Below are 136,959 nucleotides of genomic sequence, written 5' to 3' on the forward strand. Positions count from 1 at the left end.
GCTGTTCCTTCCCTTCTTGAAGATGGTGGCATCAGGCTCGCAATATTTAGAGATATAAACCTAGAAGTGATTTTCACATCCCAGCTGGATGTTAACAACCTGGTGTGTTGGAAGAACACCGCACCTTGTCTTCTAACCAGTGCCAGCGCGCAGGAAGCTGTTGGAGCAAGGGAGGGTGTTCATTCCCAGCGCAGGGGATGGGGTTTGTCCCAAGAAAAGACACTTTCCTGGGAGGTGAGGCTGTGACATGTCACCCTGAGCTCCTACAGGTCATCACCTACCCAAAAAGACAGGCAGAGGCAGACACAAGCACGCCCTGAGTAAACAGGAGCCGCCGATATCAGAGAAGGTCTCCAGGCAGCGAGTAATGAAGGCACTAAATAACTGTACCCGCTATTCGGTTTTCCTGCCAAACATTAGCCAATTTAAAAGGCAGCAAGAGGCCTTTTACACACAGAGAGAGTTTCTTTGAGTGCCGGCTTGAAAGCTGAAGTTTGGCAGGGAAGTGTCTGAGAAGGATGGGGGAGAGGTAAAAGCCAATTTCACCTGGTAATGTGCCGCGCCGCTTGTGTCCTACCCAGCCCGCGCATGGCGAGCGCGCCGCGGCCCCGCGCGCGGGGGGAGCGGGGAACTTAATGGTTTCGATTACAGGCGTGCGCGGAGGGCGGCTGTGGCACGCACATCTGTCTGCAAAATAGATGTTGGCTTTGGAAACGGCCTAAATACCTTCATTCCCCGTCAAACGGGGACGGCGGCGGCGCTTCTCGGGCTCCCTCCCGGTGACAGGCGGGTGATTGACAGAGCTCGGAGCTGAACGCCCGCACGTGCTCCCACTGTATAAATAGCGATGCTCAAAAGCAGCAGCCCAGGCAGACTGTTTCACAGACTTAAACTCAGTTACTCTAATGAGGATTTCCACACACACACACACACACACACACACACACATGCAAAGAGTTTACACATTCTCAGTGCAAGAAAAAAAGAAAAAGCCAAAACAGCGAAATAAACAGCTGGTGAAGTGAAATACGAGGTTAGAGCCCTCTCTGATTCAAGAGAAGATTATTAAAACAGCTATAAAGATGGTGTTGGCATCTCTTGAAATGAGTTTGTTACATTCAGAAGAGGCAGTTACACATGACAAACCATTTTCTGTTTAATTAGAGGGCTCTGTGTGGAACACTTCCAGGCGGAGGAGGGGAGCAGATTGCTACCCAGCATCTCAATTATGGGACAGCACCTTAACGATTCAACATGCAAATGTTTTTAAGTGACCGCAGAGGAGAAAAAGAAAGAGGCTTTGTTTGTTCAGCAGGGTTAAGGAACAGGAGCTTTCTGCGAACATTCAGCAAATTGGGGCTTTCTTGTAACGTGTATTATTGCTTAAGGTTTATTTCTGCCCAAAGAATGGCCTCTGGTTGAAAACATCTTCTATGGGGGAAACCACAACAGAGATACCCAGCTGCCCAGCCCTGCTTTAAAGGTTTCAGTTCTTCCAACCAGGTAAAATAATACGTGGTTCCTGAATAGAGAAGGACCTTGGTATTCACACCAAAGCTCTGAAAGTAAGCAAGCGTGGAAAGGAAATTCTAGCTAATACAAGTTAAATATAGGTTATGTTAGCTGCATTTTACAAGCACTGAGAATGTTATTGGAGAAAGCTGTCATTTTTAATGACAGCACAAGCTCCAATTACCAGATAGCTGATACACTTGGGATTTGGAAGTTTTTTTTTAAATCACTTGAAATCTAAAAAAACCTTCATTATCAGCTTCTGAGTTCGATGTAAATAACTTCACCTGGCGCTAAGAAGTTTAACATTTCGCAGGGCACATGAACAACTTAAAGCCATTTTTAGACAGAGCTTCGGCTTCCTGGCAATTTAAACAGCGTTTATGGCAACTTCGGCAGCAGCAAAGAACGTGAGGAGAGCAGAGCGGGGGGAAAGGTGATCAAGGGAGATGCGGTGACGAGGAACCACCTCAGCATTGGCCAAAACCTCGGGGAACGGCACCAGTGGACCCCGAAATAAGGCAGGAACACACACCGGGCTGCAGATTGTCTGCAAACTCAGGGAGAAGACTAAATCTTGCTGCTAGGCTTAAGGAAGGCCAATTCAGCTTAGAACAAACCCATGTATCACCTCCAGCTTAAACTGAAGCATCCGCTCCCCGAGCAGGACACAAGGGCTGCTTTAAAAACATGAACCGGTAGGAAACCCTCTCTTGATAGTATCTCCCAGGTCTATCAAGACATCCCTTGGATTTCCCATGTTTTCCTTGCTTACCAAAAGAGGCAAATAATAAAAGATTCTGCAAACTTGCTTGCGAAAAGGATGATGTTGCTCGGAAAAGCTGGTTTCCCAGCTGGGAGGAACGGGTTCTCCAGCTCCAAAACCTAATACAAGAAGTAAATGCTGAAAAATTAAGTTCCCCACAGATAACATGGAAGTCAGCAAGAAGAATAGCAGCCTTCTAGCTTGTGGCAAGCAGAAAAGTGGGATTGAATCATTACTTGAAGAAGAACGTGTTTCGGTGTCTATAAATAAAAACCTGCGAGGCACGGTGCCAGAGAAGCGCAAGTCAATATAGCTTTTCTATATGCGCTGTCAAACTTTACTTTTAGACAGTATATTAATTACATGGTCAATATTTGTGGGTTTCATTAGTGTATTAAATACCTCAATCAATAATATTTATCCTTTGCAGAGACAGTCTTCACCAAAAAAATAGAAAAGGGAGGAGTATTTTTTGATCCTGCAGTTCAAAAAGTCAGTGCAGCATACCAGCAAGGCTTTAATGGAAAACATAAAACACTAGAAACAGACAAAAATCGGATTATTACTCTTATTTTTCAGCCTTTTGTCCAATAAGCCATGAGGGAATTCCAAGAGCTAAACTGATGGCGAAGAAATTAGATTTCTTTCCCTTAATTGCTCAACGGTGATGTCAGAGTCGACATGACAAACGTTCACATCTTTCATTTCTACATCAGATAAACCCGAATCGCCGAGGACGGAACTCTCGGAGCACGGAACCCATTTCTGGCGCATCCCCGCAGGGTCGGCCGCTGCAGCGCAGCTTCCGAGGCGCCGTTATCAGAACGTGGACCATCCCCGTATAACACATCCCTGTAAAAACCTACAGAACTCACCGTCCTGCCAGGCCGGGCGCAAAGAAAATCACATCGGGCGACAGAAAAGGAGCTCGAGAGGAAAGGTTTGTGACAAATTTGCAAGTGTCCTGTTTGTTTTAAATAACTTGCAAGAACAGTGATGTACAAGGATGGAGAAGGAAAAGTACTATGAGCAGCCTAGAAAGGCTCCCAAAGGCACGCTTTTGGCATGGCAGAGAGGCTGGATTTAACAACAAATCAATGCTCTATAAACAGGAAAGAACTGAAAACAAACAACACCCCACCCCCCCAAACACAGACACCTAAGTATTCAAACAAAACACACACAAAAATGCGTAACAGTCCTCGCGAAAAATCCATCTGGCAATTCAAACCACTTATATATTTATTTTTTAATATGCATATGAATGAAATGTAAAAAATGTAAACATGAAAAACAGACTGAAAATCGGAGAGGTTTGTGGGCCCCTCGCATCCTCGCAGATAAAATAAAGAGAATTTCCACTCCCTGTAATAAGATTAAGGATATTTACTGCACTACTTCAATATTTCTAACGCATGATATGCTGCAGACCACTCCCTTCCCCAAACACAGGGTTTGGGAGTAAACAGCCTGCTCCGTTTCATGTTTTTGTGAGCTTTTTATATAAAAGTGATATGAAATTGCTCTTCCTTTCCAATCCGAGTCACCTCAGCAGCCCCAGAGCTGCCCAAGAGGCTCCTCCAGCCCGTGAACATGAAGCCCCATGGGGCGGCTGCTCTTCTCCAAACCAGCTCGTCCGAGGGCTGGAAAAGCAAGTAAATAAAGCAAAAGAAAAGATGACGAAAGAGGACACGGGAGGCGAGTGCATCTTCCTCCCCCCCTCAAGATGTTACGCTGCATCTCGGGCAGCAAATGCAAATACCAGCAAGAATGAGGAATCAAAACATGAGACTCATCGAGTTCCACTCTCGCACCCGTTGCACTAAAAGGACAATCCGGGCGCTGGGACACGGAGCCCACACACACACACACACACTCATCCAAGCTGCCAGGCGCAGCAAACGCAGCACAACCCGCCACCGAACACATGCGGAGCAGGATATAGTGCTCCTCAAAGGTTTATTTTGGAAAACAATAATTAAAAAAATGACAAAACACCTGATGCATCGTGAAATCCAGGTGTGATTCAAGTGCAGTCTCCCCTCCGGAGACTTGTAAGGGTCACTAACAATTAATTTTGAGTTCATGGATAGTGAAAATATAGCTAAATAGTAACAGTGGGAATTAGCACAAGCAACAAAGTACCTGGATGCAACACATCCAAGGAGGCTCCAGGTCTGCCCTTGGCCAGGCAGAACTTGATGCTCACATCACTGCCCTTGCACCCGCCTGTCCGAAACCAGCAACCCCCCCATTTCATCTTCACTTTGTATATTTAATTTAAAGCAAAGCATGAGCAGCCACAGGAATTTTCACCTCCCAGAGATCTAGTTATGAAGTATTCCAGCACCCTTTCAACTGAGCACAAACATATTCAGCCCAGACACCAGCTGAAGCCACCCAGCGATGACCTGGACATGAGCAGGGGCAGGTTTGTAATGAAGGGAAGGACAGTACAGGCTTGTTTGCCAATAATCCCAATTAGTATTGCAAGTCCAATTGCTTCTCCTTAATTAGCACAGTTAAAAGAGCCCAGAGCCTTCTGAAGGTCCTGTTTTCTATGGCCCGTGTTGGTGCCTATGGGGATCTACTGGGTTCAGGTGACCATGGCCATGTGGCAATGAGACAAGAGAGAATGGAGACCCCTTCACCACTTTCCAGCCAGCCAGCTGCTTCAGAACCTTTCTTTTGATTAGCAAACTATTCATTAACCAATTATCCTCAACAGTTCTAGCCTGCGATCAGGGGAAGGAAGCAAGATGTATGCATATATATATATATATATATATAAGTGGGAAATCATATCCCCCTCTCAGGATGCATTTTGCTAAATCAGCTCTTCTGGGCCCCTCCTAAAAAAGATCTTCATCCTCCTCCTCAGCGGTGCAGTGAACTCCTCCTCCTCTGCGCTCGCCCCAGCTCAGTCTTTTTTGCCTCTATACGTAGCAGACCAGAACTGTACATTGCCTTCACGATGAGATCTCAGAGCAGAGGCTTATATAACCCTATGGTACTTGTATAGCTACACTAGAAATACCTTCCCTTACATAGCTTGATGTTTTTATCTTCTACTAGCTGATTAAAGCGTGATTAAAACCCTCCAACTCTTCAGTCACTAATGAGCATCCACTTTAGAGCAGGGTGGGTTTTTTTTCATTAGTCCTCAAATAAATGACTTTTCACACAAACTGTATTAAGTTGATTTTCTGTTCCAGTTCTCAAGGTCATGCAGCTGATCCTGTAAGATGCCTTAAAACCCTGGGGTATTGATACCTTCCGTCTCCAGTGGAACAGGGATGCACAGCGATTCCCATGGGGAGAGCGAGCTGCCCCGGCAGAGGCAGATGTGCAACTTCACCTCGTAAAGCTGCAACGCCAGCAAATACACATTAAATCAAACACCCATAAAAACTCAAGGAATATTTGGCATTACCACTTGCTACCGGTGCCCTCAAACCGGGAAGGAGGGAGAAGAAGAAGTAAAAGACTGGTTAGCAGGGTGGAAAAAAATAGATTATCACCACTAACGTACCATTTGTCAATCCAGAACCTCGCTGAAGACTGTAATTTTATAGTCAATGTTTTGTAAGCAAGGTCAGAAGGAACAAATACTTCAATAAAAAATGCAAGACATCAGCAGAAGATCCCAGTTATGATCCTCAGAATAAAAAAATAATATAAAAAAGGGGTTGTTTGTGCAATTAATGGGCCCAGAATAACATCCTTCATGTCCATCAGTGGAAATGGCATTTACAGTTCTTAAACATCAAGACTTGAGATGACAAACAGGCAATAATGGGGAATAAAGGGCACCAACTGAATACATGAAGAAACGGCGCTCTACAGGGCAAAATAAATAAGTAACCAAGTTCCAGGTTTGCTACCAGAGCCCCACTGCAGCACTGCCTGGATGCTTGGAGCTGTGCAGCAAATGCCAAGCTGCGAGCTGCAGCCAGGGAGCACATAATTAATGTGATTAGGAGCACACAGAGCTAGCATGCTCTGCTGACTGAAAAGCCCAGTAGCATAATTACTGTTTTCTGTACTAGCTCTATGTCTGAACAAATCTCAAAGCCTGGTTAGTTTTAGACTGCTGTGTAAACGTCAATAAAAATCCCAGAAGTGCCAGCTCATCAGCATTCTCAGGCACAAAAATGGTGAAAATATCACTGCATTTCCATGCCGTTAACATCAGGCAAAGAAGTCTCCATTCTTCAGTCTAACCTTATGAGTTTGTAATAAGGTAACATCTCCCCCAAGTGAATGCTTATTATGAGAGCTAATTAATTGCTTTCTAGTAATGAGAAGTCTTTGGTGTTCAAAGAAAGCAAAATTCACTACACAGGAATTAAACAGTGTTTATTGAAACAGATCTGCCCTCAATCCTTCACTTAAAGAAATGTTTCTGATTAACATCATCACAAATAAAACTAAAGAAACTGACCATATGAACATACAAACTATGTATAGGCAGGAAAAAGTGTGCTGAAATAAGTGAAAAACTCATAGTATTAATTGAAGAGAAAACTAAAGCAATGCTTTGTAGTTGCCTACATTTCCCTGGGGAATGGAGAGTCAATGCTTATCTGCCTTCCTCAGAAGAGACAATTTTGATTAATATCAGACCCATCTGACTCAGTCTATTAAACCCTGAAGGAAGGATATTCTTCAGATATAAGAGATATGTCTTTGATTAATAATTCTACCATATTGCCATTCCAAGCATTAACAACTGCATGGCACCTGTGGAAAAAGAAAGCCTTTGAATTCTATGGAAAGGAACTAACTTGCCCTAATAGACCCGTTCTCCTCCGTCCAGACCTGAAAGCTGCACGACACTCTTCCTCCTGCCCTCTGCTGAACAAGTCAAAGTGTCACGGTTGTCACTTTCTTGCAAAGAGGACACGATAGTTATATAATTCAGCTTTACATACAGTAAGAAAGCAAAGTTACTTCAGACATTCTACTTCAGACATGTCTAAAGATCCTGGCAATCTGTCTAGAGATTCCTCTTTAGTGCTGTCACAGCTTAATAGACCTCAGCAGTCTACGATATTGCACCCATTACAGTGCACTCTCATCTACCAGGGGCATATTTTCAGAGAAAGGCATTAAATCACTTAGCCCACTACGCTGGACTACCATGCACGGTGTAAGTAATGCCAAAGTGTCACACACAGGGTGGGGAAAAAGTCGGTGTAATATCCTCTATTGAGCTCTTCCTGGAAGTTCCAGCTTCAATTGGTCAGCAGTAGCCACCTCACCCCAGCTGAGCGTTTCTCCTGATGCTCGCGATCAACCTCTTGCTGTATTCTCTGTAGTTCACAGGTTTGACGTCAACCGCCGTAGCCTTAATACGAGATTCATCCTGTGAAAGAGGAACGTGGTGTGTAAAAGAACGCTCAGGACTCTGGGCGTTTGGTTCTGACCCCCTTCTGCCCCAGTAACTTATTGCTCTTGGTTTCAGGGTGAGCTGGGAGAGCAAACCTGACTCGAGAGAGCAGTGTTGGTGACAGTGGATCCCTCCTTCAGTGCTCAAGAATCACGGTATTTATGTGAGCGAGTATCTTTGAAAACTTCTCCCCACAAACAGAATAGAAGGAAGCCAGCTCCTATGGAGACAGGTCAAACTACAGAAGCCACGTTATTTGGATTTTTGGGGATACTTACATTGTAAGTCTCCAGTTTTACTCGGATCCTGAACTCGTACGTGTTGAAGTTTGCGTTTTGGAACACTTCTTCAAACGCCTGCTCATTCTGCGAGAAGGACAAAGACAGATATGAGCTGCAGACACTCCAGGACTCCAGTAGTCCCACGAACTTTCTGACCAGCTCATCTTCCGCTGATGTTGGCAAAACTACGGAACTAACTGGATCATGTAACTGGCTGAGTCTTCCATCAAATTTTAGATGCCAAAACCAAGTTTTAAAGAAAAGGCTTAGTTCAAGGGGAAAAATTCTCAGCTACCTTAACAAAATATTGTACAGTTGCACCAAATCTGCAATGAAACGTAGAGAATGAAGACACTATAAATCTGCATGAGATGCTCTCATGCTGCGTATCTGGCTAATTCTGATGTTCTGCTATGATCACAAACACTGACAGCTAACTATTTCCCTCTTAATTATTTTATTAGGCATTGTTTCTCTGCTTATCCATCAATACTGCATGTATCTTTCACATCCTGACATAGACCTATTTAGGAGGGGTGTTCTATAAAAAAGTGGATGCATGTTTTGAAGATGCTTTTATAACCATTAGAAGACTCTGTCATATTTATAACATAAGCTGCTTCTAATTACCATATGAACACTGAACAGCATCATCATTTATAACAGACAATTTGTCAAAACAGCAGAGCAGAAGCAGACAAGTTGGGGAGACTGTGGAGAAAGTTTATGTGAGTAAAAAATAGTTGTAAAAACCCTCACTGACATTCCACAAAAATCCTGTGGCCCCACGATGATACAGGCAAGTAATTATTAATATTAACACATTTATCTACCAGATGCACATGACTTGATCAGTCACTCCAGCAGCAGACAGAGCATCTGATCTGGAATTGAACCCACCCCAGTTTCACTCCTATTCCAAGTGTTACATCTGCTGTTTTTCAGTGTGCGCAGCACTATTTTACACCACACAGCGCTTCTCCTAAGGTTTAGAAAAGCACAATAAATGAAGGTGAACAGGAGTAGCGAGTTTCACAGACTGCAAAATTTAGGCATATCCTTCCTGAATATTAAAACCCTTTCTTCTGACCATCGTATGGATTAGAGGATAAGAAAACTCACTTAATAAAGCATTTGGCTTCTGTTTCCAGCTCTGCCACAAACTACGCTAACCGTAAGTGAGTGGAAAATGCTGTTTGCATACCAGTCGCTGCTACCCTACATTACCTCCTTCGGTAACAAGCACGGCGGGGAAGTAGATGAAAAACCGTGCCTGCATATCTATGCTTAGTGTGGCCACTGGCTGTACGTGGTCTCCATACGTACTGCGAGCAGTGGAAAGATTCCCACCAACTTCCCAGGACACTGCACCAGGTCTTCAGAGAAACAACACCACGAAAAGCTTATTGAAAAATGCATCAAGTACCATTTTTACAGGCTCATAAAAGTGTCAAATCAAAACCAATTTCTCCTGGAACACAAAGCATTCCCGCTCAAGGGCTCATTCCATATTATGTTCTATTTTCTACCCTCAGCCATTTCCATTAGGCAGCTCTTCAAAAGACATTACATGTTTGTACTGTTCCATAGGATCTGCTGTCTCTGCTTCCCCACCTGGTTCTCTTCAGCATTATAAGTGACTAAGAAATGTTGTTTGAACTCTACCAGAGACTAGGTATGACCAAAGTAAGAAAATATGGACGAGTTAAGAATGTTCGAAAATAGAAGTGTAAAAGCACAAGCACATCTAATTGGAATGAGCTGGCAATACATTTTCCTGCAGAAAAAAGCTGTCCAGCCTCCAGCGTACCACAAAAACTCCTTGCACCCCAGAAGCACAAGCTTTGCACCCCTTATCTTAGAGAGCTGAAATGCAGGAAATCTCCAAAAATCGTTCTTGTATGCAAGTTACAGGAAAATAAGCCCTGTTTTGCAGTAGATAAAGTCTACAACAGTGTCTCAGGACAACCAGGTTTGACAGTCCCGACTGCTTCACTTTCCTCCTGCAGCCACACAACCGGTTAAGCAACAACCGGTGTCTCTGCAGAGCCCCGGTATCAACCTGCTGCAGCCTGGGAGAGCGGCAACGCTCACATGCAATGCAAGAACTTAGTATGCTTTCCACATAACCATCAAACAAAACAAACCAAAAGCACATAGATTTTATACAGTAGACAACTAAAATCAGGAAAATATGATTTGGGCTGGAAGGAAGGAAAAGGCAGCAGAGAAGCACATAGTGACAAAGGGAGGAAAATACTGTCTGTCAGTGTTGAATGGCTTATAACCTTAAAAACTGTTCTAATCTGTCAAAGAAAGATCACTTAAGCATCTCTGCCAATGACCTGTTTTACAAGTCATGGGTTTTGTGTGACCCACAAAGTTTCTGATGATATTTAGTGGGGAAAAAGAGCCTTCAGAAGTGGGCTAACAAACATTACTTCAAAAAGCTTCCTGCCTACTTACAAAGATATATACAAAGCGTTCTGGAACTTTTTGGTTTTGTAAACAAATTGTTGGAACACAGGAGGGATAATGTTTTTAGCATTCATGGCTAAAACAGGGTTTTTTTGCAGATTCTTCCAATCTAGGTACAACGATTAAACAGTCTGCTCCTTTCTTTTGGAGTCAACACGTGTTAAAGCCTCTAAAGGCTGTGGAACTATCGACAAGTCACCAGCTGTCTCTGGAGGTCCAGGTGACAAAGACAGGCTGATCTCCAGCTCTGAACAGCCAAAAGAGCGCAGAGGTAGAGACAGACTGACTGTGGGAGCAAACTATGGGGGAAACCATGCAAATTTCTGTTCTCCGGGCAGATGGCCCGTGGAAAATAATCCTGAGGAGAGTAAACAAGTGTCTGCCAAGAACTTCAGACTGGGGAGAAGCAACGATTGGTGAACTTGTGGAAGATACTGAAATCCAACAGCTGGAGAACAACCTTTGGCTGCCAGGCCCCTGAGCTGGCCCGTCACCCAGAGAATGGGCAAGAGCAAATTCTTGCCAAATGAAGCAAAATAGACTTTATTTCATACGGCACTTCTGTATTTGTTTTAATCACCCTGTTAATTTCCACAGCAACCACACGAACACGACCCACTGCCTCTCATGCTCCCGCATGGATCAGTACTGGTGTTCCACACTTATCTCATGTCTTTCTCCAAGGTGCCTTCAAAGTCAACATTACAAGAATATTCCCTTACCAGGCACAGCAAGAAAAGCAAGACATTTGAGGGCAGCCCAACAACAAGGTGTGTGAAACACAGCTCAACTTCTAGACGTTTACTAAAAAGACAATAAGTTAATGGACTGACCTTTTCCTTCAGTTCTCCCAGGAAAGCTGCGTTTTGCCCAAGAATGAATTCTGCTGTGTCTTGAAAACAAGTCACCCACTGATACTCTAGACAGTCTGCAATGGTCACCTAAACAAAACAAAACAACAGCAAAAAAGCAAATATAAGTCATTTTATCCAGTTGCCTATTCCTGCAGGAAGACAGCACAAAAGAAAGACTTCACAGCTAAAGAGTTTTAAATTTCCAGTAACTATCACAGCCCTGTGCACCATACGTACTTTCTATCACCAAGGGTAGAAGGCAGTGTTTTACTATCATTTTTTTTTAAGCTCCATAGAATGTCACAGTAACTCAAAGCAAGTGAATATTGACAGTGCACTGTGTCACAGGAAAAGGCCAGCGAGCTCACAGTGGTGCACACTGATGGATATCCAGCTCTGTTCCGCTGTCACTGATGAGCTGTGAGCAAGAACAGGTAGCCCAGAGAAACAACCACCAATGGGGACACCAGCAAAACTGCCATCTGTGTTTATTTTGTACATACCTGAGCACTTGAGCATAAACACATGTAATATCATGTTATGAGGAAACTATCAACACATTCAAGGACAAGACAGAGCAGTAAAAAATCAAGTACTAGCCTCGCATGCATTTCCTGGCTGCTTTGACAATTAGGAATGGGAAAATAAGAGACACATTATTCTGAAGGCCACGATTGCACCCTCAGCATCCCCTTTATATTCTACGAGAATGATTCTGCTGTGTAAAGTCGTTTGTGCGTTCCTAGAAGTTGTCTGCTAGAGATTATTCGGGAGCAGTTTGTGTTTGAGTGAGACTGCAGGGATAGTTCCCTCTTCTCTGCATGCCCACCTGGCACAGCATTTCAAAGCAGATACAGCTCCAACATATCGTAAAACAGAAGAAGGTTCGACGCTTACGGTGTAAGCGGGCATCACAATAATAATCCTCAGACAACTTTCTGAAGCAGGCTCCATTAAAGCATGAGACAGAACAATACCTACCAAAAAAAATGTACTAAATATAGGTAGCAGCTGTAAAAGTGCAATTACTGCTCTCCAGAAATGCCATTTTACTTCAGTTTATCTTCACTACTGAAGAGGCGTAGGCCATCTGTACCCTGCACCGCATAGTACACTTGGAAACCAGAATCAACTGAGCTAGCAGCAACTTTTTGGCAAAGGGTAAAGCTTTTAATTGGAGCACTAGGAAAACAAACTGCTAATCAGCTCAATGAAACATCCCTCACTCAGGTACAGCACACAAGCCATTTAAATACCCTCAAATCCACAGGCACCGCAGATAGACAAACAACACCCTGACACTCACTGCTCTGGAAAGATTCCGGTTTGGCCTGACCAAGGAAAACAGTCAGAGACTCGCTCCCCTCTAATCAGTTTACTTACGAGAAGCATCATGCGGTACTTGAAGTTGGGGAACTCACGATCGCACTTTTCACAACGGTACAGTCCATTTTGTTGGTCTATCACTTTCTTATTGCAATCCTGAGAGGGACATGCCTGGTACATACAGTTCTCTTTGCGCAGATGTACGACTGTGCCCACACAGCTAAAATAATCCGCCTAGGAGAGTGAGTGTGCAACATTAGCCTCAAAATACTCAATGTTTTCCAATTCTGAATTAACTACAAAGCAAGGCACCCATACTTGGATATTTAGGATTAGAAAGCTTAACAGCTATGGATTATTGGGAAACTGTAAATCAACCCCTCTGTTGCAATCATTTTCAGGTTTCCATTATGTTAAATAAAGCCCCTACAGCAAGATTATTTTGTGTTTCCATTGCAGGAAACTCCAATTGCTAGGTTTTCTTTAGATAAAGCATATTTGCTTCTCCATTGTGCCTGTTCAAATCTCTACTTTTCCACAGGATTAAGATTTTGCACTTTGCTATGCTTCTTTTTGGAGCCAATACAAAACCCAGAAAGCCTACTGTGTAGTATTACAGATAAGCATTTGATTAAACTATAGCCTACAGAACAAAATACCCACTCACCATACTAAAATAATCATTCTAATGGTTTAAGACCACGGTCAAGTCTTTCAGCAGATAAACAGAGGTTGCTTAAGAAACGTGCAAAAAAAATAAATCTCACAGAAAAATAAGTGAATTACAGGTAAAGCTTTTTCCTTAGATAGAAGTTGTTGCATGTCCCAATTGGTTTAGCGTTTAAGTTTGAAAACAAACCAACCAGCCCCAAACATTAAAAATAAGTCAAGAAGCAGTGTAAGCCTAGCGAGGTTACTGGATGGAGACCTGCGCTTTATCCCCAGCTTTTCTATTGACTAAGTGTGCACCTCAAAACCCACCTCCTCCTAATGTCCCTGTTTCTCCTACAACACTTTGTAGTGTTTAAATAAACATCTTTGGGGTAAACTCCCCTTCTGCCCCATTTATACAAGGCTTAGAACCCTCTTGCAAGCACAGTATCATGCTGCAACATCAGCAATAAGCTTGACTATTTAATAACAAGTTCTAACAGAATAAGCACAAGCTCAACAACTGGACTACTTCAATAAGCGGAAGACCTGCAGAAAGTCCAGCTTTTTCATTTTCTCCCCAACGCACAAGGTTTCTACCCTGTGGCCACGCTTTACCTTATCTCCTTGGCCCAAGTTCTCAGCTTTGGCTTCAAACAAAGTCTTCCAATTGGTGTTGACCCCAGCCGCCGGCCCGCCCCTCACATCAGAGATGGAGGTACATTCCAGAAGCTGCCCCTCCGAGTCAAACCTGGAACCACAAAGACCCATTTCTATTTTTGGACAGCAGACCACACAGACTTATCAAAACATTTAGTTTCGTGTACTTAATACATTAGGGATTTTTTTATCAATGATTGCAAAGGAAACAATTACAGTAATTTGTGTATACTGCAAACAAAAATAGCATTTCAGACTAAGTTAATAGTCCGACTTAATTAGCACAGTATTTTATAAAGCCACAAAAGGAGGACAGCTTTGTTCTATATAACTGCAATTTGTTTGCCAGCTAGTGGTCAAACCACGCACTGCATGCTTCTTAAAGGCAGTCAGATAACAAGATTTAAGGGCATCAAGATATTTCCATAATTAAAATTAAATTACATGGTCCCATTATCTTCGCAGCAGCTTCGAAAGAAAAAGCAAATAGCAGTGAACAGATTATACTTCCTCTGTTGGAAGAAGAAAGCACTGCTTTTCAGCAAAAGGTTGTACTGTCAACCCATTGTGGTGCTTTTTGTGATTTGAGAAACACGCCAACGAGACTCAAAAACTGAACTTAATTGAAGTGTGACAGTAATAGCTTAAGACCCACAATCAATTTTATCTTCAACAGCACTCTGAGCTGTGCTTCTCCCATACTTCAATGACAAATGGAGAATGCCATTATATTTTATCCATATTTGGGGGATTTAACTAGAACCTGAAAGCCCAGGATTCACAGATCTGATGCGGTTGGCACTTAACCCCATTCGTACATAGGCCACATCTCACCATATTAGTTACAGCAAACAATTTAGGAACTAGCAAGAGTAGAAGCCATGAACCACCAAGAAATCACTTTGTTTTCCTGACAACAATAAAATAATTATTTTGCTATCTGAAAAATATCTGATAAGGAACAGACACTGGAAGAAGTCAACATGGTTTCTCCAGTCCCTACTAACAGAGTCTGTATCACATTCCACACAATGGAAAAAGCCTCTGAAAAAAATACTGTTCTCTCAGAAAATGCCTCAGAAAGTGGAGCTGGTCAAGTCTGATTTCATGCTGCCTTCCAAGCCTTTGGGTCAGCACACACTACTCCTATTTCAATTTTGCAAGGCCCGTCATGGATTTATATGTTTTTGAACTGAACAGCTTAAAAAGCGCAGCCTTCCAGGCCCTAGTGCTTTCAAGGAAGAGAACTTCCTATAAGCCGGGAACCCATAGCCTTTGCTACCTTTCTTCAGAGCTATACAGACCGCTCATGTACAGAGAAACAGAACAAAACAAACACTCTGCATCAGGCTGGAATAAATCAACACAAACACACTCATACCATCCTCGGAGCTTAAAAGCCTCTGGGCTATCAGGGTTGACGATAACTGTACTCGAGGACAGGACAGACAGGCTCCTACCGCCGAAGTCAGAGACTCTGGCTCCTTTGATGGCTATCACAGGTTGTCTAGAACCATCAAACTGTTCAGCCTACATGTGTGAAAAAAACAGAACACATTAGTAGCACGCTACAGTACAGGTAGTGAACTTGCGGTCATAATTCAGAGATCATGACAAGAGACCAAATCTGAATCAAACTGTGTTACCGTATCTAGAAGGTAAGGTTTTAAACAATATCACTAGGAGTTTGAGAAAAGGCAGCTAACAATTAAACTGGTAATCCTAGCACCCCGTTTCCCGGGGAACCAGAGAATCCTTAAGTCACACCAGGGGTTTGGTAAAAAAGGATTGGTGCCCTCCATTAGGAATTTTACACAAGGGTTTTAGAAAGGGAGATGGGTCATGGGAATGGAGGTTTCTCCAAACAGGAGAAATTATTTGGTTAGATTAGACTCTTCAGGAGATGAAATAACTCACACGGCTTGACTGAGCCGATCATGTCTATTCTGCTACAACTTAAAACGCAGAAGTGTATGTATGCTGACCAAACACTTCTTCTCGACTTCCCATTTTCTGTTTTTAATCTCATAAAGCTGCTTTAATGCTGCTCAATTGCCATCAGTTTGTTATCTGAGTAAAGCCTGACACTAACAGAACCTCTTGGCATGAGCGAGGTTTTGAAAGCTATAGATTTTCTGGACCCCACATCACTTAGCAAGCAAGGGGAGCATCACGTGCTTCAAGATTACAAATGAGCTGGAGTTGACAGTAGCATTCCCTGTGTCCATGAGACGTAAAACCAACACAAAACGTACCCCAGCAGTTAAAGCAACGACTGAGAAAGGAGTTACAGATTCAATCCCTAACTGTGCCAGCTGAAAATCATAATAAGTCACTTCCCCTCAATACTTGTTGTATCTACTCCACAAGCAAGCAAGCAGATTTGACTTTGTAAAACGCAGACCCTGATCTCTGAGGGCAGAACTTTGCCAGGGACTGATCACCAGTAGCCTCTCCTGGAACAACCCGGTTGAATCTCAAAACTTTGTGATGGTGAACTTCAGTTTATTTCATTTATATCAGCAGATGGTTAATGGTGTTTAGGTACCTACGATATCAGTGCACTTGATCATTTAGCCATAAAGCATCACTGTCAAGCTGGCGGGATCCCTTCCATTTTATAGAGTGGAACATAAAATCCTAAGTATCTACAACACTGCTGGAAAACAAAGTAGCTTGTTAAAAGGATAAAGAAGCAGTTTACTGCAACTACTCAACCTTTAGATACCAAGGCTCTGATGCTTTAAACTCCTAGTCTGAGATACAGCCTCTCAACCCTTTGGTTAAGCAGCAATTTATGCAGGGTAACATGTATCCCACCCTACACATAAAATTCATCTGAAATGAGACAGCCATAGCCATCGGGCTGCTCCATAATCAAACTGCAACTCATATCCCTCTCCTAAACCAGAAATCTGTTATCTTCAGTCTCTGAGCTTGAGACATAATGTCTGCAGTTGTTCAGAACACATTAGTCAGATCATGTCAGCAGTTTGTCAGAGAAAGGTTAAGAACATCACACCTGAATGAAACCAGACAGTCTTTCATCTTCTCTCTGCCCCGATCGTCAAACACCCAGGACTCTGTCGCGGTGCTGTGCCCATCTCAGATGACAACAGTGCACACATTTCCTCACCCTACGCAAAGGAACCTTTGCTTAAGAACAGGTAAGAGGGCACATACCTCATTTCCCCACAGCGTAGCTGTCACCAGTTTCCCTGATGTATCCATCAGATGCACGTTCCTCTTTGATACCTCCCTATTGTTCGCTTTCACTATAATTTTAGTGACATCTTCATAGCTCTTGCAAATTCCAATTACATCTGAGAAACAGTTACAATTTAGAGTTACTCAAGGGTCACAATTGGGGAATACAAGATCACAAGAGAAGAATTCAATCCTGGCGTCAGATTTCTACCTTGTATGCAGGCTTCCTATTCAAATCAAATCTGATATGGAAATTAGCGTATTATGGTAGGAATGCTCCACTACAGACCTCTTCAGTGCTTTAATTTTGTTGACGAATTCATTAAGATATTCATGAATGCAAGCCTCACTACATTAGTGAGATCAAGGCATTGTGCTATCTTTCCTCATAATATTCTGTCAAAGGACTTTAGTCCTGATCCTGTAACACATACTTGTGCTGTTTAAGCCCAAGTCTCTGATGCGAGGGGTTCAAAGTGACTGTAACATACAGAAGCAGCTCACTAGCGCCTTCTCTGTAGCCCCGCAACCATCAGCTGCAACTTCAACAAGTCCGCATGTTTGGGCAGAAAGAGCAAATACAATCCACTTTGCACTCCCTAAAAATATACCATTTTTAATATGACAGATCTACCTTTAAAATTCCCAGCTGAATGCCTCTGAATCACGGGCATCTTGTGCCTGTGAAACCTGAGAACCCTCGCCCCCACCCAAGCCTCTGATTTTTCCGGAGTACTCTGTCCAACAAATTACAGAAAAACAAACCCTCAATACTTCACAAAGCAAGCCAAAACAGTCATGCAGCTTGGACTTGAATACAACAAATTATGCCAAAATCACTACAGAGATAATTAGATAGCAAAAGAAAGCAAGACTACGGAAGGTATGAAACACACACGTGCTGAGCAAGGACATTTTTTCTTTCAGCCCTTTCCTGTGGAAAACAATGATCATAGTACAATAAACAAGTATCATTTATCATCTTTAGTTTGAAGAAAAATCATATATTGTTAGCAGAACAGGGCAAAGACATCTTAACAGGAGAACTGCCCAAGGTATTTTTAATGGCAACCATCACTAGACAACCTCATTTAAGAGATCACTACACTCGAAGCATTGTATGCTCACTGCCACCCGGTATTCAGGACACAAAAGGAAAAGTTCAAAGCTTTAGAGCTTGCCATTTTAGTACTTAGACTGACCAACAATTGAGTCTTTGGGTGTGTTCTCCAAGTCAGAGATGGACACGAAGTCAAACTGAACAGATGGAAGATGCTGAGCATCATCACAGGGCACAACTGAAGTCTCACTAGTGAATGTAATCTCATAGTCATTCTTAACAGCTGTATATTGCTTGTTAGCGCTCTTCAAAGTGCCTTTGGAAAAATAATATACCTACAGGAGAAAGCAATGAAACAGAGGATATTATCAGAAGCCAGGCAGAGAAAATAGATTGTGTTCACCTTTAAAAATCCTTGCTTTAAAAATCCTTGAAGTTCCTCTTCTCTAGCTCATGTCAATCTATGAAAGCACAATGCTACCCTACCTTGTTCAATTCGATGAGAGGAAAGAACTTGTCTGCTTGATCATTGAATGCGGTAGCTCTAATCTCGCCCTGCAGGAAAATAGGAGAGCTGGTCAGGACTGAAATTCGACATGAGAAAAATTACAAAGAAATCTTTGCAATGTTAAGTGGCATCAGTTCTACAGGCACGGCGCAGGCTGCCAGCCGAGCTCCAGGCACGCGAGAAACAAACATGCTCCTCATGTTTGCATTACAGCTAGAACAACATATTCTACACCTGACCATCAAATCTCATATTCAAGTCTCCTTAATGTATCTAGAGCTTCAGAATGAAACACACATGAACTACATATATATACCTCTGAGAAGGTACTCATAAAACTGGCATTAATTGCCATTACGTGTTAAAAGAAACCAAACACCTCAGATCACACAGCTCCACAAGTTAGCGCAGTATATTGTGATATCCTCCATTCATGCCAAGCCTTTAAGGAAGAATTAATAACAATTGTAAACTCACTAGATATAAATATTGTGGTTTTTCTAAAAAAATGGAATACAGACAGTACGCAGAGAAAACAAATGGCTGATGACAAGATGTTACATTATTAACCTCACGTTTTATACTAAACATAATCTAGCAGAATCTTGTTTGTTTTCACGACAGAAGAACGTAATTTGATAAGAGGTTTGACAAACTGCAAGTTTAGTTAGATTAACCAGATCCCGTTCCCCAAACAAACCACAGATGAAATTTTCTAGTGTTATAATAATTTGTACTCCGATTTCCTCAAGAAAATGAAAGCTTATAACTTGCAGGCAACGTTCCTCTCACTGCTTGTTATCTGATGTGTATCTAAGCAAGGATGAGATCTCATCCTCAATCTACAGGAAACCACCACAAACAGAAGTATTAGGTTGTCGGTTTTCATAAACAACTGTATTTTGAAGCAGCAAAAATTTAGTCACACGCTATAGACTTTGATGAAACACAATCAGTAATGCCATATATTTAAGACTTTGTTCTGGATAAAAACAAGGTCGTTGATGCTCAGCTTAATGAATACAGGAATACAAGCTTCAATCGTAATAAAATAAAACATTTCCTATAATACACTTTATTTCCTCTATTCTGTCTTTATGAAGGGTTCAGCAGCATCTGGCATACATTATCTTTTTCTCTACATATGACACTTACGCTTTCATCGACTAGCTCTATAGAAAAGAGCTTTCCTTCGCCACGGGAGTTGCTCCACGTGCGGATCTGGCCTTTTTGGGTAACACGAGCACAAATGGTCCACCTGAAATTGTGCAAGAAAACAGTGTTCTGTGTCTTTTTTGTTGTTGTTTAAGGAAGAGACTGAATTGACAAACCTTTGGAACTGGAACATCACTATTTAGAAGCCAGAATCTTTCCACTGCACTCCAGCAACTCTACCTGCTTTTCTGCTGCTTTCTGTTTTAACGGCCTAGACCACTAAAGTTGTAGAGAAAGCAGCAAGAAAGCCAACCATAAAGCATCTGGTATGATAACAGTAGCAGAACAACCCTTCTGCATAAAAGCAGGCCTCAAATCTACCCTTGTAGGGCACATTTCTCATACAGCAGTTTGTCTGTTCTGAAAAAAAACGCTAGAACTCAAGAGCTCAATTATAGGATTCGCATTTAACTTGGGTAATCAAATCAGTTTGCATAACTTAAAAATGTCATTCACAAAATAATTACATCCTCATGCTTTTCAAGAGAACAGTAGCCGAAGTGAATAGCTTAGTGAGCTGTTTTGTCATTAAGTTACCAAAGAGAAGGTTGCTTTAGGAAAAAAAAGAGAAGTCAATTGATGTTCAACTAAAATATTAAAAACCTATCAAGCTCGGCAGGGTAACATCACCAAGACAATGTAAAGGCAAATCTCAGACTGCTGATGAAATAAAAGAAATGTTAAAACCCTACACCCCAAAACCACAAACAAGAAACAAACCAATCCCTGTACAGCTGGTTTCTGTGGAGGCTTTTTTTCTTCTTTTTACTTTTGGGGGTGGGTGGTTTTGTTGTTATTGCTGCCTTTGTTTGTTTGAAGTTAACCAATAAACTCAAAAGAATTCAAAGAATGGTTTGACAGGGATTCATACATGAGAGGAAGCAAAAAGAAGCTATTGTTCCTTCACTCCTGTGACACTGAGCAACACCTGGCAAAGCACAATAACTCACTTGGACTGGTAGGGGTTCAAGCTGGCGATTGGCACCACTTTGGCATGCGATCCCCCTGGTGTCTTCAACAAATTGGGAGCGCTGGCTTTACCAAACTGGTTTGAGGGAGCGTGGTACTTCGGAGCAGCAGGACCTTTCAAAAACCGCAAGAAAGCATAAAGAATTTCAGCCTCGGAGACAAAAGATGAGTGAAAACCAATTCATAGTGCAAAGTCAGGCAGAACTTCACGCTATGGGGTGGAGGCAAAGTCACGCTTAACACCGGGCTGGCACTTTGAGCTCCGTTCACTGAGCTGTGTGGGCACAACAGAACAGCTGAAAGTTCGTTGAATCGCTTCTGCTCTCAGTTACAAGTATTTTCGAGGCTGCAAACTGCTGCAGAAGAGACACTCTCAGACCTTTAGAGCACTTAAACTGGAAGTGGAGATGTGTCCAGAGTCAATCACTTAAGCACAGTCTAAGTGGGAAACAACTAGTTAGCAGTAAATTCTCTAAAGTACAGCACATCAAGCTTTAAATCTACACTATTTGGTGGAACAAGGAAGGAATGGTACCCCACAATCAAATAATTTCCTGACATAAAGCAATACCACTAATTCTAAACTGAATCTAGTCAATGTATAAGTATAGAAGTCTTATGATCAGCCTCAAGCACAGGAAGGAAGAGCTTGTTTCCTGCTGCAGTAAGCAGGTGTAAAAATTCTACTATTTCAAAATACTTCTTAAACTCAGGGGTGAAGAATACAGACTGGTTAAAGCAGTACCAAGAGCTGGGACGGACAACTTCTTTGCTTCAAAAACAGTCTACAGGCTGACATTTAAGTTGACAGACTTTTTCAGTATCTCACTATTGAAAGTCTTGATCCAAAAAGTGTATTTATGGATGTATCATCAAATAATTTCAGCCCTGTACCACCTAAACTTTTTGGCCTGCATAGCTCAACATTGGTGATACACCTGTTGGCCAGCTCCAAACCTACCTGGGTGTCCACAGAGCACTGTTGCAAGAATGCAAAAACGCATCAGACTAGATGTTCAGTTTATGCTGCTTCGTGGTAGTTGTTTCCTATTTTTTCCCTTGGGGAAGAGGAAGGAAGTAGATTTTTTTCCCCCCTTTTTAAAAATTTATTATTAAATCCAAGTGTAGTCTCTTGAGAGAATTTGCCTTGCCAAGCTATGGGTTAGTCTTTAATAGAGTGTTTCCTGTGCAACACCATTAAAGAAGGGATCGGTTTTAAATTTAAGCTGTAAGTTTGCACTGCACAAAAGGAAACCAGTTCCTGGCCAGGGTTACACTTACCTGCTACTGACATATTGCCATTTTGTTGTTGTGGTTTGCTGGGTGCTGGGTTTGCTGCTGGAGCTGAAGAACGTTGCTGCCCTTGCCCTGGTAATCAAATGGAAAGAGACCACATAGTACAGTAGGGAGCACAGTAATTAAAACTATCCCTAATCCTTTCTAGGAAATAACATTTGCATGAAAAAATAATTGAAAACATGGAGAACACAAGCTAATATTCAGGTGTTATAAGACACAGCAGTAGCAAGCTATCTGTTGAACAATATTGCCACGGAGGAATGTCAGTTATATCTCTTTCCTCAAGCAACTGCTTTCTACTTGGAAAGAATTCAGGGTTGACGGTTATTTAAAAGGACAGCACTGAAGCAATCTTGACAACGTCTCACTTTTTAAAGACTTCTATTGCTCTGACAGGTAGTTTCTGCTGCTACCCAGAGAATTCCCTCTTAAAATCCAGAAAGGGTCAAAAATCACACCAGGTAAAGTCAAACCTGAAATAATTACAAGACAAAGAAAACACCTGCTATATTTTATTTCCAAAATATGAAGATATTTAATGTGGAGGTGATGGAGTCATCCTTTCGGCATTCACCAGAGTCCCTCTTGGGACACAGCAGTACACTGCACAGGGAGCAAAGTGATGCTGTAGTAAGTACATATCATGCATTTTTTTTTAGATTCCAGGACTTTTCTTTGCCTTATATTGATGATAAATTACAAGAGAAAGAGGAGAGTGACCTATCTAGAGAAATAGTATATTTGAAGACTAATCTACAGTTCAAAAATTTGAATTCCTTTTACAGAATAATTGTCCTGTCATGTTTTGCCTCCAGATGAGAAAACATCAAATGTTTTCATCTTTTTGGATGCAACGAATTTCTTAAGTCACTGGTTTGCAGGAAGTCCTAGACCTCAGTAGGCAAAGCCCCCTGATTTGGGGGGTGAATAAGAAGACAGCCAGAGAAAGCAGAAAAGAATGTCAGATCAAGCCCATAAGCATCACTGGGAACAAAAGCAGAGAATCCCAGAACAGAATGCCACGGAAATAAGGTAAAGAAGTAGAAGCAACACAAGGAGACCCTGATACAGCATCACCTGATGCCGTGGAGCCTACAGAGGTAACCCCCTGGTTATTTTTAATCCCAAACAAGGTCCTTGGACGAAACCCAATGTGCTCCTCTAACTTGCCGCAGTAGAGTCACAGCGGTGAACCGGTGGCAGCGATCTCCCTAGCAACAGCGTGACGTCAAACAGCAACGTGTATTTGCTGCAGACTCCGCTAGATGGAGAAGCCAGAATTCCACCCTCGCTGCTCAGAGGACCCAGTCGGGGTCAGTGCTCAACACCCCAAATTCATTTAGTGTAAGAGGAGAAGGAAACAAACGAACAAACAAAACACATTAAGAGAAAAATACGTCCGGACAGGGAGCAAATATTCAAAAATAACAGGAATATGCATATGCAACAGCAAGTGACTTCTTTGCTACTTTTGTTCTAAATGTTTTTTCCCTAGGATTTCTTAATTAAAAAACCCCCCACCAAAAAACAAACAAAAGACTGTCATGTACATTAGAACACTTATGCATTATTAAACACAAAATCATGTCTTAATGGTTGCCTATCCAGAGCCTGGTGTTTCTCACCAGATTAAGAATATATTAACGTGTTAATATTATTATGCGTGTGTTCAAATAGAGAAGCAGCAGAAATATCTCTCCAATTTTCTCACTTGTAGAGCCTAGGGACTCCTAAACCAGGATTTTGGTGGTTGGTGGCCTACAGATCACTTCGGGTGCTCAGCAAACTGACTCCTCTGCCTGGTTTTCATGGTTAATTTTTATTAGCAGAAGCTGAAAAAACACTTGAAACCCCTGATCACATTTCTGCTCTATTTACTGGCTTAGTCAAACCCAAGACCCTTGGCCAAAGCTGCCCACACAGCCAACTCTTTCCAAAAGGGAAAAAGAAAATGCACTTGGAAAGAACACATGGGGATGGGAAGGGCAAGAATAAACAGTTCAAGTGAATGTACAAGCATACAAACATTTCAGCGTTTAAAGATTAATGACAGAAGTTAAGCGTAAGTAGCAAGTAATTGTCATAGTAAGGAGAAAGTCCAGCATCATAGTAATTTGAATGAGATTAATGGCAGTAATAACATTATCATCTAGTTTTCTACCAAGGACTAAACTGCTCAGTCTTAATTTTCAATACTATTATGAAACGCTGCCTGAAAAGTTTTTATGACGTGTACTAAGAAGATTGTGTCTCCAGCTTCCTTGTTAGGCAGATTAACCACCTACTGCTCAAGCATAAAGTGGCCAAAAGCCAGATCCTCACTCCCAGGGTCCTACTGTGGTATTACAGTCTAGGAAATTCATTAATCCCAGGTCTAACGATTTGAGATCCATATTTCATATAGGACCAAAAGTGGGGCTAAACATTCTGTTTAAGATACCTGCACTTGTTTTCCATGAAAACTGCAAAGGGCTCTTAAGATATTCATTCTGCATTAGCTGAGCATTCCTCAGAAATATAAATTCTCAATATATACAAAAACTTTAAAGAATCTGCAACTTGAAATACGCCTCTGTCATTTTATCAAGGCCTTTGTGACAAATCAGACAGAGCAGAAGGGCTGGGTTAAGCACACCTAATCTGAACTATCACCGCCTTCTGTAACTGAAACTGTATTTAATATCAAACAAAAAGGTATGAAGTCTGCAGAATAACATCAGGGTTAAAATGAAATACGCATCACTTCAAATTCAAGATCTCTTAACTATCTAGTGCAAGACCACACTTACTATGATCACAGTCCAGTAACATTTTTAAAGACATTTAGGTTTGAAAACTTCATCGCCGAGTGCTTTTGTAAGCCCAAATAAAGCACACAGCTTTGATCAAACTCACGGTAATTTTACCAATATTTAGACTCTTAAAGGTATATTTTCAGCTCAGTTCTGCAAGATATCACATTTGCAGTTGTTTCTAAGCAACAATATGATAAATGAAAACCACTCTAGTTCACAAGCTCTTGTATCACACAAGCAAGGGAAACAGGAGAAAGACACAAACCAGTCTGCTCAGTAGCTATTCTGAAAATCTCGGTCTCTACAGCAACTGTGGGATTAAATCATAAAATCTGAGATGTCAACACATTTTTTAAACAGCAATTAGCTACGTAACTATCAAAGGAACAAAAGATTCTTTAGGCTCATTTAACAGACACCCCTCTAATTCCCTAGGAAAAAGACAAGTTAATGAAGAAAGATGTCTGTCTTCGGAACAAATTCTAATTTCTACTTTGATTAGTAAAGCAGATTTTTAACCAGAATGGCAGTGTACCTACCACCACTGTTGGGCTAAAATATCCTACAGAAAAGTGTTGCCACTAATGTGTGGTCACTTTGTAATAAAAATATAACAATTCACTTCCACCAGGAAAAGAAAGAATTCTTCAAGATGAGCTATTTACTATTACATTTCAGCCATTATCTGTATATACATCAAAGACGAAGCTACTCAAATAATTTCTGTGAGTGCTTATGATCCTCTCTTTTTTAAAGATCAGAACACACTTTTGAACATACCTCAGGAGGAAAAAAATTTATTAATTCAAAAAATGTTTGCCTGAGAAGTGCAAACTCAGTACATGACAATGAAGAAGAGTTATTTATCCAACATAACAAAAAAGAAAGATTTACAGCAGGTCACATTAAGGTCCACCCAGCACACCGTGGTTTTTCAGATGACAGGGCAGGAACAGGTGCTGAGGAAAGTCTGCTTGCTGGTTGTGTTTTCAAACCAGCCTCTCATCTATGCACTTTGCGCAATGTGAGTTTTAGTGCTTCCTGAACCTGACATTCATGCAGAGGATGTATTGTTACGTTTAACAGCCTCTAATGGATTTTTCTTTCACATCTAATTGCTTTCTGAACCTGTGCCAATTTTTGGCACCTACCTCAACAAGTTCCATAATTCAGCTCTGCGCTCTTTGGGGGTGCAGTACAGCCTTTGTTTTAAAACCACTACCTGACAATATGAGAACTAAAGAGCATCAAATGAATGTAGGAAAGAGAGAGATATTAATCATTCTTTATTCATCCCCTCCATGCCATCTTATGGTTTTGTAGATCATTATTACATCTTCCTCCTGCTGTTTTCTCTCCAGACAGAAGTAGTACTGATCTATTTGGTTACTCGTTATGAAGAGACATAGAATAGCTTCCGTATACTTACTGGAAATCTAGATAGAGACCACTAACATATAGTAAAAATCTGTCAATGTTATCACAAGGTATAGATACTTCCCAATACCATGTAGAAACTGAAGCTTAAGCCATGGTGTAGAGTTTACTATACGTGAACAAAAGCAGTTTTGGTTTACGCAAATAGAAAGGATTTTCAAGCTCTGGACATCACTGATCAGGTCTGACTGCTTCTTTTTAAGTGAAAGAACAGCCAGCTGAAAGGTCATCCAAACAGAGAGTTTGCTCAGAAAGGTATTTGTTTAGAGGGGACACTCACCTTCATTGTACGGCACTGGATTGCCAATATTCCCACCAACCTGATCAGCAGTTTTCAGAACATTTAAATCCATCAGTATAACCACTCTCCTACAAACACAGAACAGAACAGACAGCAGTAATGACTTGCACTTCCTCTGCAAGTCTATCAGACTCTGAATATCCTTTGTAGCAGGTAAGAGAACCAACCATTAGGGGCCAATTCTTTGGACAAGGATCTGAAGACAAAAGCTTCCCACTGCCAACTTAACCCTCTCCTGAGGTACAAGTAGGTTTGAAGCTGTATCACATTTCACCAAGGACAGCCCATGGCGGGCTGAATGGGCACACAGGAATGGCTTGAAACAACGCAGTGTTTTAAAAGTAACAAAAGCATGCCAGGTTTACAAGAGATAATACAGTCCCTGCCTCAAAAAAAGTCATATTCCCTCCACAAAAAAAGCTGAATAAAAATATTACAAACCTTCATATTAGTTCATATTCTGCTAAACACATACATGGTTTTTCGATAATCAGCTCACTCAGATCCCGTCTCATTTTGCTGTATCCCACTTTCCTCCTCTCAAATTTTCATAAAAGACCAGATTCCCCAACACTTCAGTAACAAGAAATCATCAGTTTCTTTTCCACATTAACTTAAAATTTGTCAATTTTAATGAAACTTGGTGTATTCCAATAGGCAACCTCCAGTTACTGAATCTCTGTACTATGCATATCTGCACTCATTGCAGTCACGTTCTGTAATTATTGCTGCTATTGCTTGCGCTGTGTGCTTTCCCTCCAGCACCCTAAAGGCTGAGTATTTTAAAATAATCTAAATTAAACACACTTGGCCTCTGCTTAGTCACAAAGAACAGAGCATCCACTAATGCAGCTGCCTTTCTGTAAACCATACTTGTAGAAATATATATACCTTCCATCTTTCAGGCTGTTGACAATGAACCTGTTCACTTGACAAATACAGTGGGCTGCTAAGCGTTCCTGTTCCACAAGAGAGTTCAGCTGTGTCGCCAACATGAACGCTGCAGAAACAGAAGAAAAACCAGTTAAGAATTAACACATTAGCCTTAAATGGGGCTGCCATGGCTGGCTACAGCTTTTCCAGTCAGTGTAGCATTGCATTGGATTTATAACTTGCTCAATTAGTTAGCACATAGAAAAGAGCATAGCCACTAATAAGTCACTAAAACTGTATTCATTCTCAAATTTTGGAGTGCAGCGATAGCTAAAATGATCATGTATCAAAGCAGCCAGAGAAAGATTAAGCTAAATTACTTTAAAAATCACTGTTACAAAAACATGTAGAGGTTTCTGTATTTTCATTACACCCTGTAGTGAATTAATTGCTTAAAGCTCACAAAGAAAATTCCAGAATAGAAGGATTTTGTCCCAGTGTTAAAACGCAGTTTCGCACTGCAGGGTCTGTGGTTTGCCATGTATGCCACATTCTCCTTCAATAATCATTTCATCATTAGCACCTAGACACTTGACCGGAAAATTTAGCGCCGTTAGCATCTCCACACTTCAAACTCACTGCGGGTTGTGATACTTACAGGAAAGGGTGTTAACACCGTCACTCATCAACACTCGGTAACGCGGTGGCCCATTTCCCGTGGCAATAGCCCGCGTATTCTATGGGGAAACAACAGATTATTAGTTCTGTTTTCTTCAGAAACTCTTCAAAAACATAAAGTGACATGGTTAGCAAATGGCCTATCTATCCAGGCTTTTGTTTAAACAAAATTAAGAGTATGTTCTCCGCAGAGGAAGTTTGGCTGCCTTCAGAAAGCCGTACAGGAGCACACACAGCCACTAACGGACTGAGACAAGAGATAACGGAAAATACTCACAATGACTTGCAGCACGGGCTTGGAGACGTTCTCCCCCTGCATTATGGCCTGAAGGAGGAAAAAAAGAGACCCTCAGAAAGGTGCCGGGAATGGCCGTCACCGCTAGACGTGGCCAGGGCCCCCCTGCCCACGGACCCGGCCCAGCTCCGACCCCATCTTCACCGCCGCCCCCCACCCGCCCAAGACCGAGCCCAGACCCGGGCCCCCATCCCGCAGAACGCCCGGACCCGGCCCCTCACCGCGATGGCGCCCTCGCTCAGCTGCACGCTCATGGTGCCGCTTCTCCCGCCGCGCTCCGCCGCTGCCGCCAAATCCTCCCGCCGCCCGGAGCCGTGCCCCTTCCTTCCGGTGCCCCCTGACGTCAGCGCCGCGCGACACTCTACAGCGCTCCTATTGGCTGCTCGGTGCCGTACGGCGGAAGCGCTCCTGGGCCACCGCGGCTGGGCGCCGCCATTGGGGTACTGGTGATGGAGCTGCCGGTGGAGGAGTGGCGGCTGTGCGCTGCCCGGCGCTGGGCCGCGCTGGAACCGGCGCTGCGGGAGCGGCTGGCGGCGGCGTCGCTGCACGACACGCTGCGCCTGGGCTGCGGCCTCCTCCGGTGAGCGGCGGGGAGAGAGAGCGAGAGGGAGGGCGGGCTGGAGCGGGGCGGTGCGCGGCGCTGACCCCGTGTCCCGCAGGCCCGAGGCGGAGGCGCCGGCTCTGCGGCGGTTGTGCCGCCGGGCGCGCGCGGGCAAGGAGCCGGCGGCCGCGCGTTTCTACCGCGAGGAGGGAAACCGATCGTTCGGCCGCCGCCGTTACGCGGCCGCCGCCAGGCTCTACTCGCAGGTACGTGGGGCGGGGGAGCCCCCCATGAGGGGATCCCCGGGCAGGGGGTCCCGGTGGTGGGTCCCCCCCTGAAGAAGCCGCTCTCCGGTCTCCGCAGGCGGCATCCCACGAGCTCCCGGGCAGCCCCGAGGTGTCCGTGTGCTTCGCCAACCGCTCGGCCGCCCTTTTCCACCTCGGGCACTTTGAGGTAAGCGGGGATGGGGTAGCGGGAACCCCCCCCCGAGCTCCTGCACACCCCGAGGGTGGCCTGAGGGCCCCCGGGGCGGGGATTGGGGTGAGGAGGAGCCCAGGCGCCACATGAGGGGTTACTGCAGAGTGTTTGCTTAAAGCATCCATCACAACCTAAACTTTCTGAAAGGGCTCCTGCTTTCCTTCTTGTTCTACATCAGAAGGCTTTATTCTGCCAACAGGTTGGCTAACAGTTGTGCCAGGGGAGGTTTAGATTGGATATTAGGAAGAAATTCTTCCCAAAAAGGGTTGTTGGGCATTGGAACAGGCTGCCAAGGGCAGTGGTGGAGTCACCGTCCCTGGAGGGGTTTAAAAGATGTGTAGATGAGGTTCTTAGGGTCATGGTTTAGTGCTAGAGTTGCGTTATAGTCGGACTCTGTGATCCTGGGGGTTTCTTCCAACCAAAATGATTCTATACATGTGGACTTTGATGATTAACAGCCTTATTAAAATGTTCTGAATCTTAGATGAAATAAAAAAGCACGCGTCTCACAGTTTTTCTAACAAGGCCTTGTCTTTGTTTGTAGGTGTGTTTGGAAGATATCGCCAGGGCTGAAAGTCATGGCTATCCAGATAGGCTGCTGCCCAAGGTCTTGCTGCGGAAAGCGGAATGTCTGCTGTGTTTGGGGAGGTTGCAGGATGCAGCAGACGCCCTCAGTGTGGTGGAGAGTAAAATTGCTGTGGCTGGGATCATGACTAGTCCTGCTCACCAGACACTGCTAAAAAAGTTAAGTCAACTGAAGATTAAAATACAGGAGAAAGAGAGCTGCCCAGAGCCTGCACGAGAGACATGTGGCGACATTCAAAGAAAGTCAGAGTTTTGGGAAGAGAATGACAGTATTTCAGGTGCATCTTCATCTTTGAGGTTGAATTTTGATACGGAGAGAGGACGTCACTTGGTGGCCTCCCAGGATATCCTGCCAGGACAGAGCCTGTTGGAAGAGGAGGCCTTTGTGAGCGTGCTCTGCCCAGGGGACAGCCTTCTTCTGCAGGACAGCGCTGAAGCGGTGTGGGATACTCGAGTCACTAATGCAGATCTTTATTGCCACCATTGTCTGAGGCAGCTCTTGGCCTCGGTGCCTTGCCAGGGGTGCAGTTACGCAAAGTACTGCAGCCAGAGCTGTGCAGACGTGGCGTGGCAGCAGTACCACAGGACAGAGTGCTCCCTGGGAGCGCTGCTTCTCACTTTAGGGGTCTTCTGCCACGTGGCCTTGAGGACTGTTCTGCTGGCAGGATTTGCAGAGGTTAGCAGGCTGGTGGAATGGTCCCACAATGGTGACAGGGACCTTCAGGACCCTGAGGCAAGGTGCAAACATCTCAGCGAGGCACCAGAAACAAGAGCTGGGACCAGAGGTATCCCTGGCTGTAATGACGATGGTCAGTACCAGAGTTCTTACCAAGCTGTGTTCAACCTTTTGCCGCACGCTGAGAAGCACAGCCCCGAGCATAAGTTCCTTTGCATGCTGAGTGTAGTCGCTATATGCCAACAACTGCAAGAAGCTGGCCTAGAGGCTGCTGTTTTGAATCAAGAGTCATCAGAGAGACGGTCCAAACCAAAGACCTGTGAAAAAACATCGGGTGAATTGTCTCCAGAGATGAAGACAATGGCAGAAGCGATGCTGAGGCACGTGTTGCAGCTGCAATGTAATGCACAAGCAATCACTGTAATGCAGGAGTCAGGTAAGATAAAAACTTCTCAGCCCTTCTCCGTTGTCCTTGCTCATCTAGCTTGTGTGAAGAGATTGAATTATCAGTTGTAAAAAGCTCCCATTGCAGATGGGAATGACTTGCTTAAAATTCAATGGCCTGATCCATGCTGGCCTGTTCTTTGGTGCACATGTAGAGGGTATTTAGCTATTATTTATTGCAGCAATATATCGGAAACCTTTCTACTGCTGTCTGCAATTGGTCACAATGCTTCTTGCATAAGCTGCCTGGGTTACTGAGCATTTATTCTCGGCCTCCTTGTTTTTCCTTTGTCTTTAGAGTCCGGAGATGGTGCTGTTGTAAATAAGAAGCCTGTGCGACTGGCGACAGCCTTCTTTCCTGTCCTCAGCCTCCTGAACCATTCGTGCTGTCCCAATACCAGCGTGTCATTTAGTGGGACAACGGCCACTGTCAGGGCATCGCAGCCGATCCCAAGCGGCCAAGAGATTTTCCATTGCTATGGTAAGTATTAACTCTTTGTCTCAAGGCACAGACACCTTTTCACCTGTACTTAGCATACTAACTGATTGCTATCAATGTCATCATTCCTGATATAATGTTGCTAGAGTTTTTGTTCATGTATTCAGCCTTGATCAAAGATATCAATGCAAGATTTTATCTCCTGAGCCCATTGTTACATTTTCAGTCTCCAGTTATGTCCCCTCCAGAAGATGATCTAGTTTTAATTATAACAAAGATAGATTTAGTCTGATGTTAACAACTGTACCAGTTCAGAGTTTTCTACCCTTGCCATCCCTTTGCAGGGCCTCACCGATGTCGGATGAGGGTTGCTGAGAGACAACAGCTGCTCAGTCAGTATTTCTTTGAGTGTCGCTGTGGGGCATGCCGTGATGAGTTAGAATCTGATGTCAAGAGTGTGGTGTCTTTGAGAAACACGTTCTCTTGTCCTGGCTGCCGGGCTCCCATGCAGGTAGTTACAATTGTACAACTTACTGGGATGTGTAATGTTTGGGTCTCTGGGATACTCAAGAGTTAGGGAACTCAGTCTGTGGTCTCTGCTCAGGAGCTAAAAGCCCTTATAGAGTCAAGAGAGTATATCTCACTCTTCTTAGCAGCTTTCTTGTAGGTCAGTCCCCCGGTATTATAGGGAAAATAAAGCCTTTAATAGCAAGTTAAAATCCTTTTGACCTTGATGAAGGAACTGGAAATTATCAGGGCCATGGACTAGGGAAAGGGTGATATTTAGGAAAGAAAACAGAGGCCTGGAGTCTAGAACAGACAGTGTACGTGCAGGGGCTGTGCCTAGAGAATCACACCTTGCAGTTCACAAGATGTAAATGAAAGCAGCACTTACTGTGGGTTAGATGGGGAGAAATCAACATAGTCTGTATTTTGGATGAACATTTGTTGTGTACTACATGACCCTATTTTGGCCTAATCTATAGCTATTCCTGGAAATTTCTCATAAAATCGAATAAGTTAATAGTAATTTACAGGCAAGTCACTTTGTTTAATGAATGCAACTGAGAAACAATTTAGTATCTCTGTAACACAATACAGAGATAATGGAGATGGAAATTAAACTTTGAGCTGAACCTGAGCAAGAATGATCACAGAGATGATTTCCACAGGGGGAAGACATGCTTTGTTGTTCAAATGAAGCTTGTGCAATCTCAGTCAGCAGACAGAGCCTGTCATGCCGTTTACAGGACCTTCAGCAGCGAATCAAGAGAGCGTTAGAACTGCTAAGAGACAGGAAGGCTGGTAAGGCTCAGCTTTCTGCTTTAAGGTCAGCAGCTAATGGGTACATATGGGGAGCCACAGCTCTAGCCATGAGATGGCACTGTTGCTTACGCAGTTGGGGTCTCCTGGCGTGCAGCTTGGTGTCCCTGGGGACTTTAGCTTTACATTTTTTATACCCCTGATCCAGCTGTTAATCTAAGTCACACGCTGTTCCATAGTAACTACAAGAACTCAGGGTAACATTGGAATTACGCATTCCCAGGCCTTGCGTTCCTGGAGCGAGTTAGGCCAATGCTGTGTTACAATAAGCAGGATTGCAGATAAGGTCAATGTTGAATCCCATCCAAATCCAAATCTTAGCTGTGTAAGATGCAAAGATGAGATTGGACTGATTTTACTTCTTCAATCATAGAAAGCTGGAGACTGGCCAGTAGTATGAATATTATACCCTGTTTTATTATAGATCAGGCTATCAAAATGCTCCTGAAGTGTCAGGTGGATGCTGAATGCTTCTTGTCTCCAGAGCATTTGCTGATGGGAGAGTTGGAGGATCATCTGGCACAGGTCTACGCTACTCTTGGTATGGCATTATCTTATTATCTTCAGTTTTCTGAAGTTTGAACTTAACACCAGCCTTTTCTCTGACTAGCCCGACCACTTTTCTCCTGCTCCATTTCTCTAGTTTTCACAGCAGGGCTCTCAGAAAGGCTACTTTAGCCAAAACTACATTCCCAGCAGCCAGTGAACAATAATGTGATCTCATGTTCTTCTAGATCCCCTGTCCTGGTTCTGAAATCAGCAGCCTCCCAAGAATGCTGTGGACATAGTTCATCACATTTTGTATAAGGCTGTCAGATTCTTCGGGTGGCATTAGCTCTTGAAAGTATTTATTCATGACTCAATTTTTGTTTTGTTTTGTTTTTTCCATCAGGGAAGTGGCAGGAAGCAGCCAGACACCTGGAGAGGAGTATTGAGATTGTGGAAATGCATCACGGGCCATCAAGTATAGAAATCGGTCATGAACTCTTCAAGCTGGCACAAATTCTCTTCAATGGGTAAATTTGCTTTCATTTTCTGTCCCTTCCCTGCACCACTCCTGTGTGCCTGACACGATATCGGGGCTGGGGGTCCCTGGCACCTTGCAGGGTGTCTCGCAGGACCCTGGGCAGTCTGGCACAGGTACAGGAGTTGGCCATTGCTCAAGTGCGAGTTCATTAACCTCATTTGGCTTCACTTACACCTTATTACTCTCTTTGGACTCATTTTTTTCTGCTTTGTGCCCATCTATTCTTCTCCCTGGCTCCATTAATTCCCTATCCTATTGTTTTATTTTGACAACTAGTCACCCTTGGTGTTTATACCTCAGTTGTATAACGTTGCTGGCATCTTTTCAAAGGAGGAAATAAAATCCTCTTGCTCTATTTTGGCCCTCCTTTGGCAAGCAAATCCCCTGACTGCTGAAAATCTTCTCGCAACACCTCCCTTTAACTGAATTAGTTTTAGCAGGAGCTGCAGTGAGGCAGTAGTGGGTACCTGTACCCAAAGATTCAAATATATATATTTTTTTCAAGTTTTTGCCCATTTCCTTACCTTTTTTCCCATATCCTCTCATTTTAGCTGAATTTCATGCTATTTGCCTGGTGCTGAAAGGCAGTAGAGGGGAGGATCTGTACCCATGAACAGGTTTAGGTTTTTGTTGGGTTACAGGTTGTGTAAGTCAAGGAGCTTAATTAAGTATTTTGTATACTCTGTTCTTATCATCTTCCTATTTCAGATTTGCAGTTTCTGAAGCTCTGAGCACGATTCAAAGAGCAGAGGAGATTCTGTCAGTCCACTGCGGTCCTCAGAGTCCTCAGATCCAGGAACTACAAGAGATGAAGACCTGTCTGTCAGAGCTTCCCAGAAGCATCCTTCAGAGGACTTAATTTCCCTGTCAAAGGAGGCAGCCATGTGATCTTTCATCAAAGCTAAGTTTCATGTGGTAAGGTAGTCATGTAGTACAAGCTGGAAAATCATGTGTAACAACAGCCTGAATGAAATCTGCAATGCTCTTTAATGAGACTGTTGTAAATAAAATGACCAATTCTAACATGAGGGGTCTGTGTGTGGTGTGGTGTGGTGGGAATAGATGCTGTTGTATAATTTCTGCATGTGGGTTTGGAGCAAATCTTTGACATGGTTGTGTATGCACGTGAATCTCCCATATGTGATGGTTATGAACATGCAGTCACCCAGACCACACTGCCTTTTATTTCTAATGCTGTGAAACACTTTTCTTCTTGCCAGCATGAAATGTAAATGGCAGACCTGTCAGTGATGAGAGACTCAGTATAAACAGCTGGCGTCAGGTTGGAAGATGGGCTAGGGAAAAATGTGGTGTACACCATATAGGAGACAGAACTGTATTGTGGCTTATCTGGGGAAAATGGGAGTGTGGAGGCATATGACATAGGCAGACAGTCTTTCAAGGGAGAATACTGGGGCTTGCTGAGATTAATAGCAAAAGCTCTTTTATTGCAGCATGAAGGCATAAGGTTTGCGAGTTGTGTCTTTGTGCAGCAGAGCAGGGAGCCAGTATCCCTCCCAATTCCACCCTCTCTGTTTGGGCCCCACCATTGCAAATTATTGTGAAGGGATCTAAACACTCCTGGGATCCAGGATCTTGCCAATGAAGAGGAGGGTTCCAGTGGTATCATCTCGCAGTACAAGAAGGAAAGGTCTGTCCACGTGATATTCTATGGGGAAGGTCAGACGAGCAGCATTCACCCCAGGATTTGGTGTGGTTCTTTCCCCATCTTCACTGAGCTCCAGAACTGCCTTGTGTTGCACATGAGACAGCTTGATGGGTTTGACAGAAATCTTGGTAAAATCAGGGGATGTGAACAGTGATTGGAGCCCTGGAGGAAAGAAAGAAAATTGCATTAGCTGAAAGCATAGATTGCTGGAGCGGGAGCAGTACTGCTAATGCTGTGATCCAGGAGGGCACGTAGCTGCTCTGGCAGAGCTTATTGGGGGTAACAGCAAGAAGCAGCTCACATCTGTTTGTACTGAGCTTCTCCCTCTCAATTTCAGAAATGTTGAGCTTGGTGGAAAGATGTGATAAAAAGTTGAGGAGTCCCAGACCAAGGTGATATAGTTGCTGGTGAAATCTCTTACAGACTGACAGCAGGACCTAACTAATAGTCCACCAGCTTCGTATTATTGAGAGCAGGAAGCAATTTGTTGCCTGCTTTGAGCCCTGGCAGGCTGTAGAGGGTGCGTGATGTACGTACTTGTCTCCTTCAGTGTGCTGCCAAGTGCCTCTTCATAGTTCAGCTTCAGTTTGGGCAAGCTTAGCACAGCGTGGACTGTCTTCAGCTCCTTGTCTACATCGTGGACAAACTCAGAAGTAAGGCTCTCCTCAATCAGAGTCATATTCTGGGTCACCTTCGTAGGCAGGAAGAACATTGCACTGATCCCCTCTGTCAGTGGCAGCTGGGCAATCTGGAAGGCCAGTTATAAACAAGAAAATGGTCACAACAATAATAAACAGTTTTACCCATCCTGTACCAGGCACAGCCCTGAACCTCGACTGCCTGGTCAGCCTTTCCAGTTAACATTTTGTCCTCTTCCCTCTTTGCTTTTATCAGACATGATGCTCCCTGGCCCCTCTGACGCCCAGGCTTTCATCAACCCATTCTGAACTCTTTCTGCTTTCACACAGCAAGCGCTCCCTCTCCCCCACTGAATCCTGTAATGAACTGCAGCATTGCTTTTGGGGCTTCTCAGCTGGAACAGCATTGAGCTCCTGCTACAGTGAAAGATTTGTTGAAAGAGGTAGAGATGAAAGAGTTTTGAGGAGTGCACCCTGCTCTTCTTGCCCAGCTTTAGGTCAAGCAATACAGGGTCGTAAGACCTGTGCGTTATTTAAACTCTGGACTGCTTGTCGCATAACCAATGTAGAAGTAGAATTGTTTAAGAATCAACATGCTGCCTTTCAAAATAGGGATTGCAAAACTAGCCTGATGGGAGAAGCAAGGCTGTTTTCTGGAATGGGTTAACAGGTAAGTGTAGCTGAGCCTGTTCCTCGGTAGGTTTAGGAGACCTTGTGCAATATTTGCTTTCTGACCTTGCAGTTGAGTTCTGAGTCAAAACCATATCGCAGTATGGCTTTGGGGTCTGACATCATGGACACCTTGACAGTTCTGTCCTCATCCAGATGGAAGTCGTTCAGGGCAGTCTTCTTGGTGTCAAACTTGGTTTTCCATGTACCTGTGTTTTAAAAAAATTGAGGATTTTCTGGAATAATAGCATATGAAACCAGGCTTGTGTCTGTGGCTGAGTCATCTTGCACTTTATCTATACAGTATTTGTGCTTTAAGAGTTGAGGCATAACTGAATGATGATAGAGATGGAAACAGACTGATTGGAGATACTGATCTACTGCCACTCTTCAGCCCCTCCTTTTCAGCCGAGAATTTGCTAAATGGGAAATAAATCAAGCCAGTGTATGGGTGGAGTAGCTATTGGGAAGCTGATGTCTACTTATGTAATTACAAAACTATTTTACAGGGTAACAATTGTGTCAATGCATATAAATTGCTGCTTTCCCCACCCTTTATTTTGCTCCTTGTCTCTAAGCAATAATTCTCCAGGACACTGGTTTACAGGATGTTCTAGAACAGCTCTCTATCTCCTAGATGTCATTAAACCATGACACCTTCCATTCCCTGTACAGTGGCAAAAAGGCTCAGTACACTCTTTAAGCTGTGCCTTCCCTAACTGTTAATATTCTGTCTCTTGCCATGGAGTTTTGTGCGCTTGAACTTTCTTTCCTGCTCTCCTACTGCAAACAGGTCAAGATGCAGCTTCCCCAGGGCGTTCCTTTGCATCTCTTTTAGCATATGCTTAATAGACCTTCTCTGTAAGCAAGTACCGAACATTCTTACCCTTGAAGTAAGCAGCCCCAGCAAGGAGAATACTGACATCTGTGGGCATGTCCTTCATCAACCGCATAATCCTGCCCTTTGTCTGCTGTCGGACCCAGTTGTTGACCTCTTGGAGGTCTAACTGGGTATTGCCGCTTAGTGCCCTCAGACGCATCTTGTAGGACTTTTCTAGTTGGCTGTGAAAACCAGGCTTCACCCTCAGTCCTGGGGAAGAAAAACATTGATATTGCAGCTAGCTCCCTTATCAAAACAATCTCAAGGCAGCAGATTGCAATCCAAATCCCAGCAGCAGTTCTCTGGTAAAACATCTGTGGCTGTGTGTGTGCAGAATCCTGCTTTGAAGAATTACTGAAGGCACATGGAGGAAACTGATCCAAATCCTATAGCCACCCATGCTGGATTATGGGATAACCCCTTTCTGAAAAGAAAGGAGATAAGAACAGACGGCTTGGACACAGCTATTCCTTCATCAGTCTTTCTTTTTTCTCCAGCTCGCTTTATGAGTACAGCTTACTCAACCTAGTGGATTCTTGGAACCAGCAGGTTCCAAAAGATAGCTCTTAGCTTCCTCAGCAGATGCTTATTGCATGCTGAAAGCAAACATTTCAAATAGTTCTGCAAGGCATTAAACAAAGGAATGTGACTGAATGCTATCACAAACAGAAAATGTGATTAGTGCTTCCTGAAAGTTAGCAACACCTGCCAGAAAACCTGGAGTGAAGGCAAAATTATCAGCAAGTTTCTTTTAGGTCTTTGGCGTGTTGGCTGTTCTGTCACCAGTGTCTTTGTGTGCAAGTCTGGTCTTTTATTTGTGTGCACACAAACTTTCCACGCGTTTTCTGGAGCAGCAAGAGCATTCCAGACACTGTTTGTATCCTGGCTCAACAGTATGTCAGAGCCAAAGCTGTTAATGTGGCGCTAGTCAGTGTGTTCTACCTGCTGCTAATTAGGTAAAATTTGACAAGAGGAGAAGAAGGACTTTTACTTTTCTCCAAGATGATACGGGAGGCACTTTTCATGCTCTTCTCTGGTCCAGCCACGCTGGTCAGTAGGTCCTTGTAAGTGTTGTGGACCTCAGCTTTGTCAAGCAGATCATAGAAGAGAGCACGAGAAATCACATCTTCTGTCCGTTCTCCAGCCCCTGCCAACAAAAAGGACACTGGAATGAGGGAAAAAGTTTGTCAAGCCAAACAGCGCTTGAGGAAATAAATGGGGCAAGAACTCACCGAGGGAGAGCCCAGAAAGTGCAGTAGCCAGGCTGAACGGCGACAGCAGCACGTTGGCGGTGGCCGTCCGGCTGGATTGCTGACGGTACAGGTCATAGCCAAAGTTGGAGACTGCAGCTGCCAGCTTGTTTACGGGGCTCTTATAGAATGGATCTTCCTCTTCGACCTCGCCGGCGTTGGCTCCATCAGCGGTGGCAGAGTTCTAGCAGGTACAGGGAGCGCTTTGGTTTGACTTGCAGTTTGCAAGGGCAGGTACTGTTGTGATAAACATTTCAAAGGCAAAACCATCTACAGGAATACTGGCTTAATCTTACTGATAGAGAGTGAAGGAACAGTTACTTAAAAGTGTCCCAGTACAGCCAAAGGCAACGCTCAGATTGGAATCCACTATTCCTGCCTCACGGTCATCCCCTGATGTAACTACTGTTGTTTTATCTAGGTAAAGCAGGAGTTAGTCTCATTATGTTGCTAAATAAAATCCTAGTAATTTAGGATGGTAGTGCTTAATCCTTCTGTAAGATTCTCTAAATTCACATTACCTTTCCCAAGTGTCTCTCCCTTGCTCTCTGCATATTTTCTTCTACTCACCTGCTCACTGGCCGAGTTCTGGGATCTGCTTGGGACAGTCAAGAGACCCAGGAATAGGAGAACCACGGGAATCCGCATCCCTGAACCTACAGAGTAAGAAAATGACAGTTTGAGCCACCGAGCAAATACAACTCCACCACTACTATCTGCTGCACCTGGTTGTGACAGGAACAGCGGTGACATGTGCTGCTGCTTGTCCTTCCCAGTTGTGAAAAGCATGACTGATCTTAGCTGGGTTTTCTTCTCCAGTTTGAAGTACTCAGCCAGGCTGGCCTCAATGACTTTAAAATTGGGCAGGCGCACGTCTGGGTGTGCCTGAGCACAAAAGCAGATGTGTGTGGCCCAAACCACACTGATGCTGGCAGTTACTGAGTGCCAAGGTCCAGAAAAGCACTAAATCACATCTTCTGAGTTTTAGACTTGACGAAATTCAAAACTTCACTTATAAAAGGTAGCAAATCCATTTTGAATGGCGCAGAAGACAACACTGACTGGTTGCTGCTCTGCTGTGTGAGTCACCTGCCTCAGGCAGTAGTTTTGTCATGTTGCCTGTGTCTGTGTGTACCTGGAAGGCTGCACAGCCTATATGCATCTTATGCTTCTTATTTGCAGTTCAATAAAGTCAAAGTAGAAGAGCTTTCTTAAAAGACAGTAAGGAAAGGAGCTGGGAGTAAATACCTAATGCTAGGCCAGATCTAGGGAAAGACAGAACTTGGCTTATTCAACATTTTTAATGGAGGTGGGAGAAAAGTACCAAACTCCCCAAAGCTTTTCCTTGTGTGGAATCCTCTTTTAATCGCTCCAGTATTGGCATCTGTGGCCCTTCCTGACAGATCTGTCTGGTCCAAAGGGCAGCATGTAACCCCGGGTTTCACTGCGGGTAAACCAGAGCTACTGCACAAGTGTCGTGCCCTCGAGAACAGACGCCACTGAGGCTGGTCTGAAGCAATGTTTATATAGATCCCCAGGAATTAAGGGAAGAGGGTTGTATTTAACTAACCCCTGTGATTCAGGCATCCAGCGAAGTAGGAGAAAGAACATGTGTTTCGGATTAACTTCAGCTATAAAGAAAACATGCCTGCTGGTAGAAATACAACTTAAAGCCACGTGGCTACAACAGCCCCAGTTCAGGACCCAGTTGTTCAGGCAGAGGTTTTGCTTTAGTGAAAGGCAGTTCACTGTTTCCCTTCCCTACCAAAACCCTTTTCTTCTGAAAGCAGTTCTGCCTTGGAGGGAAAGGTGTCAGAGCAGAGGTTTTAAGTTTCCATCTGTGTTTAGAGAGTGTAACAGAAGTGGTACCTTCTTTTCCCTGTGCACTTGCATCCTATGACCCACTGCTATCCTAGCTCCCAGCAGCTGGAATATTCTGGTGCAGATGATGTGTATTGCGAGGATTTGCTATCCTGGAACAAACCAGTGCATTTGGTGGATATGATGTTGGGATTGCTCGTATCATTGCAGAGTTTTACAATGAATAGGCACCATGCTGAAAGAGAGATGACAAGCCCTGCTAAGTCGAAGTTAAACGCGCCCTAGCGAGGGCTTTGTGAAGATGCCTGCACCAAGCAATACTCTTGCATGCTGAGCAGAAGAGGTTTGGCCCAGTCTAGTTTAGAGATGAAGGTTTTCCATGGAGCATAACCTTTTCTCTGAAAAAAGGAATGACAATCTCAACACAACCTCTACTTCCAACTACACTGAGCTCCTGGGAGCATGAGAGCGGAGATGGGTTTTGCAGATTTGTATTGTTTTTGCCAGTACTGTCACCAGCTTCATATTTCTCAGACTTTGCCAAAAAGCAATTTCCATTTTAGAAAGACAAAGCTTTTTGTGTTTGGATTGGCCTGAACATCTGGATTCTATTTGCATGTGTCTTAGCACACAGCCAAAAATGCAGAGAAAAGAATTTGGTTCAAGCAGAGGTGGGATGGTTTCAGGCATGATATTGAAATCTCTGGCTGCCTTTAAAGAGAAGAGAAGGAGCAACAGCACATGGGATGTGATGTTACAGTCGGGAAGGTACAGGAAGAAAACTTTGAGAAATGAGCTGCAAAGGAACCTTGTGTCTGGGAGTTGCCTCTTTATGGAGGCCTGCAGGTGCAAAGGAAATATTTTGCTTTAAATCTGTAGCGAGACAAGTCTCACATCATTTATAAACTTAAAAGCTCTGCTTCTGATTTCAGGGGTGCTATGAAACATCCCCCACGAGTTCAGGCTGCTGTGATTGCTCCACCCCACAGCACTAACTCCCTCTGAAGCATCTCGCAGCCACTAGCTCTGGAGGATTTAACTCGCCAAAATTGTTACCGTCGCAAAGAAAAAGCATGTCCCCAGCTGCAACACAGACGCCAGAAGGGCAGAAAACCACCCCGCTTCCCCAGCACCGTCCAGCCCCGGAGGCCAAGAGGTGCCCTAGGATGCCCCCGGCCCTTGGTGAGATCCATCATTTGGTGCGAATCCCACCCTTTACCCCCTGCAGAAGAACGGTTCTTCCCATTTCCCAGGTTCTCCGGGATGTCCCAGCCCCTGCCCTGGCCCCAGCCGGGGTTGCTGCCCCTTACCTAGGGCTCCTGTCGACCCCTGTCCCCGCAGGCTCCCGGTGGCTGACTCGGGGACACTGGGGCTTTGCTGCAGCCACATCTGCTTTTTTTGCAGCTTCCCCCAGCCCAGCCTTCGGCCGGCTTCAGGTTACAGCTTCCCAGGGCTCATCTTAAAGTGCTCTGCTCCTATTTTCTGCTGCTGCCACCCTCCCTCTGAATTGCACTAACTTTTTTAACCCTGCCTTCCAAAACAAACCTGCTCCCCGTGATAAGGGCAGCCCCGTGGGTAAAGCGTGAGACGGAGAGGCAAAATTATCTCTGCCCTGTTTGGGCTAGTTCTTTTATCCCTGCGGTTTTGCCGTGTGTCACATAAAGGATTTTTCCGTCTCAGAGGTATGGTTAATGCAGCAGTGTTTAACAGGTATATGGATTTATGTCCAAGATTCAACGGACAGACTTGTAAAGTGGGAGCAGGATTCTGTTGCTGTTTAAAGCTGTTGAGGGGAAGACATTGGGAAGTGGTTCTATCCAGTGATAGTTAACAAGAAGTTATTAACATAACCGTCTTAAAGTTTTTTGGCTGAAAAGAGACTAAAAGGCGAGCACTCTGGTAAAAGAGATGAATTAACACAGTGGGAGTTTACAGAATAATAAATAACGTGTAGAAGGGAAAGGGGCAAAGGGGTTCTGTTATTTTTTGTAATAGAAGACTCTATGGGAGCACCCATCAGTGTGCATTTAAATCAAGAGAGCGTATTTTTTATAAGGATTAAATTCTAAAACTCATTGTAACTAGATATTGCAAAGATGAAAGATAAATAGATTTGGGGGAAAAAAAACAAACCACCCAAACCAAATTAGTGGAGGACAAGTCCCTTGAAGGCTAACAATGGTCGGATGTAACGTCGGACTCAGCAGCTGGGCCATACAACCACAGAACAGTTGATTTTCCTTGCCCCTCGTCATTCTTGGCTTTTATATTTTCCCCAGTCATTTGTTACTGGCTACTGGGAGAGCCAGGATACTGGGCTAACTGGTCACGTATCCAGCCTGCTCTTGGCAGCTGTTTGTCTGCTTGGAAATGCTGGAAGTCAATTGGAACCAGTAATGCCAGTGCCCCCAGTGCAGGCTTGCGCTGGGACATCTTGGGCTGCCCATCTAACAAGTGCTGGGGGTTTACTCATGGGTGCTGGCACGGAGCTCATCCAGTCCAAGAGGAAGGGATGGGTTTGGAGAAGCATTAACTGCTGTTTTTACAAGCCAGAAAAGCAAATCAGGTCGTCTGCCCGGTGATTAGTCAGCGCTTCAAAGGTGACCCTTTCTGACAAGGAGAGAAACGGCTCAACTGCTTCTCGGCTTGCTCTGAGACGTCATTGCAGGGGGATGTTTGTACTTGTTAGTCTTCCACCATCTGCCCAAGAATGGGGGTGTTGGCTGCAGAGATGTCTTCTGGTGGTTTTCATCTCTTTTTGATACCTTATTTGTGGTATTAAACTGCCCTTTGTGGAAGGGCCACTGAAGAATTTTTACATCTCATCTATGTCTTCAAACGAAAACCCAGCTGTTTGAATACAGGTTTGGTTTTAACCCACTGGAATCAGCGGGTCAGTTGTACAGAATGTTATTGTAGACCAGAGCAAACTTTATTCCTGTAGGTTAAGGGCATGCCTGAAAAGGTGCATTATACTCATCCAGCTAGATGCAAGGGCTTAAATCGGTTTTGTTAAATCAATACAAACATTTTACTGTTGTTCTGGTTTGGGTTCAAGAGAACAGGCGATATGCTGTCTGAACAGTGTTCTCCTCTGCTGTGGAAGTGCTGATCATGTTCACATGAATTTGGTCTAGTAAGGAAAAAAAATACATCTAATGTTAAAGATATTGAGACTTATTTGATTTTCTCAGCCAGTGGTGCAGATGAGCGATAGGGCAGATACCCTGTGTTTGTCATGTCTTTTCAGAATAGAGCTCAGTCAAAAGGAAAACTTAGCAATGCAAAGTGGAAATTCCTCAGCAGAGATGTTAATATTACTTTGAATTTTACAAACTGCATGTTCTGGAGAGTCGGTGGAGTGTAAAAGAGTCTTAAGGTTGGTGTAACTGATAATTTGTTGAGTAAAGCACAGTCATGGAGGGCTGCTGTGCTGTCAAATAGATGAAATTAATAGTTTGACATGAATAGCTTGGAGGAGGAAGGATGGCAGAAAGATGGAAAATAGGAAATAAGAACTAAGCTGTTTGGGAAACTGAGAATGAGGGGAAAAAACTTAACAGAAGAGGGGGAGCTGGAGGGCAAAGGCATGGAAAGGCAGACTTGGGCTTCAAATTATGCACCAGTTACAATGCAACAGGGTGGAATTCGGGGAGTCTGGCGCTGAGGTTGCTGTAGGCCAAATAAGACTTACCTGAGGCATGGGATGGTATTTGTGAATGTTAGGAATGAATCTATATAAATAAGTAAGCTAAAATGTCCCTGTGGCCTAGAGCTGTGCCCTCATAGTAAGGCTGGATTCTTGTGGGTTTACTTGTTAAAATTACATGGCCCTGTAATTACGGCCTCTTTTTGAAGGATACGTGTCATTGCATTGGTTAGAGGGGTAGACATTATCTTTAAGCCGTTCTTCCCCTTTTGGACTGCAAGAAAAGTGTAATTGCAGGTTTGAGCCAGGACTTTTTATTCCCCAAAGGCTCCTGCGTCCCTGAAATTCATGGTTAGTGAGTCAGTCCTTCTCTTATTCCAGCAGATGGTGCAGACTATTCAGGGACGGAGGCTCCCGGCAGCATTCTGCTCCTTCCTCTGAGGGAAGGCAGACTTCCCGACGGAGGAAAACACTGCCAGAAGGGTGGCCCTTGCGCTCTGTAACTGCTGTTCCACAAAAAACAGAGCACCATCCTTTTTACTCACAAGCTGAGGGGGTTCGGAAGCAGAATCTACTATGGATGGGCGTTGTTTTGTACAGAAATAGCTGCAATGTGGCAGGCTATGGGTGAGTTAGACAAATATTTTTAAGTCGTGGGATGGCTTGGTTGAGTGGAGGGTTCCCGAGATTCTTTTGTGGCGGTTTATTTCAGAGATGCACTGAAATGAGGTTCTGCTACCTCAGAACGAGGAGCCAGGGAGCTGTGCCCATCTAAGACAAAAATGAAGCTGTAACCGGACGTTGCCTTTTGCCAAACCAAAGCAGTGACATTTAGCTACAGCATCAAAATCTGCCCCTCTTTCCTCTGCAAGGTGCCCCAGCCATCCACAGCATTGTGCTGTAGAGCAAGGAGCATCCCAGCAGAAGAACAAATCTCAGCAGATGCCAGATCAGCACCTTTGAACCTCCCAGTAGATACCAGCAATGGTCAAGTTTTGCCCAAGAGGAAGATTAAGGATTGTCACATCCCTGCTTGTCGCTGCGCACAGGCAAAACACCCTCCTGTCCCTCTGCCACTGAGCTTGTGTCTGAATTCCAGGAATTCTGCCCATTTCCCAAAGCCAGCTCTGTCCCCGCAGCTGTTCCCTGCACGCTCTGCAGGTGAGATGCCCAAAGATTATTTGTCTGGGTCCTTGGGCCGTCCTTACGGATCAGCCATTTCACCTCACAGCCCCTTTGTCCTTTGTGATGAGATGTAGCAAAAACCAGATCCTTTGTGAAAGCCCCTTTCATCTTTCCACCCAATCTCCGCAATTATTCAAGCTGCTTGCCTTTTTTCTTTCTCTGTTGGGTCTTCCAATGCAACACCTTCAGCAACTATATTCTGCTTTACTCTTTATTATTGTGCCAACATAAACATTACTAAAAAACACTTTATAAAATATGTTTTGAAAAATCTAGCATTACCCAAGAATCTAGCGTTTCCCAGGAAAAGGGCTGGAGAGAAGAATCCAAAGGGGTTTCCAACTGCAGACCCTCCCAAACCAGATCTCAATAGCCAAGGAGTGGGAAAAGGGAATCTTTGCAAAGAGCCTGTGCCTGGCAATGGCTGTGATGCATCCTAGAGAAGACAAATGGGTACTAGTCCAGTTGATCTAGAGGTCATTTTCTAGGTGGGTACAGACAGTTTTCAGAGGAACACTTTGAGGGCGGCATGTTCACAGGAACTGCGGAAGGAAGAGCCATATTAATATCTCTGGCTGTTGTCCAAGCTGCCAGACTCTAATGATGATTCCAGGCTATAGGGGACTCTAATAAGAGCTTAATAAAGACTCTTATTAGAGTCTGGGGACAAGGAAGGCTCCCTTCTATGATTGAGAGGCCTGAAAAGGAAATTCAGGCAGGTTCAACAGAGGGGAACCCCAGCCTGGAGAAACTCATCAAATGGGCCATCCCAGGACTGGTCTCTGGGGATCTGTAAAGGAAAACAGCAAGGGATTGCCTCCTGCAGCCTCAGAGGGAGATCTCCAGGGTCAGGAGGCCTCTCTTAGCTGGTCCAAAGGGTCAGGTAGCAGTCCCAGAACACTTAGACTCTGTTCCTCTCTTATTTGGGCATGGGGTACTCATTGACATCTGTTGCTTTGTGTGAGTCCCTTGGGTCCTTTCTCTGAGGAGCAGCGTTGGGGTTGGGGTTCTGGACACTGCCTATGAAAAGCGGGATGCCTGTTTCATCTTCAAAGATAATGAAGACAAAGGGCTGGTCAAGGCTGAAGGCAGAGACTGAGCGTGAAACTGCAACGCTGGTAGCAGCAGATGCTTCCACCCCATCTTCTTTAAGCTCCAGGGTAGACTGATGCTGTACGCTGGATACGAAGAGGGGCTCATCTGAGATCTTCTGGAGATTCGGGCTTGTGAACAGCTCCTGGAGGCCTACAGAGAAATCAGACTAAGTTTACCTCCCCGAGTTGGTGCCACCAGCTCTGATTTTCCCAAAGCTGTCCGAAGAAAGCAATTCCCTCATCCGTTGCTACCTGTGTTATCCACCATGGAGGACTGGGGAAGTGGCAGGCAACAGAAACAGAAGCTGCAGTCCAGCCAGGTTCCCCAGTCCCTCTCTGTACGAAGAGCTGAGGGTGCCAAAACCAGAACAGTTTTCACAAGCTTTGTCTACCTCTTGTAGAATAGTAGTGAAAGAACCTAAAGCCTTCCTTAAATAGCAGCAGCAAGTCTGAAGGCACTTTCTTGTTTAGGCTGGAAACCCTTTTACAGAGATTATTTTTTAAGCAATTCTGCAAAACAAATTGAACCCTTAATTTATTTTCATCTGGAAATGCAGTAGATGGTGTTTTATTTCAGTAAGCTCTCAGTTCCAGGTTGTGTGATCTGCGTTCTCTCTGTTGGCAATTTCTATGTCCTGGACACTATGTTAAATGACAAACTAAGAGACCAAGGTTGATGCACTGGAGAATGTTCGTCTTGGCTACAAGTAGGGGAATAGGAAGAACTTGTAAAGATTGGGAGGAACTGTGTATGCTGCCTTCTCCATAGTATCATCTTGTTGGAGCGAAACATTTGGTGCTAGGCAAGCAAAGAGTAAGGAGGAGGAGAGGAATAAGAGCTGGAAGAGTTTGGATGTTATCTGGAGCAAGCTGTGAGGCACAGCTTTAGAAACAAGGATGACAGTTTTTAGTGTCAGTGAACAGATGCCGTAGAGATTGATCAGCCTCACTTATTCTGTGCAAATCCTGTTCGAGGCCTTACCCATTTGACTGAGAACCTTGTTGAGTTCCAGCTGGTAGTCCAGTTTTATTTTGGGGATCTTCACTGTGGTGGGTACCTCTCTGGGGAAAAGCCTGCATAGTTGTTCATAAGGGAAGTTCTGTAGCACATGAGACAAGTTCCAAGTATACTGGTTTGGTACAATGACCACAAAACTCATGTTACTTTGGAAGGGAAACTTGGCCACCTGGAAATAAAACCAACCAGAAGAATTTATGGAAGATGAAAGGAAGTCCAGCAAATGATGCTTTTAGTTCAGTCATTTTCTAATTGGTCTACAGACCCAGTCTGGCTATCAGACAAAACCAGCCTGGTGGGAAGGAGGTATCTGATTTCCTCAGAGAAGGTTTATTGGAATAACAACATTAGGTTTGAGTATGTAGCCACTGACTGGTAAAGATGGAACACATTGCAGAGTAGAAACCCACGTGCACAGACACCATACCCGCTCCGGCAGTAATTGTGTTCCGAACGGCTCCAACAGCACATTGTCTAAGGGAATTCCTTTCTGTATTTCCTCATTTATCTTTAACTCAGGGCTTTAAAACTCCATTAATTCCTGCTTAGTGGGAATATCTTACCTGGATGTCCTGGGACTCCAGTGTAAACCAGCTCAGGGGGTACCTCTGGGCTTTCATCATCTCAACTGGGACCATGAACGTGCTGTCAAGGTGGAATACATCTGGCCCAGTGAAGTTAGCATCAAATTTATTCCTCCAAACTCCTATCAAAATAGAAGTTTAGAAAACAACAAAGTTAAATTCAGGTAGGAAAACAGGAACTGCCTGGCTGACATTCCTCCTGTCACGAGTTGTCTAACAAGGCAGATAGTGACCAGGCAAGTATAATAGAAATACAGCAAAGAGAAGTCGGTACTAAGGCTGGAAGAGTCCTAACAGCGGGAAGCTCTTATCTTCCAGAGAGGAACTCTGGAATAACAAAAAGCACTTGGTTTAATCCTCATGCCTCAGCGTGGGAGATTACTGAAGGCTATGAAGATAAAATAATGGATGTTTGCGCTTTGAAGAATGAAGAGTATTGCCTTTGTGCTGCATAGGGTGAAACAATGCTCCAAGATTAAGCTGAAACATTTGCAGATTTACACTGGAATTAACTGTTTGGCCTGTGTTTTGATGCACAGCCCTCAGGGAATTAGAGGAAGATGTGCCTGACCACTGTGCTGTAGTCAGGAAGGAATCCACACGAGCTGTTCCCAAGCCCTGTGGTTGGTGTGTGGTGAGTTGCATGAGACCTGGTTGAGATGAGATGTGCTGCTGCCTGGGACCCTGAACCAGGAGGCAAAAATACCGCAGGTTCCACCTGCTCCATCCTGGCTTTGCTATCGAGCAACATTTTTAGCACATGCGAAGCAGTTGGGAATCATTACTGAAACGGAATCTAAGCAAGAAGAACAGCAGATGTACAAGGACAAGCAGATTGACTGGCAGGAAGCAGTGAGAGGAGATGCCGTTCAGCTACAGTGCTTGCAGAAAACTGGGAGATTTCTAACTATTCCTCTTGAAAAGTAAGGCCCGTGGAGCTCACCGTGGAAATGGATTGCACTGAGCAGGAGCAGCACTGTGTTTGCAGGGAGCTGCTGCAGGAAGGTGGGTATTTGCCCGTGAGTTGCTTCCTTTACCCACGTGTTTATGGCTACGAGGTCGTCCTCACCCATCCCAGAAAGGGTCATGGGCTTTGCTCCGTAGAACTTCTCTGAATCCTCCAGGAACTTGTCTTTCACCTCAAGTCCTGGCAGAAGGAAAGAATTCTACATGAAATCACTAGACATTGAAAAAGCATTGCCCAGTGGCTCAGGCAGTGGCAGGACACTCTCCAGGAGGAGCACTTAACGAGAACAGAGATGTCTCCCAGTACAGCAGTGCGCTTCCATCACCCTGTCACTGAGAGTTTTACCCTCCACCCCCGTGCCAGCTCTCACCTTTCTGCAGGTACAGACGTGACGCGAGGCTGAGGGTGGATTCTGCGAACCTCCTGCGAAGGGTCCCCAGCACGTGGTGCAGGCAGGGCACCGACTGCAGGTGCATCGCCGCCAGCAAATGCTTCTCAGTCTGATTTGCTGCTCCTAAAAAAGCAAAGTCGAATTCCATACCCCTCTAGTGGAAAACAGGGACGTTACTGTAGCTGTCTCCTGCTAGAAAGAGCCTTACAAAAGAGGCTGGAGGAACCTGAGAGCAGGAGCCACAGAGGGCAGCTTCAATTGTAATCGTACCTAATTAACCCTGCAGGAATAAGATTAAGTGGAAGGTGCTGTATTTAATCTCTGCATTTTGCACATTGGTTCCTGGTGCCTCCAGGAGGGGGCACAGGGAAGGGCAAGAACCGAAGCTTTAGTAATTAAGAAGTTACCCAGTGCCAGGTGGGACAAGGCGAGGGCGATGCTGAGGGGTGACAGGATCACGTTGGTCCCGTTGGACTCCAGCTGTGCCTCTCTCAGGAGATTGATGCTGAATCTCATCAAGCCACCTGCCACCCTCTGGCTCTTCTTCCAAGTCACCTCACAACTTTCATCTTCAGCCTCTCCTTTCTCTTCAGAAGAAGCACTTTCCCCAGCTGGTTGCTGTTCGTGACAGCCCACAGCCCCAGCTACAGCTTCATCTTCTGGGTTCCACCCATTCCTCACGCCTGGTGGGGTGGTGGTGAAAGGGAACATGGGTCCATCAATCTCCTGAAAGCTGTCATAGGTGAAGTCTGCCAGATCTGCATTCGGCAGGGTCGGGACGGCTTCCAGCACCGCAGACTGTGCAACTCCAGCGCTTTTCACATCCTGGGGGGAAACACAAAAGGTTAGTGCTGGGAAAGCAGGAGCACGGTGATAATGTCCCTCATGGGCTTTACCGCACATCTAAATGGGTTGAGAAAACTCTCCAGCATCTCTTTTCTGGTGGCATGTCCATTCCAGTTTGCCTTTTTACCTTGAGGTTAAAAGCACCTCAGTGAGTGTGGAAGACAGAAGGTCTTGTACCCTGGGAAAATTGACCGAGTGAGGCTCTTGCAGTGGTTCCTCCTCCACTTGCTCTCAGGTTTGCCCCAGGCAAACGAGCCCAACAGGCTTGCTTTGAGGGCAAGAACCACCACCTGCCCAGCACATGTTCTATACCTTCACCATTTATAGATCCATCATCCTCAACCTTGGTTTCACCTCCTCTCACATGTTTTGGGGCTGCTGATCTGCCTCGTGCCTCGGTCAGCACCCTCTGCTGCTGTCACAGCCTTGATCCATTTTGGCTCAAATCCTCCTCCAGGCATCTGTCTCTTCTTGACTTGTCTGTTCTAGTCCATCCCTTTTCTCTCCAAATTCCTCATTTTCCAGTTTTCTAAGCTTTAGCCTGTAGCTGCTGCTGTCCGCCCATTTGCATGGTCTCAAACACATGCTGTTTTCCTCAGATCTCTCTGTTCCCACCCGCATCCGGATGAAATTCCTCTGCTGCAGCAGCGCTGCCCTGCCAGAGCCGGGCTGGACCAGCAGCATCAGCTACGGGTCACCCTCCCTGCCGCCCTCAGAGCTGGTTGTTTTCTTCATCTTATCAATCAGAAATGAAATCACCCACCTGCCAGTCCCTGTACACACCAGCTACTGATCTTTGCTCCATACGCTACCCTGTTATTTAGGCTGGAGCTCCCAACGGGAAGGAGCACAGCATTGGCACTGCTAGGGATCATCCTATCTCAGGACAAACCGAAAAATCATTGCAAATACCACGGCATAACCTCGGTTCCCTCGGGTGGATCCAGCCATCGCTCACCTTCAGCTCCCCATCTTTGTCTAAGAAGAGATGCTTTTGCTCAAGGGCATGTGCCGAAGAAAACTGTAGGGGGAAAAAAACCAAAATCGTTAGGTTCCAGGTAATTTCCTTTGAATTTCCATAGACATTTTCCTCTGCCCCCACTGCTAACACGTCCTCGTGGGGCCAGTTCAGAGCCTGGCACCAGCAGATCTCCCGTGGCTACAGCGCGGGCAGGGCTTTGGGATGCAGACCCGGAGGTGGTGGGTCCAGCGTGGGGAGGTGGGAGCAAGCGGGAGCTGGGGGAGACTGTGAATGCTGCGTTTGTTTAGAAAGGGACCAGATCAGAAGGGTAGAAACTCATGTATCCTCTAGAGAGCGAGCAGTGCGGTTTTGCAATCTCAGATCTGACGGGGATCCAGATTTAAAACGGGACCAAAAAGAAAAAAAGCTGTTATTAAACAACCTCCTGTTAACTCCTAAAAGTCACGGTTGTTAAATACAGTCGAAACCAAGTTTCCAAAGATTTTTCTACAGAAATCTACTTGAACAATGAGAGTTTCCACAGCTTATTAGCCGGGAAAAACATTAGAAACCCTGCTGTGCTGGGCCACAGGTGAACCCCACAGCAGAGAAGCAGCGTCCTCTATCAATCTTCATTTTAGGGCTTCTCACACAGAATTATCAGGCAGTATATGCCCCGTAGTCTGGCACAGGAGAGTCCTTTGCTGGTTGGGGAGGGGGCTGTGCTCACACCAGAGGGGTCCCCACCATCGCAGGGGTGAAGCCACTTACCCATAGGTGACTGTGCAGAGCAGATAAGCAGAGCAGCACCAGAGCCCAGAGAAACACCATATTTCTGGAACAGAAGGACCCGCCGAGAGAGAGAGAAGTTATTTCCAGCTGCCTGGCAGCAGCGAGCTGAGCCTATTCAGGTCTACAGGGAGAAAAATTATCAACCTGGCCAAACAGGTTGGCGCAGGAGCTCGCAGAAAGCAATAGGGAGATTGAACAATGCTGCAAAGAAACAACACAGGACTCCTGGAGCCGACGCCAAGGTGGCGAAATCGGAGAGAAAAAGGGACCCGCACAGAGCTGTGACCACATCCAGGCTCCCAGGACGCGTTTCTGACCCTGTCGCCCTCGTTCCTCTGGATTGCAAACGGCGTTTCCCTAATCAGTCCTGCACACGCTGTGCTGCTGAAAGGAGACAAGAGCCTCTGCTCCTTTGCTGTGCAAACCACTGAGGTGTGGGCACAGCATCCTCAGCTGTGCCCCGGGGAGAAGGGACACTAACCTGCTTCAGAGGGGCTGTGGGCACGTTGCAAGTGCTGTCTGGGAGTTTGCAGGTAGAAAATGCAATACTGTAAGAGTTTTTCAGTGATATGTCCTGAATTAGAGAGTCCTCCCCTTCCCAGCACTCGCCTTCCCTGTGCTGGCAAACCCAGCCTCTCCCACCCCCGCACACCAGTTCCTGTATGGGACAGTGGGAATGGGGCTTCCAGGGCCCTGGATAAACCCCCACCCCTTTTCCAGCCACTGCATCACCCACCTACTTTTCCCGTTCAAACAGAAATAACTTTGATCTTCTTCTTTAGCATAAAGCCTCCGTGCCAAAGCCCAGTCCTTGGCACAGCTGCCCTACACTTAATTCCTGGGGCTGCTTTGACCTGAAACTGCTGGACTGTGACTTCTCTTGCCAAGTGGAAGAAGCAAAACTTGAAGCCATTTCATTTCCCCTCCACCCTCACCCCAAATCCTGCAGCCACGTATAACCTCAAATGCCCTTTTTCCCCCCAATGTTGCCCATCCTTTAACCCTCTGCCAAATTCATGCCTCCTCTACTGGGAAGGCACTATTGCTCATTGGAGGAGCCCCCATTTACTATCAAATCCTCATTCATTTGCCCCTTACCTGGGGTTCTTCATATCCACGTTTAGCCCAGCTGATAGCAATGTGTGGGGCAAATACGGTCTCTTGTCCAGCCCCCACTCCTCCTGGACAGCAGCGACCTTCGGCACCACCCCTGTTTGGGAATTTGGCAGGCAAATATTGACCTACAGCATCCGAGTAAACATTTGTTTGGGGAACAAGAATGAATTTATGGTGCGTTGGGAGATGAGGAGACGCTTTGGGCTGCTGTACCTTCCAGACAATGTTACCACTGAGTTTATGAGCTTCAAAGCTCCCATCATTTGTTCCTGGTGGTGGCTCCACTTCCCGTATACTCCTGTGCTGGGAATACACTGTTTTATTTATAGAATCACAGAATAGTTGGGTTGGAAGGGACCTTCCCAGCTCCCCCAGTGCCACCCCTGCCATGAGCAGGGACATCTTCACCAGCTCAGGTTGCTCAGAGCCCCGTCCAGCCTGGCCTGGGATGGTTCATCCACCACCTCTCTGGGCAACCTGGGACAGTGTTTTTCCACACTTAGTGTAAAATATTTATTTCTCATGTCCAGCCTGAATCTCCCACCTTTAGTTTAAAACCATTACCCCTTGTCCTATCACAACAGGCCCTGCTAAAAAGTCTGTCCCCATCTTTCTTATCAGCCCCTTTTAAGTACTGAAAGGCTGCAATAAGGTCTCCCTGGAGCTTTTCTTCTCCATCTGAACACCCCAAGTCTCTCAGCATGTCCTTTCAGCAAAGCTGTTCCAGTCTTGGACCCTTTCTGTGACCTCCTCCAGACCCTAAAAGAGGGTCATAACCTTTAGTGAAAATTTAGAGCTTGGTATTTATCGCTAATTTTCTTTGAAGATTTTCTTTGCAGAAACCCCCAGGTATTTACTCCCTGTATCCCAGCTGCTTCTGCTGCAGCAGGCGCGAGGCACCAGCTGGAACAGATGGCAGGAGCCCGAGGGCCAGTGGCCACATACCGGAGCAGGAGGCAGCGATGCTTGGGCTGGGCTGAGCCAAGAGCAGCTGGTACCTCCCAGGGACACCCGAGCTCTGCCAGGGCAGTTGGCCCTGCTGCGGGCTCCACAGCACGCAGGCACCACTGGGGCATGAAGAAGAGTCTTGGGGATGGGCAGAACTCCAGCAGTCCTGTCCTGTGTGGTTTTGTGCTGTATGAAGAAGCGATGGGGATCCGTCCCAGCTCTCAGTGAGAGAGGAGTCACTAATGAGCCGTGGGAAACACTAATTGCAGTGGTTGCATTCATACGTTCCTCACAGTGGCTCTTGGTTCCCAAGCTCACCCCAGACATTGGGATGGAGTGAGAAGGAGACGGGTCCGAGCTCTGCAACCACTAATTACTTTGGGACATGCTGCTGTGACACAGGGAGCTCCTTCTCCTTGGAAAGCAGATCCAAGTCCCTGTGCAGAGTCCTACCTGACATCCAGGGCACCTTCACCCATCCCAGCAACACAAAAGGTGCCTGAATGCAAAGTTTTAGCTTCGGCTGCCAGAGCAGGAGCAACAGGCAGCACACCTAGCCCTGCACCGCACCACACCAGGGCCACACACCATCTCCACATCTCTTTCAAAGAGTTTATTAGAAGTAAATATTTACATCTATTGCAAATGGTTAATAGGCAACAAGGGACTGAGAGCTCCCCTTGGGTAGGGAAGGACAGCGAGGGCCAACCGCTCGCTCTCCCGGGAGCAGAGGGCAGCTTTCCCAACTGCAGGTGGCTCAGAGGAACCGGCAGCTGGATGAAAGCCCTTTCCCCTCCCAGGACAAGCCACAGCAGGTTCCTCCTCTGCCCAAGATAAGAGCTTCCCGCTCCCGATACTGGCTCTGACTAGGCTGAAGGATGGATGGGAAAAGGGCTGCAAAAGTGAGGAAACTGCTCCTAGTGCTGGGTCAAAGATCACTATCCTCACCTTTCGGGGGGGAACAGCCAGTGCTGTCCCACAGGGAAGGTCAGGAGACCGTTCTGGGTTGTAACCCCTGGCTCTCGCCCTACAAGAGCAGGAGGTAACAAAACTGAGCACCTTTTCGCTGTCCTGTCTTCCCCAGGAGTCTGACCAGCACAAAGGAGAGCTGAGAGGTTTAGAAAGAAAATTTCTTGAGAAACGCTGCCAGTGCACGACACACATTCCTCACCCCTGGCATAATCAAGGGATGCAGTGCTGCTGGGGCAGGAACCAACAACATCCCCACCCTACTACTCCAGAAGCCAAAACCCTCATGGAAGCATCTAGTTCTGGCCTCCCTAGACAGCCACGTTCCCAACCCAAACTGTCACTCTGCAGCAGCTTGTTCCTAAAGGATCCGGCAGAGAAGAAAGGGTTTGTGCCTTGGCTGATTTCCATTCCTGTCTTTGCCATGGAGCCAGTAAGGCAGCAGGAGTGCTCTAGTTAACCTCTCCTCCTCCCAAACAGGCTCTAACTTGGCCAGCAGAACCTGAAGTTCACAGAGCGCATCCTCTGGGCCTTGAGCACAGACCACGGGAGGAGGAGATTCCCAGCACCAGGCAGCAATTCCCAGGCCCAGCTTATTCTACCCTAGTAAGACTGTTCACTGTTTCAGGAGGGGAGTGAGAAGGGTAAGTGCAGATGGCAGTAGCTATAACTGTTGTGTTCTTACCAAAGGGCACCTCTTACGCCTTAACTGAAGGAGGGAGGATAGCCCGTGGTCTCTATTACTCTGGAGGGCAGCTCACAGTCCCCTGGGGATCAGGCACATGTGGTATGGAAAGCTCCAGGCCTCTCTGCAGGGGTGACAGTGACCTACACCACCAGTATTTCTCCCAGCAGCAGTGGAGGTTTCTCAGTTATGGCTTTTTTCTCTTGAAAGATACAGGAAGAGGTGAGAGATGCTGTACCAAGTGCTCACTAACAAGTACACCTCTCCCCTGCATCCTCTGTTCAGAAACGTCCAACTCTGCCTCCTCTGCCGGCTTCCAGCTCTGCCACCAGCGCTGTGGGACAACCACAAGCTCCTGGGCTGGGGGGTCCCTATGCCAGGAGGCGTATGACACCGTTGTCTGAGCCCAGCAGGAGGTGGCATTTCGTGGGCAGCACCGCCAGGCTGGTCAGCGTACCCCGAAAATTCTCCGAGCTCAGCTTGGTCGTGCTGATGGGCAGAGCTGAGGACTCCAGCATGGAGTAGACGCCAATCTTGTTGGCCACAGTGCCGGTCACCACTTCGTTGCCGTAGAGGTCAAACGCGTGGATGGGTTCAGATGCAGATTTGTAGTGGTGCAAAGGCTTCTGCTCCAGTTCCTTCCAGACAGTCAGGGAATGATCCGAAGAGGAGCTGATGAGCACACTGCCCTCCGCAGCCTGCGGGAGAGGAAAGGCCAGTGAACCAACACTTGCTGCAGTAAAAACTCCCAATCTCATCCTGCAAATGAGATCAGCAGGTGGCTGCCAACAACGCAGCAGTCCCAGTGCAATCCCCTGGGACACTCTCAGCAATTTCCAAGCAACTGATGGTGCTGAGCTGTATTAACAAGGCATCTGGACAGACACTGGAAGCCACAGGACTCTCTGGTAGCTGGCAACCTCCTCTAGCACTGTCCTCCAAGAGATGGGCTGTGTCTCTTCTCAACAACATCCTGATACTCAGCAGAACTAATTTGTCATCTGTTCCTACTGCAGTAATAAAGAGATTATCATGCAGTCTCCCGCTCCATCAAACCACCTGCCACATTATTTTCCTTCTCAGGAAAAGGAACTGGGAGGCTCTCTCACAGCAGAAAACACTGCTGAGGGCAGGAGAAGCCTGGAGCTGCTTTTTAGCAGAGCTAGTGAGAGGGCAAACAACACCCAGCACTGGACTTTGTTTAACCTGCATTTGGGTCAAGGACACTGGAACTGCAACGCTGCTCCCTGCGGGTGGGTAAATATGGACAAGAGTTACTCATTAGAGCGACTTTCTCCCAGGGGTGCTGAGAGGCCTGCAGAGAAAGCGACATGCTTCTTCACGGGAGACGTGTCTCCTCCCTGCTCCTGCTGCACACCTGGCACTGACACCTGGGAGGGCTGGTTTCTGTTCAGCACACACTGAACCATGAACAGCCGCCCGCAGCACAAATCATGGGGCAGTAGAGCTTGAGCAGCCTCTCAGGGACACAGAAGGGATGGAGGAATGCCCAGAGGGTGGAGGAACACCCAGAGGATGGAGCAGACAAGCCCTGCCAAGCCAGAAGGATGCTCCACACAACCTCAGTGGATATTTCGGAAGCCCACAAAGCAGCTCCTCACCCTCAGCCCAGCTGGACCTCTCACCTTGATCTGCAGGATGTCTCCCTCATGGGCGGGCCACCCCCGCATGATGAGTCCTGTCCTGGTGTCCAGCAGCACAATGAAACCAGAGGAGAAGCCGGCCATAACACTGCGCCCGTTGGGACTCACGGCCAAGCAGCGGATGAGCCCAGCGCTCACCCCACTGGCCAAGCGAAACTCGTGCTAAAAGAGAAAGAATCCAGCTACTGGGGGATGAAGATTGGGGAGCTGGACTATATGACCTTTGAAGGTTGTTTCCAACCCAAACTATGATTTTATGATCAGGGGATCCACCATTTAGGGGACGAGAGCCCCTGGGACCTGGCTGGCTTTTGTGGAGTCATGGCAGCTTTGGGCCAGCCATGATCCCATCATGAAGCACACGGATAGAGGAGGGAGCTCCCAGAGCTCCAGACTCCCTACCTGCAGCCCCGGCTTCCTGGGATCGATGAAGCGCAGCACAGAGTCTGCGCTGGCCACAGAGATGCTGTGATAGGGAGGTGGCATGGTGGTCACTGCTGTGATGGGGACTTTGCTGTCTAATTCATCAAAAGTCCGGAGAAGTTTGCCTGTGAAAACGTGACACAGATATTATGGCAGTAGATGTAGGGAGAAGGTACACAGCAAATCTTCAGTTCTGTGCTGGTTAACAGGAGCCATCAAAACTCAGTCCAGCCCCTCTGTCTTTAAGGAGCGGACCAGTCCACTCCAGCCAGCGCTCACCCCTTCCCTTCTTACCTGTGAACTGGTCCCAGATGTGCACGGTCCCATCGCAGCTCACCACGTGCTGTGATGCCTCCAGCTGGCTCACGTAGAAAACAGACTTCTTGTGCTCAGCGTATGTGAAGCGCGGTGGCACCTCGCTGGTGCCATCCCCGTAGTTGTACAAGGGCCAAAGGCGGACGGTTTTGTCCTTGCTGCCACTCAGGAAGAAGTCCTCGCTGCTGAGCGGTGCCACGCACTTGATGGCCCCAGAATGCCCTGAGAAACTCTGCAGCTTGATCTGGTGGAAGTGGAAGCGGGGGTCGTGTTGGCTCACCCCAATCTCATACTGCCAGTAAGCCAGCCAGTTCCCGCACAGCATGTGGGTGCTGCGAGGCAGGTCATGCTTCAGGGTGTTCTCCTCGCTGGATGAGCTGGGAATAAAGCCGTCGGTGCCAGCACTGAGGCGAAGCAAGCTAAGACCGTCACGCTGTGTGTCCACAGGGACCTGGATGCGGTTCCCTACCAGCACGCTGCCGAAAGTCCCAGAGTGACTGTCCTCATGGTGGCTTGAGAACGGCTCGGTCCCTCGCGGATCTTGGTCTGAGCCCACCGCACTCGGCGTTTGCTCCAGGCTAACGACCTGTAGGCTCTTGGGGTTGACGTTCTCCAGGTACAGGCTGGCCAGCTTCTCAACCAGCGAGTGGTTGGGCACAACTGTCCGGATAACATCGCCTGAAAGAGAGAAAACGTGGCTCTGAGGGAATGAATTTCACCGTTATCATCTCCCACCATCAACGGCAGAACAAAGGACAGCACAGGGTTGCTAATACAATGTCTCCCACACACAGCTCGCAGAAAAAGCTCCCAACCCACCAAGCAGACCAAGCCCCAGTGCAGAAGCTGTGGGTTTCCCCAGCAGCCCTACACCCCCTGACTTCTCCCCAGTTCAGATCCATAGCATGGAACTCTCTCCAAAACCCCAGGAGATGGTGGCCAAGCCATACCTAGCAGGCAGGAGAAGGGGATGTAGGTGATGTAGGCCATCTCAGGGTTAAACACCTTCTGTAACTCCATCAGCACAGCCGGGTCCAGAGCCAGCAGCTTCCCATCCGAAAGTGGAACCTCCATCAGCGGCACCTCACAGCTGCTCAGCGACTCCGCTGTCAACCCCTGGGCACGAGAAAACAGGAAGATACCCCAGATCAGACGCTCTCACCACATAATTACACAAACACAGCTGACACCAGTACTGGTGTGCACAAGTGTGCCCACCGCATTCCTGCGGCTGGGTGCTGGGGGATGGCAGGAGGAACCTCTCCCACGTCACTGACCTGGTCTTGCAGCTCCTGCAGCAGTGAGAAAGCCCCGAAGAAGTTTCTCACTGTGTCACTCAAATGCTGCTGCACCATCTCCTGCCCAATCCGCAGGCAGATCAAGGCAATTAGGCTGATTGTCTTAACGCAGAGGACAACGCGAGCCTGGGCACCACTGGGGAAACTGAAGAGGACATCCATTACCAGCTTGTCCTCCACCTATCACTTTTTCCCCCCTCTGTTTCATGCTTCCTGCCTTGTCCGTGTTACCAAAAGACCCTGAGCAGCACACACTCTCCGTGCACACCGTGCACCAGTGCAAGGAGGTGCACACCGCGGCAGGAGCAGCCCCACAACCCCAGGAGCACTGAAGCCCTCGCAGAACCATTCCCAAATCCCCCATTCTGAGTTGTGCCGCTCCTGTCTGAATGCACGGCAGCACTTACCCCACGGTCAGTGAAGTGAGGAAGCCCAGCACCGGGAGCAGCACCTCCTGGCTAATTTTGGGGAGAATGTCCATCAGCGTGGTGTCCGAGAGACACACCACGATCTTCTGGGTCAGCGTCACCGCGGCCAGGAGCCCGGCCTCCTTCCGACTGTTCAGCCGGCCACCGCCGGCCCCGCCGCCGGGCGCGACCTGCAAAAGGAGTTTTCTGCATCGAGCCACCATCCCCCAGCAGGACACATCCCAGAATCACCCCCGCTCAGCCTCAAAACGCAGCATGGTCATGCTGGTCACAGCCCCTGCGAAAGGAACCTGAGCACTGAGTCCCAACAGCAACTCGTGTCGTTGACTCGGGGGATGAGCCTGAAAACTGACGGACAGATGTGAGCACCAGAGATGAGCCTGGAGAGAACAGGGCATGACACCCTCAAGATCGCATGTGTCCTCTGGAGGGAATCTCCTTGCAAGATGTTCCCACAGATGCGACACTCAGAGGGGAGAGAGACAAACACAGACTGACCCGGTTTGTCACCAGCCTGGACACCCCAGAGCATCGTTTGCCAGCGCAGGAAGAGGAGAAACCTATGACATACACACGACTTAAAGCAAGAATCAGTGTCTTCACCCCATGCCGTGGTGAGCCTGGATGCACAGGCTGCAGAGGAACAGTCCTCGCATGAAATATCCAAGCATGAAGTCTGGGCAAACCTGCTGCTGACTTCTAGAAATGCAGCTGCTAATAATTTCACGAGGCAGAAGGGCACATCGTTTTTTGCTGACAAATACCAATGCTGGCTGCAGCAATGCCAAAGAGTTAACAACATCAGCAGCAATGCTGACAGACTTGTTTCTAGATTGTCCTATTTCCCAACTCGTAGTCAAACACCCAAGGAAAAGAGAGCCAGTAACAAAAACCACAAAAAATTCCCGGTTTCCACTATATTTCTTGTACACCTGCCATCTTCCAGCTCATCACAGAGGCTCTTCCTCTCACAAAAGATCCGCTCTGCCAAATCCTGCAAGAACGATATTGACTTGATCCTATTTGTGACCCGCACGTTTCGTTGCTTTAACAGCAGGTTGCCAAATGCTGTTCACGGGGGTATCAATCCCCCCAGCGCCCTCGAGCAATAAGTTTAGTAAAGCAAAGCAGAACAACTGGAGCTATGATTGCAACTGGGTGGAGAATGACTTTGCTGAAAAATGGGATTTTTTCCCCTGAAAAAAATCTCCCCTTCAACACTGGAAAAACTGACAATGCCTTTTTGTTTTCTTTAAATGAACAGCTGTGGCCTCTTTTCCTCTACATTTAAATTATCAAAAAGCTATTGAAGTTTTCCATTTAAACAAGAATCCATAACCAAAGTGTTTATAACCACTAAAAAGGGAGCAATATGAAAAATAAGCCTGTTTTAAACATTCAAAAACATTTTTTGGATGAAAAATTGGTTTGTTTTTCGGTCAGCTGCATTACACAATTTTCTTCTTGCTATTCAGCTACGAATTTCAAGCTGAAAAGTTGGTAAGTCCTGCCAGTATTTTTTCACACAGTCAAAAACCTCCTTTAGCCTCTCCCCAGCTCATCCCCTATCTCCCCATCCAGATCTCTCAAAACACTCGCTCCAGCAATCCCGCAGCAGCTCCGCCTGCCCGTTATCACAATCCCACCCTTGTGCCAGCTCTGCTGCAGCACAGTCACCCAGCAAAGCAATAAACCCCCTTTTTCTCTGGCTTTGTGAATGCCAGGAAAGGGTCTGGACAGGGAAAGCACCCAGATAACACGGGGAAGGAGGAGATGCAGCAGCCCGATGCAGATCCATGGTGGCAGAGGCTTGCTGAAGAGCAAACCCCACGTCTGCAGCTGCACAGTTCGCTGGAAGCCGATCAGAGCTCATCGCAAGGGTGAAGGTGCCTCTTCTGGCTGTATCAGCACAGGCAGAGCTCAGCCAAGCACAATTTTTTACACGCTCCTAGAGAGTCTGGGCTGTTTTCTGCGCATCCTCCTTTCATGCTTGGGCACAGCTCTGGCTCCAATACACACTAGAAGAGGAGAAAAGGCAAAGAAGGATACTAACCAGGTAGCTGGTGTAGGGCAGGTACTGGTAGGTGAGGACGGGCTCTCCATACAGATACGCCATGTGCACCAGACAGGCCAGCACTGGCTTGGACACCTGATCTCCCAGCACCGGCCGCTTTTGGTAGATATTTCCTGTGCTCAGGGGACTGTTCTCATCGTTGCTTGGTACAAACTGCTGCCTGGTAGGGCCTGACAGAGACAACACCATGAGCTGAAGCAGAAGGCTACACCCAAGCCACCAGCAAGGCTGTTTGGAGGCACAGACCCCGCCGGGACTCCCCAAAGAACAAACATTACCGACGTAGCAGGACGTGAGCAGACGGAGCAGGTTCCTGGCGATGAAGCGGGACGTGACGGTAGGGCCCAGCTTGGCAGAGAGCCACCTCACCATCTTACAGGCTGTGTCTGCAAAACAACAACAGTCACAAGGACAGAGCCCGGCACGGAGCAGATTAGTTATCACAGCTTCCCGCCCCTCAGATCCACACACTGCAGTGGAGACATGGCCTTTTATGCTGGTTTCATCACTGTCCCCAAGCTTAGACAACAGACACCCCCAAATCTGAACCCATTTAGAATCACAGAATCATTTTGGTTGGAAGAGACCCTCAAGACCATCGAATTCAACCATTAACCCAACACTGGCACTAAACCACATCCCTGAAAACATCATCTCTGTGACTGTTCGACCCCTCCAGGGATGGTGACTCCACCACTGCCCTGGGCAGCCTGTTCCAATGCCCAACAAACCTTTCAGTGAAAAATATTTTCCCAATATCCAATCTGAACATCCCCTGGCACAACTTGAGGCCGTTTCCTCTCATCCTATTGCTTGTTACTTGGGAGAAGTGCCCAACTCCACCTGGCTCCAACCTCCTTTCAGGCAGTTCTTCCCAGGCTCTCCCTTTCTCCCACTCTCTGCTTTGCTGGGTGTTGGGCACGCTCCACAGAAAGGCTCAGCCCCAGCAGGATCTTACCCAGGAGTATTGTCTGCTCCTTGTCACCGGGATGATCCGGCAGCTCCTCTCCCTCTCCATCCTCTGGTTCGCTGCCATCATCAGCCAGGGTGACATCCACGGAGGCACCAGCATCCACAGCCACCGCCAACTCTGCATCAACCACAGTATCATCGTGCTCCTCTTCATCATGCTCTTCTTCCTCCTCCTCCGAGTCCTCACTCTGTTTTAGGTCCTGGCTGCTGTCCACGGACTTCAAGCTGCTCTTGTCCTTCTGGGAATCCCCGTCCACAGGTCTGTCCTCTCCCAGGGACACCTCGCTGGCGCTGCTCTTGTCACTCAGCCGCCCAAGGCTGAGCGATTCCTGCTCCTGAGGCTGCAGGGACTCCCCAACGTAGAGGCCACTCTGGAAGTCCTCGCTCTCGGGCAGGTAGGCTTGGTCGTGGAAGCTGACACCAGAGGTGTAGTCGAGGAGGTCGAGCGCAGCCGAGCTGTGCTCCACGTCCATTTTGATCTCCTCTCCAAACACGCACGACACCGGGCTTTCCCCTCCGCTTTCATCATCCTCAGCCGCGCCGAGTAGGGATTTGCTCTCCTCCCGGGAGTTCTCGATGCCAACGAGAATCTGCAGGATGTGGGGCAGCAGGTTGAGGAGGAAGGACTGCAGCCCCAGGCGCACGATCAGCTGGGCGACGAAGCAATCTGTATAGAGGTAGAACCTGCCGTGGCGGTAGCAGGGGTTCTCATACGCCCCGATCAATGGCTTGAGCAGGTATTTATTTGCGTTCTTTGGACCTAGGGATTTAGCTATAGGTTCAAAGAGATACCACGCTGCGTAGACAGCAGTGTTCTCCTCAGACATGAGAGATAATATGAAGGGCAGAAGAATCTCCAAGCCTTCAGGAGTGATTTCAGAAAGAATCCCCTCCAGCTGTTGCCACAGCTGGAAAACAAGTTCCCGGCCCTCACCTTCATCCTCTATTTTCTTTGCCTGATAGGTGAAAATGAATTTGTGCAGGGCTGGGAAGTATGTGGGGAAGGGGACAATAGAGCTGAAGGGACTGAGGAGTTGCGTGGGACAGGGTGGGGGGAGGCCCTGGGAGATGGGTTTGTACTCAAATAGCTGCACCGCACCCCTGCCCAGCTTCGTCTTCAGCAGCTTCTCCACCGGCACGCTCAGCTGCAGCAGGATGTGCAGCACGTGCTGCAGCGGGGCCGGGATCTCCTTGGGGTAGTAGCGACAGAGGTTACGCACCATCAGGAACCGCTCCAAGAGGGTTGCGTCAGGCTTCGAAGGACGAATCCTTGGGGCAAATATAATCTCAGCTACCAGAATGCCCAAAGCTTGCATGTCCCTCTGGAAAAGGTCTGAGAGACCCAGGGGTGGCTCTTTCCATGGCTGCTCCATCAGCTGCATCTCACTGCTTAAGCCTTTTACCAAGAAATTGTCCAGTTTCTCCAGTTCTTCCAGGGCCTGGAGTGGATTGAAGCCTTCGGGAAGGGTGATCTTCACGTCAACCTGATCCACAGTGCCTGCCTTGCTCCGACGGAGAGGTCGGACACCTGAGGTTTTGCTTTCAGTGGCATAGGCAGGGAGGGTGGAGGGCTGTGCCAAAGGCACAGGGGCACAGGGCTGATCAGCAGCTCTACTAGTGACAGAAATCGAATCCAAGGCTTCTGTGCCTTGCTCCAAATCATCCTCACCAGCGATGGGTTTCTCCCCAGACCAGGTGGTTTCACTAGGAGTAGCCTCCAGGACCAGCCCATTAACCACATCTGTCACCTGGCCTTGGATATCCTCCAAAAACACGGTCTCCCTGATATTCTGGAGAAGAGGCCGGGCAATGGCTGGAGCTTCAGCAGGCATGTAGGCAGGTCCCACCATGCGCCTGGGATGCGGCTGGTCGAAGAGCTGCACAACCCCATAAGTCGTCAGATGCGTGTGGTTGTCTACTAGATGGAGGCAGACATTCTTCTCCTTGACAGCATCCTTCCCCAGCAGCTTGTACCCAAAAGTGAGATCGATCCAGTGGTGGAGGTCCTGAGAAACCTCCCGGCTCTCCAGCAGCATGCGGTGGACTTGGATGAACTCCTCGTAGGAGCTACACCAAGATGGCACATCCAGGTCGGGCATGTCGGGATGGATGGATCGGAAGATGGAGGGGTCTGTATAAAACTCTGGGATGCACTCGTCCGGGGTCCAGCTCTGCATGCGCTCCATGCTGGCTGGATACTCGTTGGGCTCCCACTGGGACCTCACATGGCAGCACAGCACCGCCTTGGGTGTCCTCCGAGCCGTGTACACGTAGTAGGTGATATCTGAAAGGACATCCGAGATGTGGTGGGGGACATGGAGCTGCTCCCCACTTGACCCACCAGCAACAAATGCCTGCTTGGTCATCTCATAGGTGAAATCCAGCTGCTTGTCTCCCTTGTTGAGTCGGAACTTGGATTTCCTCAGGTCCCTGAACTTCCCATTTTTGGTAGTGAAGTCCACTACCCATGGAAGAACCGGGTGGTAATTGGGGTCTCCCATTCTCCTCCCAGCCAAACTGTTCAGACGCATAAGGTAGTCAAAGTTGCTGACCTGCCCGTGTACCCACTGTAACACCAGGTCTCGGAGCTCCTTCTGGCAGACGGTGCACCTCGCCTCCCGCCCTGGCACGCCAGCGCTGCTTTGCTCACTTGTTTGTTCCAGACCAGCCTCCAGATTCACTTCCTCCTTCTTTGGTCCCTCGTAGTCTCTGAAGTTCACACGGAGCCGGCTGCACAGCTTCTCGTCCACAGCCACGTCCCGAAGGGTGAAGGCGCCGCAAGCCAGACCTGCCTGGTGACAAGCCCTCATGGCCTGCAGCACGTGGAAGAGGAGGAAGAGGATTTTGGCGTGGCTGTTGGTGAGTTTGGCCGGGCTGAAAGTCACGATGTCATGCAAACAGAACTGCACGTACGGGTAGATGATGTACAGCATGTTGGCCGACTCCAGCAGAGCTTCAGCCTGCAGCACGTTGGGGCAGGAGGGCACCCCCTTGGCAGCCGCCACACTCTCCTTGGCAGGGGAAGCACCAGGCATGTTCTTGCCCACCTGAAGGATGGGACAGCCATAAGCCTTCTGCAGGGTGGCCCGCAGCGCGTCCAGGGCCAGCACGGTGGGCGGCACATCGGCGTGCCAGTACGGCCGCACGTAGAGGCAGTGAGCCTGGCACCAGAGGTTTCGGTAATTCTGGGAGGCGACGCTCTGCATGAAGCCGTGCAGGGTCTCCGGGCTGCCCTGACGCTGGTCGCAGGCGGGGGGCTGCACCCGCAGTGGGTACATCAACCGCTCCTTCCACAGCCCGTGGATCTCCACCCGTGTCCAGCCCGCGGGCAGCTTCTGCACCGAGTGCTGCAGGAATGTCCGCACCTCCACGTCACTCAGCCCCTCCGGCCGCGGGCACAGCCCGGGCAGCACGCGCCGCTCCTTGAGGCTCGTCAGCCATTTCACCGGGACGAAGGCGGTAACGTGGGTCCCCTCAGCGGCGGCCGCCAGCTGCCGGCGGTCGATGCTCAGGTCTTTCTCCACGCTCCGGAGGAAGCCGTCCATGTCGGCTCCTGCTGGATGAAAGGCAGCCCGGAGAGGCTGTGAGGGAGCAGGTGAGCGTGGCACCGTCCCTGCCCTCCCTGCAGGAGCCCCACCGAGCAGCAAGTCTCACTTCCCCATCGACACCTGGAGAAAAAATGCTGATTTTAGGAGTTTGTTTAAAAGATGGTAAATCTAGGAAGGGTGGGGGTTGAGAAAGGACCAGCCCTGGATGAGGTGGACAAGATGGGACCCCCGCTGCCAAGGAGGGGGACCTGGTGTGACCTCCACAGCCCTACAGAGGGGGACATGGTGGGACCCATGTGGGGGGGGCATGATGGGACATGCGCAGCCACAGGGCTGGGGAAGGGGACATGACGGGACCTCTGCAGCTGGGGAGGGGAACACAATAGGACCTCCAGAGCTCTAGGGGCAGAGAGAGGGACACGATGGGACTTGTAGGGGACATGATGGCACCTCCACAGCCCTGGGGCCAGTGGAGGGGACACAGTGGGACCTGTGCAGCGGGGGAGGGGGACATGACAGGACCACTGCAGCCACAGGGCTGGTGAGGGCGATACGATGGCACCTCCGCAGCTGGTGGGGGGACACGATGGGACATCTGCAGCCCCGGTGCTGGGACACAAGCCCAGGGACGATGGCATCCCCGCAGCCCCCGGGGGTGACGCGGGACGCTGCCGTCTGCCCTTGAGCCAGGACCACCTCCCCGGCCCCCGAGGAGAGGCCACGGCCGCTGGGGAAGCCCCGGCACCGTGTCCCAGCCCCGGGCCCCACAGGGCCCTGGCTACCGGCGCTGGGGAGACAGAGGTGGATTGAGCCCCATAGACTCGAGGGCTCGTCCCAGGGGCCCCTCACTTCTCCCGGGGGGTCCCTCACCGTCCCGGGGGGTCCCCACAGCCCCCGGCCCCGCGTTACCTGGCGGTGCGGCGGCCTCAGCCGCGGCGGGCGGGGGCGACGCGGGCCCCCGCCATGTTGGTCAGGTGACGGCGGTCACATGCGGCCGCCGTGCCGCCATGTGCCCGGGGGGCGCGGGGGGGGGGAAGGGACACGGGACACACACACACACCCCCCCTGCCCCCGCCTAGCCCCGGTACCCCCGGGGGCGGGAGCCCCACTGGGGACGCGGGGCCCGGGCTCCCTCCAGCGGCCGCCGGAGCGGGAGTTGCGCAAGGCCGGGGCGCGGTGCCTATAGATGGGCAGGCGGCGGGGCATGACGCGGCAGCGCCGCCGGCTGACGTCAAAGGCGCCCCGGGCTGTCAGCTGGAGTCGGGCGAGCCGAGCTGACGAGGCAGCTGGCCTTAAAGGGGTCCCCGCGGCGGGAGGTGGACCCCACCGGCGGCAGGTGAGTGCCGGTGCAGGGAGCGGGGCCAGGGCATCCCCCGCCGCCGCCCTCCCGCTGTTCTCTCCGCGGGACCCAGCGCGGTCCCCGCAGGCTGCGGGGCTGGGGTGGAGAGGGGGAGCCGGGCACCGCACTGCCCAGTCCCAGTCTCTGTGAGCCGGGGCCAGCGCCCCGGTGTGTCCCGGGCTCTGCCGCCGGGCGCAGCTCTGCCCGCGGGGAGGCTGCCAGGACACCATTCCGCGGCCGGACCCCGTGCGGCCCCTTTAAGGGCGCAGGGGGCTCCCTCCGGGCAGCGCCGCATGGCGCGGCGGCGGCAGCGCGTGGGAGTCACGTGGGCGGGACGTGGAGGCAGCCTATTGGCCTCCGCCCCCTGCCCGCTGCAATCAGCTGTTACTGGGGCGAAGGGCAGGAAATGTCCTTAAAGGGGCACCGCACCCCTGAACCCCGCCCCCCACCCGGCTCGGTCCGCAGCAGCCGGGGCGGGAGCGCTGCGGCTGCCCGCAGGGCTGTGGTGGCCCCGCTCGCTTGGCCTAGCCGGGCCGCCCCCACCCTCCACCCCCGCGGCTGGGGCGGAGGGTGCGGCCCCTTTAAATAAGTTGTCCAGTCATCGCGCGGGGCTGCCAAGTCATCGGGGTCAGCCGAGTTCCCGCAGCTCCGCCCCCCGCGGCCGCCTATTGGTGCGCACGGCAAGCGCTCACTTCTGATTGGCCGCCGACTTAGAGCAACTTCTCGGAATCGGGGCTGTGTCACCGGCCCCAGGCGATGAAAGGCGCGGGCGGCGCCGCCCGAGGGCGGGAGAGGGCGGCCGGGGCGGCCCCGAGACAGCGCCGCGCCCCGGCAGGAGCCTGCGGTGCGGGCCGGGCCCCTTCAGAGCCGCCCTCCCTCCGCCGCCTCCTTCACCCTCTTGAAAATGCCAACTCACAGCACGCGGGGCATGCCGGGAGCGCCGCGCCGCACTACACCTCCCGGCATGCCCCGCGGTGGGGCGGGGCAAGCCGTTTCCTAGGCAACCGCCGGTTGGCCGGGGGAGAGCCCAGCGCTCCCCCAACGGGGTGGGCGGGGCAGAGCGCCGGCTTTGCCTTCCCATTGGCTGGGTGGCAGCCGGTGTTTGATCGCCATTGGCGGGAGCGGACAGCACTCGCGGCGGGGGCGGGCGCGGCGGGGGCGGGGCTCTCACCGCCCGTCCCGGGAGGCGATTGGCCGGGGGCGGGGCCGGTGGGTGGCTGCGTCATGACTCCGCCAGCTGATCTGAGACGGGAGCCGGCGCGCGGCGGTGGGGGGAGCGGCGGCACCGGGTCGGGCGGTGGCGGCGCCGGCGCCGCGCAGGTGGGTCCGGCGGGGCTGCGCCGGGGAGGGCGGTAAGGGCAGCCCAGCCCTTTGCGGGGCTGCCGGTGCGCGGGGGATCGAGGGTGGTCCTATCGCGCCCGGTAGTCCCGCTGGGGAAGGTCACCTTTCCCCGAGGCCGGGCGGCGGTGGGGGGTACGGCTCAGCGCGACCCTCTCGGGACTCCGCGGGCGCCGCCTGGGCCCGGTGGCCTCGCCCCCAGTGGCGGCAGGGCGGGGTAGGGGGGGTTGGGGCTGGGACCGGGGCGCGGCCCCTGCTCCGGGGGCTCCCGGTGGGGCGGGTGGGGCCGCGGCCGGGGCCGCCCTGCGACGGGCAGTGGCCGCCCTGGGGGTGACCTTCACTCCGGGACCGGGTGGGGCAGACTTTGACCCGAGGCCGCTCCCCGCCGTGGGCACGGACCGGAGCATCCCGGGCAGCGGAGGGGGCAGGAGGTCGGTGGGGTCCCCCGGCGAGGAGCGGAGGGACCGGCTTTACCGGGGAGGAGTTGTCTCCTTTCGGGGGGAGCGGGAGTTGGTCTTATCAAGATCAGAGAGAGAAGGGGGGCGACCCGGTTAAACCGGGAGGGGGGCACTAGTTTGGGGTATAGTGGGTTTTATTAGCGGGGTGAGCTCCCACCGGGGCCCTCTCCGGTGCCAGTGAGCCGAGAAGGGATGGGGAAGAGCCCTGTTACCGGCAGAGCCCCCCCCGCCAGCTCCCGGAGCCGGTGGCTCAGCGGCGGGTGCTGATTCACGGCCCGGCGGGGGTGGAGCGGGGCCGGGACCCGCTCGCTGGAATCCGGACCAGATGTACCCGGCACGCCAGGAATGCTCGGCATCCCCGGCAGGCCCCGCCGCCGCCGCTGCGCCCCGGCCACCGGCCCCGCACCGGGAGCGTCACCGCAGCCCCTGCCGTGACACCCACCGGGACCCCGGCCATCCCCCGAGGCCAGCCGGGATCGCCGGTGCCTTTGGGGTGACGCTGGCGGGAGGATGCTGTGGGGCAGTTGCTGCGGTGACCGGCTGTCTGTCCCTGCACTGGGGACATCTGTCCCCGCACAGCAGTGCCAGACAGCGGGGGCTTTCCCAGAACTCGATCCCCACGGCTGAAGTGCTGGGGGGTGTGAAAATGGGGGGGGTTTCCTGAGTTGAAGGGGGAGCAGCGAGGTCCCACACCAGGCCCCCGGGGCTCATGTCCTCGTTCTCTGACAAAATAACATGGAAGGAGGCTGTGCTCCCCAAAATGCCTTGGCAGCAGCCACCTGACAAAGTGTCTTTCCCGGTGGGCGGTGTTGGCCCCTGGCCAGGTGGGACCCTGCCAACCCGGGGTGAGCAGGTGGGAAATGCCTTAACCCCCACCTGCAGTGGCCTCCCTGCTGCGGCCACGGGTCCTTGCCGGAGCAGGTTGCCTTATCGCTTGTTTCCCAGCAGAAATGGCCTTGATTTCTTTGCCTGTCGCTCGCATTTTAGGGATGGCTGCAGGTGCTGGAGTTGACACACCAGCTGCTTTGGGAGAGGGGGAGGGATGGGAAGAGTGGAGGTCAGATATGCCTCTGGATCCCCTGGAACAGCAGGGTGATCCTGTGGGATCTCTGCCCCCAGGGGAGAAGGACAAGGCGACAGATCAGGACTTGGTGCTGGGGTGGGGGAGACAAGCAGCTCTGTCACTTGAAGTAGCTCTGTCACTTGAGGTGGCTGCTGTGGGTGATGTGTCAGCTCATCACGGTTCAATCTTGGCTCTGATGTGTGTGTTCCCTTCCCAGGTGCTGCCCTGCCGCCCTGCTCCTGGCTAACCAGCACCAGTTCTTCAGTGGCAAGCTTTATGTCCTTCTCTAGTAGCTAAAGCTGCCAGTTGAAGAACTGTTGAATGTAGCCACTCGCTTCTCGTCACCGGTGCCTTGAATGTCAGCTGGATCTGCGCCTCGAGTGACTAGGATGGGCCAGTCTGCAGCATCCCGTGGATTTGCGGGCTGAAGATGAGTCCGACAGGGATGAAGAAGTCTCCTCTGGGACTCCAGACAGAGCCTTGCCTGGGGATTGCCAGGCAGCCCTGCCAGTGGGGCTGTCAAGCAGGGTTCCCCCCGCTGGTGGGGTGGCACTGAGTTGAAAGATAACTAGAGAAGACTGAAAGAGGCATTAAACTTTCTGTTTTGCTCAACAGTTCAGTTTTTAGGAAGTTTGTTGCCTGTGGGGTGCCTGGACCTGCCGGGCAGGAGGGTGGTGGAGGCTGCAGACCCACAGGTTGCCGGGGTGGGCATAGCACTGGAGCTCAGTCCCTGGCTGATGCTGCATTGGTCTCCACGGGTGGAGGGTTGGTTGTTCAGGCCCCTTTGGTTTGTCCCAAGCAAAAGAGGCGACCTGAGGCTGGGTGTAGCTCGCTGGACTGACCTGCTTCTGAGCCCAGGAGCAGGGTTAATCCTGCACAGTGCCAGGCAGTGGGATGGAGCTGGAGGAGAGGGCCGGCCCCACACCCACACTGCCCTGGTGCGGGTTGGGGCCAGGCTGCCGGGAGCGGGTGACTCAGGGCCGAGTCACGCACAGCCCCAGACGTCTGTTCCGGGAACCATGGTCCTGCAAGGCTGGGCAGCCCCATCCGCGGCTGGGGCAGGGCCAGGATTCCCGGTATTTGGAGCTGGCAGCACTGAAAAGGACCCAGGTGAACCTTGCTGGGCCCCTCTGTGATCCAGGTTCTGCCTTGTTGAAGCAGAAGTCTGTCCTAAAGGAGACTTGGAAGCTGCTCTTCAGGGATGGAGACCCCGCCTGCCTTGCACTGGGTGAGAGAGGAGCTGTAGAGCTCCTCTCCTATGGCTCAGAGCAGAGTGAAATGTCTGTGTGGACCTAGCGAGGGCTCCTGGGAGCCCCTGCACCCCTAGAGGTGCCTGTCCCATGGGGCTGCCAGGGCCACCACCTCTCCTGGTGGCTGAGGAGCAGAGAGCTGTCTGGGTGCTGCTGCTCGGGGTCTGCCAGGAAGATCACAGCTTGTCCCAGCTCTGAGGGGGAGCAGGGAGGGACGACCCTGCGCTGAAATAAGTCTGCAGAGTCTCAACTAAATCTGCCTGAGTTCCAGCTGCTCAAGGCATGGCTCTTACCAAATTGTGGCACTTAGCAATGTGCAGAAAGTGGCCTGGTGTCCGTTAAGTGTTATAAATGGGTAAGCCTGTTGTCCTGGGGTCCTCCCTTCTTATAGAGAGCTGTTTTGCTTGATGTGTGCTTGCTAATGGCTACAAGAAGCCAAGTTTCTTTGGGATCATTGTGACCCAGAGAGAGCAGGGCTGCCTGAACCCCCTTGCATCGCTCTCTGAGCAGAAGGGACTGCGGATGGACACCTCTGGCTTGAGGCAGAGTCGACCTCTTCCACCACAGCTGCCCTGCTGCAAGTCCATACAAAATAGCCAGCACCTGCTCAGTGCTCAACAGGTCCTGGAGTGCACCAAGGAGGCAGAAAAGTCATGAAGGTGTGTGTGCAGGATACCCAAGGGCAAGGAGGAGCAGCTCCCGGGCTGTGCTCACCCTCCTGTGCATCACAGTGTGGTGCTGTCGATGCTTGGTGTGGAAGGGAACTCTCTACTCCAGCCACCAGCATCTCCACCCTTGCGTGCCTTGGCGTTGGGGTAATGATTAGATTTGCTGCTTCCTCCTGTTGCCAAAAAGGACCGACCCGACCTGCTGAAAACCAGCTCTGTGCCCGGTAAGATGTGGTTATTTCAGGGTAGAGAGTTGCCCTGAGCAGCTGCACCAAGCTCCTGAGGTCAGGAAATGTAAACCGCCACCTTTAAAGTCAACTTTTCAGATGTGAGAAGGTGCCGGAGTGCAAGTTATTGTATTTAATGCAAAACCAGCACCCTAGTATCTCACTTGCTGAGCAAACAGGCTTGGGCTCTGGTTAGCCTGCATTTCATGTGAAAGCAGAGGGTTTTTAGGGTGACAAAGTCAGTGTCCCTGCAGGAACTTGCCCAGCTCTCGGGGTTTACTCTTCCTCCTGCAAAGCCCCATGTGACCGGTGAGTAAGTGCAGTGTTTCCTGTAGAAAGAACAGCTTTGCTTGCTGCTGCCTTGCAAAAATCCAGTGACTCTTTCCTCCAGCATCAAGGCTGCATTTTCTACAGCATCTGGCCACCTCCTCGAAGCATCCAGCACGCAGGGACGTGGTGGGAGAGGAGACACCAGCCAAGGCTGCTGTCAGGGAGTGGGAATCGCTTGCTGCAGCAGATATTGTGATATTTGAGGCAGCCGTAACAATGCCCGCAGGTGCTGCTGGCTCAGATGGGATGGCAGCCCTCTGTCCTTAGGGGTAAGGTATTTCGTGTGAGCTCCTACGCACAGACTATCTATTTCCCAGCTGGGAGAGCAGCTTGCCTTGGTCACAGCTCCCCTTGCTGGGAAAACGTGCTTTTTGCAAAGCAGAAGGTCAACGTGACCGGTGTGCTGAACCCAAGCTCCCTGCCAACAGCCAGTGAGAGGAGCAGGAGGGGCTCGTGGATCTGTGAACGTGTGGCTGCTTCTGCCTGCTCAGATCCTCAGCTGAGCCCCAGGACCTGAGTGTCCTCCTCTTGTCCAGCCCAGCAGGTCCCTGCCTGGAAGAGAGGGGAAAGCGCTGCTTTGCTTTGCCCCAGCGTGCAAGCAAGCAGCCGAGGGCTGTCTGCAAACACAAAACGCAGGTGCTGGGTTCAGCTTTGCTTGTAATTTTATTTCTCTTGTGCCACGACAGGAGGATGCGGAGCTGCTAACGCTTGGTTGACTCTGTGCCACTCACGGCAGGGCACGTACCAAGCTTACGTTTCTGCCAGTGAGGGTGTATTGCAGATGTCGCAGGCCCTGCAAGCAAGAGGTACGTTGCAGATTTGCACTAAATTATCTTTGTGTCTCTCAGTGGACCCTGCTGGCATGGGGAACACAGCGCAGCGCCACCCACCAGCCTGGTCAGGGTGGCACTTACTCTGCTTCTTCTTTAGAGATTTGTTTCCCCGAGTATAAAACTTCTGCAATCAGGGACACCATGGGGTCACAGTTCAGGCTGGCGGCTGCAGTCACAAAGCCATCCCTGAAAGGGAAAGCGGAAGAACGTGGATGTCCTCACTGTACATAGCTCAGCATGGCAGCATCCCCATGGCAGCCCGGCTGGAGCCCAGCTGTATTTTGGAGGGCTCAGAGGAGGGTGGCTGGTGCTGCAGGGTGCGCGGGGACTTGTGACAGATCGCCTGGCGCTGCTGGGAGCTGGGCACCGAGCCTGGGAGCAGCGGGGCAGAGGGAGAGGAGATGTGTCCCAGGCTCCCTGCCTAGCTGGTGTCTTCGTCAGAGCTCATTCTCTTCTCCTTCCCTGCTTTGGTTTGCTCTGAAACCATCTCACTGTTGATTCAACAGCCAGCAGCTGCCTGCAGTGCGTGGCCATGGGAGGTGATGTGGAGCCTCTGCAGGAGCTCTGCAGGCTGTAAGGGACAGAATCGTGTCCTGTTCCCAGGGCACTGCTGTGTCATGGCACCAACCAGCCACAGGTTCACTCTCCTGATGTAAAAGATCAAGAACTTCTGTTGCTCCAGGCTGCCCTTCACAACGGTGTCTGTGTATCCCTTCCCACAGCCTGAGAGAGAGAGAGAGAACATCGCAGCCCACTCGGGGAGCCCTAGTACCACAGCTGGCACCCGTCCCACCTCGGTGCCATCACAGGTAGGGGCAGAGGGGACAGGGACTGGCTGGAGCTGGGAACAGGGATGGGGAGCGGACATAGACACCATGGACAAGCATAACAGACCCAAAACTGCAGGACTGCGTCATGACCCAAGCCTCTCCTTGCCTTGGAGAGGGAATTTCTTCCTCCTTTGTGACCTCTAAGCCACCGGAGATCAGAAAGAACAAGAGCTCTGGGTAACCTGCTGGCCCAGAGCTCAGAAACAGGGTTCACAAACTCAGTCCAAAACTTGAGCTGCTTCAGGTAAACTCTGCACCCCCTGTGTGTTTACAAGCCCCAGACCCCGCTGGTGGATGAGCAGATGGGCTTGGAAGCAGTTGAGCTCTTCCCATCTCTCTGCCTCCTCCTACCTGCATAGCGGATGCTTTTGCCAAGCATCCTGGTCCAGAAGAAGGGGACAGTGTGCAGCTTCTTCTCTCTCTTCAGCATGTTAAAGGCAGCAATGTGACCTGTGATGAGCCAGGAGAAGAAATAGTTTCGTTGCTTGTAGGTCCTCAAAGAAGTGCCCTTTGCCTCTTATTTCCCTGCTGTCCTCTCTGTCCTGCTCCTCCCATGCCCATCTTCCTGTCTCACCATGGGCCTCTGCCACCTGTTGGTGGTGGATGCTAGACTGTTCCCAGCTGAGAAGCTCTACAGGAAAGGAGACCACATCCCCAGCAGCAAAGACATTTGGGATGTTGGTTCGCATGTGCTGATGGGACAAAAAGCAATTAGTGCAATGATGAGAGGGATGGGACTGGGTGTGGACCGAGAATGCTCAGCTGGCACTTACTAGATCCACCAGGATGGCGCCGCTGTCATCTCTGGCGATGGAGGTGCCCTTCAGAAATGTGGAGTTGGGGACCACTCCTGCAGGGAGAGGAGCAAGGACAAATGCAGCAAAGCTCGGCAAAGGCAGGGAGGAAATTTGCCTTGGCCCTACAGCAAAAATGTGCGTGTTCAGCCTGCTTGGAGCCCAGCAGCTCGCAGCAGTGACTAGTTCTTGGGCTGGTGCTGGGCTAATCCAGGGGCAATAAAACTAAGGTGCAGAACAAGGTGTGCTCTGATACCACAGCTGGGACCTGCGGAGCTCAGCAAGCGAACCAGGGTCACTCTGAGAGCATAAGTAGCTCCTTCCTCCTGCTGCTGCTTGTGGGCTGCTGATGTTCTCCAGGTGCTTAGGGACAAGAGGAAGGGTTGGATGACAGCAGAGCAAGAAAGTTATTGCAGGGAGCGGTGTCCTGGGGACGCACTGGGGTGCTCTGGGCTTGCTGGCTGTTCTCCCCACTCCCAAAGCCACCTCCCTCTCCCAGCTGGGCTTTCATACCTATTCCCACCACTACCACATCGGCAGGTAGATTCTCTCCACTGGAAAGAATAGCCTCTGTGACCTAGGAAGGAAGCAAGAATCGTTAACAAAGGGTTAAAAACTCTGTCCTAATTCCTGCCGACTCCCTGCTGCCTCATTCTTTGCTGTCTTATTTCTTCCCCAGGTTCAGATCACCTTGTCCAACTAATGTGTGTTGCCAGGAATGTAAGAGAAAAATCACTCTGTTGTCCCTGAGATATGAACAGATACTGGTGCCCTTTGAGTTCAGAGTTGTGCTCAATGAGAAGAAATGTGAGGGTCTAAATGTGGGAGAGGAAAGCCTAGGTGAAGGCACTGTTTTATGCCTCAGTTTGGGTTTTTTCCCCTAAAATTAACAGTTGATTGATCACAATGGCATGACTGACCTTTCCATCCTTTCCTTTCAGCTCACAGAGTTCTGTTTCCATGTAAAACTTCACCCCGTTATTTTGCAGCATCTGAAAAGGAAGAGGAAGCTGGTTTGAGTATTCACAAGGAAATTCCAGGCTGTGCTGCTGTAAAAAACAGCCGTACCCAGCCAAAACCCAGGCAGGCGGCTCAGCTGCTGTGGAGCAGTTTCGTTTGTGTCCCTGGCTGGTGCAGGCTGCCTGGAAGCCTGGCTTTGATGCCCTGGTCAGGACTCTAGGATGAAGCAGGGCTTAGGGATGAAGCTGAGCTGGGGAGTGCAACATGTGTGCGAGAGAGGTTGGGACCAGCTGTGTGTGTGCAGCTGGGGCTGTGAGAAAGTCGGCTAGGCATATGGGGTTGTCACTCAGGACAGGGGCTGGATTTCCCAGGCTGTTGCAGGTCACAGGGCTGCTTGAGTAGCATGTGTTCTCCATCCTAGGAATTAGCAGCAAGTTTTCCTCACCTTCATGGCGACACCTCCAACCTCAGGACCCAGCGCATGCTGGAAAGGGAACTCCTTTTTTTCCACCACTGAGACGGCACCAGCCTTGTCTGAGAGGAAGGCAGCGATCTCCATTCCTGCAAGGGGAAGGCATGCCTGAGGTGAGCCCGCTGCAAGCAGGAACCTGCACCTTCCTCCTTGGAAAGCTTTTCCCTTTCCAGGTGAGGAGAACAAATCTGATGTCGTGCCAGTGTTGAGCTACTCCTCTCTGCATTTCTGGGCTGAGGTATTTAGCCTCCCTGTTCTTTCTTCTCATGCACTACAGACCTGGATATTAGGAAATGCAAAAACCAGCTTCTAGCTGTGTACAAAGTAGCTCCCTTTCCATGCCTTACTCCCTCACTTTCTCAATGCTTCTAGGGACTCCAGCTCCTCCGAAGGACAGTGACCTTTTCACAAGGCACATTTCCCTCTGTGTGTATCCACAAATTGTTTATAACTCTCAAAGTTTATGGCTGTCAGAGGAAACAGTGAGTATGTGCTATGTAACGCACACTCCCGCCAGCTATAGGGCTCCAGGGAGAATCCCAGCCAGGCAATGAATGAACATCCCTTCCCTGAGAGCCCCGAGTTAACCTGCACATGCAGCAAAAGTGGGTTTCAAGGCTGTCAGTGATGACTTGGTGCCCACTCTAGCCTGGTACCTATGAATGAAGCTCCTACGATCACCAGATTCCTCCCAGTTGCCAGCTCTAAGATCTTTCTCGAGTCTTCTGGGGTTTGGAGAATGCACACATTCTGCAGGTCTGCACCGGGGACTTTGAGGCAGCTGGAACTGAAAGAGAAAGAATCCAGATACATCTCATAGTCAGAAATGAAACAGAAAGGATGGAGTGGGAGCACAAGCCCATGCAATCTCTCAGCTGTGTCACCCCGTCATGTCCTTTTATCTCATCTCCTACCACCTCCCTCTCACGCACCTCTAGAAAACCCCCACACCCCTGTGTTGACCCATCTTGTCCCATCTAAAATGTTGTGTACAGCAGATGCTTTGTGCGCTTACTGGCTGCCTGTTGCAATGAGCAGCTGATGGTACTTCTGTGAGGACCCATCCATGAAGCGGACCTTCTGCTTCTGGAAATCCACCGATACTGCCTGCAGGAGAAAGGAGGCAAAGATCTGACAAGTACCTCTGGACCACTGGTGTCCTGTCATGTCAGCCCATTCTGCTTGCCTGTGACTGCATGCCCAATTTCTGGACACTCAGGTGAGATGAGGAATGCTGGGGTCCTCTCTCTTACTTCCTACAGGTCTTAGGCTTTAGGAGCACTCAGTGACAGCACCAAGTCTGGGTTCCTCTAAGGCTGGTTTGAAGGCTCACCCTCTTTGCATGTGCATGGGTAGCACAGATGAGTGTTACACCCAAGGCCTGCACACCAGCTCTTGGAGTGCTGTCCCAGAAAGTAACGCATGTACTTAGGTAGAGCCCTAATTTCTACAAATGTAGCCCTATGCCTGCAGGTGTGGGTGTCCCCTCCCCATGGCAGGTACAGGATCACCCACTGAGAACTGAATTGGTTGCTCTTGTACCTCTTTCTCTGTCCACATTTCTATGCCACGAACACTAAGGAATTCAGGTTTCCTCAGGTAGGCGTCCTCAGCTTTCAAGTTCATTTGCTGGAAACAAAGGAGAAATATGAAATAAAGCACTTCTTGCAGCCAGCAATACTCTTGCAGTGTTTACTGGGATGTAAGTTTGCATAAGAGGCAAATTTTGCATTAGTAGATCACACTCCCCACATCGTCTTCTTGTCCCTCCTCAGAAAAACCCATCAACTCAAACTCTCTAGAGGGAAGAACTCAGTCAAAGGGGGTAAAACCATTAGCTTATGGTGCACTGTGATCAAGGACTTTCTGGGAGGAGGAAGTGAGATGTTAGCTGGAAATTATACCCCTTTTCCTCGTGGGTGCCTCAGCACTCCTGCTTTGCCAAAACGGCTCAATTTCTCTCTGGCCAAGAGTGTGGGCAGTGTCCCTAATTCACACATGGTACTCAGAGTCCTTCTCACATACAAACCTTGCTCAGTTTGGATTTGTCATACGGAACGTGGTTCTCTTTGGTGGCCATGATGATCCTGCCAGTAAAGCCCTCTTGGCGAAGTGTCTCTGCACACGCGAGGGCAGCCACACCTACAACAGATGCTCATCCCAGCCCTCTTATATGTCACTAAGGAGTAGGAGGAGGAAGGCACGTCCTCCCTGGAGGAGAGAGTGGCAGCTTACAGCATCCGCGGAGAATGCACAGTATCACTTCACTGACCTCCTCCCAGAAGCAGCATCGTGTCGCAGTTGAGAAGGCATCGCATGCTTGTGTCCTTCACCCTCCGACTGCTTTCAAGATCCTAGAAGAAAATGAGAAATGCTGAAATCACACCTAGCCCACAGTGCTGCTTGAGCTTAGCAACAGGAGGTAAGGTCAGTACCTTCTTTTTTGCTGTAACAAACACCCTTCCATCTTCCACTGTTACCTGAAGGGGTGAGAGTGCATTTAAGCACCACATTCATGAGGTGGTGGTGGGAGCTTTTCTGGGAGGTTCTGGTCCAGTGAACCATCTGTCTCTGATACATCGAGAGTGACTTGTAGGGATCTCGGATGGCAAATGGTGCTGAGGAGCTCATGAGCTTTTCTCCTCATCCCAAGGACACTCAGGAAGAGCTGTGCTGGCTGTACAGCATCGCCTTTGATCAAACAGAGCTTTAGGACATGGCATTAGATGATCCCGACAAATCATCCCATGTGTAGCTCTGCCTGACCTGGACCACAGAGCCATGGCCAGGACAAGGTCTTTGTAGCTGATGTAAAGAACATGGTGCTTGTGGGTGGTATGGAGGACACGGCTCAAACTGGGAGCAGGAAGAGGCGAGAAGTCACCTTAAAGCAAGGAAGACAGTCCAGAGCAGGGTATTCCTCGATGTCTCCAGTTTTGATGTTAAAGCAGGAGCCATGCCAGGGGCAGCGCAGCCTCTCCCCTCTCAATACCCCTGCAACAGAAAATCCCCCCACAATGGAGCTGTGAGACCTGACCCCCCTGACACAGCTTCTCTCCCCTGCCCAGAGCCAGGGTCACCTTTGCTGAGTGGGGCGCCATAGTGGGGACACTTGCTGCCCAAGGCACTGAACTGCTTCTTGTTCCTGACCAGCAGCACTGGGTAACCAGCCACCATCACCTCCAAGAGCCTGGTGGAGAGGTGGGTACCCAAGGGAGCCAAGGCTCTATCCCTCGCAGCAGACACGCCGCCCCCTCAACCAACAGCATGGTGGCCAACAGCATGGCGGCTGCTGCCATGGCAACTCCAGCCCTGCTGTCTGCAGACCAGCCCTTGGCCTCCCCACCACCGGCTACTCACTCTCCATCCCCAATGTCACCTTCCTTGCAGACTTCGGCGGTGACAGTGTCATCGCCGTCCATGCCGGTGGCTGCGGGCAAGCAGAGGGAGGGGTTGGCCACCGTGGATGCTGTTGCCTGCAAGTGCTTTCACCCCCTCAGCAGACAATCCTTCCCACACATCTTCGTGGTCTTGCTGCAAAATCCCACCCCAAAATGTCAGGCCACCACCCCCCAGCTGGGAGTGGGCTGGCACCACATGCTCAAGGGGTACCAAACTCCTGGTATAGCAGGAAAAAATCCTCAACTGGTGGGAAATACACATTTCCTGCATTTTTTAACTTTGTCTCCAAACCTGAAGCCCATTCCTCTGCCCTTCTCTCCTCCAACCGAAACCTAATTTTTGTTTTCAGCCCCATGTCCCATTAAACTCAACTGCAGCGCAGGGTGAGTGAGCAAATATGATTAATGACTGATGTTGATAGATAGGATTATTTATGGCAAGGTGCTGCTGCCATATCTCATGGGTTTCCCCAAGTCCGAGTCCAAAGGGCTGCTTCAGCCTCTCGGAAACCTCTCTGACATTTGTACAGAGATGTTATTCTCACTAGTTGTCATGAAAGCAGTAATCCCTGCCCAAAATTCCTTCTGGGCTAGGAAACAGCCAAAAACCTTGGTCCTTAGCACTGTTCCTGCCTTAACAATCAGCTGAGAGGCTGTTTAAAAATCTCCCTCTCTGTTTTGGATAAAAAAGGCAAGAAATGGAGCAGAGGAGGGTCAGTCAAGGTAGGTTTCAGTGCAAGGTGGTGACTTGTACCTGCAAATCCCCATCATGCTGCTACCCCACTGGTCCCATAGGAGAAGTGTTGGTGGGTACTCACCCGGTCCTGCCATGGGGGGCTCTAGTGACTGTCCCCGGAGTCGGAAAGCCATCACCGTCACCGTTTGTGAGCTTCTCCTCTGCTGAGGTGACACTCTGGAGTCTAATCACAAGTGCTCTCTCCACCGCCAGCCCACAGCTGGGTGATGCTCTCCCCGAGTTGCACAACATCCCTGTCCATCAGGAGATGCATCTCTGGAAGCAGCCACCTATCTGATTTCTGCATCTGGTCGGCACCTAGTTAAGTGTATTTTGCTTAGGTTTAGAAATGCATAGGGATTAAGAGCACGTAAGAATTATGGCGCAGGTGTGGCCTAAAGGTTGGGTGTGTTATGTGTAATGTGAACAGAAACGGAGTGGATGCAGTGATACCCCACTGCGACTTTCCGTCGCCTCTTTTCTTGATGGAAAGCACTCTAGCTCAGCGTGACAAGTTTTTGGAGAACTTTGGAATGATATTACTACTTTTTATGTATTTATATAACATTTAAAAATATTTAATTTCATCCTTTTTTAAGACAGAACTTCTCTCCATAGATTTTAAGGAACAGGAAGTGTTTGGCACCTCTACAAGTGCCTCAGATGCCAATTCTGCTTCTGGTTCAGTCTGCCGATGCCCAGGTACGCGGTCCTGCTGTTGCTTGGTCCATGAAGGATGGCACAGAGCAGTGAGCTGCTTGCTGTACTATTTTTGGAAGAGAGTGGGAGTTGCAAGAAAACAGGAGTAACACCTACGCTGTTTGTGTCTACTCCAGTTCTTATCTCTATTTCACAGTCAATATGTTTCACAACCTCAAAATATGCCTCAAAATTTAGGGGGGGTGGGCAGAAGTTACTAGCAGTGTGTTCCTATCATCTCCTAGAGCTTTGCAGGGACTGTCTTTCTGCCATGCAGCACGTTCTCAAACCCATTGTGGTGTGGGGATAAAAAGCCTTGGGTGGGCACAGCCTGGAGAGGACAGAACACACAGGGGTGCTGGGTAAGTGCAAGCTGGCTAATTTGGGAAGCAGATTGCTTCGCTGGACCCACCAAGCCATGAGCACATCTTTCAGTGCCAGGGCGCTGCCGTGTGAGCAGTGACCTTCGCCCACAGGCAATGCACGCCCATGACGGGCCCAGGTGCAAGGTATTTTCTCACAGTGCCAAAGAGCAGCTTTTGGGCTCTGCCTTCCTGGCCAGGAGCCTGAATGTGAAGCAATTTGGCTGCTGAAAATCCCTTTTTAAACTCTCCGTAATTATTCCCCAGAAGCGCGTTCCCACGTGGAGAAGCAGCAGCCCTCGTAGAGGCTTTCTCTGACTCAGCAGAAATCACTGAAAAATGTTGTTGGCTTATGGATGAAAGCTGCAGCACGCTGGTAAAGTGGCAGATACAAAGGCATGCAGCTGTGGGAGGATTTGGGACGGGCCAGATGGAGCCCGGTCCTGTGTGATGGTGTTTGCACTGTGAGGCTGAGCAGCTGGTTTGGCTGCTGGATGCAGCCAAGCACCTGAGTAAGAACTTTTGTAAAGTGCAAAGGGATAAAGGCAAAACAAAGTGTCAATCTCTAATGACAGTGAAGGACAGAGAGTTGAAAAGGATATCGGGTGTAAGAGGGAAGGTTTGGGTTAGCTGCAGCGATGCTGTGTTACTGCACTGAGGAACGCACAACATGCCCTTGAGGGATTCAGGCAATGGGATGGTATTGGAGGTGGATTTCTGGGAAGATGCTCTGTAAGCATCTTTTGTCCATCTGTTAGGTAATCCAGAGGCAGATACTCAGTGTTTGGACCTTGCAACACACAGCAGGACTAAACGTGGAAAGGTAGTGAAAAGAAGTGGTATCCTAAAATATAACAGAGCCCAGGCAGTCACTGGAAATCTCTGACGAGACCTGCCATCCATGTTGGTGTTGACTCACATGAGCTGCCCTTGTATTTTATTAGATACCTTTACTTTTACTGTGTCTCTCCAGTGTTGTCAGCACTCTGGAAAATCCAAGTTAAGAGGCAAACATTTAATGGGGGTAGCTCTCCTTCCTTCAAGTCCCTCCTACTATCATTTTTCATGCCATGATGCAGCCGTGGCTGTATCCTCATCCTGTCCCCAGCTTGCTCAGATCAGGGTCCTGCCCTGCCCCAGCAGACCTGCTGATTTTAACCCAGCATTACCCACAGACTCAAATAATACTGAAGACTGTTCAGGCACAGGAAGAAGAAGCGAGGTGAAAACTGCAGCGGAGCTAAAATGATTAATGGGACACTGCTCTCAAAACAGCTTGGTTTGTGATATTAATAACAAGAGAATTCAGGAGGGAACCTAACCTGTTCCAAGCTGTGGAGCCAACGGCAGCAGGAGATGCAGTTGGGAATCTCCTGTGCTTATATTCGTAATGCAGGAGGAATTGAGTGGGCTCAGCAGCATATGATGCTGCACAGAGTGGGTGTAGGGGCCAAACTTGTCTAAATTGCAAAAAAAAAAAAGCATTCAGTCATATACACATCATGATGTAACCAGAAAGCACATAAATATCTGTAAAAATTACTTAAGCTTGAGAATGGTGAACTAAGCAGGGAAAAAATGTTTGTCCCACAGGGACATGGAAAAGGAAATACTTAGTGGGACTTAATCTGCTTACAGGGTAAGAATAATTAGACATGCCGGTTTACATTTTCTTCCTAAACATTCATGTCTGACAGTGGTGAGAGATGGGATACAGGCTGGGTGGGCACCTGGCCCCATATTTCACTGTTTGCCACAAGGAAAGAAGGAACACGAAACCTTACTAACAGCAGTAAATAAACAATTCCGAAAGTAGACAAATTTTGGGCATGTCAGCTACTAAAAGCAGAGGGGAAATATAAGAAACTGCCCATGCTGCTGTGCAGCCAGAGTGAGAAGGAGAGAACATCCTTTGCACAACCAAATCATGGCATGGCATGCCCTTGGGAGGCAGCTGAGCCCGTGGCATCCTTGGGGACGCTGTACTGCTGTCACAGGTTTCTCCTGCAGGTCCCTGGTGTCAAATTCTGAGAGAGAGAAGAAAAAAAATAGACACCTGGGGAGGTGGGGAAAAAGGCCAAAAGCAAGAGCATCCAGAGCACCTGGTTCACTTTGGGAAAGCAAAGATTTCAAGCTGCCGTGGGGTGGTTTATCACATGGGCTCTGCCTGGGTGGCTCTGGCTCTCGGGTGAGAGGGACATCCCTGCGTGCCAGGCCTGTGCTCAGCCAGCGGCTGACACCAGAGCATCCCGGTGCTGTGAGACTCCCAGGAGACATTGTATTATTCAGAGGACGATCTCAGGAAGGATTATCAACCTGAGCAGCAGAACACTTGCAGGGCTGGTCAAAACACAGGGGGAGGGAAGGGAAGAGTCTTCCCCTCGTGAGGCTCAGCTCATAGGCTGAGTAGGGTGAGTGGACAGGCTGCGGTGCAAAGCCAGATTATTTCCTTCTTCTGCCAGACAAGATCAAGTCCTGAGGTCAGCGGTTAAGTGATGCACACTTTGGCATTTCTTGCTTTAAATCCTGAAGCTCTGAGTGTGTGAAATGGAGCAAAGGGCTGGGGAAAAAGGTGGTAAAAACTCTCTGAACTGTGAGTGCCAGCAGAAACCCTCCTCCTGCTCATCACACTTGCAGAGACTGATGTGCCTTTCACCTGCGGCTACGATGAGTGTATCCCTAGTTCCACCTGGAGAATATCCAGTTTCCACATCAGGAAGGTGTTTCTGGCTGGAAGGGGTGGACGCTCGAATTTGCATTGATTTCATCTCTCTTCACAGCTACCTCTGTAATGCCTGGGCATGCTTTGCCACACATGGCATGCATTTTTGTGCAGCTGATCCTTTCGTGAGTATGGAGTTACAGACATTCTGAGTCAAAATGTGGATATATAGAGTAAGGCAATCCTATATTGTCTGACTTCTATGGCCCAGCAGATAAAGCAGTGACACACTTCAGAGAGGGATGAAGACGATGGCTAATGAAAGTCTGGAAGCCAAGCTGCTTGATCTGTTTTGAGATCTTGGACTCCTCAAATTATTCTAGGTGTGAGCCAGGTCTGGCATTAGATGAGCAGGTGGGGAAAGGCAGATTGAGGGAGTGAGGCTTTCCAAAAACAGGAGCATGACTTTTGCCAGAAGGACTTTGCTGTGTCAGAAGCTCCCACGTGTTGGCTACAGCAGAGCTTGGGAGCAGAGCGGGCTCCTCCTTGTGTAAGGGATGGCAGAGCCGCAAAAGAACACCCAACCCCCTTCCAGGAGTAGTGGGGAGCATCTGGGGGAGGACATAGTTTATCTGGCAGAATTTATGTCGAGGATTATCAATAAACTGCCAGCCTTTTATTCTGGAAATGGGTTATCACTCCCAGATGTGCTGTGATCCCCGCAGCGTTACAGGCTGGACCCAGGCACGTCCCTGCTGACATCTGGAAGGAGCCCCCTGCCCTGCTGGGAGCAGACACCAGCAGCGACCCCTCCCCAAACTGAGCTGCCACCCTGCAGAAAATGGGGCCGTTTGTGGACTGCTGGAAAACAACTCGAAATTTGGGTGAGAAAGGAAATATCTCCAAATAAGGTGTGAACGAGGAGTCCCACCAGCTCGGGCTGCTCTCTCCAGCGGGCGTGCAGGGACCTCTTGTGGCAGCTGCTCCCGGGAGCTCCTGTCCCTGCTCTTCTGCGGCTTTTTCGGGGACAAGCCGGTCCCCGAGCCTGTGGAACATGGCTGAATATTTGGCCTCATCTGGTGTCAAGGGAACTGTTTGTCACTCGGCTTGGAAGTCTCCAGCTCTGAAGCCATCCCTGCTTAATGCCGTCGCTGCAGAGGAAGGGAGGAAAAGAGAAAAGGCTGGAAAAAGAGCTTTTAAGAAACCACTGCTTGATGGCAAGTAAAATTGAGTAAAATCTGGGCTGCAAGTGTCCAAAAAGTACTATGTGTGTAGCTGGTGCTGGTGCTCTAGCAGTGGGATCAAAGCCCCTGAACCAGAGGCTCAATTAATCATGGCTTAAATTCCTCCCATGTGGAAGTGGTAGGTAAAAGCTCTCCAATGTCCAGAAGTATTTTAGCTATTTATGTCCCCAAGTCTGGCCTGATGTTCATCTTTAGAAAAACAGCACCGTGAATGGAGGAGCCCCTGGGACAAATGAGGCTTGCAGGAGTTTCGTGGTCTGGGACTTTACCTGCAGGCGTAGGGTGAGGTTGTCACTGTGGAAAGGATGAGATCATTCGAGATTTCTGAGGCTAAAACACTGCAGATGACTCCTCATTAGAAGTCATCTCTCTGCAATTTTATACTGTAATTAGTTGTGAAATGATCTTCCCTCTCGGTGCCCTGAGCAGCCCGACATGTCTCCAAGGCATGTCTCTCTTTCCTCAGCATATCTTATGCTAAACAGAAATGTCTTTGCATTTGGCCTTCTCAGTAACAGATTAGCCCGTGTGATCCTTCAAGTCCTAATACATGAGATTATTTATAATCCCCTGAGCACTCAGGTTTGCTGATTACTTCAGGCAGTGTCTCCCCGCCACTCAACTGCTATGAAATTACATTGTCTTGTCCAGCTTTTAAGCAAATTTCTGAAGCATGAGCAGGTGCTTTTCTATCAACTGGGACTATCTCACCCCTCTCCTTCAGTTCTTATTTAATTGCTGCCCTCCCCAGTGTCCCTTCCATCAACGTGTCACTTATTGGTGTTTGTATCCATCACCCCAGCTAAGGCAGGGACTGAGAGCTCAGGTTCCTCACGTTTCTCTTTCAGCAAAGAGAAAGTAGAAGATTTCATCCAAAATTAATACCTCAAAGGAGAGGCAGAGTTTGACATTAATCAGTGTGTACACGGTGACTCATCCCGTCTGCAGAAGAGATGCAAAGGCTGTGCAGCAGCCACACTTCTGCTGGAGACATCAAAAAGCAACAAGGGAGCGATCAAATTACGGGGAAGATGGAAAAGCAGCATAGTTGCAGGGTGGAATTAAAGAAATTGTGAGTACGGGATCCTGAATTTCCACAAACCACCAGACATCAGGGAGCTCCTCTCGGGACCAGACAAAGGACAGGAGGTGGAAGACAAGAATGCTGTGGGCAGAGTGATGTTTTTTGGCAACAACTGGACCTTCTTTTTCTCTTGATGTGCAATCAGACCTAGCAGACTGTGTCTGTATGAGGGATGGGATCTTCAGCCCAGTTCAATGCTGCAAGAGCTTTACTGGAATCACATGCTGAGGAGGTTTTGGGGCGAACAACCACTGGCCGCAGCTCCTCACAGGCGAGGTGTTCGGCCACCCGGTGCCACCGAGGTGGAGGAGGAACCCCAGGGGGACAAGGAGGGTGTCCCCAGCACAGTGACACCCCGGCCTCCGCTCTGTGGCATGCCTGCAGCTGGCTGCGGCAATGAGGAACAATGCACACAGACACAGACGCACACACACAAAGTTCTTGTTAGCAGTGAGAGCAGAGCCAGGCAGAGCTGAGCTGACTTTTATTAACAGTTCTCAATTTATAGGTTTACAGATACAGTCCTGGACCAAGAGGTTAGACAGGATATTTTTTTCAAAAAATGTTATGCCAAACACACCACACTCTCGTTGTGACTGTTTCCAGTCATGTTCCCATGCATATCTTGTGGGCGGCGTTCTGACCCACTCATTCACACGTGGGGCATCCCAAAAGTGCCTGCAATAGGGAATTGATCCAGATCGCCCCCAAAGCTTCAAGCTGCTGCAGGGATGTCCCTCGGCCCAACATTCACACATCATACATATGGGGGCGGTTTTCTGACCCCGAGATATCATTCTCACTGATCTGGGCTCTCCCTCCTTACACTCATAAAATACATATTTCTGTATAACCTGTCCAAGGCCATTTAGCTGGAACCGCACATCCTGCCGTTCCCACACTGGCTTTTGGGCTGACTGTCGTTTGTGCCCTGCCATGCCGGGAAGGCTGACACACACCCCGGGGCACCCATTTCCAACTCCCCCCTCTCCCTAAGCCACATGCTCTGAGAGGCAGCGCTGCCCCTGCGCGTCCGAGTCTCTGCGTGGGGGGGATGCGGGAAATAGCAGCTCTAGCAGCGGGGAGGCTCCGGCGGCCCAGCCAGCCCGTTCCCGCTCGCTGTCCCCGCCCGGGGCCGCGCATCCCGGCCGGGGCAGGGCGGTGCCGGCACGGCGGGCGTGCGGTGAGGCGGTGCCGGGGCGATCGGGGCGAGTGCTCCGGAGGTGCCGGTGCCCGAAGCGGTGTCGGGGGAGGGTGCCCGGGGCGATGCCGGTGCCCGGGGCAGTGCCGGTGCTGGGGCGGGTGCTCGGGAAGCTGTCGGTATCCGGGGCGGGAGCTTGGGCGGTGCCGGTTCCTGGGGCAGGGAGAGCGCTCGGGCGGTGCTGGTGGCCGGGGCGGGTTCCCAGGGAGGTGCCGGTAGCCGGGGCGGGGGCTCGGGCGGTGCCGATGGCCGGGGCGGGTTCCCAGGGAGGTGCTGGTACCCGGGGCGGTGCCGGTGCTCGGGGCGGGTTCCCAGGGAGGTGCTGGTACCCGGGGCGGTGCCGGTGCTCGGGGCGGGCCCCGCGGCCGGGCGAGGCGGAGCCGTCGGGCAGCGCGGCCGGTGCCCATGGGAGCCCGGGGGAGGCTGCGGGGCGGTGGGTGCCCATGGCTTTCAGTCCGGGGCTGCTGGTGGTGGCCGCTTCCTTCGCTGCCTTCCGCCTGCTGAACCGGGAGCTGGAACGTCTGGTGCCGCCGCCGCCCTCAGCCCGGCGCAACCGCTGGAAGTGGCGCAACATCTGGACATCGCTGGCGCACAGCGTGCTCAGCGGCGGCGGGGCGCTGGCCGGGTGAGCGGCCCGGGTACCCGAGGGGGGACATCGGACTGCCGAGGAACCGGGGGCACTGGGGAGAATGGGGGAGTCGAGGGACCTGCGGCCAGGGGAGCACCGAGGGAGGCTGAGCCCACCGGGGAAGAGAGGGAGGAAATGGGCATGTTGGAAAACCCTGAGGAATGTTGGGGAGGGTGTGGACTTGGAAACTGGGGGGACACTGAGATAGAGGAGGGATCGAATGACACGAGGTGACCGATGGACAGGGAGAATCCAGGCGAAACAGGACAGAAGTGGCTGTGGGGGAGCCAGGGGGACAGGAGGGAATCAACAGCACCAGGTGGGCACCAAGGACATTGGGAGGGAATCAGGGGACCAGAGGCACTGCCCGGTGCTCACAGCCCCTCTCCCCACAGGTTCTGCCTCCACCCCGGGCTGTCTGAGGACCTGGTGGGCACACACCCTCCCGGAGCACACAGCCTGGTCGCCGTGTCCGTAGGTGAGGTGGGGGGAGCGGGGTCCCACCAATTCTGCCCCATGGGGGTCCTCAAGGGCCCACTGGTGCCTGACACCAGCCCCTCGAGCCACGTCGCAGGCAGCGACGTCTCAGGCACCCCAGACAATCACCCTATTCTTGGCAAAGGACAGTGGCTCCTTTCTGTCCCATGGCACCCGCAGCCAGGAGGCACTGGGCACCAGGCTGCCCACCACCATCCTCACGGGGCAACCAGGGCGTGGGGCATGCCAAAAGTGCCTGCAATAGGGAGTCAATCCAGATCGTCCCCAAAGCCTCAAGCTGCTGCAGGGATGTCCCTCAGCACAGCCCTTCCTGGCCCCCATCTTCGCTCACGATCTCTCTGTCCCCAGGTTATTTCCTTGAAGACTTTGTGGATATGTTGTGCAATCAGAAACTTCACCAGTCCTGGGAGCTTCTCTTCCATCACTCCGTGGTGAGTCCACCAGCTGCTCTCCAAGGGACAGACCCTGGCACTTGTGCCTCCAGGGAGGCTGGGGATCTGCTGTTGCTAGTGTGTGTGTTTGTTGCTTGTTACAAAATCTGATCTTTTTCTGCCCAGCAGCCCAGACAGCAGGCTTGGAGCTCCTCTTGGTCCTGTGGGACTCGTGTACTCTTCCAGGGTCTGCAGAAAGGCACCTAAAGATAGGGTAGGAAAAAAACCAAGTAAGCACAGAGTAGGCAGGCAGAGAGCTGGGCCAGGGGGCTGACCCATAACAGTGGTGTGGACACACAGTGACCCAGTGTTCCTGCCAGTATGGGGCAGCAGCTCAGCTCCTGCCGCCTCTTGGCCACTTGAGCAGCTGCCAGAAAGGGCTGCACGCTGCCTCCTTCCACCTCCTGCTCCCCAGGGTGCTTTCCTCTCATTTGGGTCAGAGCCGTGGCCATGGGGCTGGGGTGGCTGGAGCAGCTGTGGTGCAGGAGCCCCACATCAGTGTCCTCTGCCTGCCTTGTTCCTGGCTGTGCCCAGCCTGGGTTTCTCTTTGATCCCCTCTGATGTCTGGATGCTGGAGCTTTGTGGATGCTGCAGGGTAAGGGGGTGGCACAGAGATGCTGTGGGGTGCAAGGGAGGTACAAGGGTTTGCAAAGCCTAATGATGGGGGAGAAGGACAGCTCTGGGACCTACCTGGGGGAGGTGGCGGTCAGACCTGCTGTCTCGTAAAGCCCAGAGAGCCCTGTGGCTCTGCTAGCCGCTGCTCACGAGTTAAAAGGTCATCTCCACAATAGAGCTAATTCAGGCCAAGACAGTGACTTAACGAGCAGGAAGCAGATAATCTCATTAAAGAGCCAATACAGAGAACAGCATTAATGGTATAAAGTGAAGAAAGGACTGAGTGTGCTAAAGCATGGGCAGACAGAGCCTATCCCCCTGCCCAGCAGGGAGCGTGCAGGGCAGGAATCACACCCGCTCTGCCCCTGGCAGCCCCGTCCTCTGCAGCAGCGTCCAGCAGCCCCAGGGTGCCTCACGCCAGGCTCGGGGCATCCCACAGGGCTCTCTGATGCACCAAATCCGCTTAATCCCTGCAGTGTGTCTGTACTGGGGAGAATCCCTGAGCCAGCAGCAACCATAGCCCTGGGCTAGATATCTCCCTTCCTGCCCATTCAGCCTTTTACTGTGTGCGGAAAAACCTGCTGGACCACAACTGTATTCCCCAGGCCACAAAACAGGGTTAGGTCTGGCTGCTCCATCTCCTCAGTCAGCTTGGAGTTCATAGAAGTGTTTCCCTGTCCTTCCATTGAAAACAAAAACAAACCTGCACAGGTTTCATGCAACAGTGGGGAGGCTTTATCTCTTGCCTGAGGCTGCAGTGCTAGCTGGGGTCTGCGATGCTGCAGGAATACGTGTGGGCTGATGAGCAGCAGTTTGGTGCTGGCCTTGATAAGCATTTCCACCTCTGCTCCATGCTGCATGGAGGGCTCCAGCTTGCAGCAGCTGAGAGTATCCAGCTCCCAGGCTCAGCCTCAATTCTTTCTCCTTCCCAGGTGATTGTCTGCTTTGGCATTGCAGTGCTGCTCCACCAATACATTGGGTTTGCCCTTGTGGCTTTACTGGTGGAGATTAACTCCATCTTCCTCCACCTGCGGCAGATCCTGCTCATGGCCAACCTGGTGCACACCACCTGCTACCGCCTCAACAGTATTGTTAACCTGGGCACCTACATGGTGTTTCGCATCGCCACGCTGACCTGGATGGCTCACTGGCTCTTCCTCAATCGGGGGAACGTGCCCCCAGTGACGTATGCTGTAGGCACAGTGGGCATGGCAATCATGACACCCATGAACATCATCCTCTTGTACCGCTTGCTGCGGAGTGACTTCTTCAAGTCCAGCCGGGATGTGCAGCAGGAGAAGGAGCAATAATTCCTGTCCTCATAGGGTCTGAGGACAGCAAAGTGCAGTGGAGAGCAAGCATGGCTGCTTCCGCACCTTGCTTGGAGGGTCCACACTAACAGAGCAGCTGGGCTTTTCTTGTGGCTGCAGATCCTGGGTGTTGCACAGCAGAGAAGATGCTCACAGACCAGGCACCGGGGCTCTGTTCCCCCTGCACCTTTGGATGACGTGGTTGGATGACCAGGAGCTGCTCAGAGAAGCCCCGACAGCTCTCACAGCTCCCTGAGGCACCGCTGAGACAAGGAGCAAGCAGAAGAGCACTGTTTCCCCACTTCTCATCCAGACATCCAAACACCACAGGGTGTTTCTAACCCTTTGGGTGCTGCAGCGTCACATCGGCCAGGGCTCTGCCCAGCCCTGCGTTATCTGCGACACTTCCCATGGGAGCACCACCAGGCAAGAGAGCCTCCAAGGCTTCACCCTCAAGGCCAGGGCCAGTAAAAGCCAAATCCCATGCTCATGAGTCCTTCCCGAGGAGATTATCCCAGGTGGGTGATGGAGGGAGAGGCTGAGATGTGTCTGGGTGGGATGCTGCCCGCTGAGGGTGCTGCAGTGCTGTGCGTGGGGACAGACAGCCGACTTATCTTGACAGCTGGCCAGGATGATGCTATGTGACAGTCACTTCTCACAGATGAGGAGTTTTCAGGCATATGTTAGAGTTCAGGTGTACATTTAGAATGAAAAGTCCTGCTGCAGAGCCCAGTGTAACGCTCTCACCCAGCAGCAAGAGCTCCTACTAACACGAGCTTTTAATAAACATCTGCAAACAAAATGGCTTGAAGGGCTTAGAAGGAAAAAGGGACTTGGCACCCCAGGATGCTCCAGGAGTATCAATGCTCAGCACGGGGTTTCTTATCCACGTCTCCCTGCCACAAAAATACACCGTACACTGGCACAGTCTGCCTCTCTTGGGCTTTTTTTTCCCCCCTCTCTTTTCTATGAAGGAAAGTGAAGGTTTCTCCTGTTCCTACTGACACTCTCCTGCCCTCCCGAGTGAGGGGGGCTGCACTTTCCTTGGGGCTGCCAACTGGGGAGGCTAAATGGCAGCAGGACTGGTGCCAGCTCCAGACGTGGCTCTGCCTTTAGTCCTGCTGTCCTGAGCTGCTGGCAACCTGTGACGTTAGGAACGTGCCAGCCGTGAAATCGGGCAGGCTACAGAAAAGGTATGAGCCTTGGGGTTCGCTCTGCCCATCCCTGGGGGCTTCACATGGCAAGAAATCAGGATTTTTAAACTGTGTTTACTCCACATTTCCTTTTCCCCACCGATTCCCACACACCGAAGCGTTCCCCAGCAGCCCAGCGCTGTGTATAAAAGCAAGATCATCCCACTTGGAGTTACGTGTGCCGGTTTTGAGGACCTGTCGTGCTTTCTGTGTGGCAAACAACCTTTAGTTCAAAATCTCTCCTTTGGTTTGAAAAGCTGGGGGGCAGGTTGAAACCACATGCTGCTGGGAGCAAGCAGCCCTTGTTTCGAGGAGGAAAATAAGGGAGCGGACACGTTTCTGCATGAGAAGGGAAAGATGAGCAATGTGTGTAGGCAGTGGGAGGCTGGAGACGACTCACGGCCAAAGCCGCTTACGTTTCTATTTGCAGAGAGCGCAGGGAAGCTTGCAGGTGCGGGAGATACCTGCTAAAGGTTTGGGTTTGTCACCTCGAGTGGTGGTTAAGTGCCCACGTGCTGCTCACTGCCAGAGCTTTCTCTTTGGTTTAACCCATTTAAAACCAGTTTTCCAGGAGCTGCTCCGCCGATCCCTGCCCTTAGCGCAGCCTCTGCCCCCGCTCGGCAGCGCTCACTCTGTCCTCCAGCCTCTGCCCACACCAGGGACATTTCTCAAGGCCTGGATTGTGTTACCGCATTCCTGTTGTCACGTGGATGTCGCGTACCCCGGGCACACGGGAAGTTATTGTTTTGGAGCCTCTAATCAGACACGATTTTCCCACCGTGCCGTGGTGGGGTAAGCGGCGGTTTTGCAGCTCACTGCGGCTGGACGTGGGGGAACCTTGTGCTTGTCCATCCTGATGAAAAATCATAGAATCACAGAACATCCCGAGTCGGAAGGGACACACAGGGATGACTGAGTCCAACTCCTAATGGCACAGCCTTGGCTTGGGGGGCTTTGGGAAGGGACCTGCTCCTCTAATCCCCCCGTACAGGGGTCCATGGGGCAACAGAGAGCGTTTCCATCAAGGAATGAGTTGCCTACACCCCAATGTAGTTGCACTACGCCCCAGCCTGCCGCTGCCCTCACCCCCTCCAGCCCATCCCTCACCCCAAAAGCCGAGATCCCCTCCAGTACAGGCCCCTCTCCCCATGGGGGGATCCCAGGGAGCCCCCACCCTGCCCAGCGCTGAGGAAAGAATCGGGTGGCAGGACAGCCCCTGGGGATGTGTTGAACCCGCTTCTCTGCCTGCAGTGAGCCGGGGGGCGCGTTTGGGGGCGCGCATGGGGGGGGGCAGGGTGCTGCCAGCGAGGCCGGGATGGGGACATCGAAGAGCGGTGGCTGCTTGTGGGGACATTAAGGGCCCTGGTACGGCCATGGGAGCGCGTTGAAGTGCAGGAGAAGGGGGTCCATGGCAGACCGGCCCCCCAGCGCCCCCTACAGGTAGCGTGGGGTATCTGCGCCAGGCGTTGTCCAATCAGAGCCGGCGCCGAGCTCTCAACACCCGCCTCTCCCCGCAGCGGAGGGTGGGATTGGAGAAGACCGGGCATCCCACCGGAAGTGTACTCCGCTCACAGCTTCCCTTCCCCTTCCGCCCTTGGTCTCGCCTCCGCGTTCTGATAGGCTGCGCCTACTGTCTCCGAGGCTGCCGGAAAGCTGATTGGACAGCCCTGCCCCGCCCACATCCGGGTCTCGGAGGCGCGGAGGTGACTGCGCTGGGCCGCCATTGTGGTGGGGGAGCGCGGGGCCTCGCGGCAGCCGGTGAGGGCGGGCGGGGGGCGATGGAGGCCCGGGGGCGGGCGTGGGGGTGCCAGGGGGATGGCGGGGGACAGGCCGGGGGTGGCCCCGTCCCCGGCCTGAGCCCCTTTTTTCCCCCCACAGGTGAGTCGCCATGGCCGCCGTCTTCCCGTACCGCGGCGGCTGCGCCCCGGTGCCCAACCCGCTGGCGCCGCTGCCCGACTACATGTCTGAGGAGAAGCTGCAGGAGAAAGGTGAGTAGGCCCGGCCCCTGCAGCCCCGTCCTCCCGAGCGGGCCAGGGCTGACCCCGCGGCCTCGTTGTCCCCGCAGCCCGCAAGTGGCAGCAGCTGCAGGCCAAGCGCTATGCGGAGAAGAGGAAATTCGGGTTCGTGGACGCGCAGAAGGAGGACATGCCCCCCGAACACGTCCGCAAGATCATCCGCGACCACGGCGACATGACCAATCGGAAGTTCCGGCACGACAAGCGCGTCTACCTGGGGTAAGGGGAGCCCCGCTGTGTGACACGGGCCGGGCGGACAGCTCAGCTCCTGTCAGAGCTCATCGTGCACGGAGAGACCCTTCGCCAAAGGGTTTTCCATGTCAGTTGTGCGCTGGAAGCAGCGTAGTAGCCCGAGGAGGATGGGGTGATCTGTTGCACTTGGGTAGCAATGCAGAACAGGATAAGCAATGGGAGTTGTTGCTCTGACTTTATGATAAAAACGTTCCCATCAGATAACACATTGTCTCAGAAGAAGTTGGGGGAGAGTGTGAAGTAGGCAGCATATGTTTTTAGCCAGACTAAAAAGCATTGTGAGTGCTTCTTTGCTGTTGGGGTTCAGGGACCAAGCTCATGCACATGATGAATTGCACTAACTTGCCGTTACCTGTAACAACTCCAGAAACTCATTTGAAATTTTTGTTTTTGTTTGTAACATTTTTAATGTGTAACCATCTCTCAGAAGCCAAACCAGCACAGAACTTTTTGGTAGCATGATACTTGAAGCAGAAAGGTAGAGTAGAAGGTTGGTGGGTTTGTCACTTGAGGCTTTTATGAACAGGTTACATATGCGGTTTTCAGGAGTGAAAGGCACAGAGTTAATTTGGCTTGTGGCAGACAGATGGCTGTTCTCTTGAGATCCCTCTCCACCCTGATTTTCCATGATTTTTCATTGCAGTGCTCTGAAGTACATGCCTCATGCTGTTCTGAAGCTCTTGGAGAACATGCCCATGCCCTGGGAGCAAATCAGAGATGTTCCAGTCCTGTACCATATCACAGGTGCCATCTCTTTTGTGAATGAGATTCCCTGGGTCATAGAGCCGGTGTACATTGCTCAGTGGGGGTAAGTGCCTTCTCCGTGCGCTTGGAACTGGTGAGCAAACACTCGTGAATTCACAATAAAAGTAATGTTTAACTCTCTCTGGGTTTCTGCCAGATCAATGTGGATTATGATGAGGCGAGAGAAGAGAGACAGGCGTCACTTCAAGAGGATGAGATTCCCCCCATTTGATGATGAAGAACCCCCTCTGGATTATGCCGATAACATCCTGGATGTGGAGCCCCTGGAAGCGATTCAGCTTGAGCTGGATGCGGAGGAGGATGCGCCTGTGCTGGACTGGTTCTACGACCACCAGCCGCTCAAAGACAACAGGAAGTACGTGCCCCTCCAGCAGCACAATTTGCTGGAAAGGGGGAAAATTCACCTAATTATGCGCTGCATAAGTTACCTGTGCACAGCAGTAGGTGACCTTTGGTTGTGTAATGGCTACATGTGGTGTTGGCAGGGAGAGAAAACCTTCCCTCAAGGCTGGGATAACCTGACTGTAGTAAAGCTTATCCCTCTGTGTTCAGCATCCAGCAAGAGCAAACAAGGCCTGTCTGTGCAGCAGGGCTGCTGCATGGTTAACTGCTAAAATGGGTGTTTCTTACCATGCTGTAAAGATGGAAACTTGAATTGTCTGTTTGGAATTTGAATTAATATTTGCTAAGCATGCGCATAGACACCAAAGGCTTGAATATGACTTCAGTTATTGTGTGTCAGTTTAGATATGGAGTTGGAGGGGAACTGGACCAGTCGGTATTTGCTGGGCACATGGAGTCCACAGTGGTTTACAGCAGCTTGTCTTTCTGTCTAGAGGTGCCCATGAGTTAGCAGTACTTCACATTTTCTGTGAATGACGTGCAGTGAAAGATGTTTGGTTATTTCTGGTCCTTTGGTAAGGGCCCAGTTGGCTCTGTGTTGAGTGTCTGTACTTTGTTTTTTCACAGATATGTAAATGGTTCAACGTACCAGCGCTGGCAGTTCACTCTCCCAATGATGTCCACACTGTACCGGCTGGCTAATCAGCTGCTCACTGACCTTGTGGATGACAATTATTTCTATTTGTTTGATCTGAAAGCGTTCTTTACCTCTAAGGCGCTAAACATGGCAATTCCTGGAGGTCCCAAGTTCGAGCCTCTTGTTAGAGACATCAATCTTCAGTAAGTGTTGGGTTTAGGAGGAAAGATAAGTGGTTATCTGGGGAAGGATTGGGAGGGCTAATCTGTTATCATGTGTCACCAATGTTTGCTTTTCCGTCCTCCTGAGTGCTCGTATAACGATTTATTTTTGTCTCATTTGAGGGATGAAGACTGGAATGAATTTAACGACATCAACAAAATTATCATCAGGCAGCCGATCAGGACGGAGTACAAAATTGCTTTCCCGTACCTGTACAACAACCTGCCACATCATGTCCACCTGACCTGGTGAGTGCAGCGGCCTCAGGAGCAGGGAGAGGAGGGGAAAACTGTCAGGATGCTCTAAGACATACTTTATGTTGTAGGTATCACACTCCAAATGTCGTTTTCATTAAAACAGAAGATCCTGATCTCCCAGCTTTTTACTTTGATCCACTGATCAACCCAATTTCACACAGACATTCTGTCAAGGTGAGTCACTGTCCAAGAGAGCCTGGGATAAACCCTACTGTCTGTAAATGATGGGGTTTTAATATCTTACTGGTAACCTTGCTTCTGATTGTAACTTTGTTTCTGATAGTGGCACGCACAAAAAGATATTTCAGGAGAAAGCACAAGCTCTTTCGCAAAAAAACCCACCATTATCATTTAGTCTTTTTCCATTTCTGGAGTTACACAAAGCTGTCTCCTTTAGCCTCTGCAGGATAAAGCCCAATGCCTAATTAACAGTAGTATTTAGAGAATTCTGATAGGTTATTTATCTTTTTGGTTGCTCTTGGGGTATTCGTGGAGCCAACATCTCCCTTGAATTATCCCTAACACCTTCCTCAGGGTCTAGTAGCCAGAGTTAGTTCTCAGGTCCAGTGATGCCTTGTACAGCTATTTTTGCTTCTTCAGTGCTCATTACTGTCCCACCTCATCCATGAGAGCAAAGAAATATTTGGCTAACTCTGAAAACTGAGCTGAAGCAACCAAGAAACAGCTATATTACAGTGTTTCTGCATTTCAGAGTCAGGAACCGTTGCCTGATGATGATGAAGAGTTTGAGTTGCCAGAGTTTGTGGAACCTTTCCTGAAGGATACCCCGCTCTACACGGATAACACAGCAAACGGCATCGCCCTGCTCTGGGCCCCGCGGCCTTTCAATTTGAGGTCTGGGAGAACTCGGAGAGCTCTTGATATCCCCCTGGTCAAGAACTGGTGAGTTCTTTCCTGGGGTAAGGGATGTTTTAGTGACTGTGACATTATCATCTTGTTCCAATGAAAATAAAGAGATCCTGCGGTGACTGGTTTCTGGAGATTTAGACGACTTTTTTGGAGACTGGTTGTTTTCTAAAGAAATGTGAGTACCTGAAAAATCGCAATGTGGTTTATCCCCAGGTATCGTGAGCACTGCCCGGCAGGCCAGCCAGTCAAAGTGCGAGTCTCCTATCAGAAACTACTGAAATACTATGTTCTGAACGCACTTAAGCACAGACCCCCAAAGGCTCAGAAGAAGAGGTAAGTGGAGGTCTGTTGGGTAGGGAACTGCTGATTTGTGACGGGGATTCAGCTGATTATATTCTCTCTCCAGGTACCTGTTCCGCTCCTTCAAGGCCACGAAGTTTTTCCAGTCAACGAAGCTGGACTGGGTGGAAGTGGGTCTGCAGGTCTGTCGCCAAGGCTACAATATGCTGAACTTGCTGATCCACAGAAAGAACCTGAACTACCTTCACTTGGATTACAACTTCAACCTGAAGCCTGTGAAGACCCTCACCACTAAGGTATCAGTCCATGTGCTAATTTACTCAAGAGTAAAGTTTTCCTGAAGATTGTTCAGTAGCTGGTGTGGTAAGACAGGCCGCAGTGCATCAGCTGCTCAGTTATTGTACAGACAGACCAAATTGGAGCTTTTTTGCTCTTACATAACGTTGTTACATAAATCTGGGATTTTTTTGTCTCTTCCAGGAAAGGAAAAAATCTCGTTTTGGTAATGCTTTCCATCTGTGCCGAGAGGTTCTGCGGCTGACCAAGTTGGTGGTGGACAGCCACGTCCAATACAGGCTTGGAAATGTGGATGCATTTCAGGTGGGCTTATTTTTTTAACTTGTTTTTTTTTTTAAAGGTAAGGATGGGAGGTTGAGAGGAGGAGCAGAATATCTGAGCGGGCTCATACATGAGGCACAAAATGACTGAACGTTGCAGTGTTAGAGAAGGGGAGTAACAATGAAGACATGCAGCATTATGTGAAACTGCTTTTAGCCTAGTTCATAAGAATCAATCATTGTTTGAGTAAGTGTTAGGAGCTTTGTATGGCCTAACACACTCTGTTCCTGGCTGTAAAATAAACCTGGCTTCTAGAGTCAATGTATGTAATGTTTATTGTCACCTCTGAGCGTGCTTGCTGTGTTTCAGTTGGCAGATGGCTTGCAGTACATCTTTGCCCATGTGGGTCAGCTGACAGGAATGTACCGATACAAGTACAAACTGATGAGGCAGATTCGTATGTGCAAGGACCTGAAACATCTCATCTACTACAGGTTTAACACTGTGAGTTGCACCTTTACACGTGGTGGTGACCCCACTTAAACTGAGCAGTGAAGGAGGGATTCTGGGAGTGTAAGTGACCTGGTGTTGTCATGTCTCTCTTCTTCCAGGGGCCTGTGGGCAAAGGTCCTGGCTGTGGCTTCTGGGCTCCAGGCTGGAGAGTGTGGCTGTTCTTCATGAGGGGCATCACGCCACTGCTGGAGCGCTGGCTGGGGAATCTGCTGGCCAGGCAGTTTGAAGGTCAGCACACTCTGTAAATCTTGGATGTGGGAAGAGTGTCTGGTAAAGATTAATATTGTTTACTTGCCAGCTTGAACTGCAGTTTTCTGTTCCAAGTGGTGCCCTGTGTCCATGCTCCATCTCAACCCCAAGGGCTTTTGACAAGTTTAGAGCTCTTACAAGACTAGTACCCCCAGAATAGATTCCAAATGAAAGTGGGATTCTCTGCTCTATAGCACTGGGGTCCATAGCCTTCTGATCATCTGCTCCAAACTCATCCGTGGTGGTGTGGCAGTGTAGTTTCTTCAAACATCTTGCACCTCCGTGCACTCCCATATTAAGAAGAAGAGTAGCACTGCCCAGTAGTGTCAGAACTGCTGAAGTACTTTACTTTTTCCAGGCCGTCACTCCAAGGGTGTAGCAAAGACTGTCACAAAGCAGCGTGTGGAGTCTCACTTTGACCTGGAGCTGAGGGCAGCCGTTATGCATGACATTCTGGACATGATGCCAGAAGGAATCAAACAGAACAAAGCCAGAACCATCCTGCAGCATCTCAGCGAGGCTTGGCGTTGCTGGAAGGCCAATATTCCTTGGAAGGTGAGTCTCTCACTTGGCCTTTTAGTTCTTTTAGTTCCATTTTAACATCTCTCAGGTGGAACTCTTCTTGTGAAGGCTCCCATTCCTGCTTCCCTTAAGTGACTGTCGCTCCCCAGGTGCCAGGGCTGCCAACTCCTATTGAGAACATGATCCTGAGGTACGTGAAGGCAAAAGCTGACTGGTGGACAAATACGGCTCACTACAACAGGGAGCGGATCCGTCGGGGTGCCACCGTGGACAAAACTGTCTGTAAGAAGAATCTGGGCCGGCTGACCAGGCTCTACCTAAAAGCTGAGCAGGAGCGGCAGCATAATTACTTGAAGGTACTTCAGTCATGCCTGAGGTTGCCCAAATTTGTGCTATTTTCATATAGAAGCTTTCGCTGACTAATGTTGGTGGTGTGATTCTGCAGGATGGGCCTTATATCACTGCAGAAGAGGCGGTTGCTGTGTACACAACCACAGTTCACTGGCTGGAAAGCAGGAGATTCTCACCCATTCCCTTCCCCCCACTGTCCTACAAACACGACACCAAGTTGCTCATATTGGCCCTAGAGAGGCTGAAGGAAGCTTACAGGTACACTGTGGGGCAGGGGCAGACATCTGTGCTGGGAAAGGTTTCTGAAGCTGTTTTGTTACCCTTTCTTTCTGGAATTGAGTATTTTCCAAAATTTACCCTTGTGGACTGGGAAAGGCTGTAGGTTGTAGTATTGTCAAGGTTGACTGGGGATTCTTCATGGACTCAGCCACTTGGGGCAAAAACAATCCCATGCTTCCAAGCTTGGGGATGTGGTTTCTGAAGAGTTACAGATCTTGTCTTGATCAGCTGGGCTGAACAAGATCTTTCATCAGTTTAATGCAGCGGCCATTAGTTTGTTTGCGCTTAGGTGTGTGAACTGTTCTTTCTCACTTTCAGTGTGAAATCTCGCCTGAATCAGTCACAGAGAGAGGAGTTGGGCTTGATTGAACAGGCTTATGATAATCCTCATGAAGCTCTGTCCAGAATCAAACGACACCTTTTAACTCAGAGAGCCTTCAAGGAGGTGAGTGTCCTGCTGAGAGCCAGACCACACTGAAAGTTCCGCTGCATTCGGGAACTAAACGGTGCTAAGACTTCGTGTTCTCTGTCAGCTACAAGCCTGAGTTTTGCCTATTCCTTTTTAAGGTGGGTATTGAGTTCATGGATCTCTACAGCCACTTAGTTCCTGTTTATGATGTTGAGCCCTTGGAGAAAATCACAGATGCTTATCTGGATCAGTACTTGTGGTATGAGGCTGATAAGCGAAGACTCTTCCCTCCATGGATCAAACCTGCTGACACCGAACCTCCTCCGCTCTTGGTGTACAAGTGGTGTCAAGGTTAGTGGGGTCTTTTACTTCATGGAAAAATGAGTTTTCTTATCAGGAGCTCACTTCTTGCTGGTCCCCTTGGGAGATGGGTTTTCGTCTTTGCAACTTGCAGTCAATAGTCATGACGAGACTATTTTGTAGGTTAATATATATAAATACATACCAGAGGAGGAGAACTTCTGTGGCATTAGTGGTTGGTTATGTATTTCTGTTCCGATTTCTGTATAGACTGGAAGGACCAGAAGCTGAAAAATCAGCCTTTACAAGAAGTATGTTGACTTCTTGTGCCCATACGGGTGCTTCTGTGCTCTGATGTGTCAGATAACATGACAGACATGTTTGTCTTCTCAGGCATTAATAATCTGCAAGATGTTTGGGAAACAAGTGAAGGTGAATGCAATGTGATGCTGGAATCTCGATTTGAGAAGATGTATGAGAAGATTGACCTGACGCTGCTCAACAGGCTCTTGCGTCTTATTGTTGATCACAACATTGCTGACTACATGACAGCCAAGAACAACGTGGTGATCAACTACAAGGTGATAATTGCTATCAGGAAAGGGGGTCTGTCGACTGTTAAATGAAGAGGTTTTGCACCCATGGGGGACGAGGGTACACAAGACTTGCCAGAGAAAGAAGTGAGGGAGTTAAAAAACCCATCTGGGTTCTGCTAAAGAGCAACTGCTCAGGTAAAAGGTCTCTGTATTGTGACAGGTTCTCACTATTCTACTTCATCTCCTCAGGACATGAATCACACGAACTCCTATGGGATTATTCGTGGGCTGCAGTTTGCTTCCTTCATTGTCCAGTATTATGGGCTTGTGATGGACCTGCTGGTGCTGGGTCTGCACCGTGCCAGCGAAATGGCTGGGCCTCCCCAGATGCCAAATGACTTCCTCAGCTTCCAAGACATTGCCACGGAGGTGGCCCATCCCATTCGCCTCTTCTGCAGATACATCGACCGTATTCACATCTTCTTCAGGTGAGAGCTCTGGGGCCTTGCTTTCCTCAGCCCAACTTTTATTCTGATATTTTGCAGCAGATGCTGTGAAAGTGGGAATTAATATGCACCTACTTCAGGCTTTTGTTCCCTTTGCTAAGAAAGATCAGGAATATTTGAATTTATGGACTTCTCTGAACAACTGGGTGTCCACATGCTTCCTTTTGCTTTCTCAGTTTGCTTTTCTATAGTTTTACTGGACTAGTAGAAAAGCAACAATGTCAAAAGCTCAATTGTTAGAGATTTTCCACTAATAAAATCAATTGTTCCTGGTTTCACAGCAAGTGGACATAAAATTTTATGTTTGTTCATGGAAAGATAACCCAAACAGTCATGGCTTGCTCTGTATTAATGAAACTGAAGTTCCCTTCAGTGGGAGGATACAGCAATTGGATAGTTACCCTCCAAACTGGTGTCCTGAGAAGTTGGTGGTATAACTCCAGATCCTCTTCTGTGTGTTTCCAGGTTTACAGCAGATGAGGCAAGAGACTTGATTCAGCGATACCTGACCGAGCATCCAGATCCCAACAACGAGAACATCGTGGGCTACAACAACAAGAAGTGCTGGCCCCGGGATGCTCGGATGCGCCTCATGAAACATGATGTGAACCTGTAAGTGCTGCAATGTGGAAAAAACAAGTGGTGGGAGGGTGGGAAAATGAGTTGCAATAAATAAGTGTTGTAGACTGACAGATGCTCAGGAAGAAAAGGCCTGGGGGGTCTGTGCTGTGATTCTGACAGTGAGTGATGAATGTGAGGGACTATAATGCTAGGAAAGCAGTGACAACTTGCTCAGTTTCTGTTTCACTTCAGTAACAGCCAGCCTGTCACTGCACACATCTTGTTTTTCAGTGGTCGTGCTGTATTCTGGGATATCAAGAACCGTTTGCCTCGATCGGTCACCACGGTGCAGTGGGAGAATAGCTTCGTGTCAGTTTACAGCAAGGATAACCCCAATTTGCTGTTTAACATGTGTGGCTTTGAGTGCCGCATCTTGCCCAAGTGCCGTACCAGCTATGAAGAATTCACTCACAAGGATGGTGTCTGGAACCTGCAGAATGAGGTGGGGTGAGGGTTTGAGAGGCCGGGAGAGACTTTTCTTCCTGGGAGGGATGGGAAATCCTTTGCTGGGATTGAGTGGGGGCCCTCAAACTGTAGGGGTGTTGCTCAGCCTCTTCTTTTCCGTGTTTCATAAATGCCTGATGGCAAGAGCTCACCAGAGAGAGGGCTCCCAGCAGAGAACTGATGGCTCTGTGCTCTTGTAGGTCACCAAAGAGCGCACAGCTCAGTGCTTCCTGCGTGTGGATGATGAGTCTATGCAGAGATTTCACAACCGCGTGAGGCAGATCCTCATGGCCTCTGGCTCCACAACCTTCACCAAGGTAAGGTGGGAGGAAGATGTGTGACACAGCTTTCTGCAGATGCTCAGAGAACAAGCTGAGGACAGATCCTTTGCTTTCCTTTCTAGATTGTCAATAAATGGAATACAGCTCTCATTGGCTTGATGACATATTTCCGAGAAGCCGTTGTAAATACACAGGAGTTGCTTGATTTGCTGGTGAAATGTGAAAATAAAATCCAGACTCGAATCAAAATCGGTCTAAATTCCAAAATGCCGAGCCGTTTTCCGCCAGTGGTGTTCTACACCCCTAAAGAACTGGGGGGACTGGGCATGCTCTCCATGGGCCACGTTCTCATCCCACAGTCTGACCTGAGGTGAGTTGTGCTGCTCTAATGCCTGCATGGATTGGGTGTTCTATTAGATGCATAAAAATATCTGAGAATGCTAAACCACACCATGTTACAGAGAGATGTTGCCTTTCCAGCAGGTCATGGCAGTGTGACCTGTTAAGTCCCATCACTCCTACCTTGTGCCTCTTTGTTCCAGGTGGTCCAAGCAGACAGATGTTGGCATCACTCACTTCCGCTCAGGAATGAGTCACGAGGAGGACCAACTCATCCCAAATTTGTATCGTTACATCCAGCCGTGGGAAAGTGAATTTATTGACTCTCAGAGAGTTTGGGCAGAGTATGCCCTGAAGCGACAAGAAGCGATCGCCCAGAACAGGTGTGTTCCCCTGCGCAGTCACTCCGTGTGTGGGTGTGGGGACAGGCAGTGGTGTGAAGTCTCGCAAAGTCTCGAGGTTCTGCAGACCTTGCTGGCCCCATGATATGTGCTACAGGCTGCCTGCATAGCTGCCATCTTAACCTCTGTGTGGGCTCTGCAAGCAGAAAGTGCACCCATGGCACAGTTTGAGGGAAATTATGTGGCAGGTAGCGCCAGAAAAAGCTGCCATCAGACCCATTTGCAGCTGGTTCTGCACATTTACAAGGGCAGGCTTTTTCTTGTGGCTGTGTGACATCAGCATGTTCACAGTGATGGCAGCAAGACACTTTGTTGAGCCCAATTGCTTGGCATTTTAGAACATCTCCTGCCGGAGTCCTGAGGTCTGTGTTATTTCTGTGATCTCATTACCTGAATTAATTCATTAATGCATTGCTGTAAAATTGAGAGGTAACAAAGTGTGGGGACTTTTTTCTTCAGGCGTCTGACGCTGGAGGATCTGGAAGACTCATGGGACAGGGGAATCCCTCGTATTAACACCCTTTTCCAGAAGGACCGGCATACCTTAGCTTATGATAAAGGATGGAGAGTCAGGACTGACTTCAAGCAGTATCAGGTATTGACTGGGAATTACTCTTGGCTCAGTGTGAGGTTCAGACAATGTCCTTTCACCTTGAATTATTGCAGATGCGCTTCCTTATCTGTGCTGCAGGCAGAGCTTAGAGCCCTATGTTGGGACTGCTAGGGGCTGTTGAGAATCAAATGCTCCAAAATCTTCAGCCGCTTTTGAAGCATTTTGATAGATTGTATTGTCTTGGGGAACACCACGCTTAGCACAACTGAATATTAAGAAATCAGTTCTGGAGAGGGGAAAAAAGGATCCCAGAACAAATGTTCCAAAATCTTAAGTTTTAATAACAGTGGAAGAATTCATTATTTAAGGTCTCTAATGGTAGCTTTGCAGAAGGCTCATCTCTGGAAGATAAAAACATCATCTTAAGTTCTGCCCAGTCTGAATTGCACAGAAGTATTGACTGAACTTATGTTGTAGATGAGCTGTGTCCTCCAGGACCAAGGGCATGAGGCCTTTTACTTGTTAGCTGACATCATCATCTTGGTTCCTCAGATCAGTTCAGCCAGGTTAGAGGATCTGAATACAAAGCTGTTCACCAGTGCGCTGTTGTGTGCAGGTGCTGAAGCAGAACCCGTTCTGGTGGACGCATCAGCGCCATGATGGGAAACTCTGGAACCTGAACAACTACCGCACGGACATGATCCAGGCGCTTGGTGGAGTGGAAGGGATCCTGGAGCACACTCTCTTCAAGGGCACTTACTTCCCCACATGGGAGGGTCTCTTCTGGTAAGAGAAACAATGATCTGTCCTTTTCATGCAAATTGAAGCTTAGTGATGCGCCAGGAGGAGGCCTTGGCTCAAGCTGTGCTGATTCTGTTGAGCCTTTTCAGTTTTTCAGTCATTGCTGGAGCACACTGTATAGTTCAGGTGTGAGGGTACCTGGGATTGGGAAGTTTCTTTGCGTGGAACAGTCTTCCCTGCCTCTGTTATCTGTGGCACATGACAGTCAGTGGAAATTGGGCTATTTTAGAATCATAGAATCGTATTTTATATAATTGACTGTCTGTCCTTTCTAGGGAGAAGGCCAGTGGCTTTGAGGAATCCATGAAGTGGAAGAAGCTGACGAATGCCCAGAGATCGGGTTTGAACCAAATTCCAAACAGAAGATTCACCCTCTGGTGGTCTCCTACCATTAACAGAGCAAACGTAAGTGTCTGGAGGTTGTACCTGTAGAAACTTCCACTGATTGAGAGAAGTTAATTGATCTAACTAATTCTTCCAGAACAACTCTTACAGATGAACTAAACCTCCTTAATAGTAGCTGTTTTGTTTTCTAAACTGAATCAATTGTGCCGTTGTGTGTTCTCACAGCTGCTTTTCTTTTGCAGGTATATGTTGGGTTTCAGGTGCAGCTGGATTTGACAGGCATCTTCATGCACGGCAAGATACCCACGCTGAAGATTTCTCTCATCCAGATTTTCCGAGCTCACTTGTGGCAAAAGATCCATGAGAGCATTGTCATGGATTTGTGTCAGGTGAGCAGTACATTAACATGGTTTGTTTCTGTGCAATGTGTGCATGAGTCACGTGTACCAACAGCCTCCTGCTAGCAACAGAGATTGTCCCAGGGATTGGAGCAGGGCCACCCCTTCTTCAGCAATTTGACGAAGAATGGGAGGAAAAGGGGTTTTCCTGGGTGCCTGTTTTAGCTCTGTGTTGAGGGTAGATTCTTTAGTCAGGTTGCTTGTGCACAGCTCATCTTTGCCTTTTCCCCAGGTGTTTGATCAAGAACTGGATGCTCTAGAGATTGAGACAGTGCAGAAAGAGACGATCCATCCCAGGAAGTCATACAAGATGAATTCTTCATGTGCAGATATCCTCCTCTTTGCTTCCTATAAGTGGAACGTGTCACGTCCATCATTGCTTGCAGATTCCAAGTGAGTGTTTCTCTTTTCCTTTTCTGCGATCTTGCTGCTGATCCTGTCATGCTGAGTCAAAGCCTCTGTTTCCTGGCTATCTAGGGTTGTTTTCCTTTGGGGACATGGGAGGAAACAATCATACCTGGCAAAGCACAGAGCTAGTTTGGGTAGCTGGGTGCTGCACCTCCTTTGCTTTCTGCAAACATGAAGGCTGTTTTTGTTCCTGTTCGCTCTTCCAGTTGATTTTTGCCCTGAGCTAGAGCTCAGGAGCTCAGAAGGTTTTTCAGGAAACCCCACAAAGTTGTACTGTCCTATGGCCAGAATCTGGAGTGAACTGGACACTGTCTGCACCCGTGCTGTGTTCAGTTCGACTGAATCCTCACCAGGCGCTCCCCAGGGGGAGATGACCCTCCTGACTACACAGTAACTGTGCTGCTTTATTTCAACTTGCAGCTGAAGCCCATTGACTGAGGGTTTCTCTTAACAGCTTCTGCATTCAGCTGCTTTATGAAGAGAGCAGTAGAGTCCCTTCTCAGGATGGTACGCGCACAGTAGCTGGCTTCAGCGTTCGTGCTCGTGGCAGTTACTCTCTGTCAAAGTCATGCAGCAACTGCAGGAGAGTTTTGTGCAAGATTAAATTGTCCTGGCTTGCTTTCTCCTCAGAGATGTGATGGACAGCACCACCACTCAGAAGTACTGGATAGATATCCAGCTGCGTTGGGGAGATTACGATTCCCATGATATCGAGCGCTATGCAAGAGCCAAGTTCCTGGACTATACGACAGACAACATGAGTATCTATCCGTCTCCCACCGGTGTGCTCATTGCCATCGATCTGGCCTATAACTTGCACAGGTGAGGTCGGCACCTTCTGTATTTTAATGGTAATTGGTAGTTTGTGGCTGCGTCTCAGTGTGTCTCTGAACTGAGTTGTGTTCCAGGCAGGAGAAGGCAGAATGCAGGGGATGGGTTAAGGCAGCTATGCAGTCCTTTCAAGTTGCCCAATGTCTGTTTATTCGATAATAATAGGTCAGTGCTCCCAGCTCGCTAATCATTTGTTTTCTTAAGAGATTTCTGTCAGATTCTTGTTGAAGCTGAAGGACAGGCCTTGTTTCAAGGGCCCCTATGATTGGGGACAGCAGTTCTTCACTGGAGAACTAGGGAGAACATCCCAGCAAGCAGACTTAGGCTCCAGTGTTCTTGTTAGAGAAGATGCAGGTTTTCTGGGACTGCAATATGTTTCCACTGAGAGAAGGTGTAGGGCAAGGCTGTAGGTGAAGAGCTCCCAAGGATATCACAAGAGAAATCGTACAGCAAGCAGAAAGAACCCTGGCTGCTGCATGGGAAGACTTGTGCGTAGTGGTCGTCCCTTCATCTTCTGGTTGTTTTGCTTTTCAGTGCTTATGGGAACTGGTTCCCTGGGAGCAAACCCCTGATCCAACAGGCTATGGCCAAAATTATGAAAGCAAATCCCGCGCTGTATGTGTTGAGAGAACGAATCCGCAAGGGCTTGCAGCTGTACTCCTCCGAGCCCACAGAGCCGTACCTGTCCTCCCAGAACTACGGAGAGCTCTTCTCCAACCAGATCATCTGGTTTGTGGATGACACCAATGTGTACAGAGTGACCATTCACAAGGTGAGGCCAGCCGTGTATTTCAGGGGGAAAGGACAGGGGCTGTGATGTCCTGCGCTCAGGGTGGTTTTGGCAGCATGTGATGAAAAGCAAAGAATCGGCATGGACCCAAATTTAGCATTGGGCACAGAGCAGCTTTTATGTTTCTCATGCAGTTCCTGCTCAAAGCACACAGCAAGTCAGCTGGTGTGCCAGTGTGTGGACAAGCTACATTCATCTCACTGTACTTTTTGCTTTTGCTTGTTTTCTCAGACTTTTGAAGGGAACTTGACCACAAAACCCATCAATGGAGCCATTTTCATCTTCAATCCCAGAACTGGACAGCTCTTCCTCAAGATCATCCATACATCTGTGTGGGCAGGACAGAAGCGTCTAGGGCAGGTAGGGCCTGTGATGCTTTGGGCTGTGAGCTGGGGATGGGCTCTGACTGCTTGGGACACTCACTTGAGCAGAAAAAATGATAAGAATCTTCATCTTCCTGCCTCTCAACACGTTTGGAGGTCAGACATCCAGCGTGCAACCTGTGCTTTGGCAAGTGGTAGCATGAGATCTGAAAGTAAAAGGGCGCAGGCGTTGATGTTGCAAGGTTTTTGTGGCTCTGAGGTGTAAAGAGCTTGTATTTTCGAGCAGCTGCTGTGCTCGCTGGTACGGCAAATCACACGTTGCACTTGGCCGTACATCCAGTGCAGTGAGAAGACTCTCAGGTGGCAAAGCCAGAGAGGTGGTGGAGGCAGCTATTTTTTGCTGAGCCAGTCAGAAGTAACTGAGCTCCAGGAATGGGAACTGCCCTCTGTGATCAGTTAGAAGGAAACACTGGGCCTTGTCACTTAATCTAGAACAAGCTATAAATTCTCATTGTATTTTTAGAATTTGGGTTGAGTCTCTCTAATTCCCAGAGGCACAGAGACGCTGCTGTTGGCATAGAGATATTTCTCTAACCCTGCTGTCTTTCTGTAGCTGGCCAAGTGGAAGACAGCTGAAGAAGTGGCTGCCTTGATTCGGTCCCTTCCTGTGGAGGAGCAGCCGAAGCAGATCATAGTGACACGGAAGGGCATGTTGGATCCACTTGAGGTAACAATGCAGATCCTGCTTTGTGGGAACATTGTAAAGTCTTTGTTAATGTGAGGGGCTTGATCTGGACAGATATTCTGCAGTAGTTGTGAACTAATTTCTCTTCTCTGTAAACTCCAGGTGCACTTACTGGACTTCCCCAATATTGTCATCAAAGGCTCAGAGTTGCAGCTGCCATTCCAGGCCTGTCTGAAGGTGGAGAAGTTTGGTGATCTCATCCTGAAGGCTACGGAACCCCAGATGGTTCTCTTCAATCTCTATGATGACTGGCTGAAAACCATCTCTTCCTACACGGTAAGCACAGCATGCCTAGTCTGCATTTTGCTTTGCCGCTGGTTAATGAGGCAGGAGCCAAGGCTTCGGAGATCCCTCTCAGTTTGTTGCTTGGGAGCACTTGACTCTGAGTCTGCCTGGATTTTCCTTCAGATTGATTCCACTGGCACTTGTGTGCAATGTCAGTGTGCCCAAACAGAGGAAGGCTGTACTAGGGCTTTTTATGGTTAGTTTCCTTCTTTCTGACTAACTGCATCTTTTTTTTTGCTCCTCCAAGGCATTCTCTCGTCTGATTCTGATTCTCCGGGCACTACATGTGAATAATGATCGAGCCAAAGTTATTCTGAAACCAGACAAGACAACCATAACAGAACCTCACCACATCTGGCCAACCCTGACAGATGAGGAGTGGATCAAGGTGGAGGTGCAGCTGAAGGATCTCATCCTTGCTGACTATGGCAAGAAGAACAAGTAAGTCACCATCCAGCTGCGATAATGCTGTCAGTCTTTTGTTTTTGCTCTAAAGGTGGTGTGGCCAGAGTGCTGTTTGGAGCGTAGAAAACTTCCAGGGTCCTTTGGCAACAAGCTGTCAGCTTTGTAGGGAAAGTAGTTAATACTATTAATTATACCTTGGTGAGTAGAGTCCAGAAAGTCTTTTGAAATGCCTGACTTGGGGGGATTTTCTCTTTCAGTGTGAACGTTGCATCCTTGACACAGTCAGAGATCCGAGACATCATCCTGGGCATGGAGATCTCTGCCCCCTCTCAGCAGAGACAGCAGATTGCAGAAATTGAGAAGCAAACCAAGGAGCAGTCGCAGCTGACAGCCACGCAGACCCGCACCGTTAACAAACACGGCGATGAAATCATCACCTCTACAACCAGCAACTACGAAACACAGACTTTCTCCTCCAAGACTGAGTGGCGAGTCAGGTAGGAAGGCGGTGAGAGCTGTTGGGCAAGAAGGGCAGAGTGCTCAGGAAGGGATCTGCACACCCTCTAATAACCATCTCCTCCTCACAGAGCGATTTCTGCTGCCAACCTCCACCTGCGAACAAACCACATCTATGTTTCATCAGACGATATAAAGGAAACGGGCTATACCTACATTCTTCCCAAGAACGTTTTGAAGAAATTCATCTGCATCTCAGACCTGCGGGCCCAAGTGAGTGCGCGATGAGTCTGTTACAGACGCAGCCCACGCTGCTGAGGCTCACACCAGTCCTGGGCAGTCAGGAACTGATGGTGAACACTGGGAACTTGCTGCTGTCCCTGTGATGTCTGTACTGGAGACACAAGTTCTAGCCAGGTCCTGATGGCTCCTGGTGGCCCAGACTTGGTGTTGAAACTCATCACTGAACAAAATATGATGTTCTCCTCTAGTGAGAACCTGCCAGCCAAGAGATATTCTCCTCGGGAGCTAAAGGCAGGGCCCATACACACTCATGCGGTTACATGTAGGTCTCTTCTGGGCTTTTAAGGCAGGTGTTTGTGTTCCTAGATCGCAGGTTACCTGTATGGAGTGAGTCCTCCCGATAACCCCCAAGTGAAGGAGATCCGGTGCATCGTGATGGTGCCTCAGTGGGGAACACACCAGACTGTGCATCTCCCAGGGCAGCTGCCGCAGCACGAATATCTCAAGGTGAGTTGAGTGTCTGCTCCTGCTGTGGGTACAAGATCAGAGTCTCCAGTAACCGGGACCTGAGGTCAAGGAGCAGCTTCCCATGGTCTGTTGTAGATGTGGAACTTTGAGGGCTTGGGCTGATCCAGCCTGATCTGGGGTCAGGTGGAAGGGGAAGCCTTTGGTCCCTGTGCACTTTGTGCCCTGTGTGAAGTGGTCTTGTTTGAAACGTTTTTCGTTTCTCTTTTTGTCAGGAAATGGAACCTCTAGGGTGGATTCACACCCAACCAAACGAGTCCCCTCAGCTCTCGCCGCAGGATGTCACCACCCATGCCAAGGTCATGGCTGACAACCCTTCCTGGGATGGGGAGAAGACCATCATCATCACCTGCAGGTGAGAGGCACGGGGGCTCCTGTGGCCTCTCTGCTTTGGGGGCCTGCGGGTGCACTTTTTGGGAACACGCTGAGGTCTCAAACTAAAAACCTGACTGAAAAGGGAGTAGTTGCTCATTTCTGGTTTCCCTCCTCTGCCCCAGATCCATCTGACTTGCCCCATCTCTCTTTTCTTTCAGTTTTACACCGGGTTCCTGCACACTGACAGCCTACAAACTGACCCCCAGTGGCTACGAGTGGGGCAGGCAGAACACGGACAAAGGGAACAACCCCAAGGGCTACCTGCCCTCCCATTACGAGAGGGTGCAGATGCTGCTGTCCGATCGCTTCCTCGGCTTCTTCATGGTCCCAGCACAAGGGTCCTGGAACTACAACTTCATGGGTGAGCTGCCTGAGGAAAGGGACAGGAGGGGAGGCAACATGAAGAGGAAGAGAAGGAAATAGCTGCTCAGGGAAGGGTTCCTTACCCGTTCCGATGCTTGACCTTCCTGGGAGTGTCTGGCAGGGTTTGACCAGCATTGCTGTCTCACTTTTCCTTGGCAACCAGCACTGGGATGCCCGTTCTCAATGACTTTTTTTTGGTAGTGGGAGAGCAAACTCTGATAGAGGTGAGAAAAAGACATCTTGTCTCTCTGGGTTGCCGGTCTGTTGCCACTGAATAATTAATCCCTGTCAGGCAGCAGAGGTGATAATGGAAAATGCAAGAGAAAAGCTGAACCACAGTTGGCTGCAGCGGGGATCAGGAAATGAGTGGCAGATGAAATACTTGACTAAAAGGGGCTGATGAGAAAGATGGGGACAGACTTTTTAGCAGGGCCTGCTGCGATAGGACAAGGGGTGATGGTTTTAAACTCAAGGAGAGAGATTCAGGCTAGATGTGAGGAGGAAATCTTGTACATTGAGGGTGGTGAGAGCCTGGCCCAGGTTGGCCAGAGAGGTGGTGGATGAACCATCCCTGGAGACATCCCAGGCCAGGCTGGACGGGGCTCTGAGCAACCTGAGCTGGTGAAGATGTCCCTGCTCATGGCAGGGGGGGCACTGGGGGAGCTTTGAAGGTCTCCCTTCAGCCCAAACTAATCCATGATTCTATGACTATGGGGGCATTGCTCTGTAAGTCTCTAGGGCGATGACTTTGTGGATTTAGAACTCTCTCTTCTAGCATGGTCAGCTTAAAAATTACCTTGTGAGAGGGTAGAAAGCTTCGTTAGGCTCCTTATCATTGATTGAGGCAGGAGGAGCTTTCAGGTGGATGATGGACTCTCTCTTCCAGGTGTTCGCCACGACCCCAACATGAAGTACGAGCTGCAGCTCGCCAACCCCAAGGAGTTTTACCACGAGGTCCATCGCCCTTCTCACTTCCTCAACTTCGCCCTGCTGCAGGAGGGGGAGGTCTACTCTGCTGACCGCGAGGATCTCTACGCCTGATCCTGCCCTCGCCCTCCTTTTAGTACTGTTGATATTCAACAGCGTGTGTGTCCGTGTCCCTCTGCTCCTCACCCCCGCACACCCCGCTGTGTCCCCTGTGCCGTTTCTCGGGCTGTTGTATCGTATCCAGTGACTCAATAAATTTTTTACGACCGGGAGGGTGCGATCCCGCCTCGGGGGGGGCGGTCCCGGGGCGGAGCGTGTGCGGGGCGGCGGGCGGCGGCGGCCGATGGCGGAGCCGAGGCGGGGAGCGGAGCCGCTGTGGCGGACACCGCCGGGCCGCCTGGCCCCGCCGCACATCTACCGCATGGCCGAGGCGCTGGGGGCCGAGCTGCGCCGCCTCTCCGGCCGCTTCGGGCCCGACGCCGTGGCCGGGCTGGTGCCGCCCGTCGTGCGGCTGCTGGAGCTGCTGGAGGCGCTGGTGGCCCCGGCCGGAGCCGAGGCGGGGGCGGTGGCGGCGGCGGCCGGGCGGCAGAACGCGGAGGTGAGCGGGCCTGGGGGGGCTCGTCTGACCCTTCTTCCTTTGGGGGTCCCCTTGGTGGTGGCACTGACCCGCACTCGTCACAGAAGGCCCTGTGGGGACAGCTCTGACCTGGCTGTCTCCGTCCCCACTGGGGCGGCTCTGACCCGCCTGTCCCTGTTCCCCGGTGGTGGCTCTGACCCGGCTGTCCCCATCCCCCTGGGATAGTTACGTCTGACCCGGCTGTCCCTATCTCCCCTCGAGGTGGCTCCGACCCAGCTGTCCCTGTCCCCATGGTGGTGGCGCTGACCCAAACTGTCCCCGTCCTGCTGGGATAACTGACCCGGCTGTACCCATTCCGCGGGGGTGGCTCTGACCCGGCTGTCCTCGTCCCCCAGGACCCGGAGCAGCAGCTGTGGGAGGCCGAGCGCCGGGAGCGAGCCCTGCACACCCGCCTGGCCCGGCTGGAGGAGCAGAACCGGCAGCTCCTGGGGCAGCTTGCGGAGAGCCAGTCCCAGGAAGGTGGGTGTCCCTGTGGGTTTGGGCTCCCCTGATGCTATGGGGTGTCCCTGCAGGGGATGGCAGTTTGGGTGTAGGTCTGAACCTGCTCTCTCTGCTGTCCAGCCCTGGAGATTTGTCCTACCAGGGAGCATGAGTGTTCTGTAAACCACAGGGACCCCAACCCCCCCAGAGCACCCCCAAGTCCCCAGGAGGGTGGTGGAGGCAAATACAGGGTATGGGCTACTGTTGCCAGCACAAGGATGCGTCGGGCACAGCTTAAAGCTCTCGGCTCCCCTCTTTCCATACCTGAGTCTGGCTTTGCAGAAGCACCAAGGAACCTCATGGGGTTGGGGGACTCCTCACATCACGGAGGCCACTCATGGCTGTTCCTCCCATGTCTGGGCTCAGATAACACAGCACGGAAGGAGCGGGAGGTGATGCTGCGGCTGAAGGAGGTGGTGGACAAGCAGAGGGATGAGCTGCGTGCCCAGGCCCATGAGATCGTCTGCAAGAGCCGAGACACGGAGGCGGTGAGTGGGTGTGGTGTGTGAAGGGCCTGGGGCCCTGCTTTCATCCCCCCTTCCCTGGGGCTGCCATCGCGCTGGTGAGCCTGCTGGGGCAAATCCCTGTCCCTTGGCTCCGCGTGTGCTGATGTCCCAGGGTGGTTGCCCAGCACTGCTGCTGTGTCTCACCCTCATTTGCTCTGGGCCCTCCAGCTGCAGGAGCAACTGCATCGCTTCATGGCCATGAATGAGGACCTGCGTCACAAGGTGGCCGTGGTGCAGGCTCAGCTCAAGAGCGCGCTGGAGAGGAAGGCGGACCTGGAGGCCATGGTGCTGCAAACCCAGAGGGAAGCGAGCAGGAAGAGCAGGACCTCCTCTGAGATCCAACAGCCAAAGCCCAGCCTGGTGAGCCCAAGCCCACAGCCCAGCTCCTACAGGGCACCACTAACACTGAACTGACCTTCCCATCCCTGCGTGGGGCTCCTGGCACACCCGGACACAGAGCAGCTCCATATGAGCAATCTCATTGCTGGGACTTTTCCGTCTCTGCCTACACGTGGCACCCAGCCTTTGGGTGGGGGTTTGGGGGTCTCCGCTTGCCCACTGACTCCTGTCCCTGCAGGAAGGAGCTCCATTGCCCACAGAGGAGCCACAACAGCAGGACGCAGACAGGAGCCCTGCTCACTGCTGCTTCTCCAGGGAAGAGCTGCAGCAGATCCTGCAAGAGCGAAACGAGCTCAAGACCAACCTGTTCCTGGTGCAGGAGGAGCTGGCCTATTACCAGCGGTGAGTCCTGCCACAGCGACACAGGACAGCAAGCCGGGTCCCTCCCCTCCCCGCAGCCACTCGTGGCCCATCGGAGGCTGCTCTGCGTGTGGTTGGGGTGGGTTCCTTTGCCAGGTTAACCAGCTGGCTGCTTTTTGCCAGGGAGCTGCTGAATGAGGAGAGAGTTCCCAGCTTCTTCTTGGATGCGATGAAGTCGACTATCAAAAGACAGAGAAAAAAAATCAGAGCTAAAATGCTGGGAACTGCAGAGGAGTCGGCGAGCAGGTGAGTCCTGCTCCCCAGGAGAGAGGACAGGGTGGATGCTGCTGGCGAGCTCTGGTGTTTCCGTGTGGTGTGACCCCATGGAAGGGAGCTGCCTCCTCCCTGCCTCCTTCCAGAGATCAAAAGTGTATTGTCTACAGTGGATGTCTTGCTCTGGGTTAGCCCTGGGACTGCCACAGGGGCTGGGCTCTTCTTTGCTGCCACTCGCGTGTCCCTGTCACCAGTCACACATGGCCTGGCCAAATGCCACTCATCCCTGCATGAATGTGGCAAAAGGTGGTGGCACTGGGACCACTGGACAAAGCAAGTGGTCCCTGTGCTGTACAGTCGGAGGCTGCCCAGCCTTTGAGGATGATAGTAGAGATGTTCCCTGGAGGCTCTGCAAGATGTTTGTGGGCAGCGTTGGCTCCAACAGACTTGTCACGATTGGGAAGGGAGGACGCTGCATGTCTGCGGGTGGCGGGGGGCGAAGCCGGTGCTAAAGCTGCTGTGTGGCGTGGGGGGAGCTGGATCTCACTGGCTTTAATAAAGGTCTGAAGGGGGCTGAGCTCTTCTGTGCTACTGAAACCTGCTGCTTGCTTGCGTCGGGCTCTCCGCTTGTAGCGGGGAGGCTGGAGGTGTTGGGTCCTGCCGCTGCCATGTGAACGCTGCCCTGCGGTCACCTCTCATGTCACCCTGCGAGGCCTGGCTGTCCCCTGCCTTGGCCCCAAGCTGCAGCCAGTGGTGCCAAATGTCCGGCTGTTCCCATGCAGGGTGAGATGTCTAAAGACTTGACAGTGAGTTTGTGGCTTCTGCTGTGGCGGCAACTGGGGACACACCATCTGCTGGCCAAACGCCGGGGGTTTGAATGTGGTGTCTGAAGAGCCCTGTGTTTTGAGATCACCAAACTGGGGCTGGGCTTGCTGTGAAATGCAGCTGTATCTGTGGCTTTGTTTGGAAGACAGTGGCGCTGGTCCACGTGCCCCTGGCTCTGTGGGGGACACTGCTTGGCTCGGGAGGGACCCCCAGGGTGGCTTGGCCACTCGCTCATGGTGAGCCTGACTCAGCGCAGATTTTTCCTCTGCTCCTTTGTGCTGCAGCGATGAAGATGAGGGCTCCTGGCTCCCAGCTCGCGGCACGGACTGTGTGGATGGTCAGCCTCCCGAATCCAAAATTAGGAGCTTGTAAGTTCACTCCTGTGCTGCTGGGGACAGGTGGCTCTGCTGGGGACGGGTGCCTCTGCTGGAGACGGCTGGCTCTGCTGGGGATGGGTGGCTCTGCTGGCAGGAAGGAGGTTTGGTGCCTACCCTGCCAGGTATGACAGGGATGGAGCTGGGCTGCCCAGTGCGGGGCTGACGGCATTGCTACCATAGGGGGTCACTTGGTTCAGGGGGCTCTACATTGTCCTGGCGCAGGACAAGCCTCACCGCATGCTCCCAGGAGCTGCCAGCTGGGCTGTGTCCCGCTGCCACCGTCGAATGCAGAGGGAGGTTGGGATCCGGCTGCTTCCCTGGGAAGACTCTTCTCCCCCACAGCCGTTATCTGCTCTCTCTGCAGTTTTGGGCTGTGGTATCAGGACAGCAGCAAAGACCCCCCCACATCCAGCTGCTCCGGAGCCTGGGAAATCATTGACTCGCTGGACACGCAGCTGGAGCCAGAGGGAGAGAATGAACCAGCGGACAATTCCCCCGACAGAGCCACACGAACCCTCTGACCCCACCTGAATGGCAGCCAGATCTGGCCTCACAGCAGCGTTTCCCAGCTCCTTTTCTCCCGGCATCCTCGAGAGCAGCACGGAGCCCTGGCTGGGGCTGCCGCTGTGGTGACGGTGAAGCCGCAACATGGGCAGCTTCCTCCAAACCTGCTGGGACGCTCAGCCATGGGGTGCCAGCCTGGCACGGGCAGCCCGGCAGCTCCAGGCATCTCTTTCATTGTGCCCATGGCTCAACTATGGGGGTCCTGCAAAGCCGTTGCCCTGCTCCCCACTTCTCCGGCTGCTCAGCACAGGGGGGTCTGTACCCACTTCCTGCACCCCAAAGGGCTCTTCCCCTCTGCTGGTGGCTCTTTCCACCCAGCACCTCTTCCCAGGATCCGATTGTGCAAACCCGCCTTCCAGGGGTATTTTGCTTCACTCAAATCCACTTGTACCCTCCCCTGTCTCTGCCATGTGGAGGTGATGTTGGGGTGCCCGGGGCTGGCCAGGCGCTGTCCCGGGACACTGAGCACTCTGCACTGGGTGTTCGGGACCAGTCGGGATCAGCACCGCCAGTGCCACTCCTGCACTTTTCAGGCGTGGAGTGAATTGGTTTTATAGTGGGACTTCTTCCTGCTGCTACTGGGAACTCTCAGACTGGAATAATCTTCCTGGGGGTGAGTTGGCCCTCTCAGGTCAGGCACTTTCTCGCTCTAGAACTGGAATCAGAAATAAATCAATCTCCGAGTTCCCGCTGTACCTCTGCTCTCTCCGTGCTTGGGAATGGCCGGGTGATGCTGTGGAGCTTCACTTGCTGTTGTCCAGCGTCACCATTGCTTTTCCTGCGCTGATGCAAAGGGCTGTGGCGGCTGTGCCAGACCCCAGAGCCACTTTTGGGGCTCAGCTACAATGGGGAGTGGGGCTGCAGAGGCTGCAGCACCGGGCGTGATGGAGTTAAGTCCTGCATGGTGGGGGCAGCAGCACACTTCCAGCCCGGCCCCCCCTGACTAAGCTGGCCTTGAGTAGGAAAAAGGTGTTTCCTGTGCATCTGCTGACACAAAGCTCCTGGGGAGGTGACGAGGTGGGACAGCAGCCAGCAGTGGTTCAAGGGCCAGCCTGGGGCACACTGTGTCCCCATGGGGGACGTGGGGACCCTACTTCTCAGTCCCTGCCCGAGGTTGGCAGCGCTGTGGGGCAGATCACAAGGGTTGGGGCAGGAGAGGCGGCGGATGCTTGACATGGGTTGGGGAGAGATGTTGGCTAAAACAGCTTTAGGGGTGATGGAGGATGGCACAGGGGGAGCTGGACAACCGCAGGTGAGATGCTCAGGCAGGCACCAGCCCCTGCTGTGGCTGCGCCGACCCCCTGGGTGCCCATTTCTGCTCCCAGGGTGGCAGAAAGGACCAAAAATAGCCCGTGTGGTGGCATTCCCTGCCTCCCCCTCCCTGCCGCACCCCTGACGTCTGGATCGGGGCGCCTCCTCCCCCGTTTCCTCAGGAAGAAACCCAAGGTTGGGGAGAGGAAGAGGCTGCACCGCGGGAGGGATAGGACGGGACGGACGGGACAGACGGACGGCGGCGCGGGGCTGGGGAGCCGCAGGGACTCGGGCCCTCGTGCCCCGCCGGGATGGGGAGCGCCCGGCCCATCCTCTGCCTCCAGCTGTGGCTGTGGGTGCAGAGCTCTGCCCAGGAGCTGGACCCTGATGGCAGGAACGTCTGCAGGTAGGTGCCACGGGGGTCCCCGCTCGTGCCTCTCCATCTCCTGGGGCAGCTCAGCAGACCCGGGGGGTCATCATCCATCTCTCCTTCCACAAATGGACATCTGCAGCCTGGCATTGCATGGGTGTTGAGACTGGGGTGATGCTGGGGGCCACGATCAGGGCATGTGTGGGCATTTGGGGCATCCAGACCCCTTCTCCAGGGGTTATTTCTCCCTCACCCCCAGTGTGTGGAGCAATGGGGGGGATGTGGGAGTGTTGGCAAAACTTTTGTCATGTGCCAGGTGGGGAATGCAGGCGTAACAAGACCCAAAGGGCTTTTGGAGGTAATGTCCCATCCGCTGCCACCTCTCCTGTTCGTCTCGCCACCAACAGCAGTGCCTTTGGTCACCTTCACCTCGGTGCCTTTGCGCTCTGGGTCACTGGCAAAGCTTTGAGCTGCATCTAGAGCACCAGGGACCCAGCACGGGCTCCGCAGCCGCAGTCCTGCCCCACCGCCCAGCCCCAGCTTGGGCTGCAGCCTCTTAAATTTCCTTCTATTTTGCTGGTTTCCTTCCGGAGCAATGCCCCAGGGGCCGCGCTGCTTCCCCACCCGCCGGGCCCAGCCAGGGCAAGCGCGTGCGTTCGCTTCACCGCAATCAACGCCATGAAGCCGCATGTGAACCCCGGCACCCCCCGCCCCACTGATGGCCCCCGGGTCTCTCCCGCAGGCTCCCCGCTGGCCCCGCGTGCTGCCCCGGCTGGAAGCAGGAAGGACGGGAGTGCACGGCCGGTGAGTGATGGATGGCAATGGAGCCCGAATCTTGGCTGAGTGGCTCCTCCATGGTGCTGGGTGTTGGGGAAAGCACCGCAGCTCTCCACAAGTGGTAGCAGTGGGGTGCTGCACCGCAGGGACCCCCAAATGCCCACTGAGCAATGATGCTGCGGCTCAGCCAGAGGGATGGAGCGGTAGGCGGGTGGTGGTTTTCCCAGGGAGGTGGCTGGGTGGGTGGCAGGTGGTCCAGCAGTGGGGTGTGAGACCTGGGGTGGCCATCGTGCTCTGAAATATCTGTTCTGGGGCCGACAGCGCTGTGCGAGGGGGAGGATGCCTGCGGGGCGGACGAGGTGTGCGTGAGACCTGGGGTTTGCCTCTGCAAACCCGGCTTCTTCGGAGCAGACTGCAGTTCCCGTGAGTAACCCCGCCCGGGGCTCAGCCCTCACCGTCCTCTTTGCCAGCCTGGATACTCAGGAGGCTGCTGGGCTTCCCCACCACCCCTCCATCCTCACCGTCTCCCTCCCTTTGCAGGCTGCCCTGAGCAGTACTGGGGTCCCGACTGCAAGCGGAGCTGCACGTGCCACCCCAACGGGCGCTGCGACCCGGCGAGCGGGCGCTGCACCTGCGACCCCAACCACTGGGGAGAGCTCTGCCAGTTCCCCTGCCCCTGCAGCCCCCACGGCCGCTGCGACCCCCTCACCGGCGCCTGCCGCTGCGAGCCGGGCTGGTGGGCACCTACCTGCAAGAAGCAATGTCAGTGCAATCCCAGCACCTCCCACTGTGACCCCCTCACTGGGCACTGCCACTGCCTGCCGGGCTGGTGGGGCAGGAGGTGCAGCTTCAAATGCTCCTGCAACGTCTCGCCCTGTGCCCAGGAGACGGGCAAGTGCGAATGCAAAGCTGGGTTTTGGGGGTCGGCGTGCCAGAGGCGCTGCGACTGCCTGCACGGCTCCTGCAACCCCCTCAGTGGCTACTGCAGCTGCAACCCCGGCTACCAGGGCAGGAGCTGCCAGGAGCCCTGTCCGGCAGGGAGATACGGGTCTCAGTGTGTGCACAGGTGAGCTGGGGGGACAGTGCAGGGGGGTTCAGTGGGTACCCAGACCTTGTGAGGAAAATCATCACGGATGCATCTGTCCCTTTGCCTGGGCAGAGAGACCCATCCGATGCAGCATTATTGTTGCCTCAAAAGAAAAACCTCGCTAACACTAGCAGAAAGCACTGGTGTTATCCTAAAAATCTGGTTGTCTTTGGTCCTGCTCCCCAGGGAGATAAAGCAGTGTCTCTCCTTCCTGCCCTCTTGCTGCTTCAGAGCAAGAGCTATTACAGGGTATTTCTCTGTGGTCCAAACTGATGCTCAGTGCTGGTGTGGGGTGAAACCTGCATTTTGGGGGGGCTGGGGTGGGTGTGAGGCCTCACTGCCCCTCTGCCCATGCAGCTGCGGGAGCTGCCGGCACAACCAGCCATGCTCGCCTCTGGACGGCTCCTGCCCAGCCTGCCAGCCCGGCTGGAACGGGACCCTCTGCAAGGAACCCTGCGCCCCCGGCTTCCACGGCGAGGGCTGTCTCCAGCCGTGTCCCCGCTGCCGGCGGGGGGACGTCTGTGACCCCGAGACCGGGTCCTGCCCGCGCTGCGAGCCTGGCTGGACTGGACCCAGGTACGCCCAGAATCAGATCCCTGGTCCTCACAGGGGGGTCCGTGCTCCGGGATGCAATGGGTTGATGTTTTGCTCTCCATCTTGGCAGCTGCAACAGCTCCTGCCCCGCGGGCACTTTTGGGGATAGATGCCAGCTCCTCTGCCCTGAATGTGTTGCGGGGAGCTGTGATCCCGTGTCGGGAGCGTGCATCTGCCAGGCGGGATACTGGGGAGCCAGGTAACGCCGGGAGCGGGGCAGGGTGGGGATTTGTGCTCCCTGGCAATATTTCCCTCCTTTGTTCTCTTTTCCAGCTGCAATGATACCTGTCCAGAGGGGTATTTTGGAGTGAACTGTTCCTCGACCTGCCAGTGCTCCCGGGGGACCTGCCACCCTGTGCAAGGGAACTGTGTGTGGAGTAAGAGCAACCACAAATTTACTCCTTGGTGCTGGGGAAGGGACCATAACATCCTCGCTGGGGACGGAGGTGCTGGGAGGTTTGATGCAGCCTGGTCCTGCCCAGTGGTTCCCGGCTCTCCATGCGGGGCAGCTCTATGGACTCTGCAGCCACAGGACGCACCAGACTCAACCCATCTTCTCTGCACAGGTTTTAAGGACCACGGGGCTCTGGCAGCTGCCGTCCTCGTCCCTCTCCTGCTGCTGCTGCTCTGCGTCGCCTGCTGTTGCTGCGGAGCCGGCCCAGCAGATGCTAGAGACAGGTATTTGTTGTATTTTGCAACCTTTGATGTTAAACCCCATCTCCCATGTCCTTTCATGCCCGTATCCCCTGCACAGGGCCGCCATGCCGGATGACAACGTGCTGGCCAGGATGAAGCACCACGTGCGGGGGGTGCTGGCGAACCTCAGCGCTATGATGCCATGTTTTGCTCTGGGCAGCTCCAAACTTCCCAAAGTCACAGGTAAAAGAGAAAAAAAGCAGAGCTGCCAACAAACTTTCCAGGGTGTCACCCCCACCCTGTGCTCTCTGCATTGTCACCAACTGCGGGGGAACCTGCACCCCCTCTCTCGCCCCACTGCACAGCTCGGGGCGGGGGTTGCCCTCCCTGCCCACCCTCCAGCACTCTGGGGTGCCCGAGCTCAGGTGTCTTCTCCTCCACAGTTTCCCACCACGACGCAGAAATCCCCTTCAACCCCAGCTTCATTGAGTCACCGTCAGCCGCGTGGGTTTCAGACAGCTCCTTCTCCTCCTTCGACACCGACAACGAGGGACCCGAGTACTCTGTCCCTCCCAGAGAAGGTGATGTGAACAGCTGCTCCTCCTCTCTCTGGCTGCCATAGCCCTTCTGGGCTGCCTGGGGTCAATCCTGCCCTGTCACCAACCTCGGATGTCCCAGGAACAGGTGCTGGGCACACATAGCATTTATTTTCATACTCTCGTTTTTGTGTCTGCAAGGATGTGCCAGAGCCGTGCTTGGCCTTGTGTGATGGGATGTAGCGTGGGCAGCCCCATTTCACACCCTCCTCCCTGGGGAAACGCTCCCAGGGATAACGCTACTGCATCAGCCCGTGTCCCCGTGTGTGTCCCTGCGCAGGGTGTAGCTCCAGCACCACTGACCCTCATTCCCTTCTCCTGCAGGCATCCCGCTGCTGGGGGGGGCCGAGCTGCAGGACGGGGCATCCCCCCCTGGCGAGGTGCTCCCGGATCCATCCGCCTTCGACTCTGAGGATGTCTCGCAGCCCTTCGCCATCCCTCGCACCTCCAGCATCGCCAAGGCCAAGCGTCCCTCTGTGTCCTTTGCTGAAGGGACAAAATTTGGGGCAGCGGAGACTCCCAGCCCTGGGCGGAAGCCCAAGACCCCATGGGGCCCATCCAAGCTGTCCCAACCACCAGGGGACACAGCAGCTGAGCCCCCCGCTGAACAGCCAGCCAGTGATTGCTATGAGAGCCCTGAGCCCCTCGGCAAGGGGGAGGAAAGCCACCGTCCATCGCCCCGGGCCACCCCGGGGGGACGCCGGCGGGTGGTGTCCAGCACCAGGCACGTGGCTCAGAGAGTGGAGGCTCTTGAAGCGGCTGCAAAATCCGCCAGCTGGGAGGCAAAGGGGAAGGAGCCCAATGTCACCACCATCTACATGATGGTGGGAACAGCCGGGCAGGACTCCAAGGCAGAGGGAGGTGGCGAGGGCCGGGTCCAGGCTGTGCTCAAGCGGCTGGGCAGCCTGCAGAGAGGCAAGTGGGCTGCAAAGGAGGAGCCCAAGGTGAGGAGGAGTGCCGAGGCCATCCAGAAACCACCCCGGCGGGCCCTGGCACAGCGCAGAGACTCAGCAAACAGCTGCAAGCAGAGGGAGAGTGTCCCAGGAGCTCCTGCCGAGCCACCCCCCGGCAAGCAGCAGCATCTCCCTGGGAAGAGACAGTCCTTCCTTCTCACATCTCCCTTGCCAAAAAGCACCGAGGCCCAGGATGGGGCCAGCGATGCTGTTGGTGCCACAGAGAGGGGCAAAAGCCCTGAGTTAGTCCTCAGCCTGGAGACAAAGGGACAGGCTGCCCCAAAGGAAGAGCCAAAATATGAGAACGTGGTCAGTGGCAGTGCCGATTCACCCCCCGGCCACACCGAGGAGCCACCGGCCACCCCTGCGGCCACCTGAGCCACCACCGCCTGGGCTGGGGCAGCGGGAGCCCAGGAGGCTACTCGGACCCCAGTGTGGGGGGAACTGAGGTCCCCTCTGAGCTGTGAACTGGAAATGCATCAAGATTTCCCACTGATGCCCTTTGCTCCGCGCCGAGAGGCTGCTGAGGACCCTCACCGGTGGTGGGACGGGTGATGCCGAGAGCCGCAGTGGCGGCAGCTCCAGGGGGTTGTGGTGCTTCAGGGCTGTTTTTTGCCCTCCCTGCTCTATGTGCCTCGTTCTGTGTCTGTGCCAAGGGACAGCGATGCTCTGGATGCGGCGGTGGCATCTTCTGATCGCTGTTGGCATCGAGTCTGGGGAAACATCCTTATAAATGGGTCTGCTGGGGGTTCTGCTGGGAAACACACAGGCAAAAACCAGTTTCACCCCATCAGCTTTCACCTTTCCCTGTCCCAGCTCTGGTAACCCTGCTCAGAGCCTCTTGCTGTAAAGGTGCCTCTTGCTGGAAGGGATTATTTTGTGGAGCTGGGCTGGGGAGAGAGGATGGGCTGGGGAGAGAGGATGGGCTGGGGAAAGAGAATGGGCTGGGGAGAGAGGATGGGCTGGGGAGAGAGGATGGGCTGTCACAAGCAGCTTCAGCAAAAAATTAATTTTAGCTGCTTATCTTGAAGGGTATCTGGGTCTGCAGGGGTTTATCTGCGTGGCTTTGGCTGCCTTCGTTTCTATGTACACACGCAGCACATGAAAAGGCTCGTGGCACGGCACAGCGTTTGTTGACGGACTTTTAAACTCCATGCAATATCCAGCCCAAATTGTGGAAGAACAAACACGGCAGCTGGGCTGTGACCACCAACCTGTGCCCCCGGTGCTGTGCTGGCCTCGATAAGGACAAAAGCTGCGTGGAAAATGGCATTTCCACAGGTGCCCGAAGCTCCTGCCATCTCCCACACCTCATTGGTTCTGCAGCAACGTGTCCCTGTGGGTGGCCGAGATGTGACAAAGGGGCTGCAGCATCTCCAGCACAGCCAGAGGACCCCGGGCAGCGCAGGTGAGATGGACACGAGGGCTCTGCAAAGTGGTTGAGATGCCCAAGAGGATTTGCAGTGTGAACTGGTTTTAGATATATCTAAGCAGAAGAAGTTTCTTGTGTATTTTTCTGTTATTTTGTGGGGCATGAAACCCTCTGATTGAAAATTAAATGTTACCAAAGCCCTTCAGGAGTTTCCCAACTACCCTCTGAATCAAAGGCATAGCCAGAAACATTCTCCAAAGCACAGAAACCATCAGCAGCCTTAGGCTTTGGGTTTGGTTTTGGTTTGGTTTTCATTTTCTGTTTCTGTTGGAGCCCTTTAGAACTTGAGTTCAAGGCTGTTCTGTTCTCACCGAGCTCTGCTGACTTTGTCACAGGCCTGTAAGAGTTGTCCCTGCTGCGCTGGGGTTCAGGGTACACGGTGTTCCAGAAAACAGAGCAGGTTTTCAGAGCAGGTTTTGCTTTTGGCCTTTGGCTTTTCACAAGTGCTTCTCTACAGTGCAAGGCACCGAATCCCCACGGTCCCGCGTGGGTGAGGCTTCCAGTTTTGCAGAGAGCACGCAGCACTCCTTCCTACAGTGCTATCACCCACTGCCATGATTATAACGCCAAATATTCTGGTGTGCAAATAAAAATGCTCATGCTGGGAAGACCTAAGCAGCCGCCTGGCCAGATATCTGTTCCGCACAGGCTACTTTTTGTTTTGACACTGATTTATTACAGTGCCAGCCTCGCATTTTATTTATAAGCAGCCATTTTTTCCTAATTGGTGGGATATTTTCAGCCTGCGAGCCGTGCCGTGCTGTGCCAGAAGCAAACGTCACGTGAGCGGGTTTGCTGTGGGTACGGCATGTGAATAGCTGACAACAACCTTGACAGCCTTCCCTGCCGCTCTAACAAGCACCAAGCGCTGAGAAAACGCTGCTGCTGGGAGAACCTTTCACGTTTGCGGGCTGAGCTGCAAGGCAGGATGTTTCCCCTGCTTGAAGATGAAGCATCTTCACCCCAACTGGGCGCTGCAAGGGAAACAAGCGGTGGATTTTCAGCGCGTGGCTCTGCTGGTGTCTTCTCAGGATGCTTCGGTCCAGCTTTGCCATGGTTTTAGTTCTGGATGCGGGAGGTCTGTGAGCCAAAGCTGGCGGGTGAGGATGGGGTTAATGTCTTCCCGTGCTAGATCTCCCACTTTCCAATCCTGCTGCTGCTGTGGGAAGCAGTTCCCAGGTGCAGGTCTTGTGTGTGAGCAAAGAGGCATCCGTGCTCTCTGCCAGGGCAGCTCTCACTCAGGCTGTCCCCTATGGCCATGGGGGTCCGTCCCCCATTGCCGCAGCCTTGTCATCTCCTTTCCCAAACTGCCCAAACTCTGCCTTTGAAGACGACCCCATCGGACCTCCCCGTGCAGCTGGGCAGGAGCTGTCACCTCCTTTCCAGCCTCAACCCGCTGCTGGCCAGTTTCTATAAATGTGTCTTTGTGCCAGTGCTGCTCTTCGGCTTCAGTTTATTTTTTTTCTCTCCGTGATGTTTACTTGTTCCTGGGTGTATTTATAGATGGTAGCAGATCACCCGATAGCTTCTTTTCTCCTTCTAGGATAGGAAAACCAAGCTCCCCCCCCCCCGTGCTTCTGCTGTAGTGAAGGATTCCGGTGTCCCCAGGCAGCCTCTGAGCACACCTCGTGCTCCTCCCTGCCACAGTTCATGTTTCCTGGACATCATGACCCAGTCTGGGTGCTGAGGTCTCCCAGGGCATCGTGCTGTCTCAGCCTTCCTCTCCCTCTGCTAAAAACACGGCACCAATCCAGGCTGCCTTGTTTTCTTCGTGTTTTTTTTTTGTTTGTTTGTTTGCTTTGGCTTAAACCCATTTTACAGCTGTTGGAGGGTTTGACCCTTGTCCCACGGCCAAGGAGTTTCCTTTTCCCCCCCATCGCAGCCACGGGTGCGTGTCTGTTTGTCCGGGCTCTCAGCTTGTGCGGAGCGACTCAGAGATGTTGGCCTGCCACAAGCTTTAATCTCGTTTGGCTGACAAAAAACCCTCTCCTGCCATAATTTCCAGGGGTATACAGCCACCTCCTCTGGAGCAGGACCCTGCTGATGAGTGATGAGTTTGTGGCAGCACTAGAAATCCTGCAGGGAAACACTTCAAACTATAATTTAACATAAAAAGCGAGCAGAGCTCTGGGGAGCTCGGATGCAAAACCGCTCCTGTGGCTTCTGCTGATTTTACTTTTATTTCATGCAACGGCTGGCGGTGCCCGAGGGATCGTTACCCCGGGCTGTGTGTTGGATGCCGCCTCCCAAAATTAACGGGAGACAGCTCCTCCGTAACCGCAGCGGATGAGAAATACCGCGGCTCCCGTTGCCGAGATGGCTCCGTGCGCTCGGCCGGGGTTGCAGGAGCAAACGCCGCTCGGTGGGGAGCGCACTGCGGCTCTCCCGCCCGCCGCCCGGGGCCGGTGCAGACCGGCAGCAGCCGGTACCAAACCCCGCAAGGAATATCCCGCTGTCCCTGCGGGGCCGCGCCGGGAGGTGGAGCGGCCGCACCGGCAGCGCCTCATCCTTTCCGCGCCCGGTATCACCTCCCGCCGCCGCTGGGCTCCCGTTCTCCTCCCTATTCCCCTGGAACGCGGCGAGTCCGGGTGTAGCTGTGCCCGCCGGGGCGGGGCGGGGGGTGCTTGTGCGTTTCACGGTCCCCGCGGGGGGTTCCCCCGCCCGGTTCCCGGTGTGCCCCGTGCCCAGCCCCGGAAACAACAGTTGTTGTGGCAGGGTGCGTGTGACCGTCCCGGCCGGGAGAGCCCGGGTACAGCCCGGGGCGGGGGTACCGGGGTGGGGGGGGGGGTGGGGGGGTACGGGGCGGGGGCGCGTCCCCGCACGTGCCCCGGCGGCAGCGGCGCGCGCGGCTCGGGACCCCGCAGCGGGCGCGGTCATTGGCCGAGGCGGCGGCCAATCAGCGGCGGAGCCTGTTTGCGCCGGAGGACGGATAAAAAGCCCGGGTGGGAGCGCGGCGGAGCGGAGCGGCGGGGAGCGGTGGGTACGGGGGGGGGAAGAGCGGGGGGAGCTGAGGGTTTGCGTGGGGTGCATGTGGGGTTTGTATGGGGAAAGAGTGGGGTGCGCGGGAGGTGCTCTGCGTGGTGGGGGGAGAGCGGGGTAAGGCTTGCCTGGGGTGGAGTCGGTATCGGAAAGGGGGTTGCAGGGCGCTCGGGGGTGTTTGTGCAGAGGGAGGGGGTGCGTTTGGGGAGAGCGAGGTGTATTTGGGGATGGGGGGGGTGTCGTGCGTGGGAGTGGCGTGCGTTGGGGGAAGAGGCGGGTGCGTCGGGGTGATTGGGGGGAGCGGGGTGCCCGGGGCGGGGGGGCTGCTCGGGGAAGGAGGGGGCGGGATGCAGCAGGGCTGTGCGGGGAGAGGTGGGTGCGTGGGGGGCTGAGGGGAGCGCACTACGCGGGGGAATTGTGGGTCGGGAGCGGGGTGCATCGGGGCAGAATGGGGTGCATGATGGGGCTGGTGCGGGAGCGAGCAGGCGGCATGGCTTGACACAGAGGATCGGTACTGAGGAAGGACGGGGGGCTGGGGAGGGGGCGTGCGGGGATGAGGAAGAGGAGGCGGCAGAGGAAACGCGTCGGGCAGCGCTGGGGAGCGGCCCTGTGCTGTGGGTGGGTGTGGAGGGGCTGGGGCCTCTGCGCCGGCTTCTGTGCCCCTGGCACCATTGTGGGGAGCTGATCGAGACCCCCAGCCCCCCCGAGCAACCCGGGGCTGGGGCGTCTGTCCTGTGGCAATCCCTGAGAAACTGTCCTGGGCTGTGGTGCATCGCTGGCTGATTCCCCCATAGCGTGGGGTTGGGGTGGGCTCTGGGCTGGAAAAAGGCTCAGCTTGTCTAAAATGGCCACCTGGCTGATAACCCAGGGTTGGCCCCGGTGCTGTGCACCTCAGGGCTCCCCAGCGCAGGCCCTCGGCCAGCTCCCCAATCCGCTGCTCGCTCTTGTGGGTCCCTGGGACTGGGGCAGGTGGAGCTGGAGACAGTGAACCCATCTGCAGCATCTGTGGGGCAGTGCGGGGATGCCAGCATGCCAAGGTGGAGCAGTACGTGCCATGGGCTGTCCTGGCCAGTGATCTGGCTGTCTGTACAGCCAGGATGGGGCAGGATGTGGCCACCTTGTCTCCCAGATGGGTGGTCTGGCAGTTAGCAAAAAGCGCCCCTTGCTCAGCTATCTGTGATAAAAACTGCATACATAGGCTACGTGGTGCATATAGGACGCATACCTTCCAGAGCAGGTCTGTGCTCCTGCATGGGGCAGAGTGGACACAGTGGGCCACTAAAGCCACCAGCATGGCTGTGTCCCCAGTCCCAGCCTCTGTCTGCAGGCAGCTGGGACATTGGGGTGCTGGCTGAAGCCCCTTGCTCTAGCACGTATTTCCTCGCTGCCTTACAGCTGAGCCACCTGCCCTATACAGGTGTTGGGGCAGTGGGCTCCAGGCAGTTGTTATTTGTTGCATTTTCATACCTGTTGCTTGGGAAGCGGAACGGAGTCCTTGAACGCTCCTCTGTCATGCGGTGTGTGGGCTGGAGGGGCTGCTCCAAGGGCACCTGTGCTCCCCCAGCCCGCCGAGTAACTCGGCAAGCTGGTACCTGCGAAAACGAGTTTTACACCTGAGTGCCTTACATTCAGCAGGCGCGTTTGCTTGTGGCTTGTGTTCCGGTAGAGGGATTTCTTCTAAATGATGCTTTTTTGCGCTCTCTGAGCAGCATGTGCTGTGTCTGCGGACTCACTGGGTATTGTTCTGGTCCCTGCAGGTTGAGACTCTGAAAGGGGCCATCTTCCCACGCAACAATGGCACCCACGCTTGCTACCGCCCATCGCCGGCGCTGGTGGATGGCGTTCACGGCCATCATCGAGAACCTGCTCTTCTCTGCTGTCCTGCTGGGCTGGGGGTCCCTCCTCATCATGCTGAAAGCAGAAGGGTTTTATTCCTACCTGTGTCATGAGTCAGGTAAGGATGCTCTGGAGAGTTGCGTGAGGAGGTTGCCGGTGAAGTTTGCTGGTGTGGTTCCCTGTCTTAGGGTGATGTGGAACTGCTTAGAGTAGGGCTGAGCTCTGGATCGGTCCTGGGGTAAACGGGAGGGATGTGCACTCCTTTCCAAACCTAATGGCATCCTTGTGATGGTGTAATGTGCCTGTAGTTGCTGTTGCTTGCAGAGAGATTAGAAAAGAAGCCTGAAGGGTTAGGCAAAGCTTTTAGGGACAGACTTTTCCATTTGGCCATGAGTTTTTCCTCTGCATGGTGGCCTGACTGATCTCTATGAGGGAAGGCCTGATGGGTTCTGGAAGATGATAATTTGTCGGGACGATGTCCCGAGTTTGTAGGAGGCAATGAATAGGTGCCCTTTCCTTGATGGCAGGAAAGAAGAGCGTGGGTGACAAAAGACTAGGAGGTTTCAGTGCTGCTGCTGAGGAGAGGTTGCAGCTGTAAATGCTACTGATGCTTTGTTCCTCTCTTTCTTCAACTCCCCAGGATGTGCCCGAACCGGGCTGTGTCTCTATGAGGGCTCCAGATCCACCTTCTGGCCCAGCCAGAGGAAACTTTGTCCATGTTGCAGACGCAGCCTTGCAGGGAGAGAGTCAATCTTGTGGTGGGAAAAACCAGCATGTGGGTGGACGTAAATCCCCAGCCTGGGCATGGAGAGAATTGTGGTCTGGGGAATCCCACAGTATAATAGGGTGAATCGTGGGGTTAAAAGGAACCTGAGGATAAAGGTGTTGTAGGGATTTGGAAAAAGCTGCTTTAGTGACAGTTCGTGTATGATCGGAGAATAGGAGAGGCAGGAGCTGGATGTTAGGGCTCTGTCCAGAGATGTGTGATGGTGGATGGGATGAGGAGGTGGATCAGCCCATCCAGAGCTGGTGAGCATGGAGATGGAGGAGGAAGCAGTAGGGGAAGAAAGAGGTGGAAATAAGAGCATGGACCCCAGAGCTCTCAGTAGGTAATAGTGAATAGCTCAGTAAAAGGCTGAGAATAGTGGGGAAAATCTGAAATGTGGGGGAAAAAGTCCAAGCAAAAAGTGACTGTGAATAGTTGTGATTATACTTTCCATCATGCAATGGCTGCTTGTTATGATCTTCTGCTTTATGTACTTGTGGGCCTCAGTCTTGTAGAGCCTGGGTTAGTGCACCTGGCAAACACACACGTGTTTGAATCTTCTACCAACTGTTGCTTGGCTGCTTGATTTCCTTCCTGTCCTCTGCTCATAGTGCAATTCAATGCTTCCAAGCGTGTCCGTGTCACCCGAGTCTCCAGTGATGTTCAGGCTGCGTCAGGGAGAGTCCTTGGCTGCCATTGTCCCTTTAGAACTTCGTTCAAGGCTGTTCTGTTCTCACCAAGCCCTGGTGATTTTGTCACAGGCCTGTAAGAGATTGCATTAAACCTCTCAGGTGGAGCTTTCTGCCACTGAGATAAAACATGTGACAGTTGATAAGCAAATGCTGACCGTCTCCAAAACCAGCCGTTTTCCTGAGCTATGCCCTGCTGACGAGAGCCCCGCTCCACGTGATGCGCATCTTTTGCTGTTTGCTTTGGTTGCTTTTTGATTCATCCACCTTTGCCCTAGACTGGGGAGATTCACCATGGCTTCTTGTTTGCCAGCCTGTGGTTTGTCTGGCTCTCCCACAGAGGTGTTTGGACAGTGGTGAAATTGCTGTCCTTGGGGCAATTCCTGCCTCCCTGTGACCAACCCGTGCCCTGAGGCAAGAGAGCTTAATCCCTGAAATTGATGTAGTCAAATGTTCTTATTGTCCTTAAATATCTGACCATCACCGCTGAACTCAGTGATGAGCTGAGGACTAGTTATGCCAGTTTCATCATTCATCCATACTCACTTTCTCTGTTTTTGCCCTCATTGTAGTAATCTCAGTGATTTGATAGGGAAGAAGTCACCCAATGACCAGCACCAAGCTGGGTTTGACCTTCATTGGCTCAGCAGTTGCCTTTCTAAGCAAAACCCATTGAATCCTGCAGCCTGAGAGGGCACTTGGCTGGAAGGTTGGGTACAAACAAATTATAAGTAGTAGTAGGTGGCTGTTGTTGTTCCTGATGCTGCTGTGTGCATGGAAGTGTTGCAAAAAAACCTCCTTTTCCTAATGAGCCAAAGGTTCTTGGCAGGGTTTTATGTTTGTCAGCAAAAGCTCTTGCACTTTGTGATGCCTTCCAATGAAAGAGAACTAGACCTTGTCCCTTCTGCAGGCTGCTCTCTGAAGGTAGCAGCAGCTGCCCAGAAAGTGACTGCGATTCATGAAGGGCTCCTTGTCCTCCTCTTGAATCCCCCTTTCCCTGCCTGCCCTTGCCTTCTGCTGTTGGATTTTACTCGGCCATTGTGCAAACATTTGGGGTCTGCTGGACTCTTATCTCAGTTGCTTGAGGGTGGAGATGGACACCTAAAAAAAACAACCCCAAATCCACATCAAAATAACATATTTTTGAAGCGGTTGTGCAACAGGGTTTGACTGGGGGGTTGTACCCGTTCTGGGCAGCAGGTTTGGCCACATCCTGAGAGGTATGTTTGAAATTTGCTGACGAGGAGTCTGGTAGTGGCACTTTGTTCCCATTTTAATTTTACTACACTACTACTTGGCCTTAAACCAACTGAAGCAGCATCTTTTATTTGGTGCAAATGCTGAATCTGCAGTTTTTATCAGGATTTGGGCTTTATCAGCTGTTGGGTAACTTGATCTGTTCAGGGTCTTGTGTTGCTGGGATTGGGAAGCTCGAGGCTTGGGTGTGAGACACGTTTAAAAACAAATCTTGAACTTGTTAATCTGTTCGTGAAGAGCAGCGATAAGGAGCCAGCTGGACACAGACCCTTCTTGTAACACATGGTCACAGAAAACCAAAGGGACAATAAGATAATTCACTTAAGGCAGGTTAATACACCCTTACACAGGTGTAGGAGGAAGGTGCTGCCCTACAGCTCTTTGCACTTATTATTTGAGGTCTGTGGTGGGGAACTTGCAGTCTGAAGGTCTCTTCCAAGCTGGTAAGATGTGACATCAGCTTGTGGAAAGGCTGCGCAGGAGACCCTGTAAACAGGAAAAGAGTAAACGTGGTAAATGTTCGATTTCTACAGGAAACACGCTGTGCTGATTAGCAGCTGTCGGTGGGACCGGAGAGCCGCTTGGGAAGGTGCTGGCCTTGGGTGAGAATTGCTGCAAAATGAAACCGCAGCTGGGGAGAGAATGGGAGTTTAACTGGAAATTGTGCCTCAGTTTTATGAGGCTTTCAGCTGGGCGCCCAGAGGGGGCTCCTGGAGGTGCAAGCGGATGGGCAGGCGGAGAGGGAAACCCGAATAAATTGCATTTGCAGCGGTATAAAGCAAGAACATCTCCTCCCAGTTCCCAGAAGTATGACACCATCCTGAAAAGAGAAAACATGTTCTTATGTGGGCAGACTGCAGATGAGTTGTTTGCACGTCTTTCACTGTGATTTTTATTTATTTATTTAACCAATGCTCGCAGACTCCTTGGCCCTGATTTCTCCTGCCCCCCCCGCCACCTTATTGTTATTCTTTAAAAAAGGGCAGGTGAGACCGTACAGGCTGTGTCCCACAGAGCTATTGCCAGGGTGGCTGGGGGTGTCTTGCCTGCTTGGCTCAGTCTGATCTGTGAAACAAGATGAAAGGAAACCTCCTCTGTGCTGTCTGAGATGGCAGTCGCTCTTGAAAAAGCCAGACTCATTCCTCTGGTAATGTGGTGTGTGCCTGGGATTTGGAGAGGTCAGCAAAGAGTAGTTAATGATTGACCCTCTCATGAAACCTACAGCACTTAATTTGGGAGAAAGGCTGACTTTTAAATGTTCCAGTAACAACCTGAACAAATCCCAGTGATGAGCTTGACATAAATGATTACCAAGGCAGCCTTCCTCTCACCTAAGCTGTCATGCTTTAAATAGTAACTTGAACTACTAATTGGGCAGTAGAAATCCTGCTGCTCGTAGGGGGAGAGCTGTAAAAACAGGCAGTATGTTCTTGTAATTGCTGATAAAAGACTTGCAGCTTCTCCTAGCTTGACAGTGAGACAGCAGCGAGTGCACATGGACCGAGCGTGTGCTGCTGCTGTGCCCGGGTGGCACTCGTGCGCGTCAGACCTGGCGTGTTTGCACGCGGGTGGACTTGGCAGGAGAATTTGGGGAGGCACAGAGACAGCCCTTCCCAAAAGCGCTGCTGCAGATGGAGCCAGGCACGTAGGAGACTTTCAGCAGCGCACCGTGCGCTGATCTGGAACAGGATCCGAGCTGTGATTGAGGGAAAGCTGCTGTTTGCTATAACCAGGTGCATTAGGTAGGTGAGTAGTTAGGCAGGTTCTCTGCCCATTAAACTGCTCCTAGCTGTGTGTCATATGCTGCCACTCGCTCTTGTGTGCTGGTGACCTGCCGGGACGTGAATCCAGCTCTTGGCTGGACCCCATGCATGTTGCACCTACCTGCAGCTCCTCCAAAATGTTCTATTTATGGAGATGGCTCGAAAAAGATGAGAGGATGTCAGGGTGCCAAGGGCTGCTCGAATCGTTTCCATTACGCCTCAGTGGATCTTCTCTTGTTGCTCAGGGGCTGCTTCTATTTTCACAAACAATTTGCATTTCCACATAGCGCTCTTGCCTGGCCCCTACTTGGAGCTGGCGATGAGCAGCTGTAAACAAGGTGGTTGGTACAAGAAGGGACTAAAGTTTGGTGCCCTGTTCCCAGCCTTCCTGGCTGCAGTGAGTCTTCAGAGAGGGCCAAGTTCCCTTGTTTTCTTTTCCTGAGCTGTGTCTTCTTTGCCTGCCCATCCTGCAGCTGTCAGAGGGCCTGTTAGCAGGCGTATGCTATGGGACCTCCTTGGGGTCATGTTGCAACTGTGGACGTCAATATGTTAACAGTAATTCATCCACTCAGCTTTAAATGATGAATATTTCTGTTTTGTCATCTCTTTGTGGCTCTTTAACACATGCAACCAGAAGTTATAAGGTCACTGCACTCCATGTCCCTCCACCCTTCTTCACGCCACAGCTGAACTATCTCTGTAGAGTGCTGACACAGGGAAACCACGACTACTTTGTCACTCTTCATTTTCCCCTTGTTTTCCCGAGTTTAACCTCTCACCTACATCTGTTTCCTATGAGTGTCTCTGTAGAGAGCCCCAAAAGCCTTGATGCTGTGGGTGAAGCCCTGTGCCTGCCCCATGGAGATGCTGTCAGAGGTCGCCGTTTAAGATCATGGGCCACACCAAGAGGAGATTGAGGGGAAAGATGGATGAAAAAGATCGCGATGTAGTGTGAAAACTGCAGATTGCCTCCCAAGTCTGTACAGGGCTGATTTCTAAGGATGTGACTTGGGAGCCTCAGGCTGCCCTCCCTGCAGAAGGGATGCTGATGGCCTTTTGGGGATATCTTTGTTGCTTATTCTGCCTATCTGTGGCTAGCAGGGCAGGAGAAAGGACAGATTAAGTTATCAGCCAGGAGCACATGGCAAAGGGAAGGAACAAAGAGCCATCACTGCCCACAGGCAGTTTGAAACCATCTTGGTAAAGGTGTGGGTGAGAGAAATGTAAATGGAAAAAAATACTGTGCTGGGAGGGGCAGACAAAGGTTTGCAGGCAGCTCATAAGCCTCAGATACCAATGTCCAAATTCCTGCTGATACCTG

The 136,959-nt window shown here is 50.9% G+C and overlaps 10 protein-coding genes across 16 annotated transcripts in view; 6 read left to right on the top strand and 4 right to left on the bottom strand.

Moving 5' to 3' along the window:
* Positions 1-6,620: 6,620 nt before the first annotated feature.
* Positions 6,621-28,875, bottom strand: RPA1 (replication protein A1). 2 transcript variants are annotated; one of them, XM_080357346.1, is made up of 17 exons: positions 28,779-28,875; positions 28,540-28,587; positions 28,243-28,321; positions 27,603-27,711; positions 26,691-26,779; positions 22,161-22,247; positions 20,861-20,993; positions 19,851-19,953; positions 18,674-18,742; positions 18,330-18,522; positions 17,104-17,243; positions 15,302-15,450; positions 13,879-14,011; positions 12,667-12,843; positions 11,263-11,370; positions 7,949-8,035; positions 6,621-7,646 (listed from the first exon to the last, which is right to left on the bottom strand). In XM_080357346.1, the coding sequence occupies exons 1-17, from the start codon at positions 28,809-28,811 to the stop codon at positions 7,539-7,541; spliced, it is 1,845 nt and encodes a 614-aa protein (XP_080213472.1). In that variant the 5' UTR covers positions 28,812-28,875; the 3' UTR covers positions 6,621-7,538. The 2 variants fall into 2 exon arrangements, with proteins under 2 accessions (XP_080213472.1, XP_080213473.1); XM_080357347.1 differs by lacking the exon at positions 12,667-12,843.
* Positions 28,876-28,991: 116 nt separating this feature from the next.
* SMYD4 (SET and MYND domain containing 4) lies at positions 28,992-35,048 on the top strand. The gene is made up of 10 exons (XM_080357345.1): positions 28,992-29,137; positions 29,217-29,364; positions 29,462-29,551; positions 30,120-31,272; positions 31,579-31,761; positions 32,064-32,230; positions 32,892-33,024; positions 33,467-33,583; positions 33,935-34,058; positions 34,778-35,048. The coding sequence occupies exons 1-10, from the start codon at positions 29,007-29,009 to the stop codon at positions 34,926-34,928; spliced, it is 2,397 nt and encodes a 798-aa protein (XP_080213471.1). The 5' UTR covers positions 28,992-29,006; the 3' UTR covers positions 34,929-35,048.
* Positions 35,049-35,535: 487 nt separating this feature from the next.
* SERPINF1 (serpin family F member 1) lies at positions 35,536-46,233 on the bottom strand. Of its 3 annotated transcripts, none has more exons than XM_080357319.1 (8): positions 46,113-46,233; positions 39,746-39,831; positions 39,158-39,359; positions 38,917-39,072; positions 37,932-38,135; positions 37,112-37,254; positions 36,276-36,486; positions 35,536-35,900 (listed from the first exon to the last, which is right to left on the bottom strand). In XM_080357319.1, the coding sequence occupies exons 2-8, from the start codon at positions 39,821-39,823 to the stop codon at positions 35,641-35,643; spliced, it is 1,254 nt and encodes a 417-aa protein (XP_080213445.1). In that variant the 5' UTR covers positions 39,824-39,831; positions 46,113-46,233; the 3' UTR covers positions 35,536-35,640. The 3 variants fall into 3 exon arrangements, with proteins under 3 accessions (XP_080213445.1, XP_080213446.1, XP_080213444.1); XM_080357320.1 differs by lacking the exon at positions 46,113-46,233 and adding an exon at positions 44,025-44,080; XM_080357318.1 differs by lacking the exon at positions 46,113-46,233 and adding an exon at positions 42,307-42,463.
* A 516-nt stretch (positions 46,234-46,749) lies between these two features.
* On the bottom strand, positions 46,750-68,044 carry WDR81 (WD repeat domain 81; the record flags this gene model as incomplete). 4 transcript variants are annotated; one of them, XM_080357314.1, is made up of 20 exons in its annotated part: positions 67,833-68,044; positions 63,362-66,956; positions 62,682-62,789; positions 62,383-62,573; positions 60,309-60,499; positions 59,881-60,046; positions 59,554-59,719; positions 58,583-59,281; positions 58,268-58,413; positions 57,848-58,027; positions 56,659-56,899; positions 53,582-53,693; positions 52,463-52,526; positions 51,689-51,751; positions 50,292-50,709; positions 49,864-50,007; positions 49,470-49,673; positions 48,506-48,648; positions 47,907-48,111; positions 46,750-47,075 (listed from the first exon to the last, which is right to left on the bottom strand). In XM_080357314.1, the coding sequence occupies exons 2-20, from the start codon at positions 66,918-66,920 to the stop codon at positions 46,750-46,752; spliced, it is 7,326 nt and encodes a 2,441-aa protein (XP_080213440.1). In that variant the 5' UTR covers positions 66,921-66,956; positions 67,833-68,044. The 4 variants fall into 4 exon arrangements, with proteins under 4 accessions (XP_080213440.1, XP_080213439.1, XP_080213441.1 ...); XM_080357313.1 differs by having other exon boundaries at positions 63,362-67,043; XM_080357315.1 differs by lacking the exon at positions 67,833-68,044 and having other exon boundaries at positions 63,362-66,188; positions 66,289-66,364.
* Positions 68,045-74,346: 6,302 nt separating this feature from the next.
* Positions 74,347-80,907, bottom strand: LOC308048175 (apoptosis-inducing factor 3-like; the record flags this gene model as incomplete). Its single annotated transcript, XM_080357127.1, has 18 exons — positions 74,347-74,389; positions 74,511-74,615; positions 75,065-75,152; positions 75,611-75,709; positions 75,834-75,951; positions 76,033-76,109; positions 76,567-76,630; positions 76,974-77,045; positions 77,459-77,574; positions 78,142-78,272; positions 78,501-78,592; positions 79,028-79,114; positions 79,515-79,627; positions 79,758-79,839; positions 79,921-79,965; positions 80,370-80,479; positions 80,566-80,675; positions 80,846-80,907. 18 exons carry the CDS (start codon positions 80,905-80,907, stop codon positions 74,347-74,349), a joined length of 1,614 nt encoding a protein of 537 aa, XP_080213253.1.
* An 8,410-nt stretch (positions 80,908-89,317) lies between these two features.
* Positions 89,318-92,356, top strand: TLCD2 (TLC domain containing 2; the record flags this gene model as incomplete). Its single annotated transcript, XM_080357174.1, has 4 exons — positions 89,318-89,499; positions 89,898-89,980; positions 90,349-90,431; positions 91,979-92,356. The coding sequence occupies 4 exons, from the start codon at positions 89,318-89,320 to the stop codon at positions 92,354-92,356; spliced, it is 726 nt and encodes a 241-aa protein (XP_080213300.1).
* Positions 92,357-95,239: 2,883 nt separating this feature from the next.
* On the top strand, positions 95,240-114,592 carry PRPF8 (pre-mRNA processing factor 8). Its single transcript, XM_080357328.1, has 43 exons — positions 95,240-95,307; positions 95,428-95,537; positions 95,615-95,783; positions 96,460-96,624; positions 96,718-96,936; positions 97,551-97,763; positions 97,905-98,030; positions 98,108-98,213; positions 98,752-98,942; positions 99,123-99,242; positions 99,316-99,505; positions 99,690-99,809; positions 100,137-100,271; positions 100,379-100,508; positions 100,888-101,084; positions 101,201-101,407; positions 101,497-101,660; positions 102,000-102,126; positions 102,249-102,441; positions 102,784-102,971; positions 103,176-103,414; positions 103,898-104,044; positions 104,285-104,495; positions 104,698-104,814; positions 104,901-105,148; positions 105,321-105,500; positions 105,978-106,113; positions 106,688-106,857; positions 107,148-107,277; positions 107,460-107,606; positions 107,848-108,008; positions 108,654-108,845; positions 109,389-109,626; positions 109,876-110,004; positions 110,581-110,694; positions 110,815-110,988; positions 111,245-111,438; positions 111,660-111,899; positions 111,990-112,131; positions 112,468-112,608; positions 112,842-112,981; positions 113,160-113,362; positions 114,251-114,592. Exons 2-43 carry the CDS (start codon positions 95,438-95,440, stop codon positions 114,403-114,405), a joined length of 7,008 nt encoding a protein of 2,335 aa, XP_080213454.1. The 5' UTR covers positions 95,240-95,307; positions 95,428-95,437; the 3' UTR covers positions 114,406-114,592.
* Positions 114,593-114,634: 42 nt separating this feature from the next.
* Positions 114,635-119,338, top strand: RILP (Rab interacting lysosomal protein; the record flags this gene model as incomplete). Its single annotated transcript, XM_080357356.1, has 8 exons — positions 114,635-114,889; positions 115,264-115,387; positions 115,775-115,896; positions 116,083-116,274; positions 116,492-116,655; positions 116,797-116,919; positions 117,996-118,079; positions 118,453-119,338. 8 exons carry the CDS (start codon positions 114,635-114,637, stop codon positions 118,607-118,609), a joined length of 1,221 nt encoding a protein of 406 aa, XP_080213482.1. The 3' UTR covers positions 118,610-119,338.
* Positions 119,339-120,199: 861 nt separating this feature from the next.
* Positions 120,200-125,294, top strand: SCARF1 (scavenger receptor class F member 1; the record flags this gene model as incomplete). The annotated part of the gene is made up of 11 exons (XM_080357032.1): positions 120,200-120,309; positions 121,016-121,077; positions 121,372-121,473; positions 121,591-122,116; positions 122,495-122,713; positions 122,802-122,930; positions 123,005-123,108; positions 123,298-123,409; positions 123,486-123,610; positions 123,811-123,948; positions 124,288-125,294. Exons 1-11 carry the CDS (start codon positions 120,215-120,217, stop codon positions 125,292-125,294), a joined length of 2,619 nt encoding a protein of 872 aa, XP_080213158.1. The 5' UTR covers positions 120,200-120,214.
* A 5,827-nt stretch (positions 125,295-131,121) lies between these two features.
* SLC43A2 (solute carrier family 43 member 2) overlaps positions 131,122-136,959 on the top strand; it is a gene marked incomplete at both ends in the record, with an annotated part of 25,189 nt that continues 19,351 nt past the window's right edge. Inside the window, one exon of the mRNA XM_080356885.1 lies at positions 131,122-131,281. Within this exon, the coding sequence (XP_080213011.1) occupies positions 131,122-131,281 (160 nt within the window). The remainder of the gene's footprint in view (positions 131,282-136,959) is intronic.

The sequence above is a fragment of the Nesoenas mayeri genome (genome assembly GCF_963082525.1).
Source record: "Nesoenas mayeri genome assembly, chromosome: 20".
NCBI classification, from domain to species: domain Eukaryota; kingdom Metazoa; phylum Chordata; class Aves; order Columbiformes; family Columbidae; genus Nesoenas; species Nesoenas mayeri.

Excerpts from the sequence above, each read along its gene's own strand:
- PRPF8 (XM_080357328.1), top strand. The coding sequence starts at position 95,438 with ATGGCCGCCGTCTTCCCGTACCGCGGCGGCTGCGCCCCGGTGCCCAAC. Across the intron at positions 102,127-102,248 it reads CTCAGAGAGCCTTCAAGGAG|GTGGGTATTGAGTTCATGGA; the intron begins GTGAGTGTCCTG and ends TTCCTTTTTAAG. Across the intron at positions 110,989-111,244 it reads AAACCATCTCTTCCTACACG|GCATTCTCTCGTCTGATTCT; the intron begins GTAAGCACAGCA and ends TGCTCCTCCAAG.
- SMYD4 (XM_080357345.1), top strand. The coding sequence starts at position 29,007 with ATGGAGCTGCCGGTGGAGGAGTGGCGGCTGTGCGCTGCCCGGCGCTGG. Across the intron at positions 31,273-31,578 it reads CACTGTAATGCAGGAGTCAG|AGTCCGGAGATGGTGCTGTT; the intron begins GTAAGATAAAAA and ends CTTTGTCTTTAG. Across the intron at positions 33,584-33,934 it reads ACAGGTCTACGCTACTCTTG|GGAAGTGGCAGGAAGCAGCC; the intron begins GTATGGCATTAT and ends TTTTTCCATCAG.
- RPA1 (XM_080357346.1), bottom strand. The coding sequence starts at position 28,811 with ATGAGCGTGCAGCTGAGCGAGGGCGCCATCGCG. Across the intron at positions 20,994-22,160 it reads TGGCAATATGTCAGTAGCAG|GTCCTGCTGCTCCGAAGTAC; the intron begins GTAAGTGTAACC and ends GGTTTTTGAAAG. Across the intron at positions 8,036-11,262 it reads TGGGAGAACTGAAGGAAAAG|AATGAGCAGGCGTTTGAAGA; the intron begins GTCAGTCCATTA and ends TCCTTCTCGCAG.
- SERPINF1 (XM_080357318.1), bottom strand. The coding sequence starts at position 42,385 with ATGTGGCTGCAGCAAAGCCCCAGTGTCCCCGAGTCAGCCACCGGGAGC. Across the intron at positions 39,360-39,745 it reads AGAACTCGGCCAGTGAGCAG|AACTCTGCCACCGCTGATGG; the intron begins GTGAGTAGAAGA and ends TGTACCTGCTAG. Across the intron at positions 38,136-38,916 it reads CCGTATCATCTTGGAGAAAA|GACTGAGGGTGAAGCCTGGT; the intron begins GTAAAAGTCCTT and ends TTTCTTCCCCAG.